The sequence below is a fragment of the Molossus molossus genome, unplaced genomic scaffold (assembly GCF_014108415.1).
Source record: "Molossus molossus isolate mMolMol1 unplaced genomic scaffold, mMolMol1.p scaffold_m16_p_12, whole genome shotgun sequence".
NCBI classification, from domain to species: domain Eukaryota; kingdom Metazoa; phylum Chordata; class Mammalia; order Chiroptera; family Molossidae; genus Molossus; species Molossus molossus.
In genome coordinates this window covers 90,677,222-90,819,552 of record NW_023425347.1, presented here as the reverse complement: position 1 = coordinate 90,819,552, position 142,331 = coordinate 90,677,222, and the positions used below count along the sequence as shown (strand labels likewise).

The 142,331-nt window shown below is 51.9% G+C and overlaps 2 protein-coding genes across 7 annotated transcripts in view; both read right to left on the bottom strand.

Annotated features, from left to right (window-relative positions):
- EIF4G3 (eukaryotic translation initiation factor 4 gamma 3) overlaps window positions 1–4,670 on the bottom strand; it is a 319,284-nt gene extending 314,614 nt beyond the window's left edge. For all 4 annotated transcript variants that reach the window (XM_036256518.1, XM_036256520.1, XM_036256521.1 and 1 more), the window contains exon 1: window positions 4,453–4,670. In XM_036256518.1, coding sequence (XP_036112411.1) covers window positions 4,453–4,670 — 218 coding nt within the window. The remainder of the gene's footprint in view (window positions 1–4,452) is intronic.
- Window positions 4,671–26,208: 21,538 nt separating this feature from the next.
- Window positions 26,209–127,155, bottom strand: ECE1 (endothelin converting enzyme 1). 3 transcript variants are annotated; one of them, XM_036256202.1, is made up of 19 exons: window positions 127,102–127,155; window positions 79,602–79,688; window positions 71,361–71,502; window positions 65,030–65,242; window positions 53,907–54,028; window positions 52,580–52,726; window positions 51,278–51,343; window positions 50,024–50,215; window positions 43,001–43,143; window positions 41,449–41,563; window positions 39,484–39,594; window positions 38,141–38,239; window positions 37,382–37,459; window positions 35,833–35,936; window positions 33,156–33,266; window positions 32,566–32,633; window positions 31,662–31,852; window positions 29,332–29,427; window positions 26,209–28,707 (listed from the first exon to the last, which is right to left on the bottom strand). In XM_036256202.1, exons 1-19 carry the CDS (start codon window positions 127,102–127,104, stop codon window positions 28,531–28,533), a joined length of 2,265 nt encoding a protein of 754 aa, XP_036112095.1. In that variant the 5' UTR covers window positions 127,105–127,155; the 3' UTR covers window positions 26,209–28,530. The 3 variants fall into 3 exon arrangements, with proteins under 3 accessions (XP_036112095.1, XP_036112096.1, XP_036112094.1); XM_036256203.1 differs by lacking the exon at window positions 127,102–127,155 and adding an exon at window positions 83,138–83,319; XM_036256201.1 differs by lacking the exon at window positions 127,102–127,155 and adding an exon at window positions 79,940–79,998.
- Between the last annotated feature and the right edge of the window lie 15,176 nt (window positions 127,156–142,331).

The window sequence follows — 142,331 nt, the reverse complement described above, 5'->3', positions numbered from 1 at the left end:
AGTAGGCACTCATTAAATGGATACTATTATTAATATTATTCAGATTTAGCTTTGGTAAAGAGGAAAAAAAAAAAAAAATGCAAACATTACTGGATTTAGCCTAAAGATAAAAATAAAAGATTAACACAGAAAACATTTAAAAATTATAATACCAAAAAAAAAGGAGGGGATATTTCTTTTAATATATTCCTATCTAAGACAAAATAGCTAAAGACACAGGTCATTTTCAGATTGCCACAGGCCTTTACCAAATTTAGTTCCTTCGAAGAACCCACTGCTCTTTGTTGTTGTTAATTCTCACCCAAGGATATTTTTTCCATTGATTTGGAGGGTGGGGGAGACAACAATGGGAGAGAAATATATCAACTGGTTGCCTCCTGCAAGCACCCTGACTGGGGCCGGGGATAAGACCTGCCACCAGGTACATGCCCTTGACTAGGAATAGAACCCATGACCCTTCAGTGCACGAGCCCACGCTCAAACCACTCAATCACCAAAGGCAAGGGCTGCCCTCATTTTCTTAACCAAACTGGCTGCCCGAAAACAGTAACTAGACTCCCTAGACGTGTCAGCAGCCCTGAGAGAAATTACACTCTGAAGTCTTTCCATATAAATAGAGAGAACATTCTGTGTTCATAACAGACTGCAAAATTGTTCTATTATGTCAGAACTATTTGGGCACCTGATTTCAAACTCATTTATCTTTACTTATCAGAAGGGTAGGCAATTTCCATCTAAAAGGCTAGACTTTTAATGGAGTGGAGGTACACACACAAAAAAAACACCCTGAAAACAATATTTTCCTGTACACAGACAGTTTTCTGTGGAGAGGCTCTATAAGTTTTCATCAAACTATCAAAATTGTTTGTTATGGCCCTGGCTGGTCTGGCCCAGCAGTTGGAGCACCAACCTGTGGACCAGAGAGTCTTGGGTTCGGTTCCCGCTAGGGGCACGTACCAAAAAAAAAAAAAACTGTTTGTTACCCAGAAAAAGTTAAGAATCATTCTTAAGATTCTCAACAGAGCCCCTTAGACCCTCAGACTGGGAAGCTGGGGTGATCATATCTCTAGGCAAGTATTCCGAAGTGCCAATTTCATAAACTATTCATACTGGATTATGTTATGAAAACTCAAAGCATATTTCTCCTTTGCCATTAACATTTCTCATATCAGTGTTTATCTTCTTTCATCCCCCACCATCCCTGCCCACCCTTGCCTCTTTGCAATCATACAAGAAATGGCTTTATGGGCCTCCATGCAATACTGATGCCTACCTTAAGTAGGTTCCAGTTTCTACTCAAATCCATTATTGTTAACATTTCCCTTCATTTCTGATTTGTCACTTGAACACTAAGTACAAATAAAGGACACCTTGTCATGTGAATCCACTTCTAGCATTTTTTTTTAATTTATTTTTTTATTTTATTTTATTTTGTGTGTGTGTGTTATGTGCCCCTAACGGGAACCGAACCCGGGACTCTCTGGTCCGCAGGCCAATGCTCAACCGCTGAGCCAAATTGGCTAGGGCTCCTTCTAGCATTTTTACAAATTTAAAACATTGGCTGAATTTATTAATTCAATTCAAACACAACTGCACTTGAATATTTTGAGGAAGTGGAGATTTAATCAAGCCATAGAAGCCCTTGGCCAAGCAGCTCAGTTGGTTAAAGCATCATCCGGATACATCAAGGTTGCAGGTTCAATTCCAGTCAGGGCACATACAAGAATCAACCAATGAGTCCATGTTTCTCCCTCCCTCTCTCCCTCCCTTCCTCTCTAAATAAAAAATAAATAATTTTTTTTTTTTTTTTTTTTTATCCTCACCCAAGGACATTTTTCCATTTTTTGTTCAGATAGAGTGGAAGGAAGAGAGAGAAAGAGAGAAAGAGAGAGAGAGAGAGAGAGAGAAACATCGATATGAAAGGGACACATTGAGTGGTTGCCACCCACACACGATCCAACCAGGGCTGGGGACAAACTGCAACCGAGGTACGTGCCCTTAGCGGGAACCGAATCCAGGTCTCTCTGGACCGCAGGCCGACGCTCTAACTGCTGAGCCAAACCGGCCAGGGCAAAAAATAAATAATTTTTAAAGCTATAGAAAGAGCAACTCCAGCTCTGTGCTCGAGTCTTGATGCTTCAAGGTATATCAATTTATCACACGATGACCACTATTGTCAAATACAAATTTACACACTCCCTTAGGGTAGTGCAGCAAAAATGCTGTTTTAATTCACTTTTAACCAAATGCCCATTCCCACTGATAAATTTCACCATTGGTATGTTCTAATGAAATCTGTAACCTGTATTTCATTTACTATACAAACTTTTAGATTTTAGCTATTGCAATCTTTCAGTGTGTAAAGCAAAGAGAAGATAACAGGGTTGTGAAATACATCAAGAAAATTACTTTTAGCTTCAATGACATGAAGCAAAGTAAAGTCGCACAGAACCATTGGAAAATACATCTTAAATGTATCCCCTTTAACAACTGCTGCAGTATTAGTAACTACTTTTATGTTGCAACCAACTCAGAGCTTTTATTAAGTCCTTCCTTCATGAAATGTACTGAGAAAAAGCATACTTGAAACACGTAAGTCACAGCTGTGTGTCCAAATAATATCACCAAATCCTCTAACGACTGTACATTCCTTACTTTTTATCACTTTGTACATCAAGAACACATACTATGGACTTCCTTTCATTTGTTTAATTGCCAAAGCAGCTCAGAGATGCAGCAAAATAACTTACTTGGTGGCACTGTATAAAAATGTACAATCCTAACCAAGTATGGGCAATCAAGACAAAAAAAAAAAGACAAATTAGAAAGAAATGTAAACTCATAAAGCATTAAGTACGTTGAAGAGATCCAGCACTGAACGCTACCTTAAAGTAGGCAAATTAGCCAACCCTTTTTCCCCCAAAGGAAAACAACTAGGGATATTCATCAAAATTAACCAGATTTTCCATGAACATCAAACAGTAAGGTATCATACTAAGCATTCTCATCAGTGAACAATTCTTAATTGAACAGAATCATGCAGGATAAAAACATTATGAAATCAGTACACACATCACACTGGAACGGAATTTATCTTTACTCTGAGCCACACTGCCTTAACTGAAGAAAATGTAGACTAACAATATTTAAATAAGAGAAAATGACACTTGACAAAAACCAAAAGGATGACCCGAAATAACTCTAGAAGGAAGATAACTTTCCCTTCTCAAAGTAATCGATACAGACGAGAATCAAACTACACTGTGAAATAATCTGTAGACCTCACAGCAGTGAGTTTCTTATTTGCTCAAACATCCTACTCATTCCAAAAGTCAAAACACACGATGACAAACACAAAAACACAACACATCTAACGTCCAATGATTATTAAGACTTACACAAGTATAGCGGCTGGGGGAGTGCATGATGAAATGTTATTCTCAGGTAGGTAACACCTTTCTAAATCTCCGTGGAATTCATGTACTCAACGTTTTACCTTCAGCGACTAGTTTTTGACTCAAATACCTCGTCACCAAATCTTTTCAATCAAAGCTGCCCCAAAACACTACAATCGAGCAAATAACACAATCTAATTAAACACAACCAATACCAGACTTTATACCAGGAGCTCTGGTCCCCTCTAGACATCAGGCCTATGAAAAATAAATTAAAGCCCTTTAAAAATATTCAGCATAACAAGCCTTCCAAGAATTAAGATTTGGCGGGGGGGAGGGGGGATATGTTGAAGGATAACGTCAGTTAACTTCCTCTTCCTTTAAAAAGGTCAAAGACAGGGAAGCGTCCGGTGTAACATTTCCTCTTTAGATCACGTTCCACCACAAACCACATCACAACTCCCCCGATCACTAAAAAAATTAGCCAGGGGGAATGCCTTCTGTGCATTTTCACCGTAGATTTTAAATCCAACTTACCTCAGAAACGAGCTGATCAGTTTCAAACAGGAAATGTACCAATAAAGTTTAATATATATCAATAATAATTAGGGGAGCCCACTATGCCCCGCTGCAGGGGGAGCTGAAGGGAGATGAGGAGGAGGGTGTAGTCCTCACAACAATCAGAGCAAAGCTTTGCCTGCAGGGTTGGTCCCAGGCACCAGCAAATTCTGCCTAATAAAGGGCTGGGGGTGGGAGGATTTTAGGGGAGGAGTGGTGAAAAGGGGGAAGGCTCCCCCAGCTCTAAAAAGGAAAGGCTGCAGAAGCAAGGCCGAGTAGAGCTAGTTTTCACAGTATTGCAGAAGGTCCCGGGGTCCCCCGCAATGCTGCTGCTGGGGCACCTCAAAAGCTCCAGCCAAGCCCGGTGTGGGGGCTTAAGGAACAGCCTCTCTTCCCTGGCTAGGCTGTGGCGGCCAGCAGGAGCGTCCCCGATGGGGCCACAGCACCCTGCTCTGCGGCGAAAAGACCCGAAGGGTCGGCAGGGAGGTGAAAAGGATACTGTTGGGGCGCCTGGGTCTGGAGGGCCCTGATGTTCGGGTGAGGAGGGGCTGCTACCGCCGCCGCCGCCGCCGCCGCTGCTGCTGCCGCCGCCGCCGCCGCCGCCGCCGGGTGAGGAGGCGGTACCGCTGCCGCCGCCGCCGCCGCTCCGGTGCCGGGTCCGGTTCCTGCTGCAGCCGCTGAGCCTGATTTCAGAGCCGGTTTCTGCGGTAAACTCATGGCAAAGCGAAGCCACCAACCCCCCCAGAGCGGGACCGGGCGCGCCGGGGTGCAGGGGCCGGGGGCGGCGGGGGGGCGGGATGGGGGCAGACCCGGGGAGGCGGCGGGAGCGGAGGGTCGGGGGGAGGCTGGGAGGAGGAGAAGGAGGGGGCCGGGGCCGGTCACACACGCCCGCCGCCGCCGCCGCCGCCGCCGCCGCCGCCGCCGGCAGCAGCAGCCGCCCCGCGGGCCAGCACCACCGGCTGCCGGTCTCCGTGACAACGCGACCCCAGGGGGGGGGCCGGACCCGGCGGGGGCAGGAGGCGGAGAGACCGGACCTTTCACGGCAATATCCTCATGGGCCGGCGGCGGGGGGTCTTTATCCCCCTCCCTGGGGGAAGCGGCGCCCTTCTCGGTAGCGGGGCTCAAGCGATGCCGGCGGATTTTCTTCACTCAACGAGCAGAGCATCCAACATGGCGCTACGGCCGCCTCCAGCAGTCCGGCAGGACGGCCGCTCGGCAAACTTCGGGCCTTTTCGGAGCGGCTCGGTAGGCCGAGGGTGGGAAGGCCCTTCGGCTCTTTCCGGAGACTATTTGCGGTCGGGATTCTTCGTAAACACTCGGCGTCTTCGGCTGCCGTTCGGGAGCGCTCTGGGGTTGACTCGCTTCCTCGGGAAAGATCGGCGAGGAGGGCTTCCGAGGCTCGCTGCGGCGGGTGTGCAGGGCGGAGAGAGAGACCAAAGGCGAGGTCTCGTCTGCGAGAGTCCTCTCCTGCCGCCCAGCCTCGAAGAACAATGGTAACGGCCCTGGAGCCTGCGGTCCGCAGAGCCCTGCCCGCGGGGGCGGGAGCGGTGGAGCCAGAAACCTGTTAAGGTGGAAGGAACCGCCTGATCAGAGTGAAACCGCTGGGTAGGAACCTGCCGCGTGCGCCTATTAGCATAGCAAATAGCTGTCGCTGGCCCTTAACTACGCAGTTCACGTCCATTGTGTCGACATTTCGCCCTGGTATACATTCCGAGAGGTGAGTGGAATGAGGAGCCCCATTTCCCCTGCACACTGAGGCCGGGAGAGGAAAAGTGACTGGCCCAAGGTCACCCAGCCAGGAAAGGACAGCCAAGCCTGGATCTCAATTCCTCTTTCATCCAGATGAACCTTGCCACCTCACAAATTATCTGGCCTTATCTAATCAGAAGCCTTGACTACGGGTTCTGTGAATGGATTCTTCAAAGCCTGCCCCAAGACAGCAGCATCCTGTGACCAGAAGCCAGTGGTCAGCTCCCCAGTGTCCTATGGCAGGATAACATTTGTTGACAAGCTCCTTTTCTCCCCAGCTAGACCAACCAAGACCACCCCCAACCCCTCCCCGCACACTCCTCGCCGGCAGGGGCCTTGTCCTAGGCACAGGAGCATTGAGTGGAAAGGAACCTCAGGGACCGCAGAGCAAGCAGTAATAGCGGTCACCAGGCACTGAGCACTTCATATTTATTATCTCTCACAGTCCTGTGAAATAGGTAGTACCCATTTTACAAATGAAGACACTGAAGCTCGGAGAGGCTCAAAAATATCAATCACACAAGAGCTCAGACAAGAGACTTTACCAGAATCACATGGAAAGTGTAGATGGCAGAGACCAAGTTAGAGTCCATTTCTGGCACTTTCTATACTGTTTAACACTGCCTTCCTTTTTGTTTTTTAGTTCAAATAAAACTCTACACATAGTGGGTGCTTAATTAATTAATTCTCTCCCAATTAAGCCCCAAACGCTTCCTCCTGGAGAAAGGAGCATCTAGAGTAGAGTGATGCCACAAACCCCGCCACCACTGCCACATCTTTCTGGCGAGGGTTCCACAAGGAAGCCTAATCCCCCTTCTCCAGCCTGGAATACAAGAGCTACTTCACACTCTGGAATCCTAAACCGTTTGGATTTGTAACACCTGATTACCTACGATTGGATTTGCTGCTCTGACTGGCTCCAGGAAAAATTCCCAAGTGGTCCTTTACTTCCCAGGATTCTCCTCCCCTGTTCCCAGACCTCAAGCTTCCTTATCCCAATCAAAACCTGTTCCTGGGAAAGAATTTGGCTTCTCATTTACTCTTGGGTGATAGACTAACAATTGCTCAATTGTTATTCTTTTCTGAGCTAGTTTCATTTTCTAACTTAATAATATGTGCAAGCATCTAGTGATTACTGTGTGCCTGGTCTTTGCTAAGCACTTCATGAGCATTATCTCTCGTAAAATCTCTCTTAAAATGGATAGATCTTGAGTAAAATAACATCAAAGTCCCTACTTATATTCTGGTCTCAAGGAATCAATGCAGGGAGGCTTAGTAGAGGGCAGAGTGAGAAAGGTAGGGCGCTCTCCTTGCACAGCCCTGCCCAGCACCTCCCCTGCCCAGCACCTCCCCCTCCCACAGAGCAGTTCATATTTATTACACGCCTACTATGTGCCAGGGTACAACTCTACTAAACTTTTTGTTTAGATTAATTTGTTCCCGTCAACAACTCTTTAAGGCATTGTTATATACCATTCACAAATAAATAAACTGAGGCCCAATGATGTGAAGAAGTGACTTGTATAACTTAAGTGGAAAAGTGGTACCCACACCCTAAGGCATCTGACTCCAGGTCTGATTTGATACATTGCCTTCAAAACAGCAACCTCCCTACTGTGGCCAGAGGCACAGTTAACAAGCAAAACTAATTTTGTGTTTGCCTGCTGAGAGCTTTCCCGATGCCATCAGGACCCAGTCTAAATTCAAGATACTTCAGGATCTGAACACTACTCCATCCTGCCACCCTTCACCTCAGATCCAGACCTGCAGCCACCTTGGTCTTTCTCGTTCTAGGACCTGTAGGCAGACTGTCCTGCTTCTTTATAACTCAAAACCAGCCTCTTCCCTTAGCCCACTGGCTAATTCCTGCTCCTGCTTCAAAGCTTAGTTCAGGCCTCACCTCCTCCAGGCAGCCCTCCCTCACTCCCTAGGCTGAGCTAGGCTCCCTGGGCAGTGGATGCTTCCCTCTCAGTGCACTCTCAGTAGTGAACAATAAGAGCATAACCATTGGAATCAAATTACCTGAGTTTGATTCTCAGGCCTGCCATTTATTAGTTGTATGACCTTGGAGAAATCAACTCTTAGGCCTCAGTTTCCTTATCTGTAAAATGGAGCGTCTACTTTCTATCATAAGAAATAAGACAACAAATGCAGCCCTGGCTGGTGTGGCTCAGCTGGTTGAGCGTCATCCCATACTCCAAAAGGTCACCAGTTTGGCCCGGCCAGTGTGGCTCAGTGGTTGAGTGCCGACCCATGCACCAAGAGGTTGCTGGTTCAATTCCAGGTCAGGCACATGCCCAGGTTGTGGGCCCAATCCCCAGTGGGGGGCATGCAGGAGGCAGCCAATCTATGTTCTCTCTCATCGATGTTTCTATCTCTCTCTCCCTCTCCCTTCCTCTCTCTCTAAAATCAATAAAGAAAAATAATTTTTTTTTAAAGAAAGATCACCGGTTTGATTCCTGGTCAGGGTATATGTCCAGATGGTGGGCTTGATCCCCAGTAGGGAGCATATAAGGGGAATGCAGGACACAGCCGATCAATGTTTCTCTCTCTCTCTCTTTCCCTCTCCCTAAAATCAATAAAAACATTTTTTTCTTTATTGATTTTTAGAGAGAGAAGAAGAGAGATAGAAACATCAATGACAGAGAACATTGATTGGCTGCCTCCTGCATGCCCCACACCAGGGATTGGGCCCACAACCTGGGCATGTGCCCTGACCAGGAATCAAAGCGGAGACCTCTTGGTGCATGGGTCGATGTTCAACAACTGAGCCACACTGGCCAGACAAAAACATATATATATATTTTTAAAAGACAATAAGCCCTGGCTGGTTTGACTTAGCAGTAGAGCGTCAGCCCACAGACCAATGAGTCGGGTTCAATTCTGACCAATTGCAGTTCGTCCCAAGCCCTGGTAGGGTCATGCGGAGACAACCAGTGGATGTGTCCCTCTCACATCGATGTTTCTTCCTCTCCCTTTCTCCCCCTCCCACTCTATCTGAAGATAAATAGAAAAATATCCTCGGGTGAGGATTAAATAAATAAATAAAAAGACAATAAATACAAAGCCCTTAGCCCAGTCCTTGACTCATAGTAATTCCTGGATACAATTTTAGCTATTATTACTATTACTATTATTATTCATTTACATGGGAATATTGTCATTTAAAATATCCCTGATACTGCCCTAGCCAGTTTGGCTCAGCAGTTAGAGTGTTGGCTCAAGGACCAAATAGTCACAGGTTCAATTCCACGTACCTCGGTTGTGGTTGGGTCCCTGGCCCTGGTCGGGTTCTTGCAGGAGGCAGCCAATCAATGTGTGTGTCTCTCTCCCTCCCTCCCTCCCACTCTCTGAAGATAAATGGAAAACTGTCCTCAGGTGAGGATTTAAAATGTGTGTGTGTGTGTGTGTGTGTGTGTGTGTGTGTGTGTATATATATATATATACCCCTGATGTGCCCTGGCCAGGTGGCTCAGTTGGTTGGAGGATCATCCCATACACCAAAAGGTTGTGGATTCAATTCCCAGTTAGGGCACATACCTAGGTTGTGGGTTGATCCCTGGTAGGGATGCATACAGGAAATGGCTGATCGATGTTTCTCACATCAATGTTTCTCTCTCTTTGTCTCTCTCAAATCAATATAAACATATTCTTGGGTAAGGATTAAAATAATAATATAATAAAATGTCCCTGATATCTAGCTCATAATAAATAGGGTGTGAAACTTGCTGAAGAACAGAATAATTGAATTACTAAAGGATTTCATGTTATCCTGGAGAAGTCTCAAGTACCACAGAGCCCAAGCCAGGTCTCACTGTGCAGGAAGCTAGAAGGGCAAGAGTATCCTGGAACAGGCAGTATTGCCCTCAGAGGAGGGTAGTATCTGACCAGCCATCCACTGTTCCCAGAGCCCACCACCCTGCCTCCAGCAGAGACTGTAACGGACCCCCCAGCCCCAGAATAAATGTACTTCTCCATCTCCGTTCCAGGAGCTGCAGTCAGGTGAAGTCTTGGTTTATACGTCTCCTGGTGGCTGGGTGATGGTGCTTTGCTTATTTGTGATCATGTGGGGTCATGGCTATTTTTCTTTGTGTGAACTGGATAATGGGCTTGGGGACCCCAGAATTTTTTTTATTGAAACTTTCTAAAATAATTTTGCAAGCTGGAGTTCTCTGTCCACTTCATTTTTCCTCCTGGGAGCTGGGGAACTGGCCTTCTAGCATAAAGACAAGCAGAAGCCATCTTTAGTAGCCACAGAGGGATCGTATAAGGTGCTCCACTCTGAGACATGTAAATATCCCCCAAGGCCTGATGCAGTAGAGTTGGGCATGGACCTTGATGGCCCAAGATCTAGACTTTAGACAGGTAAGACATAGAGAGGGGAGGTCAAGCAAGTTTAAAAAAAGAAGGAAGAGGAGGAAGAAAGACTGATGGAGATCAGAAGACACTCATCTGAACTAGATGTAGACAGACGAGAAAGAGAAAAGCCCCAGTGGGAAAAGTAAAGAAATATTCGCCCCATCCCCTGTACTGCAAGAGGCCCCTAATCAGCCATGCTCTTCAGGATAGAGCATGGCCCTTCCCAACGTCACAGAGCCCAGTGGTGTGTGAAGATGGTGGCTTCTTTCAAAGGTTGTATCCTTAGACTAGTTGATCAACCTCAATCAACCTAACTTCTCTGGGCCATTTGCAAAATAAAGTCAGGAGGTCGGCCTCAAGGATTAAAACCATACTTAAAGGAACTTGTCTGTAGAGAGCTTCTCCAGGGCCTGGGACACAGGAAACCCTCCTACAAAGCAATTGCTTCCCTAGTCCCTCCAAGACAAAACTGCCCTTTCTCTAATCTGCTGCCACTGTCACTTCTCCTGGGGCCGAGTTGTCCTACCCTTTGTGTGAGGGCCCTCCATTTCTCAGCTGTTTCTGGAGGTGACCACAGCACTCAGCAGCCACTGTGGCTGCCATTCTAGCTTCACCAAAAGCAAGAGGGAGCAAAAAGTATTATCACAGAATGGGTAAGGTGGTGAATTTTATGTTACTTGTATTTTACTACAATCTTTTAGAAGTACTATAATACAGTCTGGTCAGGACTGAAGACAGCTTGGGGATTACCTTACCCAGGTTTAGGGATAGAACCCAGAAATAGGGAGGGATTCTCGCAAGGTCATAGAACAAGTGGGCCGCAGAACCAGAACTGAAAGTCACGACCTCCCTCCCGTTACTGCCAGGCAGAGCTGTTTCCCTATCTGATAGCTTCTTTCACTGAGAAGTAGGATGCCACCCCCTGGTCTTTTCCCACTTCAGGCATTGGCCCCTTCTCCCCTGCATGTCTCCCTCTGGGGTCACAGCCAATCTCATAAATCATTTAACAAGCGTCTATTGAGTGACAATCATGCTGTGCTGGGCCCCTAGAGAGGAAGATGAGACCACATCTAATGGTAGGTACCATCTAACTTGTAGGTAACAGGACCTACAAGTTAAGTACTTCACACAATCATTTATGTTAAAAAGTTGAGATTGCCCTGGCCAGTGTTGCAAAGTGGTTAGAGCATCAGCCCATGTACCTCGTCACAGATTTGTTTCTGGGTCAAGGGCACGCACATACCTGGGCTGCAAGTTTGATCACTTGCCCGGACAGGGCATGTATGGGAGGCAACCAATAGATGTGTCTCTCTCACATCAATGTTTCTCTCTCTTCCTCCCTCTCTCCCTCTCACTCTCTCTAAAGATCAGTGGAAAAAAATAACCTCGGGTGGGAATTAACAACAACAAAAAGTTAAGATCATATCACATCTCTGCTCAGAGCCCTCTACCATGTCTTTTGTTATGTTGACAGGGTGACTTGGAGAACCCCTAGGTCATGGGACAGCGAGGGTGTGGGTGTGGGTGTCAGGGGAGGGGTGGGCTTGCCAGCCAGGGGACCCAACCACAAGATTGCTTAGAGGGCTGGAACTTTCGGTCCCACCCATTAACCTGTGGGAAGGCAAGAGGGGCTGGAGACTGAGTTCAGTCTCTGATGGCCAGTGATTTGATTAATCATGACTATGGAATGAAGCCTCCATAAAAACCCAAAAAGACAGGATTCCGAGAGCCTCCCGGTGGGTGAACATGTGGAGGTGCATGGAAGCTCTGCGCCCTTCCCTGTACCTTGTCCCGTGCATCCCTTCCATCCGGCACCTCCTGAGTTAGATCTTTTTACAGTGAACCTGTGATCTAGTTAGTAACATGTTTCTCTGAGTTCTGTCAGTCACTGTAGCAAATTAATCGAACCCAAGGACAGGGCATGGGAACCTCTGATTGCAGCCAGTGGGTCAGAGGCACAGGTGACAACCTGGACTTATGACTGAAAGGAGAGAGCAGTCTGGTGGGACTGAGCCCTTCACCTGTGGGATCTGAAGCCATCTCAGGCGGAGTGTGTCAGAACGGAGTTCAATCGTAGTACACCAAGACGGTGTCTGAGAATCGTTGGGTGATGTTGGAAATAGCACACACACCGGAGTGCTCAATAAATGTTTGTTGACTGACCCCCACAAAATGATGAATGCATAGGATCACAAGTCATGGGAGTCCAGGGAGAATGGAGAGGGTGGAGCAGAGTTCTCGTGTTCCGACTCCTTGGTACTCCATTCTCTGACCCAGCTTGGGCACAATTAGCCTGTCCTTCACGTTGAACATCACTTGCAAATGCCTGTTTGGGAAATAGAATTAATTCTGTCTGTGTGTGTCCATCATCACCAAGACATGGCTTTGCTCTGAGCGAGTCAGTTCTGAAGAGAAAATGGACAGCATTTTCCAAGAAAGAGAAAAGGAGGTCAGGGAATCATGGACCCCTGGGGACAAATAGACTTGGATCCTGATCCCAACTCTGCTGCTTTTATCATTATCATTATGATTATCATCCTCCTCCTCATCATAGTAAGATATATACAACATAAATTGGCCACCTGAACCATTTTTAGTCGTATAATGAAGTGGCAGTCGCGCTGTTGTGCAGTCATCACTCCTGTGCACTCCGGAACAATCCGGCACCCCAAACTGCAACTCTCATTGAACAGCAGCTCCCCATCCTCCCTCCTCCAGCCCCACAGCCACCACTGTACTTTCTGTCTCTGAACTTGACTGCTCTGGGTACCTCGTATAAATGGAATCATACAATACCTGTCCTTTTGTGTCTGGCTTATTTTCACTTAGCAAAATGTTTTGAAGGTTCGTTCACCTTGTAACATGCATCACAATTTAATTCCTTTTTAAGGTTGACTAATAATCCATTGTATGGGTACAGCACATTTTGTTTATGTGTTCATACAGCAATGGACAGTTGTTTCCATCTTTTGGCTGTTGTGTATAATGTTGCTGTGAACAGGGTGTGCAAGTACCTGTGGAATTGCTGGGTCACGTGGTGATTCTCTGTTTAACCCTTTGAGGATCTGCCACACTGTTTTCACAGTGGCTGCCCCATTGTACATCCCCCCAGCAATGCACATCCAGTTTCTCCACATCCTTACTTATACTTGTTCTTTTCTTTCTTCTTTCCTTCCTTCCCCTTCCTTCCTTCCTTCCTTCCTTCCTTCCTTCCTCCCTCCCTCCCTCCCTCCCTCCCTCCCTCCCTCCTTCCTTCCTTCCTTCCCTCCTTCCCTCCTCCCTTCCTTCCTTCCTCTCTTCCTCCCTTCCTCCCTTCCCTCCTTCCTTCCTTCCTTCCTCTCTTCCTCCCTTCCTTCCTTCCTTCCCTCCTTCCTTCCTCCCTTCCCTCCTTCCTTCCTTCCTTCCTTCCCTCCTTCCTCCCTTCCTTCCTTCCTTCCTTCCTTCCTTCCTTCCTTCCTTCCATGGTAGCCATCCTAATGGGTTTGAAGTGGTAGAGCATTGTGTGGTTTTGATTGGCATTTCCCTAATGATTAGTGATGTTAAACATCTTTTCATGAGCTTATTGACCATTTGATACCCTCTTCAGGGAAATGTCTATTCAAGTCCATTGCGCATGGGTTTTTATTTCTGTTGAGTTGTAGAAGTTTCCAACTCAGCCACTTTTTTTTTTTTTTTTTATCCTCACCCGAGGATATTGTTCCATTTTTTTTTTTTGTACAGATAGAGTGGGAGGGAGAGAGAGGAAGGGAGAGAGAGAGAGAAACATCGACGTGAAGGGACACATCGAGTGGCTGCCACCCGCACGACCAACCAGGGTCGGGGACAAACTGCAACTGAAGTACGTGCCCTTAGCGGGAACCGAACCCGGGTCTCTCTGGACCGCAGGCCGACGCTTTAACCGCTGAGCCAAACTGGCCAGGGCCCAACTCAGCCACTTTTAACCGTGTACCTTGAGCAAGTTACATAATAACTCCACTGTGCCTCAGTTTCCTCGACTGTAAAAAACAATTTTTAAAAAACCCATTAACCGCCCTGGGTGGTTTGGCTCAATGGTTAGAGTGTTGGCCCATGGACCTTAGAGTCCTGGGTTCGATTCTCGATCAAGGGCATGTACCTAGGTTGCAGGTTCAGTCCCCAGTCCAGGGTTGAGCAGGAGGCAACAAATCAATGTGTCTCTCTCACATCTCTCTCACATTGATGTTTCTCTCTCCATCCTTTCTTTCCACTCTATCTAAAAATCAATGGAAAAATATCCTCAGATGAGGATTAAAAATAATAAAATTTAAAAAAAATAAAAACCCTTTAACTCCTACTTCCTAAAACTGTTGTGAGGATTCAATAAACTAGCAAATGGAAACCAACCATTAGTGTGTTGGCTGATAAAAACAGTAATGACTAACATTTACTGAGCATTCGCCCTTCACAGGTAACACCTCATTCAATCCTCAGAATGCCCTACGGAACTCTGAATCCTAATATTATCTGCACATAAGAAGTGAATCATAACAGGAGCTTCCTTCCTCCCTGGTCTGACTAGTCACCCAGCTTGCCCAGGGGGTGGCTGCCGGGCCTTGGGACAAGGCAGCCTTTGACCCCTCCCATACCAGGCCTATTAGTACAACGCCCTCCACACCAAATCTACGGAGCTGCCCCGTTACCGAGGTCAGCCTGCACGGCCACTGGGCCTGGCCCAGTGAAAGTTCTCCAGCACCACCTAGCCGGCCTCCAGCACTTGCTAAACCAGGGGCCTTCCCACAATTACCCACACATCCCATTTTGAATCTGGAAACCACATCCTCCTACCGTGGGTGGCCCAGCCTTTCCTTGGCCCTTTTCAAGCCTGATGCCATTTAATCATCCTGCCAAGTTTGCTGCCTTGGGAAAATCCTGGACACTGATTTTCCCCCTATCCAATGACTAGAAGAGGAAGCTGGATTTCCAGATGTCCACAGCTGGTGCCAGGCACCAGGCTGGCTCCGATGATCTCCCTGGGAGCCGGCCCGCCAGCCTGGCCTGGCCTGACCTGCCGCCCTCCAGACACCTGGAAAGAGGCTGAAGCACATTGCTACGCTCTGCCTTTCCCAAAGGATGAGCCTGAGAATAGTAGTGATTTAGAATTAATTCTGTAGATGAACATTTTTCAGTTTCCCAAATTTGGCCATCATGCTTTTTGTTTTGGTTTTGTTAATACTCACCCAAGGATATTTTTTCCATTGATTTTTTTTTTTAGAGAGTGTAGAAGGGGGGTGGGAGAGAGAGAGAGAAACATGGATGTAGGAGAGACACATGGATTGGTTGCTTCCCACACACTCCCTGACTGGGGCTGGGAATTGAACCTGTAACACTTTGGTGTGTGGGCCAATGTTCTAACCACATTTCTTCCACTTGAATAGAAAACTTGGAAAAGATGCTTGGTTCTCACCCTTATGCAGAATCAGTGGGGCCTGGATAGAGTCCAGATTCCTCAGCCAGGTACCCAGGGCTCTATTGCATCTGACTGTTGACAGTCTCTGCACCCTCAGTTCCCACCACTCCCCCACTGACATGTACCCCAAAAGGCCATGCACTTTTTTTTTTTTCACCTGAGGATATTTTTTCCATTTATCTTCAGAGAGAGTGGGAGAGAGAGAGAGAAACATCGATGTGAGAGAGACACATTAACTGGCTGCCTCCCGCATGAACCGAACCAGGGCTGGGGACCGAACCGAAATCAAGGTATGTGCCCTTGACAGGAATCGAACCTGCACCTCCTCAGTCCGTGGCCGACACTCTAACTGCTGAGCCAAACCGGGCAGGGCAAAGGCCACGCACTTTTATGTCTCACATCTCGCCATACAACGTTCCCTCCACCTGCAGTGTGTCACCCCTGGATTGCCTAGGAAGCTCCTGCGTTTCCTTCCAAACCCAGCTCAAGTATCATTGTAGGAGACAAACTACCCTTGATCCCCCTCCTCGTCCCCCAGCTTTAATCGCCGCCTGCCTTCTGCTTTAATACCGGGACAGTATTTCCTTGTGATCCTGTCATGCTGTATTCATAAGGGGCTTACGTAGCCTTGTACCTGGCATATACTAAATCTTCAATAAACATTCAGTTACTTATCTCTTCTATGGAGCTGGAAATGGCTTGGGGTTAAGTATTACACCTTGCTCTCTGAACATAAAGAACATAGAAACCGCCCTGGCCGGTTTGGCTCAGCGGTTGGAGTGTCGGCCTGAGGACCAGAGAGTCCCGGGTTCGATTCCCGCTAGGGACATGCACACACACACAAAAAGAACATAGAAACCACTTTCATACCATTCCAGAGCACGGCCGGCTTGCAGCTTTGGCTAAAAGAAAAGCACTAAGTTATATTCTTGGCCTTCTCAAGCCAAAACGTCAGGGAGGTTCCCCTAAAATAAATGTAAAACGCCTGGCCCAGTAAGTCCCCATCATTCAGGCCTATAGCGTCCTTCATGTCTCACATTTGTACTTACTCGTATCACGGCTGTTTCTTGCTAGAAAGCAAGCTCCCGATGGTGGGGACCGTGGCACAGTCATTGCTGTATGTCCAGTACCCAGACTGAGGCTGGCACGTAGGAGGCACTTTGTAAATAGTTCAGGGATGGATGGTTGGTTAAGTTACGGAGTGTAACCCTACTCTGGTAGATTTGGGAGAGTATCCTCTATTTGGGTGGATTGGAGTCCTCCACCACACAAGAATTTCTCAAGAGGACTTCCCTGCTCCTGGGAGAACACCTGAACACCCCTCTTTGGCATCGTAACTGAGAAATGTGGGTGAGAAGGGCCCAGGGCAGTGCCGCTCCACTTTATAGCACAGGGCTTCGGTTTGGGTTTGGTTTTGTTGTTTTTTGGTGGTACGAGCCCCTAGCGGGAACCGAACCCGGGACTCTCTAGTCTGCAGGCCGACGCTCAACCGCTGAGCCAAACCGGCCAGGGCAGGGCTTCAGTTTTGGAAAACAACAGGCCTGGTTTTGAATCCCAGTTCTGAGACGTTAGGTAGATGACTTCACCTCCTGGGCTTTGATTTCTCTCCCCTGTATGAAGGGGAGTAGAGCAGTTCCCACGTTCCAGCGAAGGCGCCAGGTGGGAAGTCCTAGCACAGCCCTGGACACGTCAATTATGGGGAGCTGCTTCCCCCTCCCAGCAACGCTTCCTGATCTCTCACACAGCGAAGCTCTTGGGGAGCAGAGTGTCCACGTGGCTGGGCTGTAGAACTGTACACATGTAGGACTAACTCATGGACCAGAAAAGCACAGTAAAGAGCTCAGGCTCTGGAACCAGGTTCCCTGGGTTCAAATCTCAGCTCATGAGCTGTGTGATCTCGGGCAAGACGTTTAACCTCTCTGTACCTCAGTCTCTTTATATGTGTAATATAGTAATAATATAGCATTGATCTTATAGGACTTTATAATCAGTAAGTGAAAGAGTGCCTGATACACAGGAAGCCCTCACGAAACCAAAACATGAGCCAGCTCTTGCATTCAAGGTGGAAGTAATATTCACATAGATTCCATCCGGCCATCCTCAGAGCCACTCATGGTCGGTCTGCCACAGCGATTTGCGTTTGCGAGGCCTTGAACTCCTGGCTGCCTGGAAGTGAGGGGAACCTGGCTGCGAAAGTGGTCCAGGGACACGATGCCCTGGCTCTGGAGTCAGGCCAACCTGAGTTTGAATCTCAGCTTTATCACTTCCTGGCTTGCCCGCTTTTCCTCTCTAATCCCAGTTTCCTGCTAAGAACCACAATGTCTGTTTCACAGGGTGGATTCAAGGATCACAGGAGATAACATGCAAAGCACCCAGGACAGCCAGGCCCAGCATAGCTGCTCCGTGACTCGTGAGTCCCTTGCTGCCCTTGGCTGGCGTTCTGCCCCTCCCAGCACTGGCACTGCCTACCAAGTTCAAAAGCAGTTGCTGCAGCTGTCACGTCTGAAAATACATCCCCTGGCTGCTGTTCTTTTCATCCAAGTCTTCCCCAAAGCCTAAGCATTCCTAAATCAAGGTTTAAAAGGACAAAAACCCAAGCTGACCTATCCACACTGCTAGTTGGCAAATGTTCCAGAGGATCTTACTCCGCCAGTCATTGAGCTTGACATTCCGGTCCCTCAGTCAAATTCACTCACATCCGACAAGATCAATGAGAAAAATAGGCAGCAGTGATCAAAAGGACCAACAAAGGCTCTTGGGGTAACTCTCCCAGCAGGATTTCACACCACACAAAAGTGCGTGCAGGGGGTGTTCCATAAAAGCTCCTGCGCTGGCAGGCATCCCTCAGGCCCAGAGACCAAAAAAAAAAAGGTTCCCATGACAACACTGCTGCAAATGTTATATATAAATGTGTGTGTGTGTGTGTGTGTGTGTGTGTGTGTGTGTGTACAGCCACACAGAGATGCACAGAAATAAACTCCTGGCACAATTTTTTTTTTCTGTTCCAAACATGAAATAACCTGCAAGGATTGATTGCTGGGAGAGAGGACAAAGAAGGTTTGGTACCAACCTGCTTCCAATGGTCTGGCTCTCAGTGACGTACACCTGTTTTGATGTGGGTCTGTTTTGTTTTCTGCACCTGGAACACTATAGTTGATAGATACTCAATAAATAATTGTTGAACGAATGAATAAATGACAGATAAATGGAAAAAAGAAAAGAAGGGAGGAGAGGTAGGAGGGAGGGAGATAGAAGAAGCCTAGAATGTCAGCACTAGAATGGCTCCTACTGAGTATCCAATCTAATCTGATCCCCTATTTTTCTGTTGGAGAGACGAGGGGGCTCAGAAAAGGGAAGGAATCTTGCCAAAAGCCACAAGAAGAATTGCTAGCGGAGCCCCAGACCCGGAGATGCATTAAGTTAAGCACCTAATAAATGTGAGTTAAATGTCTATCGGAATAACAAACATATGTTAAGCAATTATTTGGTGTCAGCAACTGTAAGTACTTATGAACATTCTCTTAATTTGCAACCATGCCAGATTAGGATTTTTATTTATTTATTTATTTTTTTATCCTCACCCGAGGATATTTTTCCATTTTTTGTACAGATAGAGTGGGAGGGAGAGAGAGAGAGAGAGAAACATCGACGTGAAGGGACACATCGAGAGGCTGCCACCCGCACGACCAACCAGGGCCGGGGACAAACTGCAACCGAAGTACGTGCCCTTAGCGGGAACCAAACCCGGGTCTCTCCGGACCTCAGGCCGACGCTCTAACCGCTGAGCCAAACTGGCCAGGGCATTAGGATTTTTATTTAACAGAGATGGAAACGGGGCCCTGAGAGGTACCTCACTTGACCAAGACTACAGAGCTAGTTTGTGGTTGGAGTAGGGATTAAACCCAGGTCCCGAACACTAGATTCTGAGCCCCCAGCATTATGAAATGAGAGCCCGGGGCCAGATGGAGGAGCAAAAGGGGAAACAGAGGCAGGGACTGTTAGCTCCATCTTGCAGATATTGGGGGCTCATACAGATGGAGTAACTTGCTTAAAGTCAGAGAGTGTGGGGAAGGGACTAAAACTCACATTCCAGGCTCCCAGTCCAGGATTCCTTCAGTTTACACACTGCTTTCTAACAAAACGCTGAAGGAACTGAAGGCTGGCTGCTGTCGGCCATCTAACTGGGTAATTGAGGGGACTCCTCTAACTGGGTAATTGAGGGGACTCCCCTGGGGCGTCTTTGAGTCCCAGAATTCAGTCCCCGGGAAGTCGATTCAGGGCTGATTCCAAGCGTCTCCTTAGGGTTTTGCGCCCTCTGGTGGTCAAAATTTAAAACTAGAAAGAAAACCGCTCTCGGGAACTCCTGGCAAACTCCCTCTCTAGAACCGGGTTTTTGCCCTCTGTGCCCTGGAAGGAAATGGAAATGGTACACAGGGTCCAGGTGCAGGCTCCCTGCTGCCCTGGATGTGCCATGCTCTCCTCTTTTCCTGTTTCCTGATTGAGCTGCCCTTTCCACTCCAACCCTCTTGCTCTGCACAGGCAGCAGAACTGCTTTTTAAAAATATATATATGTTTTAGCCCTGGCTGGTTTGGCCCAGCGGTTAGAGCATCAGCGTGTGGTCCAGAGAGACCCGAGTTCAGTTCCAGCTAAGGGCATGTACCTCGGTTGCAGTTTGTCCCCGGCCCTAGTTGGTTGTGCAGGTGGCAGCCAGTCGATGTGTCCCTTTCAGGTCAATGTTTCTCTTTCTCACTTTCTCTCTCTCCCTCCCACTCTATCTGAACAACAACTATGGCCAGTGAGGCTCAGTGGTTGAGCATGGACCCATGCACCAAGAGGTCGCCGGTTTGATTCCCCGTCAGGGCACATGCCCAGGTTGTGGGCCCGATCCTCAGTGGGGGGCCTGCAGGAGGCGGCCAATCAATGTTCTCTTTCATCAATGTCTCTATCTCTCTCCCTCTCCCTTCCTCTCTCTCTAAAATCGATAAAGGAAAATAAAGAAGAAGAAGAAGGAAACATCATCTATCAGCTGCCTACTGCCTGCCCCCTACGGGCATGTGCCCTGACCAGGAATGGAACCAGTGACCTCCTGATGCGTGGAACGATGCTCAACCCACTGAGCCACACTGGCTGGGCTAGCCTCTTTTTTCTTGCTTGAGTTTTTACTATCTGGTCTCTCTCTTTTGAATGGTATCTTTGTATTTCCATAGATCTATGTCTCCTTTCTCTTTTCCTCCCATTTTTTAGTTGCATTCATTCTACTTTTTCAGAATCTGTAACATTTATGTATTATTCTTTCACCCAAGTTCCCACCCTTATTTTAGCCTTTGCTCTACAATTAAAATGCATGAAATGTTCACTAACAGTCTTTTTCTAAATAGTCCGTTTCTTAAATGGAGCTCATTGTATAATAGATTCTATTTTTTTTAAATATGTTTTTATTGATTTTTTAGAGAGAGAGGAAGGGAGAGAGAGAGAAACATCGATGTGAGAGATACATCGATTGGCCACCTCCTTCACGTCCCCTACTGGAGATTGAGCTTGCAACCCAGGCATGTGCCCTGACCGGGAAGCCAACCAGGACCTCTCAGTCCATGGGACGACGCTCAGTCCACTGAGCCACACCAGCCTATAGTAGATTCTCAATGATTTTTTAAAAATCCTCACCTGAGGACATTTTTTGCATCTACAGATAGAACAGGAGGGAAAGAGGGAGGAAGAGAGAGAGAGAGAGAAACATCAATGTGAGAGAGACACATCGAGTGGTTGCCGCCCACACGACCCCAACTGGGGCTGGGGGTAAATGGCAACCGAAGTACGTGCCTTTAGTGGGAACCGAACCTGGGGCTCTCCGGTCTGCGGGTCGACGCTCTAACCGCTGAGCCAAACCGGCCAAGGCAGTAGATTCTTTAGAAGGGCACATGTGTACTGCATTCCTTGAGTTCTTGCACATTCAAATCGTTTTATTTTTTGAGTTTTGATATTTGAAGGACAGTTTGGTTCAATATAATATCCTTGGATTGCTTCCATGAGTTTCTTGAGAATTCCCCACTATTGCCTTGCTTTGTATGTTATTTACTTTTTACTGTGTCGAAAGATATATTATATATAATATTTATCATTTTAACCCTTCATGAGTGCACAGTTCAATGCCATTAAACACATTCACAGTGTTGTGTATCCACCACCACTATGGATACCCAAAACGTTTTCATCATCTCCAACCAAAACCCTGCACCCATTAAACACTCCCCTTCTCCCCTGGCTCCAGCCCCTGGTCATCTCTATTCTGTTTTCTGTCTGTATGAATTTGCCTATTCTAGGTACCTCTCATAATGTACATATAATTTTTTTCCTTATTGAGTTTTAGAGAGAGAGGAAGGGAGAGGGAAAGATAGAAACATCGATGAGAGAGAACATCGATTGGCCACTTCCTGCATGCCCCACACTGGGGATTTGGCCCACAACCTGGGCATGTGCCCTGACTGGGAATCGAACCGGCGACCTCTTGGTGCATGGGTCGACGCTCAACCGAGCCACACCAGCCGAGCTTATAATGTATATAATTTTAAAAGTTTTTTTCTTTATTGATTTTAGAGAGAGGGAGAGAGAGAAACATCAGTGAGAGAGAACAATCAGCTCCCCCAATGGGGACCAAGCCCGAAACCTGGGCATGTGCTGTGACCTGGAACTGAACCAATGACCTCATGGTGCATGGATCAACACTCTACCACTGAGCCACACCAGCTTGGCATATATGTTATTTTTTAAAAGTCTGATGTCAGTCTAATTCTGATGCCTTTATTTATTTATTTATTTATTTATTTATTTATTTATTTTTATTTTATTTTTTTTATCCTCACCCGAGGACATTTTTCCATTTTTTGTTCAGATAGAGCGGGAGGGAGAGAGAGGAAGAGAGAGAGAAACATCGATGTGAAGGGACACATCGAGTGGCTGCCACCCGCACGACCAACCAGGGCCGGGGACAAACTGCAACCGAGGTACGTGCCCTTAGCGGAACCGAACCTGGGTCTCTCTGTACCGCAGGCTGATGCTCCAACCGCTGAGCCAAACTGGCCAGGGCTAATTCTGATGCCTTTAAAGGTTATTTCATATTTTGCCTGGAGGCCCTGAAGGTTTTTTATCTTTAAAGTCTAATAGGTGTTGATTACTCAGTGTTAAGTTTACATAGTACCCAGTGAGTGCTCTGGATGTGTGGATCCAGATGTTTTATTTCTGGAAAGTCTTCTTGGATTATTTTTATTTATTTTTTGCATTTCTCTTCAGATGGAGTGGGAGGGAGAGAGGAAGGAAGAGAGAGAGAGAAACATCAATGTGAGAGAGACACATCAAGTGGTTGCCACTCACATGACCCCAACCGGGGCTGGGGACAAACTGCAACTGAGGTACATGCCCTTAGCAGGAACTGAACCCAGGTCTCTCTGGTCCGCAGGCCGATGCTCTAACCGCTGAGCCAAACCGGCCAGGGCTTGGATAAGTTTTAAATGTCAGCTCTTTGCCTATCTTCCATTTCAACCTTTTTCGCTCTGCCAGTTTTTACTTCATCTAATTTCCATTCTCTTGGTTGTTTTTCTGCTTTTTTTTTTAATGTCCTTTATTAAGTTTTCATTTGAATCTATTATCCCCTGGGCACATTTTAATCTTTTTTTTTATCCTCACCCAAGGACATTTTTCTATTATTGTTCAGATAGAATGGGAGGAAGAGAGAGGAAGAGAAAGAAACATCAACGTGAAAGGGACACATGGAGTGGCTGCCTCCTGCACAACCCCAACTGGGGCCGGGGACAAACTGCAACTGAGGTACGTGCCCTTAGCAGGAACCGAACCCGGGTCTCTCTGGACCGCAGGTCGACGCTCTAACCGCTGAGCCAAACCGGCCAGGGCCCTTTTAATCTTTAGTTATGATTTTTTAATTTTCTCCGGTGAGATCAATTCTCAGTTAATTAATTAATTTTTTGGTCTTATTGTGTTGTTAGTTTTTGTATTTCTGATTTGAGATGTTTTTCCATATCCCCAAATATGCTTATTTGAGGACATTTGATTCTATTTGGAGCACTGTATTGTAGTTTTCTTTCACTTTATGCTCGATTTGGGAGGGAGAATTTTTAGCAATTGAAATGCTCTGAATCGCATTTCTTTTCTAACAGTAGTTGTGAATGCACGTGATCTGCCTTTTGCTGGTCCTGCTCGTTCAGGTACAGGACTCCCCACGCAAGCGCGCCCTCTGCTGCCCATGAGTGGTGTGGAAGCGGGAAGTTGACTTTTGTTTCTCTATTTCTTGTTTGTGTTTTAGGATTCTTGTGTTGTTGTTGTTGTTGTTGTTGTTAATCCTCATTTTATTTATTTATTTATTTATTTTTATCCTCACCAGAGGACATTTTCCCATTTTTTTGTTCAGATAGAGTGGGAGGGAGAGAGGAACAGAGAGAGAGAGAGAAACATCGACGTGAAAGGAACACATCGAGCGGCTGCCACCCGCACGACCGACCAGGGCCGGGGACAAACTGCAACCGAGGCACGCGCCCTTAGCGGGAACCGAACCCTGGTCTCTCAGGACCGCAGGTCGACACTCCAACCGCTGAGCCAAACCGGCCAGGGCTATCCTCATTTTTTTTCCATTGATTTTTAGAGGGAGTGGAAGGGGGGCAGAGGTGTTGGGAATCAAACCCGAGACTGTTTGGTGGGCCAGCCGACACTGACCACTGAGCCACATCAGCCAGGGCTTTACTGCACCTTCTTCACAAAATAATTGCTTTTCTTGGATTCTTTTAAAAATTTATTTTCAATTATAACTGACATACAACATTTTATTAGTTTCATGTATACAACATAGTGATTATATTTATATACCATATGATCAGCCCGATTAGCCTAGTACTCATCGATACCACACAGTTATTACAATATTGTTGACTATATTTCTTATGTTGTACTTTATACCTCCGTTACAATTTTTAGTTTTAAAATATTTTTTTTCTTGCTCTGGCCAGTTTGCTCAGCAGTTAGAGCGTCGGCCCGCGGACCAGAGAGTCCCGGGATCGGTTCCCGCTAAGGGCATGTACCTCAGTTGCAGTTTGTCCCCAGCCCCGTTTGGGGTTGTATCGGTGGCAATCCCTCAATGTGTCTCTCTCGATGTTTCTTTCTCTTCCTCCCTGTCTCCCTCCTGTTCTATCTGATGATAAACGCAAAAATGTCCTTGGGTGAGGATAAACAAATTTTTTTTCTTTGTTGATTTTAGAGAGAGAGAAAAGGAGAGGGAGAGAGAGATAGAAACATCAATGGGAGAGAACATTGGCCACCTCCTGCATGCCCCCCACTGGGGATCAGGCCAACAACCTGGGCATGTGCCCTGACCAGGAACTGAACCAGCGACCTCTTGGTGCAGGGGTTGATGCTCAACCACTGAGCCACACAGGCCGGGTTCTTGATTATTTTTATAATTGGCGATTTGTACTTCTTAATCCCTTTACTTTTTTCATCCAGCTCCCCACCCCTCCCATCTGCTGACCGTCAATTTGCTGCCATGACCTTGTAGCAGTTTGATACCAGGTAGCATCTTTGTTCTTCTTATACAACATTGCATTGGCTATTTGGGGTCTTTTGAAGTTCCATATAAATTTTCGGGTTGTTTTAGGTTTGTTAAAAAAGCCATTGAGCCCTGACCGGTTTGGCTCAGTGGTTGGAGCGTTGGCCTGTGGACCAGAGAGTCCCGGGTTTGGATCCTGCTAGGGGCATGTACCAAAAAAAAAAAAAAAGTCCATTGATATTTTGATAGGGATTACATTAAATCTGTACATTGTTTCGGGTATAAAAGAGTTGTTTTGATGTTGTGAAATGTATTAGTCTTTTGTGTTTTTTTTCCTTCATTTGTTTTTTTTTTTGTGCTGCTGAACATCTGTCTATGGGACAACGCTCAATCCACTGACCACACTAGCCGGCAGGGTTTAGGCTGTTTAAAGTGTAAAGTGTAAAGGAGGCTGAAGGTGCAGAGGGGGAGCAGGGGTAGGGGTGCAGGTTGGGCAGGGTCCAGGTGCGAGTGAGTGCACTGCGGAGCTGGTGAAGGGGTCACATGGTCTTTAAACAGGTGCTCTTCTGTTTAAAGATCATGTGATCCTTCGTTTCGGCAGCCCAGGCACTGGAACACTCTGGTAGGAGAGGGAAGCCCGTGTGAGCCCACCTGACCTGCACTGGAGGTCAGGAAGGGCTTCCTAGAGGAGGCAATGCTGAGCTGGGCGCTAAAGGCTGGGTAGGAATTCATCGAACAGAAAAGCCAGGGAAGAGCATTCTAAGCAGAAGGAAGAACATATGGAAACCCTGGAGGAGGCATGAGAGTGTCAGAGACACTTCCGTCACCTTCTTTGCATTTCCCCACTCTGGCCTGCCCTTCCCAAGCATCTGAGGCCTGGGAACGCACTGCTGACAGCCTTTGCTCCAACACAATGGAAACATTATTTTTACCCAGAGGCCCCTTGGGCTCTGGTGGTGACGTGTATCATTCTCACCAGCAGGGGGTGCTCACACAACCATATCTGACAGAAGAGCGGCCTGGTGGGCACAGGCAGAATATTTCTGGCATTTGTCAGGATCCCAGGCTTCTGTTCTGGGGAGGAGGTACAGGTGGCCTTGATGACATGGGGTAGGGGATGACCTCCCATTGCTCCACAGACCATACCATCCTGAGAAGTCACAGTCACACGGCCCACGGTACAAGTACTTTATTTCAATTACAACAGTGCCACACCGAAACTACAGTAGCACAAAACATAATAATACAAAAAAATAGATTCCCAGCTCCAAACCCCATGTCCATGTACCTGCAGAGAAGCCGGCCTAATGTCTCCCTGGGCTTAAGAGGAGGGGTCTCCTCCCCGGGCCCCTCCCCAGCCCACTCACAGCACACCAGGAAGCAATGAGTGCAAACTACATTCCCTCTGGCTGGACCCTCGGCCCTAGGACCCTTGCTTCTGGCTGGGACGTCCCACTCAGTCCATGGTGCTGACACACTCCAGGACTGTGACCACGGGGAGGGCCAGAAAGCAGGAGGGCAGGGAGGGTGCCGGGCTGGGAAAGCCTGTCTGCGGGGCAGGGTGTGTGTGGCGGCCCGGGTCCTACCTCTCCTCTGCGGAGCCCCCAGGCCTGCTGCTGTGGGGACCAGGGAACCCACTCCCCACACCGCTGCCCCAGCTCTGGGGCTGATCCGAAGGTGGGCGGGGCAGTGGCTGAGCTGGTGCTTCCGTTGGGCGAGGTAAGTGCCCATGGGAGTGGGGCCGGGCCAGGCGGAGAACCCTGGCGGGCGCTGGCTGCTCCTGCCTGTCACAGGTACCTGTGTCCCCAGAGGACCAGAGTGGGGCTCCAATTAGCCCCACCTGTGGGGAGCTTCTGACCTGTGGCCTCAGGGAGGAGATAACATTCCTGGGCAGGCCAGGCGGCCTGGGTGGGGGAAGGGCCCCGCACAGCCTCCCGAGGCTGGAGAATTTCCAAAGAGGAGTCCAAATAGCTGGAAGTATTGTCTTGATTCAACCCAAGGGGCTGAGGGCGGGCTGGAGCTCAGGGCTGCTGTGGGGACCAGGGAACCCACTCCCCACACCGCTGCCCCAGCTCTGGGGCTGATCCGAAGGTGGGCGGGGCAGTGGCTGAGCTGGTGCCCCGCCCACCTCCTCGGACTCCTGACCTCGGTGCCGGACCTGCAGGCAGAGCCTCTGCGCTGGCGTGGGGGGCAGCTGTGTGGGCATTGGGAGTAGGGGGTATGGCCTTATGTTCCAGTCAGGACACTTGGGGGCTTCACTGAGGAGTCCAAGGGACCCTGGGGTCGAGGGGCTGTCTCCTTGGGCAGATAAGGCACTACAGATCAGAGGGCGGGGACGGCTGCAGCCCGGGAGCCAGGCCCAGGCAGGGTGGACCACGGAGCTCAGGGGTCTGGGACCTGCGGAGATGAGAGCTATTTTCTCCTTCCTTCTTTGGGGAAGAGGTGGGCAAGGTAGACTCTGGAGTAGCTGGTGTGGAGGTTGCTGTGGAGAGGCAACAGGCCCCCAGGACAGACATGGGGTGGCCAAAAGAGGAGGGACAAAGAGTGTAGGAGAGCACATCCGATGGGGGTCCCCACCTCACAGGTCATCTGTGGTCCAGATCCAGGGTGCTTGGGCACCCCAGACTGGATTTGAGGGCCCTGCGCTGGCCCTCATGCTGGGATAGCCATCAGTCCCCTGTTGCAACTTTGGGGATCAGACCTTCCTTGCTGGGGTTCCCACTGTTGGACTCTGGGGACTGAGGCAGGTTCGCTAAGAGGGGCGGTGTCAACAAGCTGGGCCTCCCCCAGCGGGCCCCCCTCTGCCTGGCCTCCCCGCAGGTCCTCCCTATATCCAGCGATGGAGCATACTCCAAGGGCTGAGGCAGCTCTCGGGGGACCTGCTCCATGGCCGGGGATCGCTGTCTCAGCTCAGCCTTGCAGCGAGTGAGGAAGAGAGAGGGGGTACCTCAGTGGGCTTCCCTTGTCCACAGGTTATTTAGAAAAACAGAACATAATAAATATACCAATCCTTTCCTTTAGGAAAAAAAAAAGTGTTTTAAATGCATTATTTCCCTGAAGATTTCCAGTGTATTCCACAATGTTTAAAAAATAGTTTCCCCAAAAATATATATTTAAAGCATTTGACACAGTGGTATTTGTGGTGTTATCTGGCGCTGGATGTGGGCGTGGGGCTGTGTCCACTGCCCTTGTCGGCGTGGGGCCCAGGCCTGGTGAGCAACCAGTGGACACCCAAATGCCCTCCAGAGTTGAGGCACACATGCCTGGGGTGACAGGGTCTCCACAGGGGATCAAATCTCGGATTATGCTGAGAACCCACATCACGGGCTCAGTTCCGGTGGAAAACCCTCCAGTGCGGGGGTGGGGGCCCTGGGTGGCCAAGGGGGCTGGGCGACACCCTGGGCACCGGCTGGAGGGGCAGCCTTGTCAGCTGCACCCGGAGGGCTCATCCGCAGTCCCTCCCCCTCCTCCACCTCGGCGCTGAGCGCCCCGCCCCTCACCAAACTTCACACTTGTGACGCGGGTTCATGGGCGAGCCGGGCGGGCAGTGGAAATGTTCCGAGAACTCCTTGGAGTTGGAGACAGAGCCGATGACCCGGAAGCGGGAGGGGCTGTGGGGGTCGGTGATGAGGCCTTCGTGGGTGCTCTCAGGCGTGCGGACAGAGCACCAGACCTTTGTCGGGGCAACAGGGGAGAGGCCAGGGTCACTGCGGGGTCCTCAGGTGGCCAGACTGGCCCTTTGCACAACAGCAGAGGAATGAGCCCCCCACCTGGCTCTAGGAACCCCTACTAGCTACGAAGGAAACACAGCACCCTCCACTGTGGATTCTCCGAGGTGCCCTGTCTGTCCCAGGACCTGTTAGAGTTCACCTGGACAGAGGGCTCAGCCTCCAGACCACTCTGAAAAGCTCCGACGGAGCCCACAGCACTCACTCCCTGGGCAGAACAACTGTCTAATGGCCTGGTAGCTCTGAGTGCCAACAGAGGGCGATACGCTGAATGCCAACTCAAGGGACAACCTGGGGCATATTGAGTTTAAGACATTTCTAGAACCCCAGAACCAGGCGGCCCTTTAGTGATCACCTTGTCCTCCCCTCTACCTGATGCAGGCTCCTGTCCCTGACACTCTGGGCCCTTGCTCGAATCTGACGACGGGAGCTCGCCCTCTTACAGGGTGGCCGCCCCGCGCGGGCCAGGGAACGAGGAGGTTCTCAACTGAGGGCAGTTTGCCTTTTGGCTTTCAGAGCTCCTGGAACACCAAGATGCCCGAGTCTGGCTTTTTCCTAAATGAACTCACCTGTGCAAACCCCAGGAAGAAGAGCTGGTTATTGGTGAGACCCAGGGTGGGCAAGGTCTGCTCGGCCCCGTTCTTCTTCAACCAGTTCTGGTAGGCCTGGGAGGAGAGAGCAGAGCTCAGGGCGCCCACCACATAAGCGCAAGCAGGGTGGTGATGGAGGGGCCAGGGGGAGATCTCGGGAAGTTCGACCCCGCAGGGCTGGTTTCGGGGTCTGGGCGTCAGCTCTGCTGGCCCAGCTCAGCCTAGGGGAGCCGCCGCCTTTACCTACACTCATCCCGAGGGCAAGTGTGTTCAACCCTATAGCTTTAAATGCCACCTACATGCCCAAGGCTCTCAAAGGCAGACTTTGTACATTCAACAGCCCCAGCTGGACTTCCAAGATGCATCTCCGACTTCACATGGCACAGACAGAAGGAAAGGTTACACACACACACACTCATTCTCCACCAAAGTAAATGGTATTGAGGCCCAAACCCCAGAACTCCTGATTCTTCTCTTTTTATCAAAGCAAACACCTCAAATCTGACCACTTCTCACACTTCCCATTGCTATTGCTCCGTCCCACCTCCTGCCTGGATAACCTCACGACAGCTTTCTAACTAGTCTCCTTGATGCAAACCGGTCCGATTCCAATCCCCTTCCAACACATCAACTTAAGTCATCCTTCTAAAGCAGGGGATGGCAGACTTTTTCTGTGGAGGGCCAGAGAGTAAATATTTTCAGCTTTGGAGGCTAACTGGTCTCTGTTGCCACCACTCAGTTCTGCCACTGCAGTGGGACAGAAGCCACAGACAACATGGCAACGGATGGGCCTGGCTGCATCCCCCCAATTTTTATTTACAAAAACCAGCCAAGGGCTGGATCTGGCCAGCAGGCTGCAGGTTTCTTGACCTCTGTTTTAAGGGATAAATTGGACTATGTCATTCCTCTATCCAAATACCCAGCATTGGTTGGATGGTTTGGCTCAGTGGATTGAGCGTCATCCCATGCTGGCTGCTGGTTCGATTCCCAGTCAGGGCACATGCCCGAGTTGTGGGCTCAGTCCCCAGTAAGGGGTATGCAGGAGGCAGCCAACTGATGTTTCTCTCTCATGGATGTTTCCTTCTCTCTCCCTCTCCCTTTCTCTCTCTCTCAAATTAATAAAAACATGTAAGAAATAAAAATAAAATATAAACTACAGCGATTCTCACTGTGACCAGAATAAAATCCAAGGTCCTTGCTCTGGGCCCAGCCATGCACCCAACCTCCTTTCCCCTTCCCAGCCCGGCTCTCCTGCCACTCTGTGCTGAACTTTCCAGGCTGTGTGTCTGCCTCGGGCCCCTGCATTCACTCCTCTTCCCCTGCCTCTTCCTCAGCATGTAGGTCTCAATGTCAGCCCCTCTGCATCAAAATGCAAAAGGTTCAAGACAAAGAGAGAATCTTAAAAGCAGCAAGAGAAAGGCAGCTAGTTACCTACAAGGGAGTTCCCATAAGGCTGTCAGCTGATTTCTCAAAAGAAACTGCAGGCCAGAAGGGAGTGGCAAGAAATACTCAGAGTGATGAAAAGCAAGAACCTACAACCAAGATTACTCTATCCTGCAAAGCTGTCATTTAGACTCGATGGCCATATAAAGAGTTTCCCAGACAAGGAAAAGCTAAAGGAGCTCATCACCACCAAACCGTTATTACGTGAAATGTTGAAGGGCCTTCAACCAATTACCGGATATTTCTGGGCTCAGTTTCCTCAACTGCAAAATGGGGGATATGAGACGGAACTGGGAAGTGGCTGGGGTCTGAGCACTGAGCCCAGCACGTGACAAGGCCTAAGTAGATGGCACTGCTTGGTATCTCTGCTGTTGCTACCTCGTGAGGAGGAAGCTGTGTCGCCCTCTGACGGACACCTCCTCCTTGTCTCTTGAGGCCTGGTACCTCTCCCACCCAACTCAGGCCCTGTGCTCCCACCTTCATATGTCGCACCCCAGTGACGCAGGGGTCAGGGACTCCGCCAAGCACGCCGAGGCTCAAGGCCGGGTGACTTACTCCAGAGCCAGGACTGGCTCCATGACCTGTGTCCCTGCCCTCCCCTCTGGCCCACGGCTGCCTGAGTTACCGGTGGCTTCCCCTGCACAGGGAAGAACAGGCAGGACCTCGGTGGGTCCAGCCCACGCCCTCCCCGTGTCTGTCAGGCCGGACTCACGTGCCGAAGGCCCGTGTGCCCAGCTCTGTGCCAGGTGCCTTCACAGGCACCCCTCAACTCGTCCTCATTGCGCCCATTTCAGAGTGGCTGCAACGGGCCCAGCTTGTCTGGCACGGCCCGGAGCGGGGCCCCGACGGCGGGGAGCGGGCCTCACCCGATAGGCCGCCTTGAGGCCCCCGTTGTCGGCGATGTTCTCCCCGAGCGTGAGCCGGCCGTTCACCGGCTCCCCGTTCACGCTGTAGTTGCCGTACTGCTCCACCATGCACTCGGTCTGCCGCTTGAAAGCCTCCACGGACGAGTTCTTCCACCAGGGCCGGAGGTTCCCGTCCTTGTCATATTCCCGCCCTGCAGGGTCAGAGGGCAGCGTCCGGTCACGGGGACGAGGGGGCGACGGGTCGGGCGCCGCTGACCGCAGCTCTCCTCCCGGCGCGGACAGGACGCATCGGTCCGCACCCACCTCCCAGCCTCGCTGGGGCCACGGCGGGGGATGGGGATGTGGTCCAGGCAAGGACCGGCGCCCCAGGTTTCAGTGGACTCACTGTCAAGGCTGCTAAGGCCTCTGACACAGCCCGAGAGGCGTAAGTGGCACTAGGGTCACAGCCTCTGAGGTCCTGCGTCCTCTTTCGTGGCCTTGGGGTCCCCAAGGCAAGAGGCAATGAGGAGGATTCTGAATGTTAGCTGGTGAGGAGAAATACATCCTCAGCTCCTCTGATGTCAGACCAGAGACGTCTCTGGAGCAGTGGGCGCTCCCACTCACTACACACCCGCGGGCTGGACACCTTCCAGGAGCAGAGTTCCACTGTGAGTCGGACACAGTCCTCACAATCACCACCCGAGCTGGGACCATCGTGCCCTTTTTACAGAGAAGGAAACAGAGGCTTGGAGAAATGATGGGACTTGCTAAAGTTCATACCATCGGCAGGAGGCAGAGCCGGGGTTTGAACCCAGATCCTCTGTCTCAAGGCCAAGACCCTTAGGAGTGCAGGAAGCAAAAGCAGAATCAGTGGGGCCAGGAAGCTGACAGGCCCCATCTGAAGGGAACCCCAAGGAACCCATACCTTGATCATCAAAAGCATGAGTCAGCTCGTGGCCCACGACGACACCGATGCCACCAAAATTTAAGGCCCTGGAGGGGAGGGCACGAAGGTGAGAGTGATGCCACGTGGGCAGGGATCATCGCTTCCCAGGGCTGGGGGCACAGCAGAGGCCCACACGCTCTGGGGGGCAGGCCCGCAGCTTGAGCCTGAGCCAGGCAGAAGCTGGTGAGTCGGCTGCGGCCGCCTGTGCCCCGTGGATGCCAAGCACTGGGCTCGACGCTCCACAGAACCACGCCGTCCTCTTCAGCCATCTCAGAGGAGTTAGGTGTGAGCAGCAGGAACTGAGACAGCGCCCTCCGCCTTCCCCGCTCCCCAGCCGTGACTGTTCTAGAACATTGGCAGAGGTGCATGCCCCTCCATCGGCTCCGCCACAACATGCCCCCAAGTTCTCCCTGTGCAGACCCTGGAGGGAAGCTCCTTGGGTCAGTGGGGCAAAGGGCGCTCGGGGAGACTGGCTCGGTCGTGCGGTCAGCTGTGGCCACAGGGCTGGGCTGGGGGCCTGCTGAGGGGCAGGGGAAGGAGAGGGGCTGGGAGCACCGGGGGCATCCTACTTGGGTGAGGAGCGGGTGTAGAACGGGGCCTGCAGGATTCCGGCTGGAAACACAATCTCGTTCTTGGTGGGCGAGTAGTAAGCGTTCACCATGGGGGGCGTCATGCTCCACCTGAAAGCGACATGTGCACGGAAAGGCAGGCTGGGGGAGGGTGCATGAGGAAAGCCACCTGGAGGGTATCCAGAGCCTTAAAAATGTGGGTTCCCCTTGATCCCATGCCCAAGTGCATACAAGTACAGGGCCATCCATAGCAATACTGTTTTGGAGAAAGGGAAATCCGGAAACACCTAAATGTCTGGAAATAAAGGACTGGTTAAATCTCACATCATGCCACACGATGAAACACCGGCTCTTACAAAGAGCACGATGGACCATTATATAGTGAGACATCTTGTCTCAGCTCAAAATGGACTCATCAGTAGTTCTCAAAATGTGGTCTGTGGCCCTGGCAGGTGTAGCTCCATTGGTTGGAGCATCGACCCACACCCCAGAAGATTGTAGGTTCGGTTCCTGGTCAGGACACATACCCAGGTTGCGGGTTCAATCCCTGGAAGCAACCGATGGATGTCTCTCTCACATCGATGTTTCTCTCTCTCTCTCTCTCTCCCCCTTCCCCTCTCTCTAAAAATCAATAAAAGCATATCCTCAGGTGAGAATTAAAAAAAAAAATCATGCATGGGTAAAAGATCCATCAAAGTTCAAGATAGAGGGATAGATTTTTGTATAACAGAGTATGAAAAGTTCATGGATGCAGTTTCTGATTTCACAGTGCAATTAGCCTTTAAGAAATTACCACTTGAGCCCAGCTGGTGTGGCTCAGTGGTCTGAGAGTCCTCCCATGGACTGAGAGGTCCCGGTGCGATTTCTGGTCAGGGCACAGGCCCAGGTTGTGGGCTCAATCCCCAGTAGGGGGCGTGCAGGAGACAGCCAATTGATGTCTCTCTCTCACATCAGTGTTTCTATCTCTCTCTCTAAAAAAAATCAATAAAAGCATATTTCTTTTACTTTTTTTTAATCCTCACCCAAGGACATTTTTGCATTTATCTTCAGTTAGAGTGGGAGGAAGAGAGAGAGAGAAACATCGATGTGAGAGAGACCCATCAAGTGGTTGCCACCCACATGACCCCAACTGGGGCCGGGGACAAACTGCAACTGAGGTACGTGCCCTTAGCGGGAATGGAACCTGGGACTCTCCGATCTGCAGGCCGACACTCTAACCGCCGAGCCAAACTGGCGAGGACAATAAAAGCATTATTAAAAAAAAAAGAAAAAAAAGAATGTGCCCTAATATCAGAGAAGACTATTAAAATGCTCCTTTCCCAACTACATATCTCTGTGAGACTAGATTTCCTTTAGATGTTTCAAAAACAATACACGGTAATAGATTGAACACGACACAGAATGACATCGTATGAACAGATTGTATGTAATAAAGACGCAGAAATGAGAATCCATCTGTCTCCAATTAAGCCAGACATTAAAGACATTTGCAAAAAGTAAAACACCTCTTTTCTCCTCATTAAATTTATAAAATAGTTCTTTTTTTCATAAAATATGCATAAGAATTGATATAACCTTCATAAAAAAGCTCTCTGGGTCCAATAATTTTTGAAGAGTGTAGAAGGGACCCTGATGGTATATAGCACTGAAACACTTGGCCCCTCCATGATTTTTCTGGTGTGCAGGGGAGGGGCCAGTGAGGAGCAGAGAGAGACAGTAAGGACATTCTCTCCAAGAGCAGTCACTCTGTGTCCCTCAGGTGAGCCCCACAGAGATGTACCTGAAAGGATATTGAGAATTTAAAAACATATTTGTATCAATCATGAATACATGAATGAGTAGGAGATAACATTTAAGTGAAAAAATTTAACCAGATAAAGGTTCAGATAAATTCAGAACCTTGGGGCAGCACCTGTGCCATATTCTGGAGATAAAAGATCACCTTCTTGTGCGTTTTAGGGGGACCCTGACTGTAGAAGGGAAACTTAGAGGAAACAGATGGTCAACCCCTGTTGTCCACGAGGGGGCGTCAGAGGCACATAAAAGTTGCTTCCACCTTCTGGTAAGATTTATTCTGCAAAATGTTTTAGGCACGGAGGGAACTTGGTCTGAGAAATAGTACTGGGCTGACTCCATCTGAGTTTTCTGAGACTATTAAAAAAACAACAGATACCAGGTCTCACTCCAGATTATTTAAGAAGATCTAGGGGACAGACCTTAAAATTTTTAAAAAATTTCCCCAGACTCTTGATGTGCAGTGAGGCTTGGGAACCACAGTCTGGCCGGGGGCCTGTCCAGAGTCTCCCAGGCTTCTGAGAGAACTGCCCTGGGAGGCCCCCCACTCCTGTTAGTGAGGAATTAGAGGAAACTGGCCCTAGCTGAGGGCCTCCTTTGTGTAACACTCCCAGAGGTTCTCACACTCGACTGTCATCCCAGCTCCGAGTGCGGAAGAAGCCCTCTGCCAACAGGCCGGCGCTGGGGGCACACAGACTCGGTCGATCCGAGCTCCTGCCTGAGCAACACTTCCTTGATCCTCGGGTTCTTCATCTGAAAAGTGCGATGATAACAGCACCCCTCACTCAGAGCGCCCTTAGGGCAGTAGCATCAGCACGCAAGGCAAGCCCAGCCCCGAGCACCCCGTGCCGGGAGCCAGCACCTCCCCAGCGGCCCGACTCACTGGTCTCTGTTGGGAGCTTTCCTGAGCTGGTCGGCAGTGACCCTCCACGAGAAGTTGAAAAAGCGCATGGCGTTCTCGAAGTACAGGTCTGGCACCGGAGTGTACTGGACAGGAGAGCAAAGTCACAGGATCAGAGCACATGGCGGGGGCAGGGGGGAGCACCTCAGACCCCTGACCATAAACGCAAACCCCTTCTTCTGAAACTGACTGGTCCGCAGGTCAGAGGCTAGAATGGGGCCCCGAGGCTGCAGGCTTGGGCTCCTCCTCAGCCCTCCCCTCGCTGGGGCCTGGCACCCTCTTCCTCTCAAGGACACAGAGAGCTTCCCCCAGGGCCTCCGACACCCCGCAGTGTCACAGGCCCAGCAGCAGCGCATGGGCCTCAGGCAGGAAGCGGCTCCAGCCCTGTCCAACAGGAGCTGCTGCGATGGTGGAAACGTTCCGTGTGTGTTGTTCAAAATGGCAGGCACTGGCCACGTGTGGCTACTGAGCATTGGAAATGTGGCTAGTATGACTTTTAAATTAAATTAAATTTTACTTAATTGGATTTTGACTAGCCATCTACAGCTAGTAGCTACCATACTAGACGGACAGACCTCACACGCAGCTCGCTCTAGCTCTGAAACTCGGGGCCACTGCACATCCTCCCCTCCCAGCGCGGCCTTTCCGCTCTTGTCAGGGGCACGGTTCCCTCAGGTCCCCCCGGGGCTTTCTGGCTTTACCACGGGGCTCGAGCAAAGCACTGGGCCCTTCGGGCAGGACCCGGGGCCTACAGCCTGTGCCCAGGAGCCCCTGGCCTGCTGTCGTGACTCGAGCACCTTAAATCATTCTCAAGGAGAAAGGCTGCAGAATGAGCCTCGTGTTCTCAGAGGTGATTTTAATATTCTTAGGTTTTAAATATAACCATGATGAAAGGTTATTATCACTGCAAAAAATGCCTGAATTCATGAATTTCAATCACAAAAAGATATAAAAATTTACCTTTCAGGGCAGAAGCACAATCCATTTGCCAAAAGTCCTAACTACCAGGGATCCATCAACTACCCTTGTTGCCTAAATGAAGCTTCAACTTGCATTTGAGAGTTATGCTTCCTTTTCCCTGTCAGCATTTCAAGGGTCAAAGCAGGGGTCCAGGTTTCTCTGGGAAGGTGGGGAGGACCCTGGGATAGGAGGTAACTCTGGGGCCGGGAAGGAGGAGGTGGTATGAGGGACTTCACACTGCACCCCACCCGCTGATGTTTCAGGGGCGCCGCTCGTTAAATGTAGCTGGCCACTTCCAGGGGGGCACGTGGCACTGTTCTGGCACTGCTGAACCCCAGCTGCTGGTGGCTCCGGGGAGGCGGGGCCTCCGGCCGGCCCAGGAGATGAGGAGCTGGGAACAGCTTCCTCGTGCCTGGTCCATCCCCAAAGCCCACAGCACACAGTCTCAAGATGTCTTCTCAGTCATGGTGCCTTCAGTGTCCCAGGCGGACCCAGCCTGCCTCTACTCTTCCCAAATGGGGACCCCCGGGGACATCTGGGAATGCAAGGGGGCAGGGTGAGGACCACTCACGTCGTTGAACACTTTGTCGAGCTCCTTGGGGTCCATGATAAAGTTGGGGTAGCCTATCATGTTGTAGATGGCATCTGCCTGCACAGGGGAGACACAGGAGACAGACAGTGAGTGACCAGCCGTGCTCTGTGGGTGCTGGGCCCAGTGTCGGGACCAAGGGGACATAGGGCCAGGTCCTCCCACCCCAGGGCTTTCACATCTCTTTCTGGAAAGATCCCCCTCCTGTCTAAATTCTACTTGTCCCTTAGGTATTGCTTAAACATCACTTCCTAAGGGAAGTCTTCCCTGGTCATCACCCCACCAACCACATCAGATCCTCACTCCGCACTGGACGTGTCATGTCTCCCTTGCACACTCAGCATGTCGTTTTCTTTTCTTTTTTTATCCTTACCCGAGGACACTTCTCCATATTTTGTTCAGATAGAGTGGGAGGGGGAGAGCGAGAGAGAAACATCGACGTGAAAGGCACACATCGAGTGGTTGCCACCCGCACAACCCAACCTGGGCCGGGGACAAACTGCAACCGAGGTACAAGCCCTTAATGAGAACTGAACCCGGGTCTCTCTGGACCACAGGCCAATGCGCTAACTGCTGAGCCAAACCGGCCAGGGCCAGCATGTCATTTTCATACAGTCATTCACGCGATCGGGTTCAAGGCTGTCCCTCTATCCTGCCGGACTGTCTCCCCCTGAAGGCAGGACAGCGTCTGGATACGGTTTCTCCTTCATCCACCTGCTTCTAGCACCTGGCAAGTCTCACCTTTTCCTTGGCTGATTTGCGAGTTTCTTCATCCATCCACTTCAGGGTCTTCAGACTTTCCTCAAACGCCTTCTTGATCTCCAGGATTATCTGGCTGGCCTGTGGAGACAGAGCTGAACCTGAAGGTCGGGGCAGTAGACGGGTACCCCGTGCAGGAGGATGACAGGCAAAGACTAAACTCAAATCTTGGCTCAATGTCTCAGGCTCCTAGGTGCTGGGCTAAGAAGTAGGGGGCACAGCCATGTTCCCCAGCCTCGTTCTCTAGAATACTAACATCCCGTAAGACAAGACTAGACTTCCATAAACAGGGCTCCGCGGTCAAATACAGTTAGGGTGAACTTTGAGAATGCTGGAAAAGCCTCTCTGCTGCAGGACTTTTCAGAGCCTTTAAGGTGCACCACGCAGTGTAATTCTTTTTGGAGAGAGCTAGAATATGTAGCCTCTCCAAGACTTCCTGGACCACAGAATTCCTTTTCGATGGAACGGGCTTTGAAATCTAGAGAACTTGGGTTCCAAGGAGCAGTTTCAGAAATGCTCTGCTCAGGTTGGACAGAAATGGCCATTCTCTGATCCACAGGGCATTGCTCCAACCGCTGAGCCAAATCGGCAGCAGTGTCACAGGCAGACCTGGCAGCTGAAGACTCCAGCTCAGGGGGAGGCAGAGTTTTGCAGCAGAAAGAGCAGAGGGGCTGATGTCCGACAGAACTGGGCTCTGATTCTGCACCAGCCCCTCATAGGCAAGTTGCATAATAGGTCTGAGTCTCCATTTGCAAACCTTCGACTGCAGAGTATATCCGTGTATTTCATATTAGTAATAACAGAGCAGCTATCTTTTATTGAACCCTGATTTTGTGCCAGGTGCTCTTATGGGGAGTAACTCATGTATCTCCCCTGGAGGGATGGACACCTCCACCCCCATATCACCCAACCAGGAACTGATCAATCCAGGATCGATTCGATCTGGTGCCTGGTTGTCTTCCCTTGCTCAGCCGTGATGTCCTCTGTCCATCTAGAACAAACCTGTCACCCATGGAGTAAGAAAAGTGCCACACTCTAGGCCAGAGCTGCTCTGTTGACCTGGTGTCGCTGGGTCCTCCAGGCCCTTGGAAGTGGAGAAGGCTGGATGGTGAGGAGGCTTAAATGAGATAATACAGCTGGAAGGCCCGGCCCTACAGTAACGATCACGGGTAATCCTCATTATTCAGGGGTTTAGGAAACCTTGGAGTTCAGGCTGGAGCCCTGGGCTGGAGGAGGGAAGGACCAGAGCAGACCAGAGTGTGGGCTGCCAAGAGGGGCCGTCGCTGGCGTGATGTCACAGCCCGTGTCCCAGGGGAGGCACTTACTATGTTCTTGCTCTCCTCAGCGAAGGTCTCTTTGACAAACATGGGGCCCAGGGCGAAGCCCAGGTTGTTTTCTGTGTCACTCACGCAGAGCTTCCAGCGAGGGAGACAGGCCTGGAAGCACAGTGGGAACGTTACGGGGCCCCCGGCCTCCTTCCCAACCCGTTTGTCTGGCAGTTAGCACCAGCTGGGGCCCCTACTTCCTTCCAAAACCCCAGGGAGACCTTCCGAAACCCAGCAGAAGTGATTTTAGGCATTGGACCAAGAGGCCACAGAACATCCCTCATCAGGACCACCTATTTCCTAATGCAGGCTGCAGGCAGCACTTCCCAGATGACATCCTGTGCAGCCATCAGAATGAGCCTGGGAGGCGGGACGGGCCCCTGACAGAAGGGGAAGCAGAAACACAGCATAGAGAAGTCTCCAGTCTGCGGTCCCACAGTGACTGGAGCTCTGCGGCGCCTACCCCCCCAGCCCACACTCCCACCGTACTTTGTCCTACCTGCGGGGGGAGGCTCAGAATCCTGGTGTACCCCTGAGCAAAGAGAGCCTTCTCAGAGGGCCAGGGTCCCCGCCCCATTTTAAGCCCCCCAGGGAAAGAACTGTCACAGTGATACTGCAAAAGTGTCCCTTTGTCCCCAGCCTCACCCTCAAGCCCGCTGGCCTCTGTGCGAGCTGAGACAGGCACCCAGGCGGCTTCGGCCCCACCCGCTCGCCTGCCCCGCAGCCCTCTGCGGACACTCCGCACCACCACACGTGGGGGCCCCGCTCCCATAAATCCCTCATGCTGCAGAGGAAGCCGAGTCCTCTGAACCCTGAACAACAGGTGGTAAAAACCGCCCAGGCTCAGGGCAGCCTGCTTAATAATAGCCCTCAACTGAAAACAACCCAAACTCCCACCAACAGGCAGATGGATAAACAAAATGTGGTGTTTTTATACAACAGCACACTACTTGGCAACAAAAAGGAATGGATGACTGATATATATGACACGGATGCATTTCACAGACTTACGCTGAGCAGAAGCAGCCGGATACAAAGGGCACCTAGTGTAGGATCCTGACTACACCCATCTACACTGGCCTGGGGGGAAGGGGCTGCGGGAAGGGGCACAGAGAACTTTCTGCTCAGAGGATGCTGAACAAATGGGGTAGTGGTTACATGGGTGACTTCATTTGCCAAAACTCACTGGACTGTGTACTTAATGTATATACTTTATTGCATGTAAACTATACCTTAGTTAAAAGAAACTGCTCCCGGGCAAGAAGGAGAAATGGAATAAAAAGGCAGTCTAACCTTGTCTAGGTTCAGTCGCCCAGCTTCTTTTAAGCTTTCCCACCAGGTGTCCATCTGGACGTCTTCCCTCTCCCCGCAACCCCACTCACCTTCCCCAGGGGTAAAGCCTCCAGCGGGCACAGGCCGCACCTGGCTCTGGCCAGGGCTGACCACACTGGAGGTCAGGACCAGGGGGATTCCCTGGGGGGAAGGGCAGGGAGGGCCCTGGAGCCCCGGGGCCTGGGAGGATAATGACATCGGCGGATATCTGTGTCGTATTACCACGAGCCAGGTGCTGCTCCAAGTGTTTTGTGTTTATGGGGAAGCAGTCGTATTGAGGTCCCCTGTGTACAAGGGGGATGGTGGTGGTACCTCCCTCAAAGGGGATGTGAAGGTCATGTGAGTTATATAAGGAACGTGTTTATCATTATCACTACTGAGAAGGAGTTGGAAGGGAGAGAAAAGAGGCTCCCTTTTGCTGTAAATTCGCTAAATTGCTAAGGTTCGTTATTCTTTAAGACCTGGTGTCTTCTGTCTACTACCCCACCCAAACCCCCAGCTGGCTTAGGCCCCCTCCACTGTGCGCAGGGACACCTGGGCGGACCCCTTCGGTGGCCCTCTTTATTCTCTGCCTGAGGCCCGGCACACAGTGGTACCCCACACATGTATGGGAGTGCACAGTAACAGACTCACGTTCTTGGTCCCATACATGACTTCCATAAACTTCTCGTCGGCATCCTGAAAGCGCTGATCAAGGAAGGTGCTTGTCTTCCGCACCAGGTTCCAAATCATGTAGTTGTTCAGCAGGCTGAGGCACGAGGAGACAAGACATGCTCAGAAGCGCTCCGGGCTGGAAATGTCACAGCACTCGCCCCACTGACCTCTAGGGGGCATTCAGACCCAGCATTCTGATCCCGGGCTCTTTCCACACCTGGCTCAGTTTGTCTGGTGCTACTCTCTAAGCACAAGGACTGTGGCTTCTTCAAGGGCAGTGCCCGTGTCTTCTGGTGGAAAGCCCTCAGTGCCTGGCGCAAAGATCTGCACAACACACATGCTCAGTGCTTGTTGCTAGCCTCAAACTGGAACCGACAGGGGGAGGGGTGAGAAAATAATCATGCTACATTTTCTCAGTGGAATACTCTGTAGCCATGAAAAAGGAGGTCTGCAGAGAGTATGGGATGACATAGGAAAAATGCTTATGATAAAAGTCAAGGGAGCCCTGACTGGTTTGGCTCAGCAGTTAGAGTGTCGGCCTGCGGACCAATGAGTTGCAGGTTTGATTCCAGTCAAGGGCATGTATCTTGGTTGTGGTTCGTCCCCGGCCACTCGATGTGTCCTTTTCAGGTCAATGTTTCTCTCTCTCTCTCTCTTCCTCTTTCTCCCTCCTACTCTATCTGAACAAAAATGGAAAAATGTCCTCGGGTGAGGATTAAAAAAAGTCAAGGGAGGCCCTGGGGAGATAGACCAGTTACAGCATTATCCTGATAGGCCAAGGTTGCAGGTTCCATCCCCAGTCAGGGCACGGACAAGAACCAATGAATGCAAACATAACAGGAACAATAAGTAAGTGTTTCTCTGTCTGTCTGTCTCCCTCCCTCTGTTTCTCTAAAAAGTCCATTTTAAAAAGTCAAAAGAAAGGCAGACTATACATCTAGTCACAGTGATGGGGAAAAGGAAGCGGGTATTAGAAATCATCTCTACCCCTCGCTCACACACACTTCCTCTCTCCACCTGCACACTCATGAACACACATCCCATAAGATCACCAGTAGTGTTTTGGGTAATTATAGTTCTTCTGTAGTTTTCGAAAACTTCTACAACAGATCTTTAAAATTAAAAAAAAAAAAAAACATAAATACTAACTAAAAATATGAGCTAACACTTGCCAAGTCCCATTCCACATCAAGGCACTACCTTAAAACACTGCGCACGGACTGTTTCACTCAAGTCTCACAACAACCCTGCAGGCCAGGTGCCACTTGCGTCCCCATTTTATGGATGTGGAAAATGAACCGGAGAGAGGGTAAGAAACATGCTCCAGGCTGCAAAGCTGGTAAGTGGAAGAGGTGGGATTTGAACCTGCGCTCATTGCCAAGGAGCACTGCTGCCTCTCACAACAGCCAGCCCCAGGGCCCATTTTCCTGAGTCAGTTGGTCACCGCTGGCCCATCCTGCCCGAGGAGGGCAGCAGTGTGTGACCCCAAAGGCTGCCCGGGGGAGGCCTGCCCCCGGCTGGGTGCACTTACGATTTGTCAGTGCTGTTGATGAGGGCGGAGACCTGGACGAGGTACTCCTTGTCATAGGCGACAATCGGCTCGGACTCATTGATCTCCACGGGGTGGAAGATGGTGCTGAGGAAGGGCAGCCAGCTGATGGCGGGTGCCAGGGCCTGGAGGAGAAGAGGACAGCGTGACTCAGGGCCCAGGGCCCCCGGCGTGGCACTGTGCCTCCACCCTCATACACAGCAAAGAGCGGGCGCTGTCCGACAACGCACTGGGCTGGCTGATTTTATCAGAGATGCTGTACACAGACATCTTTTTAAAAATATACTCACTTAATATTTTATTTACTGACCTCCCTGAAACATGTCAAAAAATCATACAGATAATGGAACTCTCCACATTAACATGCTGCTGAAGCCGGGCCGGTGTGGCTCAGTGGACTGAGCGGCATTCCAAGGACTGAGAGGTCCCGGTCCAATTCCCAGTCAGGGCACATGCCTGGGGTTTTGTGCTTGATTCCCAGTAGAGGGCGTGCAGGAGGCAGCCAATCCATGTTTCTCACATCCATGTTTCTATCTCTCTCTCTTCCTCTCTCTCTAAAAAAAATCAATGAAAACATATTTTTAAAAAAGTGGATTCCACTTGATTAAAAAATAATAATAAATAAATCAATAAATAAAAACAAAATGTTGCTGAACATGGCAGATTCCTAACCCAAAATATTTTAATGTGGGAAATCAACATATGAACATGACATTTAGGTGGTAAAATGCAAGATAGATATAAAATAGTATCATATTTCTGATTTTAATGGAAAACAACAGTGTGACAGTCACACTTAACACTTTGGTTAAGTAAAGAGAGGATGAACAGGGGTGTCAGAAGGGTATACATAGGATTCTAAGGAGCCACAACTTGAACTTGAAATGGAACATGGGTGGGATAGAGGAGACGCTGATCAAGCCCCTCCCATGCCAGGTGCCATTGCTAATGAGACTCGCTTATGTCTCAACCGGTCCTCATGAGACGCCTAGGAGGTAGGTACTATTATCCCCAGTTTATTTTTATTTTTTAATTCTTTATTGATTTTAGAGAGAGAGGAAGGAGAGGGAGAGATAGAAACATGGATGAGAGAGAACATCGATCGGCTGCCTCCTGCATGGCCCCCACTGGGGATGTGGCCCACAAACCTGGGCATGTGCCCTGACCAGGAATCAAAACAGCGACCTCTTGCTGCATGGGTCGACGTTCAACCACTGAGCCTCACCAGCCGGGCTATTCCCAGTTTATTGATGAAGAAACTGAGCCTCAGACGGGCCTTACTAGATAAGTGTGTAGAATCTGGAGCCAAACTGCCTAGGATCATACTCCAGCTCTGACTCACAAGCTAGGTGACCCTGGAAAAGATGAGGAACCCCTCTGTGCCTTGGGATCTGGAAAGTGGGGAGCACCATGATAACAGAACATACTTCATAGGGTTAGTGTGAGGACTAAACGAGTTAATACTGTCTGTTGGACTCAACATGCACTTCTGTGACATCAACTGGCTTCTATCTGACTGGCGTTCTATACAACTGCTAAATTCAGGAATGACAGCAGTACAATGTGTCCATTGTTCTGGGCCATAGGTGATTTTTCCCAGGCATGGCTTCTGGAAAAGCATGCTAGACGGATAACCTTCAGCAAGAAAGGAAAAGCCCTTAGCTCAGCTGATGCACCCACAGGAAGCCCGTCAGCTCCGTTTTAGTCATTTAAAGCGAGCCCCTGCGCACGGCTGCCTCCCCAGACGCACAGGCAGCTCTGTCTAACGCGCAGCTCTGGGCAGGTTGACTTGCTCTTGGCCACCCTTCGGGCAGCCCCACTGCTCAGGGCTCCCGTTTGTTTGGTCAGCAGGGTCTCTGTCCACAGCCAGCACTTCTGCTTCCCACCAGGAGCCTCCAGCCACGCTGTGTGATCTCTCAAGGCTCCAATGACTGTTTTGATTACAAAGTTAACACAACATTTTTTTTTTATCCTTACCCGAGGATATCTTTATATTTATCTTCCAACAGAGTGGGAGGGAGAGAGAGAAACATCAATGTGAGAGCGACACATCGATTGGTTGCTACCTGCATGACCCCAACCAGGGCTGGGGGCAAACTGCAACCAAGGTACATGCCCTTGGCTGGAATTGAACCTGGGAGTCTCTGGTCCACAGGCCAATGCTCTAACTGCTGAGCCAAACTGGCCAGGGCCAACATTTTATTATTATTATTTTTTTATCCTCACCCGCGGACATTTTTTGTTCAGATAGAGTGGGAGGGATAGAGAGGAGGAGAGAGAGAGAGAGAAACATCGACGTGAAAGGGACACATTGAGTGGCTGCCACCAGCACAACCCAACCAGGGCCGGGGACAAACTACAACCAAGGTACGTGCCTTTAGCGGGAACCGAACCCGGGTTTCTCTGGACCTCAGGCCGACGCTCTAACCGCTGAGCCAAAGCGGTCAGGGCCAGGGCCAACATTTTAAAAAAACTGTGGCAAAAGTACACATCTAAAATTTACCATTTTAAAACCCCCCCTTTTAAAAAATATTGGTTTTTATTGATTTTTTAGAGAGAGAGAAAGGGAGAGATAGAAACATCAATGTCAGAGAGAATCATCGATCAGCTGCCTCCTGCACGCCCCCGACTGGGGATTGAGCCTGCAACCCGGGCATGTGCCCTGACCAGGAATCACACTGGGACCTCTCAGTCCATGCGACGACACTCAACCACTGAGCCACACTGGCCGGGCCCATCTCAACCCTTTTTCAGTGCACAGTTAGGTGGCATTAAGCGCCTATACATCGTTATGCAACCATCACCACCATCCATCCACATACGTCATCTTGCAAAACTGAAACTCTGCAGCTATTACACAGTAACTTCTGCCAGCTCCTCCTCCAGCCCCTGGAAAGCACCTCTTCCTGTTCTGTCTCTACGCATCTGCCTGCTCGTGGAAGTGGAATCGTGCCGTGTCTGTCCTTGTGTGACTGCCTCCTCTCACTTTGCGTAACGCCCTGGGACGAAGTTGCACAACTTCTGAATGGTCTGCTCTAGACTATTTTTCCCATGTGTCTTGTTATTTTTAGTAATTTTTTTGTTCTGCAATTTTACAGAATGCACGTGGTTTGGGGAGCACATGTGCCGTGTTACAGCGGAAGTGCCTGTATGTGTCCATCACTTAGGATGGCATCCGGCGCTTCGCAAGTATCGATTAATGTCAGCCACTGGAGTCACTGCTCAGTCTCCCAAGAGTGGGCCTGGGCTTGTCCAGTTCCAAACTCTGTCCTCTGTTCCCCTGAAAAAGGGCAAAAGCAAGACGGAGGGAGGTGAGAGAGGCACTAAAAAGGGCCTCCAAACGGTAAAATCAGTCTGTAACATCAGCTGCATCTATAACCTGTTGGTAAATGGCTGTGGTGTCCTCAGTGAGAGGGGCAGCCATGGAGATGTCACAGACACTGAATTTGCAGACGAGCTCAAATGACTTTCCTGCGGTCACACTGTTAACTAGTGACTATGCAGGTCTAAGACCCAGGTGTACTCAAGTGTCCGGTTTTAAAGGGCAGCTCAGCTGCTGGGGAACAAGGGCGTCAGGGGACGCAGCTCCCATAGGCAAGGGCTGGACAACTGGCTCTCGGTGGGGGTTGGTCTGTGTTTCCACCACGACCCACTGCAGGCTTCCACAGAGCGGGGAGGAGCTGCTCCGGCAAATCGCCCGCCCGCAGCCAGACAGCTGGAGGCCCTGTGCTGGACTGAGGAGACCCAGTCTTTCTCTGCAATGGGGACAACAATCTCCACCTCCCGCTTTGGTGTGGCTGCTCTGTGCCTCTCGGGACAGCTTGCTCAACAAACCCGAGTTTCTTTGCTTCCTGGCTTCGTTCTGCTCTCTCTTCCTGGCAGGAGCCCCTCGGGCAGGCAACCTCTGGGGCTTCCCCTTCCATTTCTAGGGCTGCAACACTTGGAGTGTTTAGGTGAGTTGGCTAAATAGGGCTCAACCTTTAGAGCCACCTGTCTTCATGATCTGCTGGCAAAGACCCCTGGGAGACTGGCCAAGTTTACAAAATGTCACTGCTTATACAATTAGCAAGGGCTTCATAAACTGCAGGCCACTGGAACTCTCTGATCAGGGCACAGGTATTAGGAGGAGATAAGTCTCTATGTAGTTAACACAAGCCTGTTCCTTTGGGCACAGCAGGTGTTCTGTGCAGGTAAATTCTCACAATGCTGGGATAGGGTTTGTGCTGAATACCAGGATTTTCACATTTCAATCTCTATGCCTTTATAGAACACCTAACTTAAACATGTGTGCTAGGTCTGTCTCCATGGAGATGGCTGTTTTAACCAATTAGGACATTCCACTTGTGACTCAAATCCTTTGGGGCATACCGATGAGCTCTATTTTCCATACCCGCAGCCAAAGAGTACTGCAGGTCACCAACCAGCCCGCTCAGGTAGGCTGCAAAGTGGGAGAGAAGAGAAAGATGCTATCACGCTTTATCTCAGCTAGAATATCTAAAGGGGATGGGGTTCATTCCCAAAGATCTGTTGGTGTGGAAGGTCCTAGAAAGAAACGGGAGGGTCCTCAGTCCCCCAGAGGAGCGGCAGAAGGATTCGCAGCCCTGAATTCAGATGCTGGGCCAGCCTAGAACCACACTGTGAAGGCTGTAGTGCCTTCCTTTGAGTCACCAGGAGGAAGGGAAGAAAACCAATTTCCAGATACCAGAGAACAAGATATTCTCTGTCCAAGGGTGGAATGAATCAAACTATTTCGTGCTGCAGACAGGGCTGGGATCACCAGTAACAAAGGAATAATACTAATGATGATTAAGAAAATATATTTGAATTGCACACATCGGTTTACAAAGTGGAATCTCCTCCTTTGCTTCATTGCATCCTCTCGCAATCCTGTGGGCAGCCAGGCAGAGGATCTTAACCAGGAGACAGGCTTCAGGGGTCCGGTACGACTTTAAAGGTTAGACACAATTATGTTATATGTACATATGCCCATTACTTCCGAGAGACACTCCACGGTTTTCAACCTGTTCTCAAAGACTCTGCGACTTAAAGTGGTGAGGGCAGGGCTGCCCTGGCACACGGCGGGTGTGAATAAGTGAGCAAAGCCCCATTTCACAAGAAAAGGAAACCAGGCTTCCCAGAAGGGGCTGTGTGATTTGCTCAAGGCCACATAGCTCGAGGTGGGGCTGGGCCAGAGCTGTGTTCTGACTCCCAGCCCAGGGCTCACACCGCTCCTGCTGCTGCCTGAGCCCAAGCCACCCCCCCCCCCCTGCAAGCTATGCAGCCGAAAGTCCTGTCTTGCTTGGAAGAACAGAACAAAAGCAATGGTGATCGGATGCCTGGGGGCAGAACTTGATAGCCAGGCTGGGGCGGATGTGCCAAGGGTTACTGTGGCCTTCGCTGCCACTCCTGGGGTAGTCGGTTGGCACGGCCACTGTGGGGGCTGAGGGACTGCTGGGCCCCTCTCAAGCTGAGAAGTGGGCGGCCGGGGCAAACCAAATTATGCTGCACAAACGCATCTCCCTCGACTGGGCCTCAGAGCAAAACACAGGACCAGATGGTGCCCGACACAGGCTGCTGACCTTCCTGACAACCCACCCAGCACCCCTCATGCTGATGCCAGCTTCTCCAGGGACCTAGAGGGCAGCTGGCACCCAGAAGGAGGCCAGGCTTTGCTTGGGCTGCACCTCCACCTGGGACACCCAGTCTGGCTGCCTACTGCTCACCCACCGGCCAGACCCCTCCCCAGGGTCGCCCCACCCCTGCCTAGTGCCCTGCTTCTTATGAACACAGCAGCGAGTCTGGGGCTGTTCCTTGTTGGTGGCCCCATATACACCTGCCAAAGGGAGGAGAAAAAAACAGGGACCTCAGTGTTCTTCCAGAAAGGTGAGCAAATGGGCCAGACTAAGGCAGAGGCAGGGCGCGGTGGTCAGAGGGTAGAGAAGGGAGGAGGCGTGTTAGGGCATCCCAGCACACGTGGCCCACACATGCTCCCAGGGAGAGCAGGCCCGGCCAAGCATTCCTCGGCGAGGGCAGGGAACAGGAAGACTGGCTGAGGCCCCTCTGCTGGTTTCTCTGTGACCCCGGGAGGCCAGAGATAAGGCTGGACACCAACACCTGGGGAACTGGAAAGAAGGAACTTGGCAGGCAAACTCGTGACCTGCAAGTCCCAAGCAGTCACCAGGGGGCAGCCTTTCACTACGTGTGAGCTACGGAGGGGATGTTTGCTTCTGATGGGTTACACTCAGGACAGAGCCTCACCGTTCTGACCCCAACCCAGTTCCACCTCCAGGAAGTTGCCAGGGTCATGGTCAGAAGCAGAACTTCAGTGAGCTAAGCTGGAGTCCAGTGCCCAGCTTTCCCGCCACTTAGGAGCCTCATGGCCTTGGACACGCCCCCTAACCTCCTGGCTTAGAAAAAGAAGAAGTGATGCCCGGCCGGTGCAGCTCAGTGGTTGAGCGTCGACCCATGCACCAAGAGGTTGCCGGTTCGTTTCCCGATCAGGGCTCATGCCCAGGTTATGGGCACTATCTCCAGTGGGAGCATGCAGGAGGCAGCCAATCGATGTTCTCTCTCATGGATGTTTCTATGTCTTGCCCTCTCCCTTCCTCTCTCTAGAATCAAGAGAAAAAAAAGGGAAGAAGTGATGACAGAACCCAGGCCTCACATTTACTGTTTGCTGTGTCCCAGGGTGGATGAGCTTGGGGCCCAAGAGACTGGAAATGCCCAGTCGATGTCAGTTAGTATCATGACCAGCCTCCCCAGGCAAATGCTGTTACAGAAAAGCCACCTAGCAAAGGCAAGAGACTAGCTTTGGAGTCCCTAGCTGTGTGGCCTTCAGCAGGTAACGCCACCTCTCTGAGCCTCAGTTTTTCCCTCTGTGAACTGGGTATAACAACCAACCCTGCTTCACAGGGTTGTTCCGAGGATCCGATGAAGGGGGTGTGAAACCCAGCCCAGCGCCCTAGGTCTCGAAGCCCTGTGGCTGCCCCAGCTGGAGCCCGTTACCTGGAGTTCGGCTACTGTCACTTTGTGGTAGATGAACTCCTCGTCCCGGCGCTTCTCCTGGGGCACAGTGATGTTGGCCAGCATTGTCTCAAAGTCCAGGATCTGCTGCATCTGAGGCCGAACGGTGTCCTCGTCCCCTCCGCCCAGCAGCTTCCCCAGCTGGACCATGTAGTTCAGGTATCCCGTCAGCACCTGTGGGACCCAGCACCCCCAATCTGTCAGTGGCTGCCACCCACTGCTCACCGGACAAGGGCGGCAGGGCAGGCAGGCCCGCTGTGGCCCCGAGCAGAGAGCGAGGGGCTGGGTGCTTCACTGCTTCCCATGGCCCTCAGGACAAAGGCCACAGGTCCCCAAGAGGGTAGGTTCCTGCTGTCCTCGTCCACAGTCCCCCCTGCGTCTCATCCCACGAGCGCCACCAGGGGGCCATCTTCCAGGTCCTGGAACTCCCTTTCTGTGCTGTCTCCTCTGTGCCCCAGATCTGAGCTAGGTCCCCAGGTGACCGTCCCAGCTTGCCCTTTACTTGTCACAATTTGTCATTATGTCTCTAATTGGTGCTGAGTTAGTTTCCTAGACCCTAAGCCCCACGGGGCGAGGACCAGGCTGCCTTGCTCACCCGTGTCTCCAGCACAGGCATAGCAGGTACCCGCCCAGGACAGGGGGTGGAATGATGAAGGGACAGATGAGGACCTCGGCCAAGGTCCCCATGGGACACCAGGGGATGCAGTCGGGGGCAGAAAGTTGTGGGGTTTAGAGTTAGCAGATCTGCAGTGAATCTCCGCCTTGTTACTTTCCGGCTAAGTGACCTTGAGCAGGTCACTCACTGTCTCTGAGCCATCCCCTCCTCTGAAAGAGGCAAGGTAAAAATAATACCCAAGGTAAAATAACACCCATGCGACAGAGGCCGCCGATGACGTTCCGAGGAGACGGTCAGTATCTGCAGGGTAACTAGGGGGCCACAGGTGCGTGTATAAAAGTCCCAGCACTCACAAATGGCAGTGGCCGCGTCGCTCTACAGTGGGGACAAATGACGCCTGTTCCCTGCCTATTGTGCCCGTGACACCTGAATGTGAAACAGCCTCACTCTAGAATGGGGACATGACACCCCTCCCCTGCCAGGGACTGCATGTCACCTATCAGGTAAATGATACTTCTGAGTTCCTCTAGCTTCAAAGACCCACGCAGGTGTGAACACGCAGTGGACACAGGGTGAAGAGCTGGGGGCGGGAGCCACTCTCCTTGAAGAGGCCCACTCACCTTCTCGTTTTCAGTTTTGTTCAGGTAATAGTCCCTCGAGGGTAAACCCAGGCCAGACTGGTCCACCTAGAGAGAAGGCAGAAGTGAGGGGCTCTCCCGATGCACCCGCATCCCACATGGCCTCCTCCTGCCCTGGGCACGGCTGCCACAAGGCAGCAGAGGACCAGCTCAGGTCCCCGCAGGAGCACCAGTTGGCAGCCGAGGCCGCCCCTGGGGTGAGCTCACCCAGGGAGGGAGCAGGGCCATGTGGGCTACATTCCTGCCCATATGCGTGGTCAACCAGAGATTCTGGGCCCTTCCGAAGGGTCAGAGACACCCTTTTTGTAAAAAAAACATAGTTTACTGATTTTTCAAAGAGAAAGGAAGGGAAAGGGTGAGAGAGAGAGAGAAACAGCGATGTGAGAGCATAACATCGACTGGCTGCCTCCTGCACGCCCCCTACTGGGGATCAAGCCGAACACCTGGGCATGTGCCCTGACCAGGAATCCAACTGGCAACCGCTTGGTGCACAGGACAACGCCCAACCCACTGAGCCACACCGGCCAGGGCAAACCACCCTCTTCTTCTATGCCCAGCAGAGCAGGTTTATTTCATAAAACACTTCTTAGGATGGTGCAGTGGTTCAGAGCCACCCACAAGCCGTGTAACCTTGGTCAAGTTACGGAACCTGTCTGATCCCCAGGCTCTTCATTTGCAAAATAGGGGGAAATATCTAACTCTCCTCGGAGCTGGAAAGGGGATTCGAGGACAGAGAGCCAGGCAGGTGAGGAGGGTCGATTCCTGAGAGTTACTATCAGAGCCTTCGAGCCACCTGGTCAGACCTAGAGTAGTTGTTATTATAGTTCATTTGATTAGTAAGGAAACTGCAGTTCAGAGAGGTTAAGGCACTTGCCCAAGGTCACACAGTGAGTGGCAGAGATGGGTGGAAACTCAGCCTTCATGGCAAAGATGGACTCAAAGCCATTCCAAGCAGAGCTACAAAGGCTGGAGGCTGAGGTGGGGGACCAAGATGTGGCTCCGGCTGTGCCTAGGGGTTGACATCACTCCTGGAGCCCACAGTGACCAATCAGAACCCCACAGACTCATTGGTGTTGCGTGACCCCACCCAGCCTGCCCTTTCAGAGCGTCTTGCCTGTAAAGATCTCCCCCATGGGAGCCGCCAGCAATAGCTCAGGTCAGAAACCAGAAGCCTGCCTGTCTGCCAGGGCAAGTCCCCTCCCCACCTGCCCCAGGGCAGCATCCGCTGAGCTCCAAACAGTCCGCGAGGTCCTGCCCCTTCCTCCTGGGACTCCAGCTCAGTACCTGGATCACGTTGCTGTTGGAGCTCTTGGAATCGGCGCTGACGTAGACAGAGAAGAAGGGCGAGGTGCGGTAGTGGGAGGTGACCACCTGCAGGATCTCCTGGAAGTTGTCCTTGTTCCAGGGCCCTGTGATGTTCCAGCCCCCGAGCTGTGGGGAGGGAAGGAAACAGGGAGGTGATGAGTTGGTGGGGAGCCCTGGGTGTGAACTCTGCTTCTGCAGCTGACATGACCTCTCTGAGCCCCAAGAGCAAATGAAAGGGCTGGTCTTCATTCGGAGTTTCTGACCAGGGAGCCAGAGATCCCGGATGGAGCAAAGATGAACCCTAGACAAGTGAGCCATGAATCCATATGATGACTCTCCCTGGTGGCTGGGGATGGGGGATGGGAAGACTTTTCTGGTACACTGTTTTTTGAATACTACATCACACAAATGTCATTCCTCTTGGGGCATAAATTCAATTGTGCTTAAAGCTCCAGATTTTATTTATTTTTAAATTGTACTTACTTATTTACTTTTCAATTACAGTTAACATTCAATATTATTCTGTATTAGTCTCAGCTGTAAGGAAAGCTCCATATTCTTAAAAAGGCTGATAATCTATGGTCTACTTTAGTTTCTCTGAGTTGGGTTTTTAAAAATTCCCTTGGTTGGGCACATGCTGGCAGGTGGGGCCTGTCAGAGGGGAGGGAAGGTCCAGTCCCGGTGCCCACGGCTTCCCAACCTGCCACAGTGCCTCCCGGAGCCGAGCTGGGACCCGGGCCTGGAGGGAGCACTGGCGGCCGGACAACATCCACGGCCACCCTGTGCGTGCGCCAGGCAGCCCCTGGGGTCCATCTCAGGCTGCCCGAGTGCCCAGGAAGAAAGACTCTTTCTTCTGCTCAGGAGGCCAGGCAGCCCAGGGTCAGTGGGAGGGCTCTGGTCCAAGACTTTCTGTTGGTCCTTCTGGAACACACCCCTGGCTCACACACAAGCACACTCTCTGACAAGGAAGCAGTGACACAGAAACATTTTCTCTGTAAACAGTCCCTGTCCCACACACAGACGCAGAGACAGACATGTGTGTGACAGACATCCAGGACAGACGCTGACACACATCCCCACACGAATGCACACATGGTAAGTCCCACCCACAGAGAGGAGCATGTGTGAGCGCACTCACCCAGCCCTGACACACGCCAGCAGACGGGCTCCACCAGCCGGCTGGGCAGCAGGGCCGAAGGGTGGGGGGCCGGCCCCCGTGGGAGCTGAGCGCTGGGGCAGGAGCCAGAGGGGCAGGCAGGTGACACGGGCCGGAGGACACCTGGGAAAGTCTGCCAGAGGAACTCACCTTCTCAATCAGCTCCATCAGGGGCTTGGCCTTGAGCTCCTCGATCCTGCTTTCGTTCATGCAGGCACGGTAATACACCTGGGCCTTCTTTTCCGCCTCACTCACGCTGGCTGTGGAGTTTTCTGGAACAACAGGAGATAGCAGTTAGCGACATGCCCCATGCGCGCCCTGGGAGGTCCTGGGTGGTCCTTTTCAGGGCCCGGCTGTCAGGGCAGCATGAGGAAAACAGCAAGTATGTGACTGCCTCGGGCTCAGCCTGCAAACTGGCGGGGCCCCTGCTCTGAGCTGCTGGCAAACAGGAAGCCTGCACGCCGTGTTCCTCCCGCTCTGGTGGTCGTTTGCAGACGTGTCCCTGGGTTGGCAGCACGGGCCACCCAGCCGGAGGACGGTCTGCTTTCCCCGCCAGCCAACACAGGGCCAAGCACCCCGCCCGGTGCAGGGACAGAGGTCTGTCTTGGTTTCAGATCCCAGATGGCCTTTCTCGTGATAAAGACTAGATTTGGGGGGAAGCCTTCAAGGCCTCATTCATTATGGATTTACCTTCAGCTTCCTCCCAAGAGGCCGGGCATGTTCATCAGACTCACAGTTGATTCGGGCCACCTGCCGTGTCCCTTCCCGAAGCCGGCAAGCTGCATGTCAGTCCCTTACACTAGGAGACCCGGGAGACTGTCCCTTTCTCCCTGTCCTTAGGCCCTGGTCCAGATGCCACCTGCTGAGGGCCATGCTCATGTATGTGCGAAAGCACAGGGCAGGGTCCCATCTGCACCCAGTGAAGGCGACCACTTCCTGCTCCTGTGCCTGAGCGTTCGTCTCCGAGCCCCGCTCCAGACCCCCCAGGGTCCCTGACGCCCTCAGTTTCTCTGTCCAGCTTACACCCTCCCTGGGGACTCCTCAGTGCTCTGGCCATTTTGCCTTGCTTCATATTTGTCTTCCCCAGACCATGAGACTCCTTCCTTTGCTTCCTTCAAAGAGCCCCCCGAAACCCCACGTCCTCCATGAAGACTTCTCTGGCGGAAAGTTACCCATTCATCCACTAAACAGATACTAGATGCTTACTCCGTTCTAGGCTCTGTGAATGCTTTGGGGGTGCAAAGACAACCCCCTGTCCTCACGGGGTTTCCTTTCCAGCACGAGGGCATAGTAAACACATTAAAAAGCCCACGCCGGCCCTTCTGCATGGACAGTCTCCTCGGCCTTCGAGGCCTCTCTCAGGGTTCCCAAGAGGTTCATTCACGGAGGCTCAACACTGAGCACCTACCCGAATAAGACCCGCTCCTTACCCCCAAGACACTCAGGTCTAAAGGTGAACATACAAAGAAATGACCATAGACACCACAGTGCTTTGGTTAATGCAAATGATTCAGGAATCCAGAAGTCACGTCACACCCTTGGGAGGGGTGGGGCCGGGGGTCTCCAGAGGACATCCTAAGAAGTGATCCACCGGGTGGAAATGAGGGGGAAGGGACTGGGTTTGGGGGCAGCTGGAGAATGTGAGGAATTGCATAAAAGGCCCTGCAGTTTGGAGAAAAGGAATCCATTTGGCATAGCCAGTTGGTGCAAAGGGCACGGGTCGCTTCCTGACTCGTCTGAACAGTTTTCCTGGCCTCCTGAGCGCTCCTCTGTCCCCCAGTCCTCACCCTAAACAGCATCATGGTTTTCCCTGATTAGAGAGCGTCGGCCCTGCCTCATCTGGGTGGCGGCCCTGAGAGGGGATGGGGCAGTCTGAAGGGCGACCAGGTGACAGGTCCAGGGAACGCAGTTCTGAGGAGCCATGGAGGGCGCAGAGCCCTGGAGAGCACAGACTGCCACTGCTGAGCCCTGGCAACACCTGCCCGTGCCCGGGCCCCACTGGAGCCTGGGGAGAGCCCCTGGACGGAGGGCAGGGACTCCTGCTCCCCAGACTCAGAAAGCAGCAGAGCAGGAAAAGCAAAGGTGTTCCCAGCCCCTCCCGGGGCTGCGTTTCCATGACAACACCTCCTGTCTATGAGGCTCCTGGAAGGGAAGGCTGGAATCCTCACTGCCTGTCAGACCAGGAAGCAGCAGCTGTCTGGCCACATCTGGCTCTGGCCATGACCCAGAAATGCCAGGGCCAGCGTCAGGGGAGGCACACTCTGTGCGCTCTGGCCCACAAGAGGGCCTGGCACCTCCCTCCCCCAGCGCCCCAAGGCCACCGAGATAAGAGGCCCAAAGAACTGCTCCAGGGACAGGCTGGCTGTGCTCATTATAGCGACTTCCAGGTGGCCCCCCTCCCCCACACCTGCCTTGGGAGGGGGCGGGGGAGCATCCAGCCTCCTTCCTGAGAGGCTGCCCCTGAGAGTCCAAACTCCCTTCCTCCTAGCTCCTCACCCTGGGTACCACGGCCACGCATTTCTCCACAAATGTCATTAAGTTCCTGTGGTTTGGTGGCTGCTGGGCTGACTATGGAGGTGCCATGGGCAACACAGACACGAGTCTGCCCACAGAAGGGTGAGACAGACAGAGGGCCGTAGGATAGTCACAGAGGCCTCTGGTTACACAGTGGGGCGGCCAGGAGGCCAGGTCCCTGCCTGAGCTCTCCGGATGAACAGCTCAACGTGGAGTGGACGTGGCCTGTGTTTGGGCGCCTCGCCTGCCAGTCCGGTGCTGGCCGCCCCTGTTCCCCAGCAGCGGGTGGACACACAGCAGCTCTTGGCGAAGTTTCTGAAAGCCAGAGCACAGGGTCTGCTTCTGAGGAGGAAAGACTGTATCTGGGCCGAGGGGTGAGGCCAGCACGAGCTGCACATGTGCACGAGGGTCCCCCCAGAAGTCAGCATCCATACCCCTGTACTCCAGGGCTGACGCTGCTGCAGCAGGAGCCCAAAAGGGGCGGCCTCCCCCACTCCATTCGCCTCCCTCTGGCTCACGGAGCCCATGGGACAAATGCAGCCCCTTCTCCCACCTCTGCACAGGGCACCTACCACCTGGCAGGCACCAGGGGGACAAGAGCTAAGGGAGATGGCCAGGTGGGAGGCCGCTATCACAGACCGCGTGAGCAGCGAGGGCCTGGGCCAGGCAGCAACAGGAAAGGCGAGAAGCAGCAGGAGCAGGAGACAAAGGAGCCAAGCGTGCTGCCCCGTCCCTGGCCTGTGCACTGCGTTGCTGGGAGGTGCAGAGGGCTGGGGTGGGGCAGGGCTGGGAGTGGAGGGCGGCTTCCCCGCGATACAGTGAAGCCTCGAAGTGGGGAGGGACGACGGTATAGAGAATCCTACTTCGTGGAAATTCATCTATCGTGATAGAGTCTGGAACTGATTAACCGCGATAAATGAGGGCCGACTGTAAGCAGTTCAGGTGTAGATTTTTTTTTTATCCTCACCTGAGGACATTTTTCAATATTTTGTTCGGCTAGAGTAGGGGGGGGGGGGGGAGAGAGAGAGAGAGAGAGAGAGAGAGAGAAACATCGACGTGAAAGGGACACATCGAGTGGTCATAACCCTCATGACCCAGCCAGGGCTGGGGACAAACTGTAACCGAGGTACATGCCCTTAGCGGGAACCGAACCCGGGTCTCTTGGGACCACAGGCTGACGCTCTAACCGCTGAGCCAAACCGACCAGGGCAGGTGTAGACGTTTTAATTGGAGATGTCTGTTAGGCATCCAAGGGGAACTCTGGGTGGTAGTCTACAGAACCATGTCTTGAGCTATTTGGAGACCAAGTAAACACTGGAGCAGACAAATTCCTTAAAACTGGCCATGAAGCCCCAGGCCCCTCATACTCAACAAGGGCAATACTGCCCCCGAGGGGGGAGGATTAGTTCTTAGGGGGCAGAAACAACTTACTCTTTCTTTTAAATATGTTTTTGTTTTGTTTTTTGATATTTTAGAGAGAAAGGGAGAGAGAGAAACAGAGAAACATCAATGGGCTGCCTCCTGCACACCCCCTACTGGGTATTGAGCCTGCAACCCAGGCATGTGCCCTGACCAGGAATCGAACCAGGACCTCTCAGACCATGGGACGATGCTCAATCCATTGAGCCACACCTGCTTGGCTTTTTTTTTTTTTTTATCCTCACCCGAGGACCTTTTTCCATTTTTTGCACAGATAGAGTGGGAGGGAGAGAGGAAGAGAGAAACATCGATGTGAAAGAGACACATCGAGTGGCTGCCACCCGCACGACCAACCAGGGCCGAGGACAAACTGCAACCGAGGTACATGCCCTTAGCGGGAACCGAACCCGGGTCTCTCCGGACTGCAGGCCGATGCTCTAACCACTGAGCCAAACCGGCCAGGGCCCTGCTTGGATTTTTTAAAAAATATTTTTTATTTTATTTTTTTAGATAGAGAGGAAAGGAGAGGGGGAGAGAGAGAGAAACATCAATGAGAGAGAAACATCTATTGGCTGCTTCCTACATGCCCCCTAGTGGGGATCGGGTTGGCAACCTGGGCATGAGCCCTGACTGCGAATTGAACTGGTGACCTCTTGGTGCATGGGATGACACTCAATCCACTGAGCCACACTGGCTGGGCACAACTTACTCTTTTTATGTGTACCTACAGTACATAACAGATATACAGTATATTTGTGGTATTAAAATTTTAGGAGGGGCAATAATTAAAAAGGTTGAGAAACACTGCCCTGGCTGATCTGGGCCCTGCCACCTACCAGCTACCAGCTGCCACCTGCTACCTGCTGCCTGTCCCCTCCTCCTCCATTCCCTCTCGCTCCCACGCTCCTGCCCCAGGGCCACTGTGCTTACTGTTCCTCCTGCCTGCCACACTCTTCCCCTCACATCTATGTGGTCTGTTCTCTCACTCAATTCAAGCTTCTGTTCAAATGTCCCCTCCTCAGAAGGCCCATCCCTTCTTGGCTTCCTCCTCCCTCTCAGGCCCCGCTTTCTACTTGATTTTTTTCAAAGCCCGAACTCTTCACAACCATGTTATTTATTTGTTTATTGTTTGTCTTTCCTGCTGGAATGTAATTCCACAGGAAATGGTCATTTCTTACGCAGTGCCCCACACCTAGCAATGTCTGGTACACAGTTAGGGTACAGTATATATGACTGACGACTGACTGACCGACCGACCGACCGACCGACCGACTGACCGACCGACCGACCGACTGAATGAATGATGAATGAATGAATGAATGCATGTTCTGGGAGCTCCACAAAGAAAGGTGTCAATCACTTGGCCTGAGGGAGGAGGCCTGGGTTCATAGTGAAGGCAGTCATAGACAGTTTTCTCCTTAGGAAAAGCTTGGTTTCCTATAAGACACCCCTGCCCGGGTTTACTTCCCAGAGGAAGGTGTCATGGGGTCAGCATGGCGGAATCAACAGGGCAGCTCCCAGGACTGAGACGGGGCTATGTTTGGAGACGGTGGCACTGCCAGGGCCCCAGTGGTATAGAAATAATTTGGCGGCCCAGGACCAGGCAACAGCGCTCCCAACTGCCTGGGTACTTCCTTCTCAGGATCCAGAGCTCCAGACACTTCCTCAGTCACTTCCGCAAAGTCCCAGAGAGGAAAGACAGCACACCATTTAATCGGCCTGCTCCTTCCTCTGGGAGTTTATACTGGAACAGCCTCTCCCACACCTCACTCCCCGGGAGGAAAGAAATGCCCAGGCCGCTGGGCGGCTGCAGAAATGGGGGTTACTGGGAATTCTGGCCGGGAGCATGGGGGGCCCCAAGGCCACAGCAGGGCAGGACCCGTGTTTGTCTTAGATAAAACCACAGACTCAGCTCAGACAATCCCAGCCCTCAGAAGCCCCATCCTGGGAGGGGATACGGAGCTGATAAAGGAGGTGCCTTTTTCTGCAGAAGAATCAAAATAATAATAATACCCTCACCATTTCCTGTGCCTACTCCAGGCCAGGCCCTGTGCTGAGATCTTTTCATCAGCACATGGACACCCCGAGGTGCATTTTATCACCTCATCTCAAGGAACTTGCTAGGGAAGCAGAGCTACCGTGTAGCAGGCTGGAATTTGAACCCGGGCATTGTTCAGCCTCCCAGAGAATGAGCTGCTTCCTGTGTGGGGCGTGGCTGCGTGAGTGCATCTTGTCATAACAATTTCCACCAGTGGGGGTTAATATCACACCCAATTTACAGGCAAGAGGTGGGGTAACTTGTCCAAGGTCACACAGTGAGTGGCTAAGGCTGCCAGGACGGGGCCCAAGCTCTCTGCTTTCGTCTCCTTGCCTGCGGACTGGCTTGGAAAACCAAAGGGAGACCTGAAGCAGTCCAGCTGCCGCTGAGAAGCCCTGGACACCCACTCCCACCCTCGGTCAGTTCGCCCATCAGTCCGTTTACCATTCCCCACGTGTGAGGGAAGGGGCCACTGCTGCGGACACGACGCTGGACAGAGAGCGTTTCCTAGAGGTTCCATATTGCACAGGAAGATAAAGCTACATTAGACAGAAAGTACTGAAAAAATAAACCAGAAGAAAAATACAGGAGCTAACTGCCCAGTCACTGACACGGACACATTTCATGCTACTGGAATGACTGTGTTTCTCAGGGAGACTGGTGTCAGGCAGGAGAAAGGCAGGCCGTGAACTTTTTCTTTATGGAATCTGTATTGTTACAAGAAACAGGCACTGATTTCCTTTTGCATGTATTAATTTTATAATATAAGATCTAGTAAACATGCCAGGCACACGAAATGTAACTGTAGCTCAGGCCCAGAGAGGCCCTCTGGGAGCTGTGCGAGGCCGGAGGGAGGCCACGCGGCTGAGAGTCTGCAGGGCTGAAAGGGGGTGGGGCCGAACTCGGGCCGCAGAACAGTCCGTGCTGAAACCACGAGCTGGAAAGTCTAGGGCAAAGCCCAGCCTGGGAGGGGATCCTTCCCGATAAAGGGAGGCCACGATCTCTCTTCTGAGGGCAGCCCAAGCTGGCAGCTGGGTGGGCGGCAGCGACTCCAGGATGAGGCATCTGCGTCTCCAGCAGCTGAGGTCATTGCCCGCCAGCCGGCAGGCTGGAAGGACATGCCACAGTGGCACCCAGCCTAGTTCAACCCACCTGCTACAGATCAGCCTGGATTTCCTCTGAGGGGGCTAGGGTCAGCTCACTGCTCAGAGACAGGAGAGGTCTGCCCAAGGTCACACGCAAGCTGATCATTACAGCTGTTCTTCATGGCCAGCTGACAGTCCCCACCAGCACTCTGAATGTCCCCTCTCCTCCTTCCACCTGGGCAAGCTCACCGCAGGCCAGCTGGGACAGCCTGGGCACCCCCACGCCTCTGCCAATGCTCATCAGCTTCAGCTCTCTCCTGAAGCCCTCTGGCTGACCCCTTGGTCTTGGGGAAGCTGAAACCTGCTTGGCCTTAAGCCCAAGAATGCACTGGCCCACGCTCCTGAATTTTTTGTCACCCACTCACCTGTCTCCTGTCTTTTCAGGAGTTTCCAGGTATCAAAGCCCACAGGGAAGAGGCCATTCATTGCCAGACTAGTTCCCAGGAATGGGCCTGGGGGGAAGGGACTCCAGGATGGACCTTCTGGGGAAGTTCCTGGTCAGTATGACACAGGGGTGGCCCCAGCTACTGTGCGTGTTCACCAGGCCTGCGCCAGGTCCTGCCCAGCCTGGAGAGCTCAAACAGCCACGGGGGACAGGTCGGTGAGGCGCCCGCAGCCTCCACGCGCGAATGTGACCTGGCGGGGCCAGTAGAGAAAGCAGGCAGGTGGAGGCCCCAGCCCGGGCGCTGACTCAGCCCCACTGTTTCCTGGGAAAGACGTTTCCTTTGTCTTTGTGAGTCTTATCTGTGAAAGGAGCACATACAGCCTGCACCATGGCTTTCATAAAATACAAGTAAACAGCCCCGCGCCCCCTTCCCTGGTAACTAGCGCACTTCAGTGTTTCCATAAAAAATAAAAGCAGTAATTACTCTTCAAGCCACCCAGTTGATCCTTAGGACATCCCTCCTAAAGCCCTGGGTTAGTTCCCACTTTACAGGTGGAGAGCTGGGGCCTGCGGGCTGGGCCTCCTGCCCGCACAGCCTGTTGGGAAGAAGTCCGGGCAGGGCCTCGCCCGCAGCACCCAGAGGCCAGCCCTGCTCGGCTGACAGCACGTCCCAGGCGCCAGGCTCGGTGCTAAGACTCTGGCCATCCCACACAAGCCAAAACTCACAGGAACTTCATGTGTTAGGTGGCATCGTCATCCCCATTTTACAGATAATGAAAACAAGCCGGAGAGAAGTTGGTTCATCTGTCCGAGGCCACGCAGGTGATAAGCCAGCATGCCAGGGCTGCCTGACTTCAAAACCTGCAGTGTGGCCTCCTGATACCACCAGACCCTGGCCTTGGGTCAGGGGCTTGAACACATACATGGTTCTGGCTGTTCCGAGCCCAGCTCAGTGCAGCTCCCCACCCACACCTTGGCCTTCAGGGACAGGGACAGGGTGGATGTAAGACCAGAGCCTAGGACGGACGGCCACTTCTCATGGGCCCTGCCACCTGGGGGCAGACTTAGTCTTGGCACCGACTTAAGGTCCTCCTGATAAGAACAGGTGCAGAGCCAGCAGGATCAGACCCCACAGGCACCATGCACAAGGGCCAGTTCTGGGACTTAACCGGAAAGTTGAAGGGCCTGCCCCGTCCGCCTTTCTTCCCCGTCCTCTCTCCGGGCTAACTGCTCCCCAGGGCTGGAACCCCTCTCCTTCCTGACTGGCATTGTATCCTTGGCAACTAACTTCTCTGAGCCTCAGTTTCCTCATCTACATAATGGGAGCCACAGTGCCTACATCCCAGGGTAGCTGTGAGGACAAAGGTGGGCATCAAGAGCCTGGCACGGTGCACAGCCCTAGCAGACCCTGAACAGATGGCAGTCTCTTTCCCTCTTTCCTCCACACCCTCAGTGCTCTGAGCTTCCCGCAGGCTTTCTCCACCAAGGTGGGGAGGGAGCCACATCCGTCCCTTGTACTTGAAGGAGGTAGTGTGGACAGGGGAAAGGACATGTGACCAGAAGTCAGGCAAGTCCCAGCTCTGCCACCTACTAACCTGTCTTGTTTCCTCATCTACCAAGTGCTTCCCAGCTTCTACCCTGCAGGATCAAATGGGGTGATATCTACCAAAAAAACCTGTGCAACGGTCAAGGGTGAATAACAGTAACACCAACAAAAACAGAGCCATCACAATATCCAGGCTGATTCAAACAAAGCATTTTCTATGTGTTTTCCCATTTAATTTTCATAACCTAAGGGAGGAGAGAAGCCCAGAGAGGTTATGTCATTGACTCAAGATCACACAGTAAGTGGAAGAGGCAGAATTTGAACCCAGAGGCACTAGCCCATCTTGTTATCTTACCCGGACTGATCCCCCTCTGGTTGATAGTGCTTGCCCAGCTCCTGGCGCTGTGTTTAGGTGCCAGGGAAGGGACAGCCCTGAGTTCCAGTCTGGCTACCAGATATACCTGCCTTTTAAGCTTCTAGTTCTGAAATGAAAGCCTATGTCCCCTTCCAGAGGCACCTGGGTAGCATAAAGCAGGCAGGGGCTTTGCTGTCCCTGACATAGAGTGGCAAACACCTCCATCCACTACCCTGTTCCGATTCGCAGGGAGACAAGCAGGAGGCTGTGCTACTAAGGGGACTGCCAAGGGACCCTGCCCAGGGGCTGCTGGGGGCCAAGAAGAAACAGTGGGTGGGTTTCACCCAGCAGCAGTGTCGTCTCCAGGGCTGGGAAAGGAAAGGTTTCTTTTCATTTAAAAGACACAGTTGCCGCCCTGGCCAGTTTGGCTCAGCGGTTAGAGCGTTGGCCTGCGGTCCGGAGAGACCCGGGTTCGGTTCCCGCTAAGGGCACGTACTTCGGTTGCAGTTTGTCCCCGGCCCGGGTGGGTCGTGCGGGTGGCAGCCACTCAATGTGTCCCTTCACGTCGATGTTTCTCTCTCTCTCTCTCCCTCCCACTCTATCTGTACAAAAAATGGAAAAATATCCTCAGGTGAGGATTAAATAAATAAATAAATAAAAAATAAAAGACACAGTTGCTGCCCAGGCTGGGTAGCTCAGGTGGTTAGAGCATTGTCCCGATATACGCAGGTTGCAGGTTCAATCCCTGGTCAGGGCACATAGAAGGATCAACAAGTGAATGCATAAATAAGTAGAACAACAAATCGATGTTTCTCTCTCTCAAAAATCAATTTGAAATTTAAAAAAATTTTTTAAAATGAAGTAAAATGAAAGACACAGTTGTTTGAAATTCATTAACTGTCAAATTAGAATCTTTTCTTATCATTTAGAAAACTTTCCTACAGGTAGGTTTCTGTCCCTTTGCGACGTGTCTCCATTTAGGCATCTTCTTCTATCTTACCTACTTTTTGAGTATCTTGAGGGTTTAAAAAAAAAACAACTGTAAGTAGTATTTGTTGAATCTAAGTTCTCTCATTGATGGGTTAATTGACTGGCTTTTCATTATCTAACCTCTCCCACCATTTAGGGTCCCAGGATGGGGTCAGCAGGAGAGAGGGACGGCAAAGATCTCAGCTGCTAAGGGGTTCAAGCCAGGACCTCTACATGTGACAGCATGGAGCGTCTGATTTCACGTGGAGGAGGACCCCGATGGGCAGATGTTAATTCAACAGACATTATCTGGGGATACAGCTGCAAACAAGACAGACGTGGAATTCCAATCTGAGCGCCTAGAGGTGCCGAAGTCCTGACAAGGGCAAGGGGAAGAACTTGGGTTAGCGGCTTATCGCAAGAGGCCAGGGAAGGCTGCTGCCTGCAGTGAGCGACTCAGATAAACCGCGGTCATAACTGTTATCTGCTCAAACCTTAAAATCTAATCTCATGTGCTCAGCCCTGATTCCTTTCGCTCACAACTTGCAAAATTCACAATACTAATCAACAACTAAGTTGCAGCTTGAAGTCATAAAGCAAGGACCATGCTGCCAGTTTCTGTGCACACACGCCGTGCTAACACTTTACACGTGTGCTCTCTAGTCCTCCAAGCTCTGCAGTTTGGGTATGATCAGTCCTGCTTTACAGAGGACGAAACTGAGGCTCGGCGATAAGTAACCTCGGATCACACAGGGATGGGCCAGGCATTCTAACCCACCTTCACCTACCCAAAGCCCATGGTCTCCCCTCTGCCAAGCTCCTCCTTGACTGGCCTGGCCAGGCAGGTCCTGCTAACAGCCGTCCTCTGCAGCCCATTCGCGGGCCCCCTGCCGGGTGCTTACCGAGGAGGCGCTTGATGATGGCTTGGTTGTGTTCCCAGAGGTTGCTGAATGTCCCCCAGCGCGAGTGGCCATCGGGCACGGGGTTGGCTTTCATCCAGCCGCCGCAGGCATAGGTGAAGAAGTCCTGGCAGGGGTCCACCGTGGGGTCCATGGAACTCAAGATGGAGCTGGTCACTGAGACACAGGCCTGGCTGAGGCACACCGAGGGGGTTCCTGGCAGGAGACAAGGACAAGAGGCCAGTGAAGGGTGGGCAGGGAGGAGGCTGCAGGAGTGCAGTACAGGTGGCCTGGGGTCCTGGGGTGCCGTGCCCCACTCTGGCCCTGACCTTGGAGCTGGAAGCCACTAGATCCCTCCAGAGAAATGATCTCAGTAGACTCCTATCTCCTGGCTTATAATATAAGAATTCTGTTTAGTTGCCTAAAATCCTTCCTATGGCTTAAAAGTACCCACAGCGTGGCCGGTGTGGCTCAGTGGCTGAGCATCAACCCATGTACCAAGAGGCTGCCAGTTCGATTCCCAGTCAGGGCACATTTCCAGATTGTGGGCCCGATCCCCAGTGGGGGGCGTGCAGGAGGCAGCCAATCAATGTTCTCTCTCATCAATGTTTTTATCTCTCTCTCCTTCTCCCTTCCTCTCTTTCTCTGAAATCAATAAATAAAAGAAAAAAAATTTTAATAAAAATAATAAAAGTACCCAGAAACAAGGTGTTTTTCTTAATTATTCCTTCCCTCTACAAGTACTGACTTTTTATGATTCCCTGGAGTTCAACAAATTCATTCATTCATTCATTCATTCATGCATTCGTTTGTTCAACAAGATAATTACTGAGTATCTTCCAGGTTCTTGCTGAGCGCAGAGTGTGTGTGTGTGTGTGTGTGTGTGGGGGGGGGTCAGGCATATAAAAGGTCAAGTCCTTTCCTTCAAGAGCTAATAATTTAGTTGGGGATACACACATTATAAAGGGGAAGTCACGCTGGCCAGTTTGGCTCAGCGGTTAGAGCGTCGGCCTGCGGTCCAGAGAGACCCGGGTTCGGTTCCCGCTAAGGGCATGTACCTCGGTTGCAGTTTGTCCCCGGCCCTGGTTGGTCGTGCGGGTGGCAGCCACTCGATGTGTCCCTTCACATCAATGTTTCTCTCTCTCTCTCTTCCTCTCTCTCCCTCCCACTCTATCTGAACAAAAATGGAGAAATGTCCTTGGGTGAGGATAAAAAACAAAACAAAACAAAAACTATAAATGGGAAGTCAAAAGACAACAGTAGGAGAAACACCTGTCACTCATTCTATGAAAACAAACCAAGTGCCAAATGGGTGATGCAGACATTAGGTGCCAGGGCTCAGGAAGAAGAAAGACTTTTAGGAAAGAACTATGAAAAATCATTCCCACTGAATACAAGGCAGGAGAGTAACCTCAATGAATGCTCCAAAAAACCATTCAGTAATACAATCCTAAGAGATCATTTTGCTTACGGCCATTTTTACATAGAGGAAGCTGAGGCACAGAGAAGCTAAGCACCCTGCTTAGTGGCCAATGGGATCTGAGCCCTGCCCTCTCAGCTATGTCTGCTTTGGGCCCAGCTGGAAGATCTCCTGGGGAGGAAGCCCCATGCTGCCAGGTGGCAGGGCAGCCCCACCTGTCAGGTGTGGCCTAAGGAGGGACAGTAGTTGGTGCAGGTGGCCAGGGGGCAGGGCTGCAAATCCCACAAGTAGCTTCAAAACACAATGAGCGCCCTGGCCGGTTTGGCTCAGCGGTTAGAGCGTCCGCCTGCGGTCCGGAGAGACCCGGGTTCGGTTCCCGCTAAGGGCATGTGCCTCGGTTGCAGTTTGTCCCCGGCCCTGGTTGGTCGTGCGGGTGGCAGCCACTCGATGTGTCCCTTTCACATCGATGTTTCCCTCTCTCTCTCTTCCTCTCTCTCCCTCCCACTCTGTCTGTACAAAAAATGGAAAAATGTCCTCGGATGAGGATTAAAAAAAACAACAACAAAAAAAAACAATGAGCAGAGAAATCAGAGCTGTCTGAAGGCCAGGGAAAGAGGAGGGGGCTGGATCCCAGCCCGAGGTTGATCAGTGGGCTCCTGCAAAGGAACCACACCATGGGCAGCCTCAGCCGTGGCCCAGGCCGAGGAGCAGGGTGAACCTGACTCTGAAGGATGGAGGCCGGAGATGCAGGCTGGTGACTAAGAGCAGGCCCAGGGGAATCGTGTTGACACAGCTGTGCGGAGACAGAGGGACTGTTTACCAAGCACAGCTCTGCACCAGGTACTTCACACACGTTCATGACCTCAGGTGGGCCTCAGTACAAGCCTCAGCTACAGGTGTCACACACGTTTAAAGATGAGGAAACTGAGGCACTGAGTGAGTGAGGGAACAAGGTCACGCAGCTGAGTGGCTTGAGCCGAGACCGAACCCAGCCCGGTCCTGCCGCAGCAGCTCAGGCGGGCGTTGGCTGTCCCGCACTGCCTCCGGGCACACCAGGGCTGCTGCCGCCTTCCTGGGAGCCCATCCCTCAGACCTGGGTTCAACTCCCAGCTCTCTGCCTCTGGCTGTGGGCCTCGCACGAGTGACCTCATCTCTCTGAGCCTCGGTTTCTCCATCTAGGAATGAAGATCAGCAAGACCAACTTCACAGGGATGACGAAACGACCTCATGGCTGGGCCCGGGGGCTCAGCTCGCTTGAGTCTTATGGTCCAAGGCTCCCAGGCCACTCTTTAGAGAGCAAAGAACGCACCCGCTGCCCGGGCAGTTCACCTCACAGACACAATCCAGCAGGGCTGGGGAGCCTGCAGGCCATTAACGCCCCATGACAAACATGAAGTCTGCAGGTGGAGCAAGGCTTGGAGGAGCCGCACAGCAGCCCAAAAACCAGGGGACTGGACTCAGAGGTGCTCACTAGCTCCGCGATGCCTTCGCAGCAATGAAAGGTCATTGAGGGAACACGCATCATTTTATGTGTCTCTCGATCAGAGCACCTCAAGCCAAGTTGCATGCCCCGCTCCCCACCAGGGAGGGCACTGCACAGGGTATTCCCAGGAGGTGGGGGTAGGGGAAGAGAATGTCTGTGTAGTTTGAAAAAGCCTATTCACTACTGTGATGTAACTTCATTATTTGGAAAAGGAAAAGAATACCTATTGTTTCTGTACAACAAACCACAGGAAGGAAAGCCCGACAATCAGGGCTGCTGGGAATACCCTAAAGACGGAGAGCGAGGGCGATCCTGGGAGAGCAAGATCCATCGGAACGTCTGCGGGGCGGGGGGGTTGATCTGTAGTTAGCAAAAGGGGACTTGGGCCCTGGCCGGTTAAAGCATCAGCCTTAGGTCTGGAGAGACCTGGGTTCGGTTCCCGCTAAGGGCATGTACCTCGGTTGCAGTGTCCCCGTCCCTGGTTGGTCGTGCAGGTGGCAGCCACTCGATGTGTCCCTTTCACGTTGATGTATCCCTCTCTCTCTTCCTCCCTCTCCCTCCCGCTCTATCTGAACAACAACATAAAAAGATTTCCTGGTTAAAAAAAAAACACTAAAAAAAAGTTATTTTAAAAAAAAAGGGGGGGGGTGGACTTGGGTTTAAAACAAAGAAACCAGTCCCCAGGAATTAGTCTGAGTTCTTCACTAAGCACTTATAAGCACCAACTCTGCTAGGCACAGGGCAAGGCCCCTAGGTGGTGCTTAGGCAACAAGCTTTAAGTATTTCACTATTTGATGGTTTGCAGGTCTGTTACCAAGCATTGCTGACCCAAAAGGTACTTAATGCATACTTGCCTATTGTCTCCAGGCCCCCCTCATCTGATGTCAAGGTAAATACTCAGGCTCCACCGCCTTGGGGAAGCCTCCTCAAATCCTCATCCCTCTCTGGGCCCGTTGGCTGCCTGGGTATTGAGATCCGAGCACAGACTAAGCCGTCTCCCTGGCTACCTTCCCAACCAGAATGTGCGCTTGAGGGTAAGGCCAGCATCTTACATGCTTTTATATTTCCTTTGCCCAGCATGGTACTTGGCACCTAGCTGCCGTCCAATACACGTGTTGCAGCAATGAATGAAATGAATGAAGGAAGGAGCTCTGTCCAGCACTTGGTTACCACCTGTGGAGGCTGAAAATACTTCTTTCCTTTAGGATATGCATGATCACTCAAGAAAGCAGGAACAGGTCCAGATCCAGGGCCCAGACACTGATCTGGATAGCACCTGGCCTCCACACTGAGTTTGCTTTGCTGCTGCTGTTTGTAAAGCACCCGCAAGCTTCTAGAAAGGAGGGTGCAGCAGGAAGGTGGATAAATATGTACTTAAGTGCCCAGACATAACTTACAGGTGGGTCGTTCAGAATTCACAGAGGGAATTTGCTTTGTCTGGCCTATGTTTGCTCAGATGTGGCCGGTGCCAGCACCTGCTGCTGGGTAATGAGGTCACTGTCAACACCCAGGGTGGCCACTGCTTGCCCAGCCCAGGGAGCTGGTGAAAACACATAGGCTGGCTCAGGGGTCACCTGATCCTGACCCAGCTCCACCCAGAGTTCCTTTCACCCAGGTCCAAGCTGGGAAAACCCTTCTACTTCCTTGAGAAGGCTGGGATGGAGGCAGAAGCAGGACTCCGTGCTGTGGGCCCCTCTGTGGCCTTATCACTAGGAGCCTCCCCTTGGGGGTCCCTTCTGGTTTCTGATGGGAAACATCTTGGGAACTCCTGGGGCAGTCTCAGGGCGACACTGGCTGCTGGAGTTTTGCATACTCCCCAGGCATAGGGCCAGGGGCTGGGCAGGGTCCACACTGTCCGGCAAGCGGGTTTAGGCAAGATCTTGCCTCACAAGCAAGATGGTGGCTACAGGACAAGAGTGATCAGTAGAGAAAGGCTGTTCATAGCTTTGTCCTCCTTCTTGCTCCTTTGTCCATTCAATCATTTATTTATTCAATTTGCAAACTATTTGCACACCTATGGTACGCAGGCATTATGCTAAGTACATAAGAGCATGGGAATCATTAATTAATCAATCAAATATGCATTAGCATCTGCTGAGCCAGGAATAGCTGGTAAACTGCCTGACATGGAGTAAGCACTCACTACATGTTTGTGGAATGAATGAATGAATGAATGAATGAGCAGGTGCTTGATACAGGAGGGATTAAGGATGACTCAGATGAAGTCCTGCCCTCCCTCCAGGCGCCCAAACTTTTTCCTCTTCCCAGTCCGGCAGGGCCATCCAGGTGGGCCAGCAAGTTCACAGTGGACAAGGCTCAGTGGAGCCTGGGGTGGATGTTCCCAGATCCTGTAAAGGTTCACAATCTCTCTGATGGGATGAGGGCCCAGGTGACCAAGTCTGTGGCGTTGGACCCTCAGTGGCTGTTCAACTGGGCGGACAATCTGCCGTCAGAAAGCTAGATGCGGGGCCACAGGGGAGCGAGGCCCTGGAATCAGCTGGACTCCCCACCCTCGTGTTCCACCTGGATCTGCCCTTCCCAGTTCCACAAACGCCTACTGAGCATCAAGTCTGTGTGAGGCACTCGGCCAGGCACAGAACCAGCCTCGTCCCCGGACAGCAGGTTGGGGGGGTCCCGATCACGTCACTACACAAGGCAGGACAGAATGTGATTACAGAGGGACACGGAAGTCAGCTGGATAACGAGAGGACAGCTTTCCTGGGGATCCTCACCACACTGGGGTGCACTCTAATCACAAAGGCAGGCGAGGCCTGGGCTCCGGGGCCCAAGGGCCTGTGATGAAATTCCGGCTCCCCGAACCCCTCGGGCAGGAACCTCAGGCACGTCGCTTAGCCTCACTGCCTCAGTTTCCTCCTGTACAAAATGGGGCCAAAAGTAACACGCCTCATGGGGCTGCTGTAAGGACAGCGCCTGGAAATGAGATTACATCTGTAAAGACGAGCTGCGGCGTTTGGTCCGTGGGAAGTATTAGGCGAACGGAAGCCATTACGGCTGTTTTACTGGCACTAAGGATGGTGGACAGTGCCAGCCTATGTGTCTCATCAGCTCGCACATCCTAACAGTAGTACCTACAGCGAAGGTCAAGGAAGTCCTGGTAGGTACCAGGTATCCGCCATACATATCTCTAACCCTCAGAGCCATCCCCACACTGGGCACCATTTTCCCCATTTCAAGTACCGAAGTCACAAGCTCTGGGAGATTAAGTGACTTGTCCAAGGTCATACAGACGGTAAGTTGCTGGGCCAGAACCTTCACACCACCCGTACCGCCCACCTGCCGGGTCTCGGGCGAGCTCAGCAACCCCAGTCCGCCAGACGTAGCTCTCCGGGGTCTTGGAGGCCAGTCGGGCTTGAGCAGGGCAGCCCCTTGCACGAGTGGACAGGCCCACGATGAAACACAGAGGCACCTACTTGTCCGGTACTGGATGCCCAGCACTGCCACACAGGCCACCAGTCCTGCTGCCAGAAGCACCACCAGCACCACCAGCCGCTTCTCCACCTGGGTCCGCTCGGCCCAGCATCGCTGGCCACTCCAGGGGCTGTGGAACTTCACCTGCAGGGGAGGACGCAGGAGGGGTGGGGAGGACATGAGCCCGGGGCCTCCCCTCCCCAGGAGGAAGGGGCTCTTCCGAGGCAGGCCCAGGCCCCGGGGAGACATCAGGGCGGCCCTCCTGCCTCGGGGGTGGTCTGCTTCCCACGGACTGGGTCCTAATCCAGGAAAGTAACCGCCACCCTGCTCGGCAGCTCAGATTTGCTCCTAAACTTCAGAGAGTCAAGTAGCTCAACCCAGCCGGGCTTGTGTTTTTTTGTGTCACCCGATATGGGCAGAAGGAAAAAAACAGCTTTTCCCTGTTTTTCCAGTAAGGAGTTCAAAAAAGAACAGGATGTGTGGGCCTGCAGACATCCAGTGAGTGTCCAGCTCGGCTCTCCTCGAGGGCCCAGCATCAATGGGCTGGGACAACACACCCCGAGGGTGACCCGACCACTGCTCACACTCCCAGGAGCGTGGACGCCCTCGGCTCATTAACCCCCCACAGCCCGGAGGGCTACTATTAGTTCTTTTTTTTACGAATGAGGATATGAAAGCCCAGAGAGAAGACCCTGTTCTCGTCACACGAACGGGTGGAGCTGGAACTGACTCCAAGGTTGTTGATCCTGGAGCCACCAGCGGCTCGGAGATTTGAGTCTTGGGAAGGTGTCAGGGGAGATGCAGGGGAGAAACAGCTCCATCCAAGCAGGTCCCCAAAGGGAGGGAAACTCTCCCCAGCCTCGGAGTCTAGCTAAACAGGAAGGGAGGCACAATGAGAGGAAGTGGAGGGCGTGGCAGGCCCCCGGGGCTGAGGAGGGACACAGCAGCCAATAGCACTCAGAGCCCTCAGCCGGGGCCAGCCGGGCTCTCCTCTGTTCCAACAGGTCCTTTCTGCAAAAGCTGGGGCCATAGTACAAGAGGGGTCCCCTGAAGGTGGGGCTTGGTTCACCGACATGATGGCTGTGTGACAACAGCTGAGCACCAAGTCAGGCCGTGTTGGAAATGAAAGGAAGACAGACTGCCCCATTTTCAGGGGCTCACAGCCCAGCAGAGACGGATAAAGACATAGAGTGGGGTGGGCAAGGGGTTCAGTCAGGGAAGGCTTCCTGGAGGTGGGGAATGCCTAGGCTGGGTCTTGAAGAATAAGTAGGAGCTGCCCAGGTGAATGGGAAAGAGCGGGTGGTGGCAAGGCCTAGATCCTAAGGGCACCTGTAAGCTGGTTTAAAGGACGTGGGCTCCCGCAGGCTGGAGCGGCAGGATTAGATGTGCCCTTTGGAAAGGCCAAGGTGGGGGTGCGAGGCTTGGTGGCAGGGAGACCCACAGCCTGCCGGGGGGGCGGGGGGAGAGAGGCAAAGGAGCCACCAGGGGAGAGGAGGAGACCCAGACCCTGACCTGCAAGTGCCCCACTACCAGCGGAGGTGGTGGCTGCCCCCTGGGAGCCAAGTCACCCAAGAACCTCACACTGACACGTGGGGATTTAAAGCTGGTCACCTTGGGAAAGGGACGGCACGGAGTGGCCTTGGGGTCATCGCTGAGTAATTTCTGGTCAGAAAATGACTAGGAAGTGCTACACCAGAGAAAGGGGAACATTAGAACTTTTCATAGAAGGAAAACTGTGTTCCAAAACTAAAAAAAGGAACTTGTGGCCCAGTCATATTTTCCACGGAGGGCCAGGAGGCTCAGAAATCGAAGCAGGTACATCTGGTCGGGGGAGGAGAGCTAAAATTTCTTAAGAACCTGTTTTCAAATGTGAGAAACAAGGATTCTGACCATGCTACAGCCATGCCGTCAACCCTCTGGGCTGAGACGGAGCCTGGGGCGATGCGAACAATTCACAGCCCTGGAAGGCTCACACAGCGCCTCTTCCAAGGCATCCGTGTCCTCCGCAGTGCGCCTGGGACTCGGAGGGTCGGTCCCCAGGGTGCGAGGCAGGCGCTGACACCTGCTCGCAGTCTCCCTGCGGCCCTGCCCCTGGACTCGGCTCTGAGTTCTGCCTCCTGCTCTAGGCCCCTCCGTGGGCTTAGCTCGTGGGGGAGGCAGTGACAGGGCGAGGCGGGGAGCCCTCCGCCTGGGGCTGGCTCTGGGAAGCTGGGGAGCACAGCCATGGGGCTGCGGGAAGCAGGAAAACCTCCCCGGGTGTGGACAGAGCAACACCTCGGTACCGGTGGGGAATCCGAGGAGGTGCAAGGAGAGAAGAAATGAAAGGAACAGAGGGAAGGAGGAAAGGAAAAAAGACCAATTACGGCAGCCAGTGTCTGAGCGCTGTGTGCCTGGCATCGTGTTTGTTCTATTGTGGCTGGGTGGTGCTATTCCATCTTGACAACATCCCTAAGGGTAGGTACTATATTAGGTGCAGAAGAAACACAGGAAGTGGCGGGGGCGGAGAAGGAGACCAGCGAGCAAGACCATCTCTGCCTAGAACCCACAGCCTCGGCCCGGTGGCTGTGCTGCCCCCCAGAAGCAAAATCGAGCTGAGCCCCACTGTTTGATGGCAAGCGGACAGATGGTGTTCACGGCCAAACCCAATTAAAATTAAGTCAGAATTAAATTAGAAATTCATAGTTCCAGGCAGAAATGGCAAATGGAATTTGAAAATAGGGTTTTAACTTTTGTAATGGTCTTTGCTTGACTTGTCCTGGCTGAGGGCCTCTTGGTTTCGACAAGCCCCAAACCCATCTGAGGGCGGAAGGAGTCCAGAAGCATCCCTCTGGGTCAGGAGTCACCTGGAGGCACCAATCGAGTCCTCTCCAGGAGAGGCGGTCCAATTACTGGGTGTGATGGACAGGGCTGGGTGTAAATCGGATCTGCTGGCAAGTCCCTTCTCCGCGCTGAGCCCGTCATCTGCCCAGCCTCCTTCAGAGGACCCAGCAAGACAGGCCACAGCAAGGGGGGCTCAAAGAGCTTCTCACATTCCTTTTGGAAACAAGGGCATATCAATCGCCAGTCTCCAGTGACTGGCAGGGTAGGAGGATTAGTGGCGGGCAGCCCATGCCACTTTGAGATGTGACCACTGGCCAGGGAGCAGAGATGAGAGTTGAGAATTACTGTGCATGCTCAGCTCGTTGGTGGGTTTAATATCTCAGTTATTGCCACGTGAGGCAGAGAGAACGAGACAGAAAGAAAAGGATGCTCTCGAAAGAGAGAGATGGAGAGGGAGACAGGAGAGAGAGACAGACAGCCGGAGATACAGGAGAGTAAGAGAAAGCTGAGCTGGTGCAGCCCAGGTTCCCACAGCCAAGGGAACAAAGCCCTGCCTAAGGAGGGATAAATATTCCATTACAGAAGTGAGTGCTTGGCTCACCTGGGCTTACAGCAGGAAAGAGTTCTGCGGGCGAAGACGGGCCGCCACTGCCCGGGGCCCAGGACACAAGCCAGCAGCAGGAGTGGGGAGGTGGGCTAAGCCTGGTTTTCACATAAAGCAGGGGGTAAGGAGGAAAGGCAGTGGCTGAACCACCGCCAGGTCCCCCAGTGACCTGGGCTTCGTGGAGCAGAAAACAGAAGTCAGTCTGGCCAAGGGCTTGGCAGGGAGCCCACCCTGTGCCGCCCAAGAGCCTGGCCACCCCATGAGGGCTGGCAGGGTGACCAGGCTGCCTGCCAGACTCAGCCTTTCAGAGCAGACCGACCATGACAGCTTGGCCCTGTGTGGCACTCTGCCTCCATAAAGGTGTTAGGTTGGGGGAGTTTCTTCTAGAAGCTTCCATGTGGCAGACTTCTGGCTGAGGCCACTGGGGCCAGTCCTCTGGTCCTCCCATCTCTTCTCTGAGCCCCACCTGCCCCGTGCCCGACTCTTCCAGGAACTGATCACAGCTTAAAGCAGTACGTGTCGAAGGGGACAGAACTCGCGTCTTAAAAGGAATCAAAGTCTAGTGTTCAAAGAAGTGCGTTCCCATCCTCTTGGCTTCCCTGAAGGAACACCAGCTGCTAGTGGCACAAGAGAAAAGGCTGCCCTGGACTTGACCAACGTCCCATGTGTGTTGCTGGGCAGCCTCCGGGCCTCCGACTCCTACCCTTAAAATGAGGAAGCTGGATGCGGTCCCAGGTCTGACCACCGCAGATTCTAGAACAACTCTAAGGCCATGAGTATGAGTCTCTAGCAGGTGGATGGAGCTGAAAGAACCTCCTCGTAAGCAGAGAGGTCTTTTCAAAGTACTGAGTGGGACTGTCCCCGAAATCATACTGAGACCTGACAGCAACTCTCAGTTCTTCTGGTGCAAAATGGGGATCATACTACTAGTCCACCTTCCAAGAGAGCCTGTGTGTGGCAGGGGGTGAGGGGAGGAGAGAGAGAGAGAGAGAGAGAGAGAGAGAGAGAGAGAGAGAGAACACCACCATTAAGAATTAAATATAAAAATAACAAAAGCTTTTCTTTTTGTTGAAAAAATGAATTTTTAGAAGTAACTGGGTGAGTTTCAAAGCTTCTGGTAAACAGTCATGGACATCTGCTCCCCAGTTTAGGCTGCAGGGGTAACTTGAGCTTTTTCCTTTCAAGCCACTGAAACGGTGTGGCTGGGTGTGAGAGGCCGGGCAGCCAGCCTGAGCAGAGCACAGAAAAGCTGTTATACTTAGGGCATCACTGAGACATCACGCCTGGCGAGTTTTGATGATAATTCTGATAACAGCCAAATCCATTTTCTGTGCGCTACACTAAAGGCTCTCGCTTACACTGTCTCATTTCAACCTCTGTAACAGCTCTGGGAGGCGGACTAACAGTATTAACCCCACTTTGCACCAAAAGAGCTAGGACAGCTGCTCGCAGGTCTGAGCCCAGGGGAGGCAAAGCTGGGCTCTGTGTTAGAGGGGCCTGGCTTTGAATGCTGCACCCAGGCCATTGGGACAAATTCTGGCGACTCGCAATGAACGTGCGCCTAAAATACGAGATAAAGGAAAAGAAAAACCCTTTCAGGTGAGGTACAGGTAGAACTTGGCTCCAGCAAAATTCAGCATTTTGACAGTGTATTCAGAAATAAAGCAAGTTTGGCTGAAAGATGGAAGCTTTCATTTGCTAGTATCAGTAACAATAACTGGAGTTCCTAGAACTTCAAAATCTTGAAAAATCAAGTAGCTTATTTTTATAGCTGCCCGTCAAGATAGGAAGATTTGGGAAGACTGTTTTATTATTATTTTTAATGTTTTTATTGATTTTTTTTTTTTAGAGAGAGAGGAAGGGAGAGAGGGAGATAGAAACATCGATGTGAGAAACATGGATCGGCTGCCTCCTGCACACCCCCTACTGGGGATCAAGCCCACAGCCCGGGCATGTGCCCTGATGGAGAATCAAACCAGGACCTCTCTGACCATATGGCAGACTTCTGGCTGAGACCATGGGGCCAGTCCAGAGCGAAACTGTATGTCCTCTGGTCCTCCCCATCTCTTCTCTGAGCCCCATTGAGCCACACCAGCTGGGCAGACAGGGTCCATTTTAAAAAGCCTAAAATGGAGGGAGCAGTTGTGTTTCTAGCAACTAACTCATCTAAAAGGCTAAAAGACAGTCAGTTACAGTGTTACACTATTGGGCCTATTGTCCAACTATAGTGATTAAATATATTTTTATATATTGGTGCCATGAGGTATGATTTCTTAAAAAATATATATATTTTCATTGATTTTTAGATAGATAGAAAGGGAGAGGGAGAAAGAGAGAGAAATATCAATTGGCTGGCTCCTGCACGCCCCCTAGCAGGGATTGAACCCACACTCTGGCCATGTGTCCTAACCAGGAAATCAACCCCACAGTCTTTCTGGGGAAGGGGATGATGCCCAACCAACTGAGCCATACCAGCCAGGGGGAGGTATTATGATTTTTAATGGCAGCAGGTTGTGGAGGTTTTTTAACAACACAGAAAAATACGTATGAAGTCGCATTAACGGAGAAAGGCAGGATGCTACATCATCTCCTTCGAGTCAACTCAACTATGTTTAAAAATATATACATGCAAATGTGAAAAACTAGAAGTGACTATCTGTGAGCAGTGAGGTTACTGTTTCTTTTTAAATCTTTTTTTTTTTTTTTTTTTTTAATGTACTGGACTCTTTTTTATATTCACAAATGAGCATGTCGAGTTTGTACATTGGAAAAAACCTCAATGATTAAAAATATAAAATAGAAAATTTTGCTTTCTAAGCAGAGGTGAATGAGTTTTTGACTCTTAGAAGAACAAGCGTTGGACTAGTTCACATTTGCTCTGGGGAAGTTGTGGAGGCTTAAGGCAAGCCAGACTGGGTACCCAAAGAATGCCCCAAATCCTTGGGGCTACCTTTTCGGCTTTTTCCCATATAGAAAGTGAGCAATGTATCCAGCTTGGGGTAGGGGCACCAACACTGCACTCCAAACCACATGACAACTCTGACCACAGGAATCTCCCTAATCCTTCTTTATCATGCGTAATATGGCCACAGGGGCCCTTACCTCATAGGTCAAAAAAAACATCCACTTTCTCTCCCATTTTACAGATGAGGAAGTTGTGCTTTAAAGGGATTAAGAGATTAAGCAGCTGGCCCAAGAGCTTGAGTGGAGTCAGAATTCAAACCTGGGTCCCCAGCTTCAGGGACTGAGCTGCCTTCATTCTGCCAGGCAGCCTCAGGGCGATGCAAGGACTCTGTGACCTGGAAAAGGCTATACCCATGTGGGCTGCTATTATGATGATAACTACATGGCACATTTTGTTGTGAATTCCAAATGCTTTTGTGCTGATATATTTAGAACCATCTGTGGAAGATGAGACTAAAAAGATTGCTGATTAGATTCTGTTTTGATTTGTAGCAGGGAAAAGTGCCTGCTACAGAAATCTCATTTCCTGCTGGATTTAGCCTGAGTGTCCGCAGGGAAGAGGTTCTGGACAAACTGGGTTGGATTTCTCACTCCCAGATTTCCAGCTCTGTGACCTAAGGTGAGCTGTCTCCCCTTTCAGAGCCTCAGCTCCCTCACCTGTAAGTGGGAACAGTAACCCCTTTAGCTCATGGGATGGTCCTGAAGGTTAAGTAGAATAATGTAGGTAAGGGTGCCACATCCCACTTGGGATCATGAGTTTGGATCTCCCTGGACCTATTTAGCCTGGAGGAGGGACTCACTCCACCCTGTCTCCCTGTATTAGTATTCTACTCCAGCTTTGAGGGGGTGTGCCTGAGTAGGGTTGGATCTGGCAGCCTGTGTCCACACACCTCAAGCTTGCCCACCACAGAGGCTGTGGTTTGTTGTCAGTTCACTGGAAGGTCCCAAGACACCGCCCAGTGTTGCCCTTCATCAGCCTGGCACAAGTCCTCCTGGACTGAGATGCCCTGGCTCCTCTCTCTACACTGGTTCCTCAGGAGCCGGATCACAGAGCCCCCTTGGGTGTCCTTGATGTTGCCAACTCAATGCCACCTACCTGCCTGGGTAAAAACCCCATTAAGGTCAGGACTGTCCCACTCAGCCCCACAGGGAAAGCGCAGAAAGTAGCCCTGCTCACTGTGGTGCCACACAGTAGGGAGGTGGTGGGCTTACTGGATTGTCACGGGGCAGACCCTGGGAGGGGAGGAATTGGCTGAAACGTGGCAGAGAAAGGGGGAAGAGGATAGCTCCCACCCCCGTCCTGGAAATTCGGGTATGGGGGGAGGGGAGAATAGGGTAATGCCTTCCAGACTGGGTGACCAACTGCCCAGTGTGTCTAGTACTGAGGGGGTTCCAGGAACACAGAGCTTTAGTGCTAAAACAGTTTCAGGCTCTGCCAGTAACAGGCTGTGTCACCTAGGGCAAGTCCCTGAGTGTTCAGGAACCGCCTCTTCTGTGAAACGAAAACTGGACCAGTTGGGCTCTAAAGGGAAAGGGAGGGTATGTGCTTCAACTCTGCCACCTGGGCTATAGCCCCACGAGTGTGGTCCGGGGCGCAGGGGGCCCAGGGGAAAGGCAGAGCTGTGGAGGAGAGGCTGGTGGACAAGCTCTGTGCCCTAGGGGCACTTTTGCCCCAGAAAGCCTTCTCCCCCACGGAGCCCAGCCTGTCTACCGCTTGGGGCTGGCACAGACCCCTCTGGGACTGGCAGGATGGGGGCGGAGGCGCGGGGCTGGTGGGGGCGGGGAGCGCCAGTGCGCATGCACAGCACCCCCCACCCGGGAAGGGGAGGCTCCCACAGAGGGCCGGGACTCCTACCTGCGGGTCGCGTGGATACACGTCGCCCTCTGAGAGTGAGTCCACCAGTTCCTCTTCATCCTGCGTGGCCCGTTTGTAGGTCGACATCTGCAAGGCCAAGTGCAGCACAGACTCCCTCAGCGCCTCCATGGCTCTCGCACCCGAGGGGGGGAATGGGGACGCGACCCAGGCGTCGCTGCCACCGCCACCACCGCCACCGCCACCGCCACCTCCACGCCGCCGCCTCCGCAGCGCCCCGCCCCAGCCCGGACACCGAGACCAGCCCACCGACCAGCCCGCCGTGGGGGAGGGGGTCCCGCCTCCACCCCCACCCTGTGCTGTGGCAACGCGGCCCTCACCCCCAGCACGGACGGCGCTGTGGCCAATGCATCCAGTGGCCACACGCTCGGCATGCCGCGCCCCGTGCGCCCGAGTCCCCACCATCGCTGCCGCCGCTGCGCCCCAGGCCGGTCTGGGCGGGCCGGCCGCCGGCACTGCGCCACCTTCGCAGGCGGAGCCTGATCAGCTCGGCTCAGGTTCCCTCCGGGCCCCCCAGGAGCCCCCCAGGGCCCGTCCCGGGGACACCTCCCTTTCCCAGGGGTCAGGGCATGGCCAGCCCCTACCCCGCCGGAAGGGGCCTCGCAGCGACCTCTCCTTGTAAGAAACCTTAAGTGCCCCCTTCAGTAACCCCCGGTGGCAGAGACAAGACTCAGGGTGAGGACGGCGCCCCCAATTTGGCCCCCTTCAGATGCAGGTTCCTCCCACCATTGGCCCTGAGGTGCGGCACGGGCTCTCCCCGTCTGCGCTGCAAACATTAGGGGAAAGAAGAGGTAGAATAAAAAAGACAGTACCTCCCCCTTCCTCTAGCTCAAGGGTCTTAAAGCCAGAGTTCATGAATGATTTCAGAAAATTCCAGAGAACTCCCGACATAGAAAGACAAAGTGGTGTGTGTACCTTTGGGCGGCTGGAGGGGAATCCAATGCTTACCTCCAAGCTCAAAGGTGTGTCTTTCCCCCCAAAGTAAGAACCTGGCTTCAGCTTCAGACCTGCTCAAAGCCGGGAAGGTGACTTCCCTCCCAGGAGCCAGAGCCTCAAGCAGGTGCTCTTTCCCCCGTGCCTGAGGCCTCTCAGGGGCCCTCACCTAGGCTGGGAAACTGGGCTCTCTCAGATGTGGGGTGCTCAGATACAGACTCTGGACACCCAGCATTCTCCCTTGCACCCGAGATCCTAACTCAGTAGTTTCCCAAAGCCGCCTCCACTTAGGTGGAGACCTGGAGTCCCCTACATTTTTTCAGCTTTTCCAAAAGAACTTCCATTCATTTCCATGTGATTCTTACAACACAAATGTGTGTGAAGCGACAGGCTCAGAGGTGAGGTGACTTCCCAGGGCCACAGCCACAATGACAGCTCTTGGCTTCCACTCCTGTCATCTTAGAGTCCTCTCAGCAGCCAGAGTGAGTCTTTAAAAAGGAAATGCTAGCCCTGGCCGGTTTGGCTCAGCGGTTAGAGCATCGGCCTGTGGTCCTGAGAGACCCGGGTTCGGTTCCCGCTAAGGGCATGTACCTTGGTTGCAGTTTGTCCCCGGCCCTGGTCGGTCGTGCGGGTGGCAGCCACTCGATGTGTTCCTTTCACATTGATGTTTCTCTCTCTCTCTCTGTTCCTCTCTCTCCCTCCCACTCTACCTGAACAAAAAATGGAAAAATGTCCTCGGGTGAGGATAAAAAACAAAACAAAACAAAAAAAAGGAAATGCTAATCCTGTCACTCCCTTGATTAAAACTCTACAGGGACAGTCCCTTTCTTTATCAGTCACCCATGGCCCCTGCCCACCCTGATCCTCACTTTGGTGCTGCTCCCCACCTCCCTCTCCTAAACCCTAACTGTGTGGCCTTCCCTTGGTTCCTCAGATTTCCAAGAATCTCCTCCCCTCCACCCAGACCTTTATCTATTCATTTATTTAATATGTTTTTATAGATTTTTTAGAGAGAGAGGGAGAGAAACGTTGATGCGATAAACCGATCCGCGGCCTCCTGCATGCCCCTACTAGGGACTAAGCCCAAACCCAGGGCATGTGCCCTGACTGGGAATCGAACCAGCAACCTGTCAGTGCATGGGACAGTGCCCATCCAACTAAGCCACACTGGCCAGGGCCACCCAGATCTTTATAGCAATGTTCCCTCTATCTGGAACATTCTTTCCTTATCTCTACTCCTCCCATGCATGGTCAACTCCTGCTTCAGATCTCAACTTAAATGTCACCTCCTCAATGTCCCGACTGCCCTAAGTAGCCCCTCAAATTCCATATTAAAGCACCCCATTATTTCCCTTTATTTTTGTTGTTGTTAATCCTCACCTGAGGATATTTTTGCATTGTTTTTTAGATAGAGTGGAAGGGAGGGAGAGGGAGAGAGAGACATCGATTGGTTGCCTCGCGCACACAGCCCACTGAGATCAGGGATTGAACCTACCGCCCAGGCATGTGTCCTTGACTGGGAATCAAACCCTCGACCCATCCATGGTCTGCAGGCTGATGCTCTAACCGCTGAACCAAACCAGCCAGGGCTCCCTTTATAGTATTTCTCGTAGTCTGTTACTATTACTTCTTTGGTTTTTTCATTTATCTCCCTCCCCCTACCCAGAATTGAGAGCTTTCTCAGGGCTGGGACCTTGTCTGGCACAGGGAATCCCCATCACCTGACATCATGTAGGGGAACAATAGACAGTTAAAGTTAGTGAGGGAACAAGCGGAGGGGAAGTGACAAGTGCCCTGGGCAGTGTCTTTAAACCAGTATGCATCTAACTTTTCAGTGCCCAAGGACAAAGGAAACCCGGGTAAGGGGCACAAGGGCAGGGCATGCAGAGTACTATGGCAAGAATTTTAATTCTGGAGTCTTCTGCTCCACTCTCACTGGGTGAAAGAGTTCCCATTACCCACCCAAGAGAAAGGGCTCCCAGGCATCTTCGCGTTATGCTGGGTTACAGCTGAACTCCTTCTGAAATAGGACACTTGGTTACACTAAGTAACAGGTGTCAACCATGCAAGGAAAAGACCCTTGAGGAAGAAGTTCAGTTCACCAAGCATCTCCCCATCCTGGCCCAGCAGGTTCTATTTCCCGGACACCCAGGGGTGTGAGGTATTTGTCAGTTCTTTTACACCCAGCATCCCACTTAAGCCTCTCACCCTTCCCTCTGAAGCAGGTATTACTGGCCCCTTTCACAGACACTAAAACTGAGGCTCAGGGAAATAACTTGCCCAGGTGCAGTGGAGCAATGGCTCCCCCCTTCATCTCATTCCCTTCTGGGAAGCTCTCCTGACCACCCTCCCCTGACCCCAGGCGGCGTGTGGACCCCTGCTCTGTGTTCCTCCCACATGGCCCCCACCCCATGCTTCCTTCCATGGAAGCACACAGCTCTTCAGACTCTAGACAGAACCTTGAAGGCAGGGACTGAATCTCGTCAGGCTGAAAGTTGATCCCAGGGGGCCAAGGCCAGACCACCCCTGCCCTCCACCCACTGCGGCCCGTCCCGTCTGCAGACTGACGTGGGGAGCTCTCATACCTGTCTCAGAGGAGGTCAGTTCACACACCTTCCGAGCAGCAATTCGCACAGATGGAGAGCTGTTTATTTCTCAGCACACAAAAGATGAGGCCCTTCCTGAAATGCCTGCCTGAGGCCCTGAAGTGAAACCGAACCCACCTCAGGCGTGGGAATGGCTTAGCGGGCTGCGTTTGGGGGGAGCTCCGTAGGCTCCAGAAGGTGAGTGACATTCCAGCAACAATGGCAGCCCTATCTCTGTGCCCGCCCACAGTCGCCCAGAGCCAGGCAGGGCCTTCCATTCACTGTCTTGGATCCCCACACCCACCTAGAGCCTCCGCCTCCGCCTCAGCAGGTATCACTTCCATTTTACAAGAGAAGTGGAGGGGTAAAGGGGGAGCCCCAACACCTACTATGTGCTTGACAAAATCTGTCCTGAGCCCACAGCACCCTGTGAAGTGGGAATCAGCACCTATACTTTAGAGATGAGAAGACTGAGAATTAGGGAGAAGGCAGGACTTAGCCTCTTCACCCACCCAAGTCACTGGCTAGACAGCGAGGGAGCCAGGATGTGACTGACTCCTTGCACACTGACTTCATGATTCTGCCATCAGAGAACCCCAGCCACACAGCTAGCAACTGGCAGAGCTGGGCACAGAACCTGGGTCCTGCCCCCTGGTCCCACGCTCATGGAGGAAGGGGGAGCTGTTTCTTCAGTGGGGACCCTGTGGAGTCCGGGCGCACTGACTGGCAGGGCAGCCAGCACTTGAGCTCCCTAATTGCCTCATTTGTGGCTGTGGGTGCCACGCCCGGCCGCGAGCTTCAGGTAAAGCGGAACAGCCTCTGCTTTGTGGACAGCCTGTGCCTTGATCTGCTGGTTCCTGTCCTGCCCCACCCCACCCCACAGAGCCCAGGCGGTAATCTGGGCCTGGTGGAGACCAAGGATGGAGGCATCGCAACTGCACAGAGAAGGTGATGAAAGTCAGATGAGGGTGTGATCATGCCAGCTGTGGAAACCCCACCCTGTGGAAATCAAAGGCTTGGGGTGAACAGAAGTGAGAAGTTATAAATGCTCAGTAACTCTGAGGACAAAGGCCTGATGGCTCTTGTGGTTGGTTTGCCCAAGGCTGGGGATCGTCAAAGAATTTCGGAGCCTGTCAGAGGCAGGAAAGAGCAGCTCCGGAGTGAAATTCACAGGCCCAGCACTCCTTGGCCACACCCTCCGATCTGTTTTCATGGTGGATTTCTAAGTCTCAGCTCCTTAGGGATACAGCCCTCGATGGCCAAGGGCCCTGCCAATTCCTGCCTCTCTAGTGCCAGTCACTAGCTGAGATTTGTTAAATCCTTATATGTCATCTGATACACACTCATGCTATATGTTAGTTAAATACTTGCATAATAGACACATAGTATAGTGTGTGAAAGATCTAGATCCAAACCTCAGTTCAGATACCCACTCTGCCACTTCCCAGCTGTGTGACCTTGGGCAAGTGACTCAACCTCTCTGTGCCTCAGCTGTCTCATCTGTAAAACAGGGATGATAATAACAGTACCTCCTTCGTAAGACTGTTGTGATACTTAAATGAGTTAATATAGATAAAGTGCTTAGAACAGTACTGGGCACACAGCAAGTGACCACTAAGTGTTAACAGTTATTATCTGTATAACTGTCTTACAAAACACAGGCTCAGAAACTTTCAGTTGATCCCCACATTCTAAAGAACAAAATCCAAACTCCTTAGCTTGGCATTCAAGGACTCCCCCATCTGGCCCAAACCTGCCTCTCTAGGCTTACCCTCCACATACCCTTCAGGTGTGGCTATCACTCTGACCCCAGATCTATCTCTGTGGGTGTTGAGGGCTCAACAGGAGTTCACTAAGTCCTTGATGCTTGTCAGGCCCTGTGCTGCCAACTGAGGGGTAGCCCTACACAGGACTCAGTCCCTCCCCTCAAGGGACCTGCACCTGATATCCCCTCTCTCAAGACTGTGAGTCCTCCACTCCAATTACTGCTTTCCATCTCTGGCCTACTTCCTCCTCCATGAAGCCCTCTCCTCCTCAGTCTGATGGGCCCCTGGCATAGCACCTGTATTCCATTCAGGCCTTTGTCTAGGTGTCTTCAGCCCTGGGATAGAAAGGGGGGCGGGGGGAGCAGCAATCATCTTATTACCCTCTATCCCTGCTGCCCAGCACAGAACCGGATACATAGATAACTGGCTAATTTGTATCCTAGGTTTTCACTAGGGCACAGGCATCTGTGACTTCCACAAAGAAATAGACTTTAGTTGCTTGATGACAATCAAGTAAGATTCAAATAGGACAACTATGGCCAAGGGGCAAGATAGTAAAAATATGGCCATCACTCCTGAAGATGACACCACATGACATCTATTACTACTATTACATTACCCATTACATTGCTCAGTGTCTTTGACGTGTGAAATTTCCATGTGATTAATTTCTTTTTAAATGTACCACAAAGTTCCTAAAACACCGAACTGCTTCTTTGCTTTCTGATAACAGGAATCATAGGAATCAGCCCATATCCCTTTTTTCCTTGGCTGCCAGGAAGCTCATACCAAATCAGAAACTCACCTATGGGCATTTTCCTGGTCTTTATGTTCAGCTTTTTCCTTGTCTACATGTTCCATTATATATTCTCTGATATTATTTTCCATTCTACAGCATATCACTTTACTGAATGTGTGTTAGTCATCGCCTATCATGAATAAAGTGAATTAGAAACAACCGGTATCAGGAACACCCCTTCCTTGATTGATTGTCCTGGGAATGCAGCTTCAAGGTAGTCATTCAACACTGGGAGACTGAGGCAGTCAAGACAGACCCAGGCTTGACCCCAGGTTCCCTGGCTCATGTGACCATGTCATTTGCCCTTCCAGGCCTCAGTTTCCTCATCTGTAAAAAGGGTTATTGTGAAGAGTGAATGAGCTGACACATGAACTTCCTGGCATGTAACATCCCATCCCCAAGCGAACTGGTACCTGACAGACACAGTGTGGCACCCCCTCGTACCTGCTTTTCTTTATTTCCCTTCGCTACTTCTCCATTTGCTTCTGCCCTCGTCCACGTTTTCTGACCTTGGCCTTAGTTCAGCCAACATTTGACATTAATCTGGCCCTGCTGCCGTATTCAGGGCAAAAAGAACCCACCTCCCGGGTGATCAAGGTGAATGCCAACAGCGATACATCCAGTGCGTCTTACCAAGAGCAAGTATGCACTCATGATACGTCATGACGTGAATGGTGCTTGACGTTCCTCCTAACACCACCTTATTACCCCAGTCTAACCATGAGAAAACCATCACACAAACCCCAGCTGAGGAACATGCCACAAAATGCCTGCCTAGAACGTCTCAAAATGTCCAGGTTGTCAAAAACAAGGCACGTCTGAGGAACTGTCAACAGCCAAGAGGAGCTTAGGAAGACGTGACAACTAAGTACAATGGGGGGTCCTGGATGGGATCCTAGAACTTCCAGAAAGGGCATTAGGTGAAAACTAATAATTACAGACTTCAGTTTGTACTAATGTATCAATATCAGTTCATTAATTGTGAGAAATGGACCATCTCATACAGGGTGGGGTAAAAGTAGGTTTACAGTTGTGAATTCGTGAAAGTTTATTCTTGCATTGTTATTTATTAATTATTGCATTATTTCCCACACGAACAGCTATAAACTACTTGTGCCCCACCCTGTATACGATGTTAGTAACGGGGAATGGTATGGAGTATAAGGGAACTCTCTGTACTACCTTTCCAATAACGCTAAAAACCCAAAACTGTTCTAAAATCAAATGTTTATTAAAAAACAACAACAACAAAAAAGACTGGCTGGCCCCTGAAACAGAGAACAGTCATTGGCCCCAACACACGCCCAGCACTGCCCATTTCTCAAGGCTTTTATACCCTCTTACTTGTGTGTCATGATCACCCTGTGGAATAAGCCCTGGGATCCCCATTTTACAGATGTAGAGACTGAGGCCAGAGAAACGAGGCAGCGTGCCAGTTAGAGTGGTGCCCAACCCCAGGTCTTCCTCTTTTCTTACACCACCTGGGGGCCTGGCTCTCTAGAACAACCTCCTTTGGAGACAACAGGCTGCCCCATTTGAAATGTCAGAAATTGGGAGGGATATGTTGGGGATGGGCGATGGAGACTCCACTTTGTGCCATCAAGGGGTCAGATGGAGCTGGAGGCCTGAGCATAAAAAGGGGGAAGGTGGGCGGGAATTATGGGGAGAGCCTGGAAGGTCAAGGGCCCAGAGCGTACACGGGAGGTCAAGGCTGCTAACTGCCTCACGGGAGAAGGTGGCGGCCCTGCCAACCAATGAGTCAATCACTCTGGTCTGGACCAGCGTCCCAGGCTGGGCTCCCCGTAATGCGCGGACAGTGGGAGACACGTCCACACATGCAGAAAGCTAGAAAACACTCAGCCACTTGGCCAAGTGTTGACTCACTTGCCTGGGGGGCCCCGGAAGGCACTGAAAGCCTTACCCAGTTCTGCCAGCCGACAGCCTCAGGGCCTGCTGAGGCCACCCCACACCCAAGCCCCAAACCTGGCCAGCAACCCTTCCTTACTCCCTGGCACAGGCCACTCACCACACCGATGACCATCCGGCCCCATGCACGGCCCCTACCATGTCTCTCTCTTCCGCACCCGCCTGACAGCCTCCATCTGTCATCTCTGCCCTCTGTCCAGGCCCACTGCCTCTGTCCACTTCTCCCAAAGCCTTCCCCGATTAGTCCCCACCCCCCCTTAATCTCCATTTATCACTTCCCCCAGTCCCTCATCTCCGGGCTGGCTCCAAGCAGAACCTTTTAAACTGATATGATCCAGTCAGTCTCCTTCACATGCTGGCTCCCTGGAACTGGCAGAAGAAAGCATGAGCCTTGGCCTGGCTCCCAACCCCCTCCTCCACCCCCCAGGACCTGGCTCCTGGCTCCTCTCCAGCCTCTTTCACCACTTCTCCCTCTCATGTTCGAATCTCAGTGAAATATGAGTGCGCTTCCTGCTCCAGGCCTTTGCGGATCTACTGCCCTCTGCCTGTGAGGCCTTTCTTCTCGGCCTTCCCTGGCTAACTAACTCTTCAACGCAGATGCACCTTCCTCCAGGCAGCCTTCTCGGACTTCCCTGTGACCCTCCCTCCTTGCTCTCCAGCAGCACCCTGCATGGCCTTCTAGCAGCTCAGCCCAGAAGACCGTAGCCAAGTGCAACTGTGTGACCTGGACAAAGTCAGTCCACTTCCTTTCTGTACTTTGGCTTTCTCGTTTATCAAATGAAGACTATAATGGTACCTGCTTCTCAGGGCCTGTATACATATTACATAAAATAAGACGCACTGAGTCCTCAGCCTCATGGAGAAGCAGCACCAAGTCAATGTTAGCATGTGTGTGTGTGGGGGGGGAGGGTTTGGGGGTTCAGAAAGGGCTGGCTCTTCAAGTCATGCTGAGAACGAAGGAAGATCTAGGAGGACCGATGGCCTGCCAGGTGCTGGGCCTGGTACAGCTGGCACATATCATCGTTGCGTACTATAAAACAACTATAATTCCGGGAGAGTTAGTAACTTGACCAAAGTCACATATCTGGTAAATAACAAGGCCTGGGTGGAAACCCAGCTGTATCTATCCCCGAAGCTTGTGACAACGACCTGCTCCATCCTTACCATTCAGGCGTCACCTCCGGCCGGTTACGGGGGCCAAGTTGCCCACTCTGATCTCGGAGCACCAAGTTCGAGACAGACCAGACATCTACAGCGGGCCCGACGCCGCACAGGACAACCAGGCTGAGGAGACCAAGTGTGCCAAACAATTTGCTGGTCCAATCACATAAAACTCAGGACAAAGTTAATCTGTCTCACCTAATGATATTTATGATGACGATGATGACAGAGTTGCCGGTAATTAGGCTCCACCAGGGAGCAGCTTGTGGAAATGGCTGTAATTAGTATTTGTGTTGCACAGGGGCAGGTGAGGGTTGCAAAGAGGGAGGAAGTAGGTAGGGCAGGTGGGGGACTCCTGGGATCCAGGAACTGAGGGTGGCCAGGGCCCTCACAGTGTGTGCCAGGCCCCGTGCCAACCAACTCATGTGGACGATCCTGCTTAACTTCCATAACTCCATGATGTGACCCTATTATCCCCTTTCTAAGGCGAGAAAGCAGGCTCAGAGAGGTCCACTCACTTGTCCAAGGTCACACAGCCAGTGAAGAACAGAGCCAAGATCCACACTGGCTTGCTCGTGTCCCCCTCTAGTCCAGGCGATGTCCTGGACAGTGGGAGGTAACTGGGGCTTGGGCTGGAAGGCAGGAGATCTATAGTCTGGTCCCAGTTCTGACACTACCTTACCCTAGGCCTCGGCAAGTGACTTCGCCTCTCTAGAACACATAGAGAAGGTGTGGCTGGCAGACTGGGAGTGGCTAAGAGTGTGCTTGGGAGTTAGGGTCCTTGGATTCTAATCTTTGGGCAAGCTACTTCACCAACTGAGCCTCAGTGTCCTCATCTGTAAAAGGGAGACAAGTGTTGCCCTCATAGGGTTGTGAGAGTTAAATAAATTTAAAAACTTAAAACAATGCCTGAATATTTTATTATCATTTATGGGGAAAATATGGGCTCTGGAGTCAGTTTTTCCATCTGTAAAATGGGAAGGCAGTTGCTGGATTAGACAGTTTGGAAGCATATACATTTTAATCCCAGAGAGCCCTTTATTTTAAAAATTTAACATGGCAACCCAAATACAAAAGAGATATAAGTGGGCCCTGGCTGATGTGGCTCAGCAGTTGGAACTTTGGCCTGAGGACTGAAGGGTCGCGGGTTCAATTTCTGATCAAGGGCGTGTACCCGGGCTGCAGGTTTGATCCCGGGCTCCAGTTGGGGCTCATGCGGGAGGTAACCAATTGATGTATCTCTTTCACATCGCTGTTTCTTTTTCTTTCTCTCTCTCTCTCCCTCCCTCCTTCCCACTCTATCTAAAAATCAATGAAAAGCCCTGGCCGGTTTGGCTCTGTGGTTAGAGCGTCGACCTGTGGTCTGGAGAGACCTGGGTTCGGTTCCCGCTAGGGAGCCTGTGCCTCGGTTGCAGTTTGTCCCCGGCCCTGGTTGGGTCATGCGGGTGGCAGCCACTTGATGTGTCCCTTTCACGTCGATGTTTCTCTCTCTCTCTCTCCCTCTCTCTTCCTCTCTCTCTCCCTCCCACTCTATCTGAACAAAAAACGAAAAAATGTCCTTGGGTGAGGATAATAAATAAATAAATACATAAATATCAATGAAAAAATACCTTTGGGTAAATATTAACCAAGAAAGAAAGAGAGAAATATAAGTGGGGCTGTCACTTACCTATTCCATGACCCCATATACCCTAACCCAGTGGTTCTCAGCCTTCCTGATGCCCGACCCTGTAACACAGCTCCTCGTGTTGTATGTGGGCGCCTCTGCATGTGGGCGGACCCGCCTGGAGACGGACAGAGGAGCTGTGTCTCGGTTCCTAAGACCAGCGGAAATACGTGTTTTCCGATGGTCTTAGGCGACCCCTGTGAAAGGGCCGTTCGACCCCCAAAGGGGTCGCAACCCACAGGTTGAGAACCGCTGCCCTAACCCAAACCTGGCTTCCTGAGGTTCCAAGGAACAAAGTCTGAAAATCACACATCTACATTCCTCTCAAAATACAGCTCTGAGGCGGAAGGTGCACTGGATGCAGGGACGGGCCGGAGCTGGCGGGGACTGTGCTTGCCCACGGTGGTGGAATTCACTGGGGCCTGCTGGCTGCCACCATTCAAGCTGCATAACTATCTCCCCTGGAGGCTGCTAGCAAGCAGAAGGAAGACAATGGACCAGACAATGGACTTGGAGTCAGGTGATGGACCCACCTTCCAGCCCAGGCCCATGGCCTTGGGCTGCTCATGTCACCTCTCTGGGCCTCTCTGTCCTCAGCTCTAAGATGGGGATGATAACACCATTCTCATCTGGTGACATCAGGACAAAACTGAGTCACATGCATGTACAAACTTCGCAACTGCCCCAAATGAATATCTTCACATATTCTAGTAGATTGTTTTCCCTTCCGAAGAGCACAGAGTTTACAGCCAGGCTGTGGAAGTTCAAGTCTCAACTCCGCCGTGCGCTGGCCGAGTGCCCAGGGTTCAGCTATCGAACCTGTTCCCTCCTGTGCACAGGGACGGCAGGAAGGGTGTTTCACACACAGTAAGTGCTTAATAAGTGTTGGCTGCTCTGGAATTTGGGGGAACAATTACTAAAAGGCAAACTTGCCCCCCAGTGCCCTTGTCCAGACATAGCCGAAGGAAATGAGTGCTCCCCCTGACCCTCTAAAGTGCACAGGTTCAAAGGCAGCAGTTGGATTTTGTTGGTTCCGTGCTGGAGTGCGGCCTGAGCTTTCCTGGGCTGCACTGGGGACGTGTCTGTCCTGTCCTTAAAAGACCGATTCAGTTCAATAGCTGTGTCCTGGAGGTTGTGTGATTCCTGTGTCCTGGAGGCTGTGTGAGCACCTATCATATGCCAGGCCTTCACCACAGCCCTGCATGATAGGTAGCACTGTCCCCATTTGCCAGATGAGGAAACTGAGGCTCAGAGAGGTGATGTGACCACCACAAGGCCAGGGTGCTCCTTCACAAAGCTCAGGATCTGAAGCCAGGCCCAGAGGCCTTCCCTGGCGTGGAGGCTGGGGTGCCAGCTCAGGTTCCTTGGTGTTTGGGGGGTAGGTGGCATCCTCAGAGTGACCCGAGGGGAACCAGCAGCCTGAGTGGCTGTGTCCCCTGAAGCCCAGCCCCATGCTGTCTCCTCCAGGAGGTCCTCCTTGACTAGTCTTGCCACCTCCCTGCTTCTCTGGCCCACGGTCCACAGCCCTTTGCCGTGCATCAGGACACTCTACATACATGACTCATTTAATCCTGCCAACAACTTTTTGGTGGTCTCTACTTTTCTGAGCCTCACTGGTAAAATGGGTGATAATAAGAGTACCCATTTCAAAAGTGGGTGTGAAGATCAAACTGGGGGGAAAACCCCAATAATAATGGCGAACACTTCCTAGAGGAGCGTGGCTAGGTGACACAGATCACACAAGGGGGGTCTGGTCTCTCCCTGCCCTCTCCCTGAGCGACCGCAGACCCTCTTTCCCCACAACTCCTGGTCCTGGGGGATGTGGCCAAATGGGGCAGCAAGAGCACTGGTGCGGGAGCCAGGAGTTCAGGTTTGGGTCTGGGCGGTGCCCTCTCTGGGTCTGTCTCCTCTGCTGCTCCCACCCAAGGAAGGAGGGGATGATGGAGAGGCAGTCTTGTTGTGCCAGGTGATCCTTATCTTCTCCTTCCCAAGCTTTCCTAAATGATAGGCTTGTCTGGACCAAACACCATGGGGTGGGGATGCCCCAGCTGCAGCTCCCCTGGCAGCCTGGCCTGGCCTGGCCCTGGGCCCTGCTGGCTGATTCTCCCCTCTCCCCTGCCACCCTCCTGGGCCTGGGCTCTCCCCTGCCAGGTTCCTGCTACTTCTGCCCCCACTTGCCCAGTGCTCCCTGACCCTCATCAAGCATCAGCCAGGCTCCCACCCTCCCTACCCCACCCCTGGCTGCTTTCCCTGCACTTCCTAAAACTGAGCTCTGTGACTGACAGCCGAAGTGCCTGGACCTGAAGATCCCGTGCCAGGGCAGTTCCAAGGGGCAGGGCCGAGGCTCTCGTTGCTCGTTCAGGTGGTAGCACACTTGGTGGCTGGCAAATCTGCACCCCACACAGCATAGCCATCCCTGGCAGCCTTGCTCCCTCACCCCACGGGGACTATGTGCAGTGGTTAGGAGCACGGACTCCGGAACCAGACGGTCAGGGTTCAAATCCCAGCCAAGTACTCACTCTATAACCTTGGGCAAGTCACTTAATCCCTCTCTATGGCTCAGCTTACTCATCTGTAAAATGGATTATTAACAAATTGTTAGGAGGATTAGATGAGTTAATAACACCAAGCACTTAAGCCGGACCTGAAACAAAGGACCCACTCAACAAATATCAGCTGTGACGATTACCGACACGGATCAGCCCGGGCAGAACGCACACTGGCAGCCACAGCTCCTGGATGGGGGCGAGCAGGCCCGGGGGCTGTCAAAGGTGTTGGGATGCAGCCTTTAGAAGATTTGAAGCCAAAATCAGTATTTTCAGTTTTTTTTTTTTTTAAAGACTTGGCAATGCAGGGCCCTCATTCTCAAGCGGTAACAGCCAGCTGGAGCTGAGGAGTGGCCGTCACCTCTGGACGGGCCACACGTCCCCAGAGCACGTAGCCACCCACCCCATCTCCTATTTGTATCCTCGCTGTGGCCCAGGGTAAGGTTTTCATCGTGCTGGTGCTCTGTTTCTCATCAGAAAGAGAAAAGAAATCTTTCTTGTACCCTTGTCTGATGGGAGAATGATTTACGTGAGGTTTAAAAACAGGCAACACTTCTGTGGTGACAGACGTCAGAACAGCAATTGCCTCTGAGGATGGGAGTTACTGGAAAGGGGCCTGAGGGGACTTTCTGGGGGCATGGAAATGTCCTCTGTCCTGATGTGGTGATTTGTCTGTCAAAATTCACTGAACTGTTTGCTTCTGGCCCGTGCATTTTATTCTGTTAAGTGACACCTCAATAAGAAAAAAAGTAGAAAAGTAAAAAATAGGTCAGGAGGGGCTCATGTTTCAAAATAAACAGCAGCTGACTCCTTCTGTGGGTGTGAAGAAAATGCCTGTGAGTTGAATATACTGACAATTGTGAAAGAAGACACAACCACAGGGGCCCCTGGGAAATGATCCCCGTTCCCTTGCTCACTCACGACTGAGTTGGAGGCCCACAGTCTAAGGCCACAAGTGACTGATCTTCAAAGAGCTGCACAGATCCACAATCCACAGCGGCCATCAGCCACATGTGGTTATCAAAATGAATATGAATCAAAATTACAAGTTAAACTGCCCATTTGCACCAGCCACACTTTAAGTGGTCAAGAGCCACGCATGGTTAATGGGCAGCACAGAGAGAAGCCATCTCCATTTCCACAGAAAGTTCTACTGGCCGGCGCTGTGCTATGAAGCTGGGCTACCTTCTGGGTTGGCCACCGGGGCAGGCACCACGACCTCTGCTGGGCAGCGCCTGACACAGAGTAGGTGCTCAGGAAGCACGAGCTGAGTGAATGAACCGAGGTATAAGAAGCGAACCCTAAAACCTGGGTTTGAATCCAACTCTGGCCCACGCCAGTGGTGGGGCCTCCAGCAAGTCTTCCCTGAGCTTAGTCTCTCCCTCCCTTTCAGGACTGGGCACATAAAGCAATGTTCTCGGGAGTGCTCAGAGCCCCAGGGGCCAGGAGAGGCCTGCAGGAGCTCCAAGGTGCCAGCGTCCTGCCTGAATGCTAAGACAGGAGGGAGACATGGCGGAGGGGAGAGGGGTAGCCGGGGAGCATTTCTGTTTGGGAGAAGAGCTTTGGAAAATGGGGGGCAAGCCCTGGCTGGTTTGGCTCAGTGGTTAGAGTGTCGGCCTGCGGACCGAAGGGTCACAGGTTCGATTCCCAGTCAAGGGCACTTACCTGGATTGCAGGTTCGATTCCCGCTCCAGTCAGGGTCATATGGGAGGCAGTGGATCTGTGTGTCTGTCTCACATTGACAGCTGTTTGTTTCTTTCTTTCTTTCTCTCTCCCTCCCTCCTTTTCTTCCATTCTTATCTAGAAATCAATGGAAAAATATCCAAACAAAGAAAAAAGAAAATGGGGGGCAGGGGCAGGCGGTGGTAAGATAAAGCAGGCTGGGCCCAACTCTGTGGGTTCAGGAGGGAGGGCTGCTGAGCACTGGGAAAATCTACGTTAGCCCCGGGCCTGGCCGCTGGAATCTGAGCTGGGAAGCAGCAGCGGACACCCACAGACACTGCTGTGGTCAGAGTGGCTGGGACACGGAGCCACCTCGCTCTCCGAAGAGACACCCCCATCCTGCAGGGTACGAACCCCCATTAGGGCAGGCCAGCCTGGGACCCACCGTGAGGGCTGCTGGGAGCCCAGAAGGCTGGCTGGGTCCTGAGAAAGGAGCTGGCCCACGTTTGTCTTCCCAGCAGCCCTCCTCCATACCCAGCCATATGGAGCCTCTGTGAAGCCAGGAATGTCATTGCTCATCTGTCCATTCACTCATTCAAAAAATATTTATTAGGCAACTGCTGTGTGCCAGGAAATGAGTTCCATGCCCAATATACATCGCTGAACAAGACAAAATCCTCACTCTCAGGAACTTGAATTTTTTTTAAATATGTTTTTATTGATTTTTTTTTTAAGAGAGAGGAAGGGAGAAATAGAAACATCAATGTGAGAAACACTGATCAGCTGCCTCCTGCACGCCCCCTCCTGGGGATGGAGCCTGCAACCCAGGGATGTGCCCTGACTGGGAATTGAACTGGGACCTCTCAGTCCATAGGATGATGCTCAATCCACTGAACCACACCAGCCAGGCTAGGAACTGAATTTTTTTTTTAATCCTCACCCGAGGACATTTTTTGCATTTATCTTCAGATAGAGCGGGAGACAGGGAGGAAGAGAGAGGGAGAAACATCGATGTGAGAGAGACACATCCAGTGGTCACCACCCACACGACCCCAATCGTGGCCAGGGACAAACTGCAACCGAGGTACGTGCCCTTAGCGGGAACTGAACCCAGGACTCTCTGGTCTGCGGGCCAACGCTCTAACCGCTGAGCCAAACCGGCCAGGGCTAGGAGCTGAATTTTAATAAGAGAGACAGACAGTAAACAATGTTGCTAAGAGTAATAATAATAATAATGGCATTCAACATTTATTGATTGCTTACTGTATGCTGAGCGCTGTACTAAGTGCTTTTTAATGCATTTCTCATTTAATCCTTATAAAAATAATAATATGTATTATTATTGATCCTATTTTATAGGTGAGGAAACTGAGGCACAGAGAGGTTATGGCCAAGATCATCCAGCTCTAAGTGGCAGAGTTTGGACTAGAACTCGGCCACTTTGACTCTGGAGTCTGTGTTACAGGAAAGTACAGCAGAGCAGAATAGAGCTTCGTGGGGAGGAGTCCGGGAAGGCCTCTGTGAGCAGGTGACATATACACTGAAACCAGAATGGCGAGTGTCAACCAACAAGGGCAGCACAGGCAGAGGGAACAGCGCGAGCAAAGCCCTGGAGGTGGGACGTAGGGTTCAGGGAGCAGGAAGAAGGGCAGTGTGGTCGCGAGTGAGACAAGGGACCCTACCTCATCCCAGTCTCAAGATGAACTGACACCCAGAGACAGGAAGGCCCCTGAGTAAGCTGACCCGGGGCCCGGCCAGGACCAGCAGCCAGGCCTCTAGACTCTCTGCCCAGTGCTCCTTCCAAAGCGTGGCATGCTTGTGCCCGAATGCTAAGGGCTCGGTGCTGAGGACGGAGCCGATTGGGTCTCAGAGTGACTGAGGGCAGCTGATGGTCCTCCAAACCCTCTTCCAGTCAGGGGTGTGAGGATGTCCAAAGCACGAGGGTTCCAGGAGGCCTTTCCTTGCAGCCAGGGCCCATTCCGTCACTGGCCCACCAGGTGTGGGTCTCTGTACCCCTGATGAGAACAGCCAAGGGCTGGCAATGGAAGCTCTGCCTTGCCAGCCAGAGAACACACCTGCTGCCGTGGCTGTGCCACGTGAGGGGCTGCCACTCCTGGGCACTGTGCACCAGACAGGAACTGGGAAGGGACAGATAAGCCTTTGTGGAAGGCAGCCTGGCAAGCCCGGTGGAGAGGCCCCGGCCCGAGCTGAGCCTGAGCCCCCTTTGAGCATCCTTGTGGGGCAGAGATCTGGGGCAGGTAGAAGAGAAAAGCCTGGCTTAGTGTTATCCTAACAGCCCAATGGGTCACATCCCTTCTGGGTCCCCCCCCCCCGAGGATCCAGGCAGGGGTCAGCTCTAGAAACCCGCCTGCCCACTCCTGCTTGGAACCATAAGCCAGCTCCTCCCACCCCGGTGGGAAGTGCCCCCGAGAGCATGCCTGACCGTCTCTACCTCTGGGCCTTTGATCATGCTGTTTCCTCGCCACCTGCTCTGTTCTCCAGAGGCTGCCGGGCTGAGGCTCAGCCTAAACAGTATTTCTTTTGCTCCCGGCTGAAGTAGCTCCTTCTTCAGAGCTTTAGTTTCACAAGCGATGATTGAGGCTCTTAACACCGGCTGGTTTCCTCGCTCACATATCCTGACACAATCAAAAGCCTTAGTCCCCAGCCCCTGCCACAGAGGCCACTTGTGCAGGACTCCTAGGGGCTGCTGGGGTCTTCCCTTGGAGGGATGGAAAGCACTCTCTCACTGGGGAAAATCCCTTCTGTGGAACTGGGGGTGAGAAGAGAAAAGGTGTCCTGTGGGAAGGGCCAGGAGGCCCGAGGGAGCTCTGGAGTGTGTTCCAGAAACCCCTAAGATCAGGTCGAAGAGGCAAGGGTGAGGCTGTCCAGAGCCTGGGACTTAAGACGTAGGAAATCTGGCTGTGTGACCTTTGGAAAGTGACTTACCCTTGCTGATCTTCAAACTCCTCACTTGTAAATCAGGGTTGATAATCCCCTATGTCTATAAATAGAAGGGAAGGGCTCTTGGCACACTGGAGGTGCTTGAGCCTGGGGCAAGCTGGAGCCAGGGACCAAGGCTCCATTCACAAATGCTGCAGCTCAGAGCACCTCTTCCCTTCTGGGCCTCCCTTGCCAGGAGTGGTTTTAAAAATCCCCAGAACCTGGCTAGAAGCCAGAGCTTCTTATTAAAGTTACTTACCTCCCACCGAGGGCTTAGCTGGACCCAGCCAGAGCCCATCATTCACTGTTTCTGGAGATTATCACAGCTGCAGAAACAGCAGGGCACTGGCAGGAACCTGGCCAGAGAGCACCCCACTTCCTCTGAGAGAATCCATAGCACTCCCTTCCCCCTTCCCTGTCACCAAGGCCACACTGCAGTTCTTGGGTCACATCCTAGGCACCGGCACTGCAGTCTCGTCCCCACTGGGCCATGAGACATGATGTTCCATGGAAAGAACTCTGGGCTGGAGTCAGGGGGTGGTCACCCCCACCCTGTAGTTAAGAAAAAAAACCCCACTAAAGTAAATATACCTCTAGGAAAATAAAGCTCTGGAACAAGACTTCTTGAGTTCAAATCCTGGCTCTGTCATTTACCAGCTGTGTGACCTTGAGCAAGTCATTTAACTTCTCTGTGCCTTCAATCTTTTCACCTGTAAAGTGGTGAAATAATGGTGCCTGCTGTTAGGAGGAGGGAATGAGTTCTCTGTAGTGTTTACAACAGTGCCTGGTGCATAGTGAGTGCTGGGTGGGTTGGTTGGATGGAGGGATGGAGGGATGGAGGGATGGATGGGTCAATGCATCCAAACTCTGCTCCAGGGACATGCCCTTCGAGCAGAACTCAGCTCTGTTCCCTGGTTGTAAAACTGCTTTCCATACACCACCACCTGCCGTCCCCCGAAGCAGGTTATGATCATGCCCTTCCCAACAGCCCCCTCTGCCTGGCACAATCTCGTCACTGTTGCTATCCTTAAGAACTCCTTCAAGACGTGGCTCAAATGCCACCTCCTCTGTGAAGCCTCCTCAGTCAAGACCTTTGGAAGTGACAGGAACCCAGCCCTAACCGGGTTTTGTAACAGAGAAACGCCCTGACTTGCACGGCCTCAAAGGGAGGGAGGATCAGGCCTCAGGCAGGAGGAATTCCGCAAGTTCTGCTGCTGCTGCTGGGTTCTCTCCCCTCCCTGCTCCCACCCGTTTCCCGGTGCAGTGGTCGCCCTCATTCTCACCTCCTGAGGTAAGACGTCCTTCACTGGGCCTGGCCTGCCACCTGGCAGCAGAGAGCCTTAGAGAAAAGAGCGCCCCCCCCCCCGGCCCCCATGTTGAATTATAAAGTCCCAGGGAAGAACTCTGATTGGCCAGGCCTGATCCATGTGCCCTGTGAAAAGGCTGGGCAAGAGCCTGTGAGTGGCACCCCACTAATACCATGAGGAGTGGGGGAGGGGCAGTACCAAAGGATGGGGCTGCTGTTAGCAGGAGGAGGGGAAAGGGCAGTTTGACAGACAGGACCCCTGTCCATGCCAACACCCAGACACCCGGCCCTGCCAGTTTTCCCTCCACTGTGCTCCGTGCGTTCTGCACGCCTCCACCAGCGCCCACTGGGGACGTGGCTGTCCTGCCCACTGGTCCAAACAGTCTTAAGGAGTCGGGTTCTGATCAGCTGAGCCCTCAGCACTCAGCTCTGTTCCCTGGTTGTAAAACTGCTTTCCATACATGAGGGCAATGAGGCTCAAGAAGTAGAGGGGGGTCACTCGAGGGGCCAATCAGGATGAGAATCTTGGTCTAGACTCCCTGACCCCACCCTGCAGCCTCCTCCCTCTACCTCCAACATCCAGATCATCCTGTACAAAATCACTCCACAAGGAGACTGTAACCCATCCCGCAGGAAGCAGGAGATGGGCCCCAGACGCGTGCCCTGCCGGGAGGGAGCTCTAGCTTTGCACTCAGCTGGACACATGTTCAAAACAAGTTTCTTCCACCCTGGCCGGTTCGGCTCAGCGGTTAGAGCATCAGCCTGCGGTCCACAGAGACCCAGGTTCGATTCCCGCTAAGGGCACATACCTTGGCTACAGTTTGTCCCCGGCCCTGGTTAGGTTGTGCAGGTGGCGGCCACTCGAAGTGTCCCTTTCAAGTGTCCCTTTCACGTCGATGTTTCTCTCTCTCTCTTCCTCTCTCTCCCTCCCGCTCTATCTGAATAAAAAATGGAAAAATGTCCTCGGGTGAGGATAAAAAAAAAAAACAAGTTTCTTCCAAAGACACACGTGACGATCTTGGGCAACAGGGCAGTTGTGAGGGTTAAACGAGAGAATGTGGACAAAGCGTGTGTGGCACACAGTAGGGACGTGAGGGAGGGGAGCTACTGTTTTCAGAGTTGGGCTCCCTGGCCCTCTTAGGGCAACAGCGGGGTCTGGCTGGCTGCCCAGACTGCAGGGACCGAAGGGTCACAACCCTAGCGCCTCCCCTCGCCCAACGTGCGGGAATGTTCACAACGTCTGTCCACTCCTCCTCTCCCCATGTATAAGCCCAGCAGGCGCGGCTCACGCCACCAACAGCACAGCTTTGGGGCAGGCAGCATCACCAGCTGCACAGCACCTTTCTCAGATGGCGCCACAGCGTCAGTGACGGGCAGGAAAGCGGAGCAGGAGGAGCGTGGAGCTGGGATCGGGCAGCCTGGCTTCAGATCCCGGCTCTGCCCCTACTCCCTGTCGACCTGGCAGGTGAAATGATTTCCCTGCGCTTCAGTTTATCGGTAAAACAGACACGACAGCACCATTCTCACAGGTGGCTACGAGAATTCACTGAGCGACCATGTGTAAGCGGTGGTTCTCAACCTTCCTAACGCCGCGAACCTTTAATACAGTTCCTCGTGTTGTGGTGACCCCCAACCATAAAACTATTTTTGTTGCTACTTCATAACTGTAATTCTGCTACTGTTCTGTCTTAGGCGCCCCCTGTGAAAGGGTCGTTCGACCCCCAAAGGAGTCGCGACCCACAGGTTGAGAACCGCTGGAAAACATTCTGAACCCCAGTACTGCTCTTCACTTGATTTGCTCGTGTACATGAGGTGAGTACCATCAGTGTCTCCCACTCTGCACAGAGAGGCAGTGACCTGCTCAGGTCCCAGCACCGGAGCCCGGCAGAGCCGGGACTGGACCCAGGTCTGTCTGACTCTGAGCACCCTGTCGTTTACACTCTGCCCCCGTTATTCCTTCCGGGACTCTGAAACCCTGTCTCGGCATGAAGTGCTCATCCCCACCTGCCCCATCTCCCAGGCCTCATGGGAGAGCAACTCTCCCTGTCCAGCCCCAGCCAATCAGGGTGGACGCTTGGCCAAACCAGATGCTCCAGAGCTGGCGTTGCCTCAGTGACCAGGAATGTTCCCCTAACAAAGCCCAGCCCAGGCTCAGCTTCCCATCTGGTCCCTATTACCCCTCCTCACCACACGCGTCATACTTGCCTGGGGGCTTGGGGGGAGCCCAGGAAGAAATGCCTGGAGGGGAGAGGGGAGAAGGGGCCCCATCTGCAGTCTTGGCCCACAGTGGTCCCCAGGCGCAGAGCGGAGCCAGAGGGGGTTGGAGAACCAGGGATAGGGGACATGACAAAAAAGGGAGCAGAGGGGTAACTAAAAGGGGGGGAATGGCAGGCTCAGATTTCCTGGGAACAAGCCACTCCCGTCTTTGGGAAGAGCAAGGGTTTGGGAGCAGACAGACCTGGGCTCGAATCCCTGTAATCTGCTGCGTGACCCTGGGCCAGCAAGCCACCAGCCTCTCTGAACAGGCCTCCTCGCCTAGGATGGGGACGTGAGCACCTACCTCAGAGAGCCTGGTGAGCATGAAGGAGGGAGCCCAAGGAAAGGCAACAGGAATTCAAGTCCCGCCTCCTACGAGGGCACTGCGAGGGTACAGGCTGTGACGCTAATGTGGTGGTACTGGAATGTCCTGGCTGGGAGAGACGACAGAACAGCTCGAATGACCCTGGGTTCAACCTGAGCAGTAGCGTGGCCTGGGTCACAGCGGTGAGGGCAACGATGGCGCGGATGGGCGCTGAGCAGTAGTGACAAAAACCATCACTTGAACAATGGCCACATTCCAGGCCCTGTGCTGCTTTCTGATTTTACCACAGCAGCCCCATGTGGGAGATGTAGGAGTAGACACAGAAAGGTTAAGTAACCAGTCCAAGGTCACACAGCTAGTGAGAGGATACGACTCAAAGCCAGGTCTACCCAGCTCTTCGGTACCATAGGACCCTGCAGAATGGAGTGGGAGCTCTGGGCAGAAACACCTGACTAGACCAGGCAGGCGTCCCTGCCCAGGACACTCACAGCGGCATTCCCAAAACCCTTCCTGGGCCCCTGGGCTCCTCCTCCTCCCTCTCTGGGATTTGGCTCCTACTCAGCCCAGCTCAGGAGCCAATTTGCAATTGCACAATTAACAGTTAGGAACAACTTTTCTTCTCTTCTGAGGGAAAGAACAGCCCAAGACTTGGTGACAGGGACATAGCGGAATTTGTGCCAGAACTCATAAAGTCTGTCCCCAGTCCCCTTCCAGGCTGGGGAGGCTCCTTCCTGACCCAGCCTGGTCCAGCCAGGAAATCAAGAATTAGGCAGCCCCTCTGCCTCTCATTTAAATCCTACCCACCCCCTCACCCTCTCACTAGGAAGACTTACTGGCTGCCTCAGCCTACAGTTTTCACATGTTCCTTTGACCCCAACACCACTGATTCTCAATTCTTTGTCTATTTAGTCAGCATCATCTTAACAGGATTGTATCTCTATCAAACTATAAGTAACTTGCGTTTGCTTTAAAAAGCTTATTTTGCAAGCAACACTCTGATATCCCTCTCAACAGCAAGCCTAGTACAGGACACACGAGTTGCTTGATCCATCGTCTACTCATTGGCTTGGAGAACTCCTATTCTTCCTTCAGATCAAATGTCATCCCCTCCATGAAGTCCTCCTCCGTGTCCAAAGCTGCCCCATCTGTATGTATCTCTAGTAGAAGATCCCTCCCTCCCTGCCCCTGTAATTTAATAACTACTAGCCAGGCACTGTGCTAACCTTGCTACACTCAATTCTAATTCTATCAATATTTCTGCAAGGAAGAGTCAATATCCCCATTTAATGGATGGGGATGATAAAACTCAGAGAGGTTGAGAGACTTATCTGAAGTCACAGCTAATAAGTGGTAGGCCTGGGATTTGAACTTAGGTCTGTTCATACCCCCAAGCAAATGATTCTTCAGGTGGGTCAGGCTGTCTCCCTCGTGGTGGGTCTCTCCCACTGGCTAAGCCCCGCATGGTCCCAAGCTTTGTGGTTCCCTTACAGATCACCCCCAGCAGTGAGATGTCCAACCCCATGGTAGCATTCCAGACCAAAGGTAACCAACTAGCTGGCCCAACCTGTCTACCAGCCTACTGGACAACCTCAGAGGCCCTAAGCACTTGTATCCAGGCAACTCCCCCTTTCCCCATATTCCAGACCTCTGTGAATCAGCTCCCTCTGTCAACATGGGCAACTTCAGAGAGGCCTGGGCTCAGGAAGGAGTGCAGGCTCTGCAGTCAGCTGAGCTGGGTACTGGCTGTGGGACTTTGAGAACATTACTTAACCTCTCCAGCCTTAGTTGGCTCAGCTGTGAAATGGGAAGAACGCTCCTCACAGAGGACTGATTAAGATCTTGAATGTCAAGTGCCTTCCACAGTGCCCAACATACATCCATTCAGTCAGCCAACAGTTATTTGCTGGGCACCTACTATGTGCCCAACACAATTTTTGGTGCTGTTCACAGCAGCAAAGCAAACAGAAGAATATGTCTGTCCTTCAGAGATTTTTAACTCTGAGCAGGAACCCCTGAAACTGTTGATCAATCTCTCAGCAACCTTATGATACAGTGGGCTTATCTGATTCCATTCCTTAACAGAAATAACATAAATACCTTGGAAACTCTCCTGTGATCACCAGGAGAGATGGGCAAGGAAACCCCATAGCATTGTTTAGACAGTGAATAAGAAACGACCTATATGGTGTCTCTATCAGTCTGGGTAAAGCATGATAGACCCTTGGGGTGGAATATTACACAGCACTGAAAATGAACTGGATACAACTTAGATACAACATGAAGAGAGAAAAGCAAGCTGCAAAGCCTCCTACCAATCACTTCAAGTTTTAAAACTCCTAAGCAATACTATGTATCATTTGGAAAGCAGAAATATCTAACAAAAGTATCAAGGCGGTCATTCAAGAAAGCAGGTTTTTTTTCTGGAAGAGAGGGAGGTAGGGAATGGGATCGGGGAAGGGACATGTGTGGGAAATTCAACTGCATTTGGAATGTTCTATTTTTCAAGCTGGATGGTTGGTTCACCAGTGTTTGTTTTTACTGAACTCTATGCTTTTTATATGTCTGAAATATTCTGCCACACACCAAAAAAGGTATGGGCTTTGGAGGCAGACAGACGTGAATTTAAAACCGGACCGGTGCTTTGCTGCTGTGCCAGCTCGGTTTTCTCCTCTGTGAAGCGGGGATCATAATACCCACCCCCAGCTCCCTGAACTCTTCTGAGAAGAAAACAAGGTTATGTCTGAAAGGGCCTGGCGCACAGCAAGGCCAGGAGCACAGAGAAGGGGGCCTGGCACACACCGGGGGGCCACACAGATGCAGGGGCTGGTGTGCAGCTGCCACTATTGTTCTTGCTACTGTTGGGGGAATCTCCCAGAAAGAACAGATAAAGGAGAAAGGCCAGTCCACAGGCCTCAGATTAAGGGGGAAAGAGGTTTACCCGTTCCAAGGCCATGCTGGCCTTCAGTGAAACTAGGGACACTTCTGGGGCTCTGGGGATGGGGCAGCCTTGGTCCCTTGACTAGGATACATGAAGTCATGGCCTTGGGCTGGGCTCCCTCCACCATCCCCACTCCTTGTCTGAGTCCCTGTTCCCGGTCTTCTTGGGACCCTCCCCTGCCGTCAGCTGGGTGGGAAAGCTGGCTCCCTCCCTGTCCAATTCTCCTCGCCTCTCCTGAGACCCTGCCCTCATTCTGAAGTGAAATCTTAGCCACCTTGGACCCAAGTAACCTGTTGGAGAGACTTTAGCAGGTCCCAGGCTTCAGCCGGTGTGGCCGAGCATGGATCCCAGCCATCTGTCTTCTGGTTCAAATCCAGGCTCAGGCCTGGCCGGTGTGGCTCAGTGGTTGAGTGTTAACCCATGCACCAAGAGGCCGCCGGTTCGATTCCCGGTCAGGGCACATGCCCAGGTGGTGGGCCCAATCCCCAGCGGGGGGCATGCAGGAGGCGGCCAATAGATGTTCTGTCTCATCGATGTTTCTATCTCTTTCTCACTCTCCCTTCCTCTCTCTCTACAATCAATAAAGAATATATTAAAAAAACAAAAAGACAGATGCAGGCTCAGGGGGTGACGTCGATTTCTCCTCTATGAAGGGGGGTCGTAGAGGCTGCCGCCACCTCCCTCGCGGAGCGGTGGTGAAGACAACGGGGCCTGCACTTCCACAGGCCGAGCGTCACCCGGCTCCCCCCAGGTGCCCAGCACTGACAGCTGTCACATTTCACTGGTTCCTCCCAGCTCTTGCACAGCACAAGCGGCAGCTCTGTTGGACTCAAAGATGATCCAGGGTGAGGGGAACTGTGTGGGGACAGAGCAGGACAAGATCCAAGGTGAAAGTGGCAGGAAGTGGGCGCAGGGGCCCTGCACAGGCTCTCAGCCACCCGGACCCAATGAAACCACCCTGCTGGATCAAGCACAGGAATTTATCAGCGTCCCGAGGGCCCAAGGGCACTTCTGGGGCACAGCTCGGAGAGGGCAGCAGCAGGGAGTGGAGCTGGCTGTGACATTTGATTTCAGATCATGACGCATCTGGGAACATTCCTGTCCTTTCCTAACCCTGTCCCGCCCCCGTTAACAAAGGTCAGCCTGGACGAGGGGTGTCCTTGGAGACCAGGCCCCAGTTATGCCCCAGCCTCCCACTGTGAGTCTTTCAGGCAGACGTTCCCCTCTCTGGGCTTCAGTTTCTCCATCTGTAAAATGGATGGGACGATATCTAAGGTCTTATCAATCTATGAGACCCACTCCATGAGCCCGCATAACCAGGGCCGGCCAAATTCCCTTCCCTGAGGGACAAGAGGCCGGACCCCTCGGCTGGCCCCCCTTAGCCTGGCCAGCCCCACACGTGGTGATGTGCTAAGTAAACCAGGGAGTGACTTACACCAAGAACTCAGCTACCAGTGGGAGGGAACGTGAGTCAAGGCCCCGAGAGAGTTCGCAGGGAAAGTGTGGGATCCACAGAGGCAGGTGCCAAGCAGTCTTGTCTAAGCTACGCTTTCCCAAACCCATCCTCTCGGCGAATCAAACTCTATGGGCTTCTGACGGAGCTGGCTCTGTCTATTTCCCAGGGCTCAGTTTCCTCATCAGCTAAGTAAAAATAATAAAACCGACCAACCAGATCTATTTGTTGTAAAGATGTGATAAGACGTTGCGTATAAAAAAGTCGGCACAAGATGCTGGCTCCAGGCCACCTCCCTGTCTGTCTATGGAACCTCCAGCACCAAGCTGGCACCAGGAGGCCCTGGCTGCTGGTTCCCCAGCTGCCTCAGCCCCCCACCAGGCTGACAAGCAGTCCGGATGTTTACACTGGCCGGTCAGGGCCCCCTGCCTGCCTGGTACAGGCTGTATAAACACACGCAGTCACACGCTCCTGCCTCCACCTTCCCGCAGACCACTCGCCTCCCAGGCTGGTCTTCCCGGGCATCACCACCTACCCCAGATCCTCCTCACAGATTGCACTGGAGTTTGCTGTGTCCAGCTGATTCCTGGCAAGATACTCTAACCCAGTCCATGACGCGCTCAGAGCAGGGGCACAGCGAGAGGGGCCGGGCTCTGGCAGTCACAGCTGCGTGGCTTGGGCAACTTCCGGGAGGCTTGGTTTCCTTATCTATAAATTGGGGATGATAAAAACAGGGCTCGTCGCATAGAGGACTGTGACAGTTAAATGGGGACAATGTGATGAAGGCCCGAGGTGCCTGGCTCATGAACGGCACTGGGGAAATAAGCTCTTAAAATTTTTTATTCCTGTTTTATGGGTAATTGAGGAGTTTGGTCAAGAAGTCAGTGGGTCCTGAGAGCACATCCTAAAAATAAATAATAAAAAGTTCTTGGCCAGACTGTGCCAAGCACTTCCCACGTATTATCTCATCACTTCTGCAAAGCAACCCCAGGAGATGGGGTGCATCATTACCCCCAACTTCACAGGTGGGGAACTGAGGTTCAGAGAGGTCAAGTCACTTGCATGGGGTCACATACGGCTGTTTGGTAGAGGAAGCAAGTGCCTGGTCCAGAGCCTGTGTTCAAACCTCCACATGTGCCCACGTCCCTGTAGGGGGCTCATCTGTGTCTCCCCTCCCAATCTTCCTTCATTCTGGGCAGGCCTCCTGAGGTCCTGGCCTCCTTCAGGCCATGAGGATACTGGGAGCTGCCAGCAGCCTGGAGCTCAGCTGTGTGGCCCCTCCTGCCCATTGCCTGGGTGGGGACTTGATCGTCTGTGATGTTCTTCCCTTGCCCTGGGTCTGAGCCTCCAGGACCCTGCTGCTCCTGGGCCTCCTGGTTCAGAAAAGGAGAAAGGAGCTACCGTTGACTCATCACCTACCCTGTGCCAGGCACTGTGGGACATTTTCTTGTGTAATCTTCATGACCACCCTGTGCTGGAAGAATCATCCCCATTTTATAGAGTGAGAAACCGAGCTTCCAAAAGGTGAAGGCACTTGCCCCAAGGGTCCCACAGCCAGTAAGTGGCAGAGCTGGTGACTGAAACCCAGGTCACTGACTTGAAGCCACAACTCTGGCATTCACCAGGCTTCGCTGTCTCCCCAGAGAGATAAGACACGACACAAACAACCCTGCACAAACCAGAAATCAATCTAAGGGCCTTCAAAAGGGCAGATAACAGGCTGGGACATTTACAGAGTAGGGCTCGGCCTCCCTGGGTAAGTCTGTGAGTGAATAACACAGAAGGAACTCCCCACGGAGAGGAGCATGTCCTGGTGGCGCCTGGCAGCCATGCCAAGGAAGGGGCTTTGTTGGGGACCCAGGCCTGGGCAGGCGGGAAATACCCTGCCCTGTGCGGCTGTGGCCGGTCAGAGCCTTCTCAAGGAATCATCACTTAATGAATTACTTTTATTTTAGAGAAGGAAAAACTGAGGCTCAGAGAGGGAATGATGCTTCCTGAAGACCACAGTGCTTGGAAGAGGCAGATATGTCTGATCCCAAGTCCTAACGAAACAGAGCTGTGTCCCTGGCCACTTCTCATCGGTCTAGTCCCTGGCCCCAGCTCTTCTCTCTGAGGCTCCCAGGATGGCTTCCCCAGGCTCCCTGACCACTGCCCCCATGTGGCTCACCAGGGTAGCTGGGACAACTTCTGAGATCAGCATTATATCCCCATTTTACAGATAAGGAAATCAAGGCTCAGAAAGAAGTCACAGGGTAGCTTCCCAGTGAGATGGATGGAGACAGGGGTGTGTGTGGATGAAACCAGGAGCCTCAACACCTCACTTGAGCCCAGCATACTGTTCCCCTCTCTAAAGACAGGGACAGGGACAGGGACAGGGACAGGTCAGTGCTGCCCCCCTCTGGCCTCCCAGATGCTTCCCTTCCTATGACTGCAGGCACCCTGGGGGGAACTTGCTGGCCTTTCACCCAGCAGAAGACAAGGGATTCTGGCTGCATGGTTGCCATGGAAACACCAAAGCATGCTCTGAGGCAGGAGACCAGTCAGTCTTTCTCATCTGGCTAGTGCAAAGAGCAGGCCAAGGGCATGAGCTGGGGCAGTGATCAAGCCCACAACCAGGCATGTACCCTGACCGGGAATCGGTCAGCAACGAATTGAGCCACACAGGCCAGGGCTGAGATTGATAAAGAGTTTTCTTGCCCCCATACTCTCCTTAAATCGATTCATTGGTATTTATCAACCACCTACTATGTGCCAGGCAGGTACTGTCCAAGGTACTGCAGGGACAGTGGAGGACAAGCCAGGTAAGGACTCTATGCTCATGGAACACATTCTAATGGCAGGAAACAGAGAGAGGGGAGCACAGCATATACAAATGGGTGGAGGTGGAGAGAAAGTGAGCTGCACTGGGGAAACTGTAGTTGTTTGGCTGAAGCAGAGAGGACAGGGCAGGGAAAGGCCAGAGATGAGGCTGGAGAAACGGACCAGGACTAGATCGTGAAATGCCCTAGGACTGCGATGGAGGAGTCTGACTTGCTCCCAGGGTAGTGGAGAGCCATGGAAGAGATTTATTTTATTATTTTTTAAAATTAATTAATTAATTAATTTAGTTATTTCCTCACCCGAGGACATTTTTGCATTTATCTTCAGATAGAGCAGGAGGGAGAGAGGGAGGAAGAGAGAGAAACATTGACATGAGAGACACATCAAGTGATTGCCACCCACACGGCCCCAACCAGGGCCGGAGACAAACTGCAACCAAGGTACGTGCCCTTAGTGGGAACCAAACCCGGGCCTCTCTGGTCTGAGGGCCGATGCTCTAACCACTGAGCAACACTGGCCAGGGCACATAGAAAGGCTTTAAGCAGGACAGTGACAGGGTCAGACATATGTCCAAAAAATGGGGGAGGCCGCAGTAAGGAGGAAAGGCTGGAGGGGTGAGGCTAAAGCAAGGAGGGAAAGGAAGAGGCTTTGCCTTAATCCCGGAGAGGGTGGACACCGGAGGCCGGCGAGGGCGAGGGGTGGGAAGAAGTAGAAGCGGGGGCAGAACACTGGTAGAACTTGGTCAAGGAGGTGCCCAGTGCCTCCACGAGTTCCATCCAGGCAGCTGTGCACACCGTGCTGCCGGCGGAGGCACGCAGGGCGGGTCAAGTGCAGGCTTGGGAGGTAGCAGGACAGGTGCAGAGGTGGCCTTCTCTGGGGAAGGGCAGCATCAGTGAACGAGCGGATAGGCAGAGGCCTTGGGGACCACAACATGCAGCTGAGAGAGGAAGGTATCACAACCAGGCCACAGGACAAACCAAAACTGAAGGACAGTCTACAGAATACCTGCCCTGAGACAGTGTCACAGACCAGAGGAGGCCAAGGAGACATGACGACTAAAGGTACCCAGCGTCCTAGCTGGGACTGTGGAACAGAAAAGGACGTCCGCACAGGAACTGAAATCGGAATGGAGTGTGGAACCTAACTGTAACATACCGGTGTTGGCTTCTTGCTTTGGACATGGTACCATGGTTATGTAAGATGTCATTGTTGGGGGAACTGGGTGAGGGGTAAACACTCTGTATCATCTTTGCAACTTTTCTGTAAACCTACAATTATTCAAAAATAAAATGCTTATTAAAAAAAAAGGCTACAGGATTCCTGGTCCCAGGATTGACTCTCCTGAGAAAAAGAAATGGGGGAGGGGTGTCAAGAAGGGGAGTAGGCCTGGCCCAGAACGAGAGGTGCTCGGATCTGCACGCTGGTGGATCCCAGCACGTGTGCTGAACTCTCTGAGGGGCTCAGGAGGGAGAGCAGGCCCTGGGGCTCTGAGGGTGGGATCATTTCCCAAACCAGGGCTCCTCACACTTTCCCAAAGTTTCCCAGGGACATCTGAGGACACAGATACAAGCCTTCACTGAAGCCTCATTTATTTTCACCTTGAGGAGTCATGCCAGATCGGCCCTCTACTCCAAAACAGTTCAGCGGAGCCTCGGTTCTCGAACTCCATTCCTTCCAGAAGGCGGTTCGAGAAGCGATTTGTTGAAAACCGAATCATATTTTCCCATGAGAAATAATTTGAATTGAATTAATTCATTCCAGACCCCCAAATGATTCCCTGTTTTAACCTTTCTTATATACAGCACATGTCTAATATACTGTTTAATCTATAAACAAACATTTTTCTTCGATTGATGGAACCACCCCCTACTGGCCTTGAACGAGTCACTTCAGCACTCCTTCCAGGGGTGTCTTTCAGGGGGTCAGCGTGCAGCATCTTTGCTTTTTCTCATGCCCCTGCCTCCGAAACTGTCACCGCTCGAACTGCTCTTCTTTCATGCAAATCAACTACAGTTTGCTACCCCTTCCACTGCCTGTGATCCTTGTTTCATGAGCACGATCACACCCTAGCAACATCAGCACCCTGGATGGCCTCTTTATGTTTTAACATTGTGCCAATCATCCATCTGGCCAGTAACAAAAACAAAAAAACCACAAAAACATTCACAGCACAATTTCCTGAGATGTTAACTTGAGGTTTAGCATTAACTTGAGGTTTAGCGTAAACTGACTCACAGTAACGCATTCTCTCCTTTGTTTGTGGCCCGAGAGACGCTTTCTGTCACAGTGATGTATCAGCAGGAAAGGGTATCAGGTTTGACAACTGAGACATTTTTTCCATGAACAACTTGGTCGCGAACTGAATTGTTCAAGACGGGAGACGTTCGAGAACTGAGGTTTGCACTTTTAATTTTACAGTTCCCGCTGCGTTCCCCGGGGCTATCTCGTGCACTAGTATGAAACGCCCAAATACAAAAATTAAGCATGAAACCACAAGAGTGGATACGCTGACCTTGAGAGAGTGGGGAGGAGAAAGGACTGAACCCTCCTGAGTAACAGCGGAAGAGGAGGAGGAGAGGGAACCAAAGCATACCTGGTCCTATAACTGGCTAGGCACTGTGCCAGGTGCTCACCTCATGCATTCGTGTTGCGTGTTTTTTCACTTACTCATTCTTTTTTCTTTTTCTTTTTAGAGAGAGTTGGGGGGTTGGGGGAGAGAAACATTGATTTGTTGCCTCCCATACACACCATAACTGGGGACCAAACCCACAACCTGGGTATGTGCCCTGACCAGGAATCGAACCCTCGGCCCTTCAGTGTATGGGAGGACGCTCCAACCAACCGAGCCACACCGGCCAGAGCTGACTCATTCTTTTTGCAAGTATTATTGTGCCTACTATGTGCAGCACTGTCTAGGTGGATCCACCAGGGAACAGACAGGCAGCCGTCCTCATGTCAGTGCCAGACTGTGGGAAGTGCTGAGGAGAAAAGCCAGCAGGGAGGGGGCAGCTCTCGGCAGGTGGCCAGGAAAGCCTGTATGAGAAGGTGACGTCTGCGTCAGGACTGGAAGGAAAGGAGGCTGCTTTGCAGACGTTTCCTCACTCGTTTTTCACAGCTTTGGGGGGTGATCATTCGCCCTATTTTACAGATGAGAAAAGTGAGTCTTGAAAAGGTAAAATGATTGACTTAAGGTCACCTGGAAAATAGCGGGGAAATTGGGAGAGTGTAAGGCTGCACCGGGCCATCGGCTGCTCCAGGGAAGGTGATGAGGAGCACCTCTGCCCCCTACCCCACCCCCAGCCCAGGCCCTAGCAGACGGACATCACTAATTGATTGAATCCACCACACCTCTCCTCCCTGCTGAAGCCAGATTTCCAAGTCCTCAGAACAGCCAATCAACAAGCGTCCTGGAGGTGGCTGAAGGTCACAGGGGACCTAGGGGGAGAGGACTGAGGGGGGGGGGCATCTTTCAGGTTCTGAGGAGCACTTTGCTACCCCGCCCATACCTTCTTAAGTTGATCACGTTTAAGAGATATGAATGGGTAGGATGGACCCTCACGCCCCACCGAGGGCACTGGGTGGGCAGAGGAAGAGGGTGGGTTGGTCAAGGGGATGAACCTCCCACTCGATCAGCCCAGCACAGCTCAGAGCTGCATTTAGTGACGAACTGGGTCCGGCTGCCCCACCCCAGTCACCCTGGAACCCCTCCCTCCGCAGTCAGAGTGCTCCTCTAAGCTGAGAAACACGTTTGGCGGGGCCAAAAGGGGCTCTACCCACCCGCTCCCTTCTCCCCTCTTTCCACATGAAGGGAAACATTTCAGGTTGAAGAAATGACTCATTTTCCCTAGAGGCCAAGGCCAGGCTGAGGCAGGAGCCTTCAGGCCGCTACTCGGCTGCCTGCGCTGGCTGACATGTCTCGGGGCCCCAGGAAGGCGGGGGACGAATGGGAGCAGAGAGGCAGAGACCAGGGGCTAGCGGGTGTGCCTGTCTGCGCACCCAGCCTCCGGCGTATCACCAGGTGTCACCTGACACTGCGCAGATGGAACCTGATGGAGAAGAACAGCTCCTCTGGACTTTCCTGAATGATCTTCAGGGCTGACTCACTGCCACCTGGGGGCAGCAAGAAAACTCCAAGTCACCGGGGAAAACGGGGCCTCGGAAGAAATCTCTTCAACAGAGGGACTGGAGCTCGCCAGCAGAAATGCTCACTGGTGTTTTGTTCTTTAAGGAAACACACTGCCCAATTGATAGGGGTCAGAGCTGGTTGCAATGTGCAGTTTCCTATATTAAATCCTATTTCTCCTCTAGCTGGCGTTAATGCTTAGAGATGTGTCCCTGGTAACGATATGAACAATAAACTGACTCCAGGACTACCCATCTGGCACAGGGAAGTCTGCTCTCCATCCAACCGTAGCCCTGTGAAGGTGCACCCTCCCTCCACTCGTCAACTGGGCATCTGCTGAGAGCAAGTGTGCCAAGAAACCCAGGGTCTGTCCCCGAGGACGTCCCCTCCAGGACAGAGAAGTAACAGTCGCAATCAAAGGCCATAAGTGTCCAGAGGACAGAACAGGGCCAGCTCAGCTAGCTCAAGCTTGCTTCCAGCTGCCTGGCCCCTCCCGAAAGAGTACCACCTGCTCCCCTCTGGAGAGCCCCCCAGATGGGGTTCCGGAGCAACCTTCTTCTCACCCTCCTTTGCTGGCCTCCTCTCTCTTTGCTGCTGAAAGACAGCCTTTCTGAGCCATAAGCACCCCACCTTCCACCCTGAAGTCGGACATTGCACAGGGCCCTGCAAAAGCAGACTCTGGAGTCAGCCCGAATGCTGGCTCGAAGCTGTGTGGCCTTGGCCCAGTCTCCCTGCCCCAGCAAGCCTCAGCTTCCTCGTGGGCAACGATGACACAACTGGACCCCTCTCTTCAGAGCTAACCCCATCAAATGAGCCCATACACAGGTTGCTCCCTGCGTGTGGTCCCTTCCTCCTGCTCCACGGAGCAGACAGGCAAGAGACACGGAGGGCAGGTGTTCTAAGAGCTGCACGGGGTCCTGGCACTGTCCCGTTGTCAGCCAGAGGCTCAAGGTCCCTGCTTCTCTGCGAAGCCATTAGAGGCTTTCACCAGCCGACCTGGTTTCTAACCTGCTGTCCATTCCCCGCCGTGCCAAGGTTTCCGTGACCGAGCTCCCTACTCTGACTTGTCCCAAACTTGCCCCACCCTGACCCAACAGGATAGCAGGACCAGGCCCTCTCAGCCTTCATCTTTCTTCCATCCAATGTTCTCAGCCCATGATCGCTTTCTAGTCTCCATCACCACACAGCACGGAGCTCCCTGAGCAAAAACGCCCATGCTGGGGACAGCGGGAAGCTCAGGAGGGGCCACAAAGTGGGGGGCGGAGAAGGGGATGGCAGGGGCAAGAGAACACACTTCCTGCGTGCCTCGTATGTGTCAGAGTGAGAAGGGCTCAGGGCCTGGGGTGTGGGTACAGAACCTCAGGAAACTGTGGTGTGTGTGTGGAGGGGCAGGGTGCTTGGTCTCTAGGAGAGCAGGGGACCCAGTCCCCAGAAGGAAGTTAGGCCCAGGTTCCAAGGTCCAGGGACAATTCCCAGGCAGGCTCTGAAACCTGTCGAGGAAAAGGGGGGCCTGAACCCAACAGAGAAAATGTGAGTTCGGATACAGAGAAGAGGTTCATGACTAGGCGCTCTGGCTACCTTGGATCCCAGGAGGGGGAGTCTGAGTCCAGGGTGGGAGGTAGGAAGAGACCTGCCAAGCTACAAGCTCATTTCATTGAACATCCCAGAGGTCTAATTTGCCAGACAGGGTTAACTGTGGAAGAAAAGGGACATCTTAAATGGCAGCCAGCAGTTTCCAGTTCAAGAGGTTTGGGGGAGGAGCATCTCCCTACTTCTGGGAAGACCCCATTGACAGAGGCCCAGGCTTTGGCCCTGCCTCCTTTTCCTTCACGGCAGGGCATCTCCTCTGGTCCCTGGCCCACTCCCACCCCTGCCCAGTGAGGGCTGTTTGTGCACAGTGGCTCCAGCTCCCACCCCCAGCCCCACTTCTGTGGACACCTTCAAAGGCTGGGGAGGCCCAGGGGTCACAGGGAAAGAATCTGAGGTCAGAGCACAGCCCCTCCCTTGTGAGATGCTGCAAGGACAGAATCTGTGCCTGTAAAGCTTCCCTTCCTCTGAAGCCACCAGCCAGCGTTGGGGTGGGGGAGGGAGCGCAGCCACCAGAAGACCTGGGAGAAGGACTCTACAAAAGCAGTTACCCTGGGACAGGAGTCCCTGCCACTGACCCACAGCAGCTCACACACCTTTCCGGGCTCTGTTCTCACCTGGCAAAGCAATGGGCTGGATCCCCTGCCCCATCCCAATCAATCACCAAGCCCCGGCATTTCTACCCCTCAGCATCTCCATCTGCTTCTCCCTTGCCCCTATGGGCCACATCCATTCTCCCCCCTCCCCAAGCCCATCCCCACTCAGCAGCCAGAGCGAGTTCATTAGATGGCAAGTCAGACCCTGTCATCTCCCCTGCTGGCACCCCTTGCAGAACTCAGGGAGCCCTCCTCTCTGCCAGTTATAAAGGTTTCCCTTTCTTTCTTTGCGGGCTTAAATGGGGTCATCTGGCAGAAGAAAATAAAACCTAAAGTTTATTGATTTGAAAACACAAGTGCACGGAGGCATAAGCGCGCGCGCGCGCGCGCACACACACACACACACACACAGCTTTCTAGTCCTCTTGGGATGAAACCCAAATCTCTCACCTGCTCTACACGGCCCCATGGTACCCAGTCCCTGGTGACCCCCTCAGCCTCACTTGGCTCACTTTTGCCCTTGTTTTCTACTCCAGCTATACTGAACATGCTATAGGTCACCCACCTCGGGGCCTTTGCACATACTCTCTTGGCCTAGAAGCTTTACTCTCTATCATTTTACCTGGTTAACACTTAACCCCCCCTTGGTGCAAATCCCTAGAGACCCCAAATCCCTTCCAATCCCACCCGTGCCAGGTGCTGGGAGGACAGAAAAGACAAGACAGGCGGGGCTCTGCTCTTGAAGAAGTCCGCCTAGTGGCAGGATGTGGCACCAGGCAGGACTGTATGGTAGGCATAGGTCCCAGCACATTACAAGAATTACATTGCTTGTTTAAACCACTCTGTGAGTTTGGGACTACTATTATTCCCGTTTACTTCTGCAGAAACAGAGAATTGATCAATCTGCCTGAGGTTGCTCAAGCAAATGGCAGAGCTAAAACCTAGGCAGGCTGACCCCAGAGCTCAAGCTCTTGATCTGTGTCGGTGCAAAGACAAGACGGAGCAGGAGAGTTCGCCGTCTGCCTGAGGTGACTGGTGCTCGGATAGAAGGCAGTGGGGTTGGGGGTGAAGAGGGCAGGAGGAACTCATGCTGGGTGGGCCGGGGGGGGGATGGTCAAGAAAGTGTCTGAGAACAGCTATAGAAAGAGGAATAGCCCTAACAGGTTCGGGACACCTGTCAATGTTGCCGTCAGTGACATCTACCTCTATGAGCGGAGAACTGAACACACACCATTCGTGCTGGGAGCAGATCTCTCATTTAATGTCTGCGACCACCCCGAGCAGAGGTTGTTATCCCCACTTTACAGATGGGTAACCCGAGCCTCAGAGAGGAAATTTCACCTGCTAAAAGGGCCTTTACAACAAATCAGTGGTGGGTCCAAGATTCAAGTTCAAGTTGACCCCACAGCCCCTGCTCTTAACCCCTGGGCCACACTACACAGACAGGAATCAGTGAGTGTGTGGTAAGGATCTGATGCGGAAGGGGGGACCACCCAACGTTCCATCCTGGGCCTGTAGTCAGTGTCTGTATGCTTCATGCATGCACACGTGCATGCACACACACACGCACGCACACGCACACATACGTAAGCAGCAGCAAGGTGGGCCGACAGAGAGAATTTCCTCACCTCCGTGCCTAACTGCGTTCGCCAGAACTAGGAAACCACTTCAGGGAAGGCTGAACGCGGACGTGCTTTCCAGCTCTTCTCCAGGCTCAGGACAGAACTGCAACAGTAATAACATTAACAAGAGCTCCCGCGAACTGAGAGGCTCTGTGTGCACCAGCCGATGAGCTTTACAGCTTTACAGAAATATTCCAACTGCTCTTCATACCAGCGTGAGAAAGGTGTTGCTTTATCCTGTTCCACGCAAAAGAGAACCGAGGCTCAGAGATGGCCACTGGCCCAGGGTCACTTATCTGGGACTAAGTGGCAAAGCTGGGACTAAGATCCAGGTCTGTCTGGCTCCAAAATCCACATTTTAACCAGAAGGAGCACTAGATGACAAGTCACAGAATCAGGGTCCAAGTGCTGCTGCGAACCCCCTGTACAGCCTCAGGCAAGTCTCTTCCTCTTTCCTAGCCTGGGTCCCCACAAGGAGGTTGCCTAAGTCCCACCTCCACCCTTCTGTGGCTCTGTGAACTCCCTTGCCCTACCCTTCTCTTCACCCACCACCCTGGAAGCCCAGCAAATGCCAAATAACCATCCATTTGACACTCAGGGGCACAGAAAAATGAAGTGTGGCCTTCCCCTGGCTGCCTGCTGCCTCAGATATTAGCCTGGGACACCCAGAAACCACAAAACCACAGGATTCCCTGAAGTGCTAGGAGCAGCAGCCTAAAGGGCAGAGGGGCTGGGCATCCCCTTGTGGCCATCACTTCCGCTGTCCTCACTTCTGAGCAGGGTGCGCGGAAGTGGGGGAGGCAGGCTTTGGCTCTGTGTGCCCTTCCGGCATCATTTCTCTGGGTCGCCGGGCCTGGCAGTGGGAATGTGGTCACCCTGGGAGAGTCCTGAGCTCACCCTAGAAGTCTGAGTTCAAGTGGAAGTTTTACGACAAATCTGACTCCAAAGGCAACTTGTGCCCACCGTGCTCTGCTGCCAGAATGTCCCGCAGTCTCTGCCATGCCCTGTCCCCCTCTCTTCCATCCTCTAAAATCCCCAATCCTTGACTAAACATAAGCCTTCTTGCTCTCAGGAAGGACAGGTGAATGTACTGAGCTCACTCCCACCCAACACTGGCCTCCCTGCCTCACTCCTGCCCCCTACAGTCCACCCTCCAAACAGCAGCTGGGGACCTGCTAAAACAAAACAAACCGAGTCATTCCCCTCCTTGAGCCCTGCTGTGCTTTCTCATCACTCTTAGGATGAAATGCCAACATCTGCCATGCCTAACAAGGCCCTGTATGACCTGGCCCCTCCATGCCCACCTCTTCCTACACCTTTCCCCCTTGCTTCCTCTGCCCAGTCACATTGGCCTTCTTGCCACCCATAACAGGCCAAATCCCTCATCCCTGTCTCAGGCCCTTTGCACTTGCTGCTCCTCTGCTCAGAACTCTCCTCTCCCACATCTCTGTCCAACTGCCATCTCCTCAGCCTTCAGGTCTGAGCTCAGATGTCACCTCCTTCCTTGCCCACCCATCTAGGGTAGTCCCCTCCTCAGCTCACAGTCACTCTCCACTGCATCTCTCTTTTATTTTCTCTCCTTTCTCTGAAGCGCTGTTTCAGTTGGTTGGAAGCCTGTGTAGTCCATGGCTTCCTCCCCGAGAATATAACTCCTTAAGAGCAGGGATTTTGAGGCCCCATTCACTTCGGTCCCCACAATGAGGCTGGATCTCATTTCATCCTTACAACCCTGCAGATGAGGATGCTGGAACTCAGAGAGGTGAAGTGACTTGCCCAGAGTCACAGAGCCAAGAACCGGCAGAATTCACACCCAGGTCTACCTGGTGTCAGGGCCAGCTCTGCAAAGCCTTCTTCATGGATGGGGTTTCAACAGCCAGGGGCCCGTGCTGGGGGGCTCTCACCAGGGAGGGCTGATTCGCAATGAGCCTCTTAGGGAGGGTTCCACTTTCTCAGATGGTCCTTCCTTGGAGATAATGGGACAGCTGGGGCTCACCAGCGAGGCAAGTTCCACCCTGGAGGTGGGGAAGCACAGAGCAAATGGCTCCCAAATGAGGGGAGACCACCAGAAACTAGGGAAACCATCAACCTACCCCATGTTCTGCAGAAGGGGAAACTGAGGACCAGGGAGGGGAAGGACTTGCTGAAGATCACACAACCAGTCAGTGGTCACACAGCCTCACAGCCTGGGCGCTCCTCCCAGACTTGATGGATGCCAGGTGAGACTCAAAGCCCAGGGTCTAGGCGGAGTGCCCACCCGGAGCTGCCAGGCCCCGAGGGCAGTGGCGGGGCACAACAGAGTGGCTCTGAAGCAGTAAGACAAAGAAAGGACTCAAATTCCTTCCTTCTGTCAAACATTCATCACAGTTTTCCTCTAGCCTTGGGCAGGTGGGCAAAGAGGTGAACAATATACTCTGAAAATGGAACACCCTCCCATCATGAGGCAGATCCTAGGAAAGTTAAACACACATGACTCTCTGACCTCTGACCTCCCCTCCTAGGTACCTGCCCAAGAGAAGTGGGTGCTTAGGTCCGCAAAGAGACACACAGGACTGAAGGTCACAGCAGCCCAGACTGGAATCCGCCCAAACGTCCTCCGTGGCCACTGACACGTGCGCCCACCCAGCGGGATCCAAGGCAGCCTAGGAAAGGAGCAGATCCTGGTCCGGCGGCAGCGTGGACGAACTAAAAATATTCAGTGTTGACTGAAGCTAAAGAAAACCAGACCAAGAGTACATGAATTCATATGGATCAAGTTCAAAACCAGGCAAAACTAGAGTGACAGAAAGCAGGTCACTGGCTGCCTGGAAAGGGAATTAATGGACAGGGCACATGGAAACTCTGGGAGGTAGAAATGTTTGTTCTCTGTTTTGATCGAGGTGGTAGCTACACAGGTGTGTACATCCGTAAAAACCCAGCTGTGCAAGGTATGTGCGTCTTACGTAAGTAAATTACACCACAATTTTTAAAACGCATGGTCTTGCTCGCGGGAAACACAGGGAGTAGCAGAACCAGGGCTGGCCTGTGGTTCTTACTGTCGTGCTCATAAGAGAGGCTGAGATCCACTGAGACCCCTGGGTGTCCGGGATGGAGCTAGGTCCTTATGAAACAGCATCTGGTTAAACTCTTGCAACTACTGTACAAAACAGGCTCCAACAGCTCCAGATTAGAGATGAGAAAAACAAAGCGTGGAGAGGCGGTAACACACTGGTCCAACATGATGTAGCAAAACACAAGGCAGCTGGGTTTGAACCCGGGCCGCTGGTCTCCAAGGCCCACGCCCCCTCCTCTGCCTGCTGGAGGAAACACCTCATGTCCTCGGTGGTTCTGTGAAAGCTGCTTAGGAAATGCATCCTTCCTCTCCTTTCCGCCTCCTCCACCTCCCTCGCCCCTCTCACGGCAGCTCATCGCTGAGGTCATTTCTGCCCTGGACCTCCGCCCAGTAAGAAGGAACCCCAGCGGCTGGGCAGCTGTGTGTGTCTGGAGGGGGGCTGTTGACCAAGGGGCTTTGTCAAAAACCGGACTCCCCCAGCCCAGTCAGTGACCCCTGGACACCAGGAGGACTTGAGGTTACAGTCCCCAGCCTTGGCCCCAGTTCCCAAGTGACGCAACGCAGTGTCCAGATTCTGGGAACCAGAAAATGTTTATTTGGAATAACCACCACCACTATTTATTCAGTTCTTATCCTGTGCCAAGAATCGTCAAGAGTTATCTCATCCATCCTCACCAAAATAGGTACATTAGGATTTCATTTTATAGATGGAGAAACCAAGCTCAGAGGCGGCCAGTGACTTGCCCACGGTCCCACAGTGAGGAAGTGGTAGAGCTGGGATTCAAACCCAGGTCTGGCCAACTTACTGTCCGACCTCTGAGTCAGAGAATTATGCTTGTAATCCTACATGCCATATGAAAAGACCCCCGAAGTCAGTCTGTTCCAGCCATGTCATTTTACAGGTGAGAAAACTGAGGCCCGGGACGGGAGAATGCTCAGGGTCAAGTGAAACATTAATGGCAGGGCTCGGGCTGGAAACCAGATCTCCGATCTTGGCCTTACGTTCAATGACCAGATCACAGCACCAGAGCAGGCCACGTGCACCTGGATGGGCAGCAGTGGGAGGCAGGCATGGAGGCGGGAGGCTCTGGTTCCAGGCAGAGGTAAATATTGACATGTCGGTGTTTACACTGTAACCCTACTCCTCCTGGCTGTCACCCCACGCCTGCCCTCCAGCCTTCCCCTCCAAGGAGGCAAGGAGTGTCTGGGGAGGGGCATGGGGGAGAGGAGGCTTCTGGGCCAGGGGCATTTCCTCATGCCCATGGGGGTGTGTGTTCAGAAAGTCTGGGCCATTCCCAGTCAGGGGGCTGGGGCCTCTGGGCAGTGCCAGGAACTGGGGAGATGGGGGTCTGGGCTGGGAGTCATAGGGTTTAACTCCTAGCTCAGCTACTAACTGGCAATGGGACCCAAGAACAGTCAGTGAATGGGGAGAAAAGGGTGTTACTGTCAAGTGCTAGGTAAAGGTGAAAGACAAAAAATAAAAATAAAAATCAGTATTAGCCTGGCCAGCATCCAGCCCCAGTCAGCAACCAAGGCCTTTGGTCACCGCCTAACAGGCCCACCCCCATCCCCAGGGGCCTTTCCCAGGAAGGCAGAGTTTCTGCTAAATTGAGAGGCAGCTTGGGACTGAGGCCAGAATGTGAATGAATCAGGGGGCCACTGCCTAGTATCAGTCCTTAATTCCCTAAGCAGTCTTTGAGATCCATCTTTTACGGCTCTCTAGTGGGGATAAACCTACTTCCTTGGGCTGGTGTGAAGACCGAAGAGGTTACATTTAAGTGCCAGACAAATGCTGGATGCTCATTTTGCCCACCTTTAAAATGGGGGATCTGAATCAGAAGGCTATGAATCCTCCCTTTATTTTTATTTATTTATTTTAGAGAGCGAGAGAAAGGGAGAGAGGGGGGAAGGAGGAAGGGAAAGGGAAAGAGAAAGAGAAAGAAAGAGCTCGATTTGTTGGTCCACTTATCTCTGCACTCACTGGTTGCTTCTTGTAAGTGCACTGACCGAGGATCGAACCCACAGCCTTGGCACATCTAGATGATGCTCCAACCAACTGAGCTGCCCAGCCAGGGCCTGAATTTTCTTTTAATGCAAGCACTCTGTGGTTTTAAGTAGACCTAGCAGCCAGGCTCACCTCCCTGTCTCTGGGTCCTGAAGTTAGATCATCTCTCAGATAATTTCCTGAATGTTCTCCACAAACTTGCTCCTTTGTTTCCATCTCCCCCTCAGAAACCCCCCAGGAGCCCTCAGAGAGCCAAGACAGGCCTGCGGATATCCCAGCTACCCCTGCCCTCAGGGGCCCCTAAAAGGACAGAACTCCCACGCCCCAGACAGTGGGGTTCAATTAACACTGTTTGTTCATTAAACTTTGCCCCCCAGACTATAATTCTTTAGAGGACAGGAGAATGTCTCCTTGTTTTAATCTCCCTAAAGCTTGGCACCTGGGAAGCATTCCATTCCACTAACTAAAGCTCAAATGCCATCTCCTCTGGGAAGCCTTCCCTGATTCACACCCATGGCCAGGGTGACTCTGGAGCTGTATCCTCAGGTTGGTACTTATAATTTCCTACCTTGTTCAGAGGTCTTCGGGAACTTGGCTTCTTCTCCTCTAACAGATTAAAGTTCCTTCAGGCCAGGAGCCCCGCCGGTTATATGTATGACAGGATGCAGGGAAGAAGGTCAGTGTCCACAGGAAAAGGGGCTTTGTGGGACCTCTGGGGAGACAGCCTCCTTGTCTTTTTACTGCCCATTTTGGGCAGCATGATGAGGGTGTGGTATGGGGTGAAGAGGGCAGTGACTGAGAGAGCAGACAACTGTCTCTCCCAGCGCCACTCCAGCAGTCTCCTAACTGGTTTCCCAGCCACCAGCACCCCCCCATCACCCCTCCTTCACCAATTCTCCACAAAGTAGCCTGGGTGACCATCTCAAAATGCAAATCTGCCACTTCATTCCCTCACTCTGAACTCCGGAGTGGCTCTCCATGCCCTTAAGATGGAGCCCCCAAATTTTAAGACCCTCCCTGCATGTACCCGCCCCTGGCCACCTCCCAAGCATTGTCTTCAGAGCCTCCAGACAAATTAATTCTTGAACACACCATGTTTTTGCCCATCTTGCACACAACTGCTCCTTCTGCCCGGAATGTTCTGCCAGGCCCCATTCATTCCTTAGGCCACAGCTTTAATGTCATGTCCTCAGAGAGCCTCTTCTGATCCCTAGGCCAGGTTCCCCTATCTGCTCCATAGCACCCCGCACGTCTCCTTGGTAACAGTAATTGCACTTGCAATTTCCTGCTCCGTATCTGCCTGTCGGCCAGACTGTGGGAGAGAGACCTATCGGCCTCATTCACACTGACCGCAGCCCTAAAGCCCCATCTTATACTATGCCTGGCAGATTTGTTTGGTGAACGAATGAAGGCTGAACGAATGAAGAAGCACTGTGACTATAGCAGAGGTGTTCACTTAGTTCACGGATAAGAAAAAAATTGAGAAGAAACACAAAAAGTCATAAACGGTGGCTGATGGTTCCTCCCTCACTCTAGATATCAAAGCGTGGACTTTAGCCACGCTGGTTATCTCGGCTAATGCCTGAAACTTTCTGCCAAACCCACCCTGTAGCCTTCTTGCCCCTCTAATCCCAATCCTACCCTGACAGGGCCAGGTCTCTCCAATTCTTTCTGAGAAACAATGTATTTATCTGTAACAAAAGTTAACAATATGGCCCAGCCGGTGTGGCTCACTGGACTGAGCATCATCCCATGGACTGAGAGGTCCCCGTTCGATTCCCAGTCAGGGCACATGCCTGACTTGCAGGCTCGATCCTCAGTAGGGGGCATGCAGGAGGCAGTTGATCAATGTTTCTCTCTCATATAGATGTTTCTATCTCTCTCTTCCTTCCTCTCTCTCTAAAAAAATCAATAAAGACTTTTTTTTTAGTTGACAATATGCCTGTTTACCAAAAATTGTAGCAATGCAAGGAAACACGTGTAACCCCGTTACCAGCACAACTCTGACTGCCCAGGGAAAGGTACCCCTGTGCTCTGGGAACCCAGACTGGCATGTGGCTGGCCTCACATCTTCAAATAAAAACATTTCCCCCAAGTTCTTAACAGTCTGAGTTTCTACATTGTATCCTAGATTGTATCCTCATGTTATCCCAAGAAGGGAGCAAATCCCCACCCAGTAGGAAAGGAAGTAGGTGGTACATCCAGTGTTCAAACCCAGGCTCTGGACCCTGTCCTCAACTCAGCCATGTGCAAGGTGATTCCCACCCCTCAGCCATGGCTTTAAGCTCAGCCCCTAGCTTGGATTGTGAAGGAACATTCTCAAGGTGCCACAAGGGCAGACTGGGAACGCTGGGTTGGGCCTCTTTCTTCCCAACCAGTCTGCCTGGTAACCCTCCCAACATCCAGGAGGTTTGTGGCTGCTCTGGCGCGATCTTGCTGTGTGACCCTAGGCAATCTCCTTCACCTCTCTGAGTCTGCTACTGGGTGGCATGCGGATAACTGGAGACAGAAGATATAAAAAGCCTACTTAGAACCTCCAGCCCAAGCCTGCACTGGGCATGGGGTTCCACTCGAGGCCTTTTGGAACAGTACTGACTACCTGCCAAGGGGTTAGAGACCTGGGTGGGAAGCTGGGAACCATCGGGGAGATTCAGCCAGGACAACAGGAAACAGCACACACTCTCCCAGTGAGTCCTGCTAGGAACCCGGGGGCCAGGGGAAACTTGGCCATGCTGGAGGGGAGGGAATGCTGTATTTGTTTAAAACCCATGGAACAGGAGATCCAAGGAATAAACACTTTAGCAGCCCTGAATCACCCCCACCTCAGGAATGAGCACAGGGACTAGCTTTAAGGGAAACCAGAGTGATGAGGAGGGGCGGACCTAAAGGATCTGACATCACCCTCCACCCCACCTACATGCAGGGCAACAATCCATAGTGCAGCCAGCCTAAGCCTTTGCCTTCTGGCCCCAACAATGTCCCTTGGCCACTTTCTCTCCTCTTCCCTGGCTCTCTCCTGCCCAGGTGTCAGGCAAGCCCCACCTGGCCTTTCCAGGAGCATTTCCTGTACTCTCACATCTCTGGTCCTCTCTGCTCACACAGGTCTTCTTCCTACGTCGATGTTCTTCCCAATCCAGATGCCACTGCTCACTGAAGCTTCCTCTCATCTGTCCAGCCAGGAGGATCCCTGGCCTGACATGATATCTCTGCTCTCCTAAAGATATGTCACCTAGCCAGAGGGTCCATGCAGACATTTATGGACTGGTAAAAGCTTCCTTAACATGGTGTTTATGACAGTTTTTTTCCTCCATAACACAGGGCTTGGCACATCGTATATGGCAAGTATTCCATAAACCTTTGCTGAGTGATGGACACATGACTAATTCCATAGGTATCACTGTCTGCCTCCTCTCTCTATAACATGATAAACTTTAATCCTTCTTCCACATTAACATATAGGTCAGCTGTCAGGCAGAACTTCTCAACTTGAGCTTCAGGCAGTACAAGAAAGGCAACTAAGCTGTATTTGAGCAAGGCACTCTCACTGGGTCATCTCACCGAATCCCCACACCATCCAGGGAGATAAGACTTATCTCCTTTCACAGATAAGGAAACTGATACTCAGAGGTGAGGATGCAATTTGACCAAAGTCTCTATGGGGAAGTGGAGGAGCTGGAATTTGAACCCGAATCTGTTTGATGCCAAAGCTTGGGGTCTTCCCGCCAGGCTGGGAGAAGTCTCGGGTTGTAAGGCTCTGAAAAATGTCAACACGGCTAGGTGACCTCTCTTTGGGGGTTTTTAAGGAGAAAAATGTTTTCTTTCAGAGCAATAGGTCAAGTTGGGCTTAAGTCTCACCCCATTTACTTATTTATTTTATTATTGATTTTAGACAGAGACGAAGGGAAAGGGAGAGAGAGATGGAAACATCGATGAGACAGAACATAGACTGGCTGCCTCCTGCATGCCCCCCACTGGGGATTGGGCCCACAACCTGGGCATGTGCCCTGCCTGGGAATCGAATTGGCGACCTCTTGGTGCATGGGTCAATGCTCAACCACTGGGACACACTGACCGGGCTAGTCTCACCCCTTTTATTGCTCATATTCTGAGACCTTAAGTTAAATGCCCATCCACAGGGAATGAGCTCTCTGCCACAGAAACTGTTCCAGGGGAGAGGTTCCAGACCAAGGAGGTAGGTGAATCCAAAATGATCTCTAAATCCCTTTGGGTGTGGAGTCAAATCATAGTTTCATTATTACCGACTCTGGAGAGGCAAGTCGTGGTGGAGCGGGACGCAGATACTGCTGAGGCAAGGAGAAAGGAGAGGGATGTTGTAGGGAGACCCCAGCTCTGGGCAGAGCAAGAGATGACCCTGAGAAGTCACTGGGGCATTCTTCATGTCCACAGGGGGTCTCATCCTGGCCCCACCTGGGCCCCCTCAGGCCTGGCAGTACGTCACAGAGAAGTGGCAGCCACCATAACGGGCATATGCCCTCCTCAGGCCCTGCACCGTGTCTTGTATCCACTTCACAGGGCACAGAACAGTACTAGGAGAGAATCAGAGGGGCCTGTCCATGGGGAAGGAAACCAGAGAGAAGTAGATGGCTTTGGCCCCCATGATGGAGAGGTGATTGAAAGGTCTTGGCTTTCTTCCAGAGACAAGCTCCCCTCTCTAAAACAGCCCTGATAAGCCCAGCCTGGACCAAAATGGGTTTCTCCCCTGGGGCTTCAGAACCGACCCCATGAAATCTCCCTCCCCAGCTCCCTTCTTGAAGCCGTTGCCGATCTCCTCCTCCGAGGACCCATCATGGGAGATGCTGGGGAGACCAGACTGCTGGGCGCAGGGTTCTCAGGTGTCCCCTGGAATCTGACAGCAATCAACCTCGCTGCCCAGCCTCCACTCTCCATCACCTTAGGCCATAGCGGGATCGGTAGTCCCAGAGTGTCCCCAGACCTAGCCCTCTGAACACGCTTAGCGCGGCCACCCACGATGCCCCAAGTCGAGCCTCAGTCCCACACTGACCAGGCGTCCCGGGACACTCAGGGCCAACTGGATCCAGCCGCTTCGGAATTGTCCCCGACCCCCGAACGGACCCATCATGGATAGCTGGGGTCTCCAAGCCCAGCCGGGTCCAGGGACTACCGGACGCCCCAGACCAGAACCTCAATCGAACCGACTCGGCCACCCCTATCCCTCCACACTCGGCCGGGTCCAGCTGCCCAGAACCAAGCTCGGCACGGCCGCCCCCGACGGAACCGAGCGCGGCGCCGCCCGGCGAGCCCCCGTTTGCGCGCCCCCTGACTCCATGCCTTCCCAGAGATGCGGCCGGCGCCCAGCACCCCGGGAACCGGGCAGCCCGAGACCCACTTGGGCGTCGCTGCCGGGGACCGTCGAGGCTGGGCCGTCGCGGCACTCACCATAGCGCGCGCTCCGCTCCGTCGGGCTCCCGGGTCCCGGCCGTGCTCCTCGAACTGCGCGGCTGGCTGGCCCCGGCGGCGCGCTCGGCTCCCCGCGGGCGAGCGCGGCTCTGGCGCCGAGTCCCGGGGGGGCGGGCCCGGCGAGGGGCCAATAGCGGGGCGCGGGGCCCGGGCGGCGAAGCCAATCACACCCGGAGGCCGTCCTCCCTCCACCCCCTTCCCTCCGCCGGCTCCTTAACCCTTGGCGCGCCGAGGCCGCAGCCCGAGCGGCGTGGGGACCGGGGAGCGCGGGCGGGGTCTCCGGCTTCCGGGTGCCGGGTCCCGATCCCACCGAGACCGGCTTTGAGGAGGGGTGGAGTCCGGGAGCCGCTTGGCTGTACCCGGTGCGCTGCGCCGGGAGCCTCGGCGACCTTTGTCTCCTGCCTGGCGCCGGCACGGGAGTGTGACCCGGGGATGCAGCTGCGTGTGTGTTTGTGTGGAGTGTGTGTAAGTGTGTGTTTAAGAAGGGAGGAGAGGAGAGGAGAAGGCAGCAAACGCGGGGGCGGGATGGATCCCGCGTGCCTGAGTGTTTATGTGTGACGGAAAGACAGAGACTGACTATATTTGGGGTTTGTTACAGCGTGTTTCTGTGTGTGTGTGTGTGTGTGTGTGTGTGTGTGTGTGTCCAAGTGAGAGAGGGGCGAGAGAAGAGGGTGGGAGGGAAGCGGAGAGACGGGCCGATGGCTCTCTGTGCCTGTGTGTTTGCACGTCCAAGGGAGAAGCCGTCTCTGTATGTATGCCGTGTAAGTGTGTGCGCAAAGGAGGGAGACAGAAAAAACGTGTGTCGATGTATTTGTATGATGTGTGACCTGCACATTTGGGGCCTATTGCACAGACATGTTGGTGTGGTAGAAAGAGACTTTGTGTCCCTATTGTAAACAGGTGGAGACCACATCCCTGTGGTTGTGTGGTATCCTGTGTGTATGTGTAGGTGTGCACACATGAGGGGCGTGGCTGTGATTCGGTACACTGTATATGCAACTCAGTTTGCAAGAGAGATGAAAGCATGGTGTGTAGTGAAAGTGTGTTTTTATTTGTGTCATGTTGCAGTCATCTTATACTTGTGTTGTTAAGAAAGAGAAACTAATGTGTAATAAATGATCGTTCAGGACAGACAGAGACATCTTGGAAGAGGAGGGGTTTGGGCCTTGAAGGATGTATAAGAGTTCATGAGGCCAGAAGGAAAGAACTGGAATCTTGCCTATCAGCCATGGGGTTGGGGAGTAAGAGGGAGTCAAATTGGCTGGGGACAGAGGTGGATTCTAGGACAAAGGGCACCTACTGCCAGGAGGGGGAGTAGGAGAGGCTGGCAATAGCCCCTGCTCTGGAGCTGACTCAGGACGACTCTGAGTATGCAAAGGTCTAGGCACAGAGCGCCAGGTTCCGAAAGGGACCATCTGTTCCTGGGCAGTGTGTGTGGCAACCTGGAGAGCAAGGAGGGAATAACTCTGGAAATAACTCTTCTCCCTTCCGTTCAACAGCACTCTGAATTCTTCAATGTGGAGGAAAAGAAACAGGGAGGAGGGTCACCTATCGAAATTCACGAAATGTGTTTAGTGCAAAACAGGGAGGTGTGGTGGAGACCAGAGGGTTGGGCCAGGCCCTGAAGATAACCAGATCTTCTCTGGCCTAGACACTCCATCATGGAGGATGGTGCCTTAAACCCTCAGCTGCCCAGACCAGGGCTGGTTTCAGATTCCTGACCATTCCTCAAGTAGCCTCCTGGGAATCTTAGCTTGACGCCTGGAGGGACATTCTGAGATCCAAGGAGACACGAAGATGGAACCCACTTATCCTGCTCTTCATTTGCCAGCAATGTGATTGTAGGGGATTCTGTTCTCCAATCTGAGCCTCAGATTTCTCCTCTGTAAAATGGGATTTGTAATGCCTGCCCACCCCCCTGTACTGACGTGAAGATTTGAGTTAATATACATGTGGGCCCTTGGTAACCTTCAAAGCACTGGAAAACGTTAAGCGTCCATCCATTTATAGACAGCTCAAGAGTAAACAAAACTAATTTTTGCTGTCAGCAGTCAGACTAGCGTTACCTTTGTGGAGGGAATGGCTGAAAAGGTGGCATTAGGGGGAACCTCTGGGTACTAGCAAGGTTGTTTCAGGACAGAGGGGCTGGGTACAGGGGTGTGCTTAGTTTGTGAAGTCTCCTTAGAACCTGTTTTTTTTTTTCTATATACGTTATAGTCCAACATGTTCCAAAAATAAGAAAGGTCACATATCCTAACCACATTTTATTCACTCACACAGGGGGCATTCTGGAACCCTCTATCCCCAAGGCAGAAACTGGGCTGAGTACTGGGGAGGCAGCAGTGAACAAGATGTGATCCTGGCTGTACTGTGCGAAGAAAACTGAAGAGAGGCGTGGCTTCCTCACCTCTGAAAGGGGCGTGTTAGGGGGCGGGGCTTGCCCAAAGGCACTCCCTGGAATTGTCAACAGCACCAGAACTAGAAGCAAAGCCTCCCAATGCTATGGCTGAGTCTTTCCCATCCCACCAGGCTGCTCCAGCAGAGTCCCTGGCCTGATGCTATCCAGGGGAAAACAAGTAGGAACGTTTGCTGTCAACTCTGACCCTAAACCCCACTCCTAGGAATCCTCATACCTCACCTCCTCCAAACAGCCTTCTGGGAACAATTCTATGTAGTAGATACTATGGTGATTCTTACACCACCCCCTATTGTGAATGAGAAAAAAAATTAATGTTCAGAGAAGGAAAGTGACTTCCCCAAGGAGGCACAGCTGCTCTGAGGGGGGTCACTCCTGTGCTGGCATCATGCTGCTTCTGTTGGCATTTGTGGGCTCACTGTGCTCTCTGATGGGCATGGTGGTTGTGTGGCAAGAGAACATGTTTTCCTTGTTAGATTTCTAAAGACTGGGTTGTGAGGTGCTTTCTCCAAATACTAAGGTCTCTTGGGCATGGGGGTGGGGGCACACAGCAACTGATTGTTGGAACACCAGGGCTCAAACTGGCAGAAAATGCAACTTAAACTGGAAAATACAGGGGTAGAGCTAGCTCCAGGCATGGCTCCATGGAGGAGCTCAGATGATGTCATCAGGATTCAGTGTCACTCTTTGTTTCTCCAGACTGTTTCCCTCTCTGCTGGCCTCATTCTCTGGCAGGATCTCTCCTCATGATCACAAGATGGCTGCCAGCAGCACCAGCCATGCATCCTAGTCTCTCAGCAATGCTGGCAGAAATAGAGACTGTTTTCTCAACAGTTCCACCAGAATTCATGTCCCAAATTGCCTCTCATGTGTTCTTATTGAGACATGCAGCTGTTCCTCAGCCAATCAGTGTGGCCAAGGATTCTGATTGGCCAGGCCATAGAGACAGAGAGTCCCAGAGGTACCTGACATTTGAGTCTACATGTGGTTTCTAGCCAATCCAGCCTCAGGATTCACCAGGGTCCAAGGAGAATGCCCCAGAATTTGTGGAGAAGCATATATTTTACAGGCCTTCAGTAAATGGCAAGAGCTATTATTGACATGCTTTGTCTGTTTTGCCTGTGTTATCATCTTGTACAGAATAGATGTTTGGTAATGTCTAGTATACAGTAGGTGCCCAAATAAACCTTAGTAGTTGATTGATAGATTATTATTATTATTTTTTGACTGGTGTCGTGTACCAAGTCAGATAGAGTCTGGACAAACTGAGCAGCCCACAGCCATGCAGACAGAATGAGACATGCTATAAGAGCTATTTAATTTTTAAATTTTGTTTTGTCTTTCATAACTAAACTGAAACTAGTCTAGAGCTCCCAGAGGGATCTTCAAACTCTCTAGCGACAGACTACACACACACACACACACACACACACACACACTTGCATACACATGCAAACACACACACACCAGCCCAACTAAGAGAATATGGTCAAGAAAACATCAGAAGGAGCCCATTAGGAGGCTGCCAGTGAAGGGGGCAGGCAGGGCTTGACAGACCCAATTAGACTATTTCTTGACTCATCCAGCCCTGCAGAGAAGTCGCCTGGGGTGGGGCTGGGGAACAGCATGTCTCAGCCTGAGCTCCTTCCTCTTCCATTACCAGCTACTCTGATTCAACTGGGCAATTTGAGTTTCTGTGAGGGATCGAGGCTCATCAAGCCCTGACCAATAACAGTTGCTGTTTATCAAGTGTGTGCCAGTCCCCAACCTGGGTACTTTGCATGATTTAAATACAGGACCAATGGACTGTATTTTGGATACTCACAGTATCCCTGCCTTTGCTGTGCTTTTCCTACTATACCCTCCCTTTGCCCTAATTTCCATACTTAAATTCAAAAGTAAAATAAAACAAATGTTTACTTTCTGTTTTCAAGTGTAATTAATACATGCTCACTGTAAAACGATGTGAACAATTCAGAAATGAATACAGTAGAGAACGTGGCACTCCTTGGATATTAATCACAGCTAACTCCTTAATGATTCTGCATTCAGCTGTGTTAACAGATGTGTGTCTGGTTTGTGAGAGGAAAAACACTCTTAACCTGGTTATAGCCTCCCTGCCTTTTCGAGGAAGGAAACTGCAGGTCAGGCAGCTTCAGCTGGGCTTTGTCCTGGGGATCTGGGTAACAGGTGGAGGGAGGGGGAAAAACAAGTGAGGAGAGAAAGGGCAGAGGTCGGTAGGTCGATGGTGGAAAAAGACAGGAGAGACTGGGGGAGAGTTCCCAGGAGGGAAGAGCCAGTGCAGGCTGAGCTTGGAGAGAGCCCGAGGCACTCCAGCACTCAGAGTGGGGGCTACGGTGCTGTGGGTGGAGGGTGGGAGGGGAAGGTGAGAAAAAGAAACAGAAGGAAGGGAATGCTAGGACGTTTCATTGAGGTTATGAATGGAAATCTACTTTAATATTTTCAAAGGATTGGACAAATATTTAAATGGCTTTTCAATGTGTGTGTGTGTTTTGAGGAAAGGAGAAACTGGTGTTTCTTTCTAATTCAATAGGGATCTGACACTGGTCTCAAGGTGGCTCAGCTTTATCCAGATTACTTTTTGATAAACAAAAAATGAGATTCCATAATAATCACTACTAAATGTATTGCCCACTTACAGGCATTGTGCTAAGTACTCGTCTTTCTAAATATATACATATATATGTATAATATATATTTTTATTGATAAAAAAACTTTTTTAAATTGATTTTTAGAGAGAGAAGGGAGAGGGAGAGAGAGATAGAAACATCAGTGTGAGAGAGAAACATAGATCAGCTGCCTCCTGCACGCCCCCCACTGGGGATCGAGCCTGAAACCCTGGCATGTGCCCTGCCCGGGTTTCGAACCCAGACCTCTCAGTTCATGAGATGACACTTAATCAATCCACTGAGCCACACCGGCCAGGCAAATGTTTATCTTTATTAATTTATTTACTTCTACAGTAGCCCAATGGTGGCAGGTACTACTATTATCCCATTTACAAATGAAGAAGCTGAGGCTCAGAGAAGTAAAGCAACTTTCCCAAGATCACTCAGCCAGCAAGTGGGGGAGTTGGAATGAGATAATATCTAATATTTGAATTTTCTGGCAAATGTGGGTTTTTTTGTTGATATTTGTAAGCAGTTTTAAATCCCTTTCTGCTTGTGATCAGGTAGAGATATACATAAATAAAGGTTCGGCGTGCTCGGTCATTGAACCCACCTCACGTTCCTTGTGGTAGGTATTGTCACCCTTTTCTACATTAAGAACCTGAAGCTGAGTGGGATGTGGTCACTAACCCAGGGTAACACCTGGATTTTAAGTTGTGCCATGGGATTTAAACTCAGCTGTGTCTTCTCGGACACACAGGAGTTAGAGTTGTGGGGGTCCAGGTTGCCCCTCAGATACCCAGATGCAAATTCACAGACAGGCTCTAAAGGCTGGACCTGAATGAAATGTGAAAACTTATCTATTCTACTCCCTCTTTTTATTTATTTTTTGGTAATCCTCACCCGAGGATATTTTTCCATTGGTTTTTAGAGAAAGTAGAAGGAGGGAGAAAGAGAGAGAGGAAAAAAATGACCCCGACTGGGGCTGAGGATTAAACTGCAACTCAGGTATGTGTCCTCGACAGGAATTGAACCTACGGACCAATGGTCTGACGCTCTAACCACTGGACCAAAACAGCCATGAATCTATTCCCTTTGATTCATGAAACTCCTCTGCAGTTTTCCCCACAGGAATCTGAGCACCTCTGCTGATGGGAGACCTGCTACTTCCGCAGCGCCCAGAGCCAGGGACAGGTAGCTGAGAAAGTAGGCCAGCCTGGAGCAGAGAAGCAGAGAAAATACCCGAGGATCACCTGGGCTGCGGCCGGGAAACCACAGGTGTGCAGAGAGGAAAACCGTTCCCCTGGAGGCCTTCCGGCCATAGCGGCTGCTTTATGCACAGCTCAACTGAGGGAATGCGGGTGTGTTTTTTCAAGGGACAAAGTCAGCCTAGAACCAAATTACTCTAACAGTATATTTCCCTTTTTCCCGTGACTGCCAGGAAGCTCTTTGATAAGTTATATATTCAACCACAGTAACTAATTTAGTCCAGATGCCTTATAGATTTCTTCCTGTTTTTTTTTTATCCTCACCTGAGGACATTTTTCCATTTTTTTGTTCAGATAAGAGTGGGAGGGAGAGAGAGGAAGAGAGAGAAAGCGAGAGAGAGAGAGAAACATCGACGTGAAAGGGACACATCGAGTGGCTGCCACCTGCACGACCAACCAGGGCCGGGGACAAACTGCAACCGAGGTACGTGCCCTTGGCGGGAACCGAACCCGGGTCTCTCTGGACCGCAGGCCGATGCTGAGCCAAACTGGCCAGGGCAATTTCTTCCTTTTTTTTTTTTTTTTTATCCTCACCCGAGGACATTTTTCAATATTTTGTTCAGATAGAGTGAGAAGGAGAGAGAGAGAGAGAAACATCGACATGAAAGCGACACATCGAGTGGCTGCCACCCGCACGACCCAACCAGGGCCGGGGACAAACTGCAACCGAGGTACGTGCCCTTAGCGGGAACCAAACCCAGGTCTCTCCGGACCGCAGGCCGACGCTCTAACCACTGAGCCAAACCGGCCAGGGCCTCTTCCTATTTTTAATGGCTTTCAATCTCTCTTTTAAAATTGATGTCTTATGACGTTTTCTTTAACACTAAACAGCTACCTCACTACATTTTTGTAGATGGAGGATGATGTTGATTATAAACAAAAACATTTGTAATGTGCCTTTGTTGGCTGACAGCTGGAGTCAGGTTGTAGAGGAATGAGTTAGGATATGGGACCAGGCCACGCTGGGGAAGGTGGGTCAGGCAGCAGGGAGAGGATGTCAAGACCAACTTGGCCACTGTGCTTGGTCACATGGGGAAGAGGTGCTGGTGCTGGAGATAACCGAAGTGGTAGGGAGCTCAGCGGCGCTATGGAGGGAGTAGGGGAGTGTGAAAGGTGGAGTTGCAGCATCAGGAGAGCAGGGAAGAGTGCTCCAGGCGGCGAGAACAACCTGTGCAAAGACCCAGACCTGGGAGGAGAGCAGGAGAACAGGCAGAAGGTTTCAGTGGCTGGAGTGCCCGGGGCAGTGAGGACAGCGGGTGAGCTGGCTGGAGGGTGCAGGCCTTGCCTTTCAGGGACGTGGTTTTTATCCTGAGGCTGAATACGGATGTTCTTAGGCGCTTTCCTGGGGAGCTGGCCTCAGGGGCAAGGCTGTGCCTGGTGGTCCCAGACCGGGGGCTGTTCCCTGCCCCCAGGCATCTTGGACCCATGCAGCTACGCCCTCTGGTCTGGACGTGCAGGTAAAGGCAGGAGGAAGGCACTGAGGCAGGTGCAGAACCAGGCTGCTCAGCTCCACTGACTCAAGTGGGAACTGGCCAGGGGCTGTCCAGCCAGTCAGAGCCAAGGGTAAAACTCAGAGCTTCGTCCAGGCCAGTGGGTGGGCCGAGACCCCAAACACCCCATCTGACTAGAGCTGGGGATCTGATGAGCTTCCACTCTGGACTCAGAGTCCGTGAGTCAGTTCTGGTCTCAGCTGAGTGAGCCCGAACCCATCCTGAATAGGGTGTTTTAAAGATCAGGTGAGTTAACAAAGGCAAAAGACTAAATACAAAAGAATTCTTCAGTAAATGTTCATTCCCCAAACCCAAGTACTAGGGAAGAGGTCCTTTATGTGGTCACCTCATATCCCACACCCCCTATCTCATCACAAGTCTGATTAGGGCTCCCACATCTGTGCTCCCACAGCCCCAAGCCCCTGCTACGGAGCACCTCCCACTCTGACCAGCCCAGCTCTGATCGTAGCTCTGTAGCCCCAGAAAAAGGGACCAGTGGTGCTCAATCAATGTCTATCAAACGGCACTGAAAGTCTATAGGGGATGTCACCTGTTTAATGGACACCTTTTCTCTGCATACACTATCTTGTTTAGCCTTCACATAAAACCCATTTTCACAGATAAAGAGCCCGAGGGTCAGAGAGGTAAAGTGACTTGCCCCGGGTCACACAGCCCATAAGAGATAACCCAAGACTGAACCCACCTCTGTTTGATTTCAAAGCTCCTCCTTTTAACTGTTGCTTTATATGTCCTCAGTACACTTCTTTCACTCAGAAGGGAGAATTTAGAGACCACAGTGGCTGGGGGAACTTGGGGATGGGGACGGTCACTCAGAACCTCTGGGCATCAGTTTCTTCATTTATAAAATGAAGGGGTTGAATTTGTGATGCTCAGCCCGGCAGCCAATTCGATCATCTGGGGAACTTTTAAAGTCGACCAATGCCTAGGGCCCTGAACCTGAATCTCTGAGGATGGGCCCAAGTTTTAAAGCTCCCAGCTGATTCGGATGCACAGACAGGACTGAGAACACTGAACTAGCCCCTCAGGGAGGCCCAATGCAAGAAGCCACTCAACTGGCAAGGTGGGGAGACGGGGCTCCGGAGCCAAGCGGATGTGCGTTCTGTCCCAGATCTGCTCTTTCCCATACACCAGCATCCTCAGCCGGCAGGCGAGGAGAAGGCCCAGGGAAGTCCAAGGTCACACAGCCAGGAAGTGGCATTGTGGGGGTTTGAATCCAGTTCTGCCCTCAGGTCCTGGGCAGGGAGAGGAGGAGGTGTGGTCAGGCAGGTCCACTCTGAGCCTGCAGCTCCCCTGGCACCCTGGCCTGCCCGAGCCTGGGCGGGGCAGGTGCTGGGGCAGCATGAAGTGCTATCTTCTCACCTAGCACATGCCCAGGCGCCTCTACTGCCCACGGTGCTCCAAGCCCTGGGCAGAGGCAGGCCGGTGTGGGCATGCCAGGTAGCTGGTATGTGCCTGGTGTTGGCATCAGCTGCAAGAACATGCTGGTAGGAAGACTGATGCCAGCGTAAGGCACAAGCAGACCTTCAACACCCGCCCCGTCACTCATGTGCCAGGTGGTCTTGGCAGGTCACCACTCCTATTTGAAACACTACAAAAGGTGTGTAAGTACAGCTTTCACCTGGAGTGCCCACCCCATCTCTCTTCCTCGTAGGTCTCATCCGAATGTCATCTCTTCAAAGAGCCCTTCCCAGCCACCGTCTCTAAGGAGGTTCCCCTTTTTATGTATCCCCTATCATTGCTCCCACTGTATCTCCTTCGTTCTACTGGTCAGAATTTATAACTCTATACTTAGTTGCTTGTTACTTATTTATTGTCTCTCTCCCCAGTTAGATTATAGAGCCCACACATGTACGGACTGTGACATTTCTGTGTTGTCATGTCTCTTAATTGAGGTGTAACTTACATGCCACAAATTCACTCATTTTAAGGGCACTGTTTTTGGTAAATTCATCACCCCAAAAAGAGCTCTCAGTTAATTCCTGCTTTCACCTCATCCCCAGGCAATCACTGATCGTCTAGTCTTGCCTTTTCTGTAAATGTCACATGAATGGAATCACAGAACACGCGATGAGCTGTTTTCCAAAGTGGCTACATCATTTTACATTTCCATGAGCAATATATGAGGTGTCACCGTGTCTTTTATTTACCAAAATATCGCCAGGATTTAGCCTGAATTCCTGGCATAAAGTAAGTACTCAATAAAATGAATGAGTAAACAAGTGTTGTCTGAATTAGGATGTGGTTAATCCCCTACGGGGAGCCATATATTATGCTGATCACGTGACACCGTGTGTCCAGTGGCTGTCGTCTGGGGCGGACACAAAACCAGAAGAACACTTTGTACCCAGCCCACACTGGCAGTCCTGTCCCCAGAAGGACCCTTGCTGGCTGGCGCCCTGCGAGTGTGCCCTTGGCTCTCCCAGAAGGGAATGGAACGATGAACTCCACACGCTGCGGAGCGTCTCCGCGTTGCCTGTAAAAGGCTGCTAAAGTGTGTGACAAAGCCTTCTTGTACTTTATTTATTTACTTATTTATTTAATGTTTTTATTGATTATTTTTTAGAAATAGAGGAAGGGAGAGGGATAGAAACATCCATGAAAAAGAAGCAGCAACATAGATCAGCTGCCTCCTGCACGTCCCCTACTGGGGATTGAGCCCCCAATTTGGGCATGTGCCCTGACCGGCGATTGAACCAGCAACCTCCCGGTGCATATTCTGATGCTCACCACTGAGCCACACCAGCCGGGCTGTACTTTATTTTTAAATTTGTTAAAAAACACGTATACTTTTATTGCAGTTAATCCCAGTGACTTTATATTTTGCCTTCCATTAAGATCAGTTTCTTGAGATCGCCCCTCCGCCCTCAACCTCTGTGCAGGGAGGCTGTATAAACTGTCTCTGGTGGACAGCAAAGTTCCTTCCACTCTGAAAGATACAGCAGGTGTTTCGAGCAAGATGTACTTTAATAGCCTCTGACATATGGATTCTACTCTTCAATCTGTCTTTGAAGTATTATTTGCCCTTAGAATAATACAGTGGTCATAAGTAGTAACTCTAATTGAGTACTTATTATGCTAGCTACTCTAAGCACTTTAATTTAATTTAATTTAATTTTTTATTCTCACCAGAGGACATTTTTCCATTTTTTGTTCAGATAGAGTGGGAGGGAGAGAGAGAAAGAGAGAAACATCGACATGAAAGGGACACGTCGAGTGGCTACCACCCGCATGACCAACTGGGGCCGAGGACAAACTGCAACCAGGGTACGTGCCCTTAGTGGGAACCGAACCCGGGTCTCTTTGGACCGCAGGCCAATGCTCTAACCACTTAGCAAACCAGCCAGGGCTCTAAGCACTTTTAAAAACTGAATGTATTGGGGTGACATTGGTTAATACAATTATATAGGTTTCAGGTGTAGAATTCTATAAGCTTCTTGTACTTTAACATCAGTGTAAACGGACTTTCCCAGCTGAAATGGACTTTATTATTAAAGAAATTTTTTTTTTCTTTATTGATTTTAGAGAGAGAGGAGGCGAAAGGGAGAGAGAGATAGAAACATTGATGAGAGGGAACATCGATTGGCTGCCTCCTGCATGCCCCACACTAGGGGTCAGGCCCACAACCTGGGTATGTGCCCTGACTGGGAATTGAACCAGGACCTCTCAGTCCATGGTACAAAGCTCAATCCACTGAGCCACATCGGCTGGGCTTGTTTATTTATTTTAAAACAGCGGAAGCAACCCTGGTTGGCATGGTTCAGTGGTGAGAGGGTCGGCCTGCGCAGCGGAGGGTCACAGGTTTGGTTTCCATTCGAGGGCACAGACCTGGATTGCAGGCTCCATTCCAGCCCTGGTTGGGGCCATGCGGGAGGCAACCAATCAGTATGTGTTTCTGACATCGATGTTTCTCTCTCTCTCTCGCCTCTCTTTCCCTCTCCCTTCCACTCTCTCTAAAAATCAATGAAAAAAATATCCCCCAGTGAGGATTAACAAAAAAGCAAAACAAAACAAAACAAATTAAAAGGGTTGAAGTAAACATGCTAAACATGTTAAGGTTTGTCAAAACTCGGTTGTGAGTATGAATGCATATTATAGTAGTAATCTCTGTATTTTTGTTTGTGGACAATACTTCATTTGAAAACAACAATCATTAAAAGAAAAAACCACATTCATTACATTTTTGTTTTTGTTTTTAATCCTCACCCGAGGATGTTTTTACATTTATCTTCAGACAGGGAGAGAGGGAGAGAAAAAGAGAGAGAGAGAGAGAGAGAAAGAGAGAAAGAGAGAGAGAGAGACATCAATTGGTTGCCACCCACATAACCCCAACTGCAGCTGGGGCCGAACCACAACCGAGGTACATGCCCTTGGCCAGAATCGAAACTAGGACTCTCTGGTCCAAGGGCCAATGCTCTAACCACTGACATTTGTATTAATATAAACATATGCATGGGGAGAACTGAAATTTTTTTTTAGTCCTCACCCAAGGACATTTTTTTTTTTTTTTTTTTTGCATTTATCTTCAGATAGAGCAGGAGGGAGAGAGGGAAGAAGAAAGAGAGAGAGACATAGACATGAGAGAGACACATTGACTGGTTGCCACCCACATGACCCCAACCACGGCCGGGGACAAACTGCAACTGAGGTATGTGCCCTTAGTGGGAACCAAACCCGGGACTCTCTGGTCCAAGGGCTGACGCTCTAACTGCTGAGCCAAACGGCCAGGGCAAAACTGAAATTTAAAGAGTGAATATGTATATCATATATCAGTTAATTATGATTATTTTTGTATGACAAGATTACCGATTATTTTTATTTTCTTGTTGTCTGTATTTTCTAATTTTTCCTATAGCAAACATGTAAGACCTGTGCCATGTTTTAGAACCTTTAAAAACAATAAAATGTCTAGACAGCTGTAGGGAGAGCGCCCTGGGCAGAGCCCACAGAAGGCCTGAGGCTGGGCCTGGAGAAGGCTGAGCGTGTGAGTCCTGGAAAGGGGGTGAGGGTAAGGATGACCTCGGGGAAGGGGCGCTGGGCCCGCAGTGAGCAGGACTTGGTACCAGGCCAACGCGCTGCAACCTGACCTTGAAGGCCATGGGCTTCAAGCAGGGGTCTCTGGGAACCTCAGATGTGTTCCCACTAATCTGACTTCACGGGAGTTATCTTAGTTTGGGATTTTTATTTCGGTGATAATCTAGAACGAGTGTGAGCATATTCCGAGTCCTTGCTGAGAATGACCCAGGCCTCATAACCCAGAACCGCCAGCCCTGTTTGGTGCCCGAGTTGGTCTGTGCTTGGGGTCAGGTTGGCGCCAAATGCCCACTTTAGTTGTCTCGGGTTGATGAAGAGAGAGAGAAACAGGCCTCAGCTTGGCCGGTTTATTTTCCGGTGCCATGAGCTCAGCCCTTGGGCCTGGGAGACTTCCAAGGGCCTAGGAAATATTTCAGGACTGAAAAAAGAATTTTTATGACTCTAAAGTAATAATAACAACCACCAAAACAGTACACACACAACCCTATTCACTGAAATAATCTCAATGACAGAATTAAGAAAATAAATTCCGCCCTAGCCGGTTTGGCTCAGTGGTTAAAGCGTCGGCCTGTGGACCAGAGAGTCCCGAGTTCAGTTCCCGCTAAGGGCACGTACCTCGGTTGCAGTTTGTCCCCACCCAGGTTGGGGTTGTGTGGATGGCAACCACTCGAGGTGTCTCTCTCACGTTGACGTTTCTCTCTCTCTCTTCCCCCCTCTCTCCCTCCTGCTCTATCTGAAGATAAATGCAAAAATGTCCTCGGGTGAGGATAAAAAAAATAATAATAATGAAAAAAAAGAAAATAAATTCCTTTTTTTTTTTTTTTGCAAAAAGTTTATATTTGATGTGGGGTATGGGTACATTTGAATATGCTTGACAAGGGGTGAGTGGAGCCTCCCAAGGTAAGGGTGCTGGGGCCCCTGAGGTCATTACCCCAGAGGGATAAACATGCCCATAGCAAGGGGCCAAGTGACACGCCTGTGTGCTTACCCGTGACAAGGTTCCCCTGGCCCAAGTGGGGAAAGAAGTGGGCACATTGAGTCAGCCACTCAGCAGTGCAGGAGCTCCAAGTGGAAACGGAAAGCAAACAGGAAAAGACACACCGGCCCAGCCAGTAGAGGCCTCGGGAGTGCAAGGCCTGATTTTGATTCCGCAAAGTGACATCATACAGCACTTTCGAAAAAAATTTATTTTTTCCTTTATTGACTTTAGGGAGAGGAAGGGAAAGGGAGAGAGAGATAGAAACATCGATGAGAGAAAACACTGACTGGCCGCCTCCTGCATGCTCCCCACCGGGGATCGGGCCCACCACCCAGGCATGTGCCCTGACCGGGAATCGAACCGGCGACCTCTTGGTGCATGGGTTGATGCTCAATCATTGAGCCACACTGGCCGGACAATATCACACAGCACATTAAACGAATGGCGCTTGCCTGAATGTTACTAGTTTGTAGTCGTGTTTGTAATTCACCTGGAACTTGGTTTATGGTCGCAGAGGAGCCCCAGGAACAGGCACCCAGCTTGATGTTTTAAGGAAGAGTGTACTTAAAACAATTCCAATCAAGAATGTCTTGCCCGGAGGATCTTCGTTCTGGTGAGCCTCTTCATGGATCACTCAAGTTTGGGGCCACTGCTCCGGGCACAGGGGCCTGCTGCAGGGCTCTGAGGGGGAGCTGGTGGGAGCATGGCTCCAGGGGGATGGATTGGCAGTGTGTTCTGGGTGGCCAGCAGCAGCTAGAGCAAGGCTGGCATAAGGCTCGAACTGCAGAGAGCGGGGTGAGGGTCTTCTTTTGAGCTCCCATAGTGCCAAGGGTAGGACCTAGGATGCCACAGGAGCTGGCCACCACCCTGCCATTTCCTGTGAGGAACAGTTCCGGGCAGAAGATGTATCTGTCCTGGTCCCAGTGGGCCACGGGGTCGAATCAGTGCACTGAGACCTCACTGCGTGTTTGCTGAATAAGAGGGGCCAGAAGGAAGAAGATGCCTGTCTCCGCTTCTTTTCTCATACGCAACCACAAGTAATCAGCGTGCTCTGCCGCCAAAGCACGTCCAGCCCAGCCGCTCCACTCCCAGCCTGGACTGTCAGTGGCGCCCTCACCAGTCTCCCGGGATTTAGAGCGTAAATACTCTGCTCTCAAAACTTTAGTGGCTTCCCACCAAGCCCGAGAGTTAATCCAGACTCTTGGTGGTAGTGTTCAAAGGCCTGAGTGATGGATCTCCACCCACCTCTGTCGCCACCTTCATCCCCTCCCCTCTTTGCTTACTTACCTCCAGCCACACTCCCTCTACTTGGGATGCTTGTCCTCCAGGGCTGAGCAGGTGGCTCCTCTTGCTGCTAGATCCCATCACAAAGG

Bases quoted from the DNA above. Each gene is read 5' to 3' on its own strand.
- ECE1 (XM_036256201.1), bottom strand. From the start codon at position 79,993: ATGCCGAGCGTGTGGCCACTGGATGCATTGGCCACAGCGCCGTCCGTG. The intron at 52,727-53,906 runs GTGAGTTCCTCT...CCCTCCCCACAG, and splicing joins TGATGGAGCTGATTGAGAAG to CTCGGGGGCTGGAACATCAC. The intron at 43,144-50,023 runs GTAACGGGCTCC...CTTCTCCTCCAG, and splicing joins TGACAGTAGCCGAACTCCAG to GCCCTGGCACCCGCCATCAG.